This window comes from Nyctereutes procyonoides, unplaced genomic scaffold (genome assembly GCF_905146905.1).
Source record: "Nyctereutes procyonoides isolate TBG_1078 unplaced genomic scaffold, NYPRO_anot_genome, whole genome shotgun sequence".
In the NCBI taxonomy this organism is placed as follows: Eukaryota; Metazoa; Chordata; class Mammalia; order Carnivora; family Canidae; genus Nyctereutes; species Nyctereutes procyonoides.
The window spans coordinates 33,248,117-33,376,715 of NW_026575133.1; the positions used below are offsets into that span (position 1 = coordinate 33,248,117).

The 128,599-nt window shown below is 65.7% G+C and overlaps 6 protein-coding genes and 1 long non-coding RNA gene across 11 annotated transcripts; 5 read left to right on the top strand and 2 right to left on the bottom strand.

Annotated features, from left to right (window-relative positions):
* Nucleotides 1-412: 412 nt before the first annotated feature.
* KNDC1 (kinase non-catalytic C-lobe domain containing 1) lies at nucleotides 413-50,937 on the top strand. The gene is made up of 30 exons (XM_055345760.1): nucleotides 413-508; nucleotides 6,171-6,369; nucleotides 6,740-6,798; nucleotides 17,704-17,850; nucleotides 18,182-18,299; nucleotides 19,478-20,109; nucleotides 21,815-21,929; nucleotides 22,336-22,407; nucleotides 22,496-22,557; nucleotides 28,521-28,679; nucleotides 29,586-29,663; nucleotides 30,216-30,451; nucleotides 30,549-30,812; nucleotides 30,886-31,529; nucleotides 31,804-31,948; nucleotides 32,800-32,900; nucleotides 33,683-34,059; nucleotides 40,987-41,080; nucleotides 41,152-41,249; nucleotides 41,340-41,560; nucleotides 44,553-44,666; nucleotides 45,279-45,426; nucleotides 45,526-45,705; nucleotides 46,171-46,374; nucleotides 46,646-46,728; nucleotides 46,934-47,084; nucleotides 48,700-48,822; nucleotides 48,894-48,953; nucleotides 49,305-49,462; nucleotides 50,706-50,937. The coding sequence occupies exons 1-30, from the start codon at nucleotides 413-415 to the stop codon at nucleotides 50,935-50,937; spliced, it is 5,370 nt and encodes a 1,789-aa protein (XP_055201735.1).
* Nucleotides 50,938-56,410: 5,473 nt separating this feature from the next.
* Nucleotides 56,411-58,922, top strand: UTF1 (undifferentiated embryonic cell transcription factor 1). Its single transcript, XM_055346319.1, has 3 exons — nucleotides 56,411-56,517; nucleotides 56,556-56,965; nucleotides 58,429-58,922. The coding sequence occupies exons 1-3, from the start codon at nucleotides 56,411-56,413 to the stop codon at nucleotides 58,920-58,922; spliced, it is 1,011 nt and encodes a 336-aa protein (XP_055202294.1).
* Nucleotides 58,923-64,513: 5,591 nt separating this feature from the next.
* VENTX (VENT homeobox) lies at nucleotides 64,514-67,560 on the top strand. Its single transcript, XM_055345761.1, has 3 exons — nucleotides 64,514-64,748; nucleotides 66,349-66,503; nucleotides 67,180-67,560. Exons 1-3 carry the CDS (start codon nucleotides 64,514-64,516, stop codon nucleotides 67,558-67,560), a joined length of 771 nt encoding a protein of 256 aa, XP_055201736.1.
* Nucleotides 67,561-82,516: 14,956 nt separating this feature from the next.
* On the bottom strand, nucleotides 82,517-92,731 carry ADAM8 (ADAM metallopeptidase domain 8). Of its 2 annotated transcripts, XM_055345825.1 has the most exons (24): nucleotides 92,489-92,731; nucleotides 91,565-91,668; nucleotides 90,789-90,871; nucleotides 90,549-90,627; nucleotides 90,382-90,458; nucleotides 89,893-90,076; nucleotides 89,502-89,564; nucleotides 89,325-89,393; nucleotides 89,049-89,218; nucleotides 88,616-88,697; nucleotides 88,316-88,467; nucleotides 88,058-88,235; nucleotides 87,837-87,926; nucleotides 87,532-87,721; nucleotides 87,361-87,442; nucleotides 86,836-86,998; nucleotides 86,336-86,413; nucleotides 85,650-85,734; nucleotides 85,357-85,465; nucleotides 84,796-84,954; nucleotides 84,300-84,365; nucleotides 84,034-84,084; nucleotides 83,214-83,291; nucleotides 82,517-82,995 (listed from the first exon to the last, which is right to left on the bottom strand). In XM_055345825.1, exons 1-22 carry the CDS (start codon nucleotides 92,529-92,531, stop codon nucleotides 84,045-84,047), a joined length of 2,346 nt encoding a protein of 781 aa, XP_055201800.1. In that variant the 5' UTR covers nucleotides 92,532-92,731; the 3' UTR covers nucleotides 82,517-82,995; nucleotides 83,214-83,291; nucleotides 84,034-84,044. The 2 variants fall into 2 exon arrangements, with proteins under 2 accessions (XP_055201800.1, XP_055201801.1); XM_055345826.1 differs by lacking the exons at nucleotides 82,517-82,995; nucleotides 83,214-83,291; nucleotides 84,034-84,084; nucleotides 84,300-84,365; nucleotides 85,650-85,734 and having other exon boundaries at nucleotides 84,821-84,954.
* Nucleotides 92,732-94,396: 1,665 nt separating this feature from the next.
* Nucleotides 94,397-110,007, bottom strand: TUBGCP2 (tubulin gamma complex associated protein 2). 3 transcript variants are annotated; one of them, XM_055300696.1, is made up of 17 exons: nucleotides 109,726-110,007; nucleotides 108,342-108,470; nucleotides 107,449-107,622; nucleotides 106,240-106,399; nucleotides 103,967-104,174; nucleotides 103,285-103,484; nucleotides 102,767-102,956; nucleotides 101,996-102,141; nucleotides 100,482-100,662; nucleotides 99,663-99,843; nucleotides 98,752-98,924; nucleotides 98,347-98,475; nucleotides 97,803-97,923; nucleotides 97,183-97,326; nucleotides 96,563-96,691; nucleotides 95,767-95,930; nucleotides 94,397-94,784 (listed from the first exon to the last, which is right to left on the bottom strand). In XM_055300696.1, the coding sequence occupies exons 1-17, from the start codon at nucleotides 109,873-109,875 to the stop codon at nucleotides 94,649-94,651; spliced, it is 2,715 nt and encodes a 904-aa protein (XP_055156671.1). In that variant the 5' UTR covers nucleotides 109,876-110,007; the 3' UTR covers nucleotides 94,397-94,648. The 3 variants fall into 3 exon arrangements, with proteins under 3 accessions (XP_055156671.1, XP_055156673.1, XP_055156672.1); XM_055300698.1 differs by having other exon boundaries at nucleotides 108,342-108,439; nucleotides 109,726-109,836; XM_055300697.1 differs by having other exon boundaries at nucleotides 108,342-108,460; nucleotides 109,726-109,811.
* Nucleotides 110,008-110,100: 93 nt separating this feature from the next.
* On the top strand, nucleotides 110,101-114,515 carry ZNF511 (zinc finger protein 511). Its single transcript, XM_055300701.1, has 6 exons — nucleotides 110,101-110,313; nucleotides 110,929-111,002; nucleotides 111,451-111,652; nucleotides 111,825-111,949; nucleotides 113,244-113,393; nucleotides 114,141-114,515. The coding sequence occupies exons 1-6, from the start codon at nucleotides 110,161-110,163 to the stop codon at nucleotides 114,217-114,219; spliced, it is 783 nt and encodes a 260-aa protein (XP_055156676.1). The 5' UTR covers nucleotides 110,101-110,160; the 3' UTR covers nucleotides 114,220-114,515.
* A 2,243-nt stretch (nucleotides 114,516-116,758) lies between these two features.
* On the top strand, nucleotides 116,759-121,211 carry LOC129493980 (uncharacterized). Of its 2 annotated transcripts, none has more exons than XR_008661255.1 (2): nucleotides 116,759-117,449; nucleotides 118,672-121,211. It is a non-coding gene; the product is annotated as an uncharacterized LOC129493980 (long non-coding RNA). The 2 variants fall into 2 exon arrangements; XR_008661256.1 differs by having other exon boundaries at nucleotides 116,759-116,919.
* Nucleotides 121,212-128,599: the final 7,388 nt, after the last annotated feature.

Genomic DNA, 128,599 nt, shown 5'->3' on the forward strand with positions numbered 1-128,599 from the left:
TCCGAGCGCACCCCGAGCGCGCACCCCAGCCCCCGCGCGCACCCCGAGCGCGCACCCCCGCGCACCCCCGCGCACCCCCGCGCACCCCGAGCGCGCACCCCAGCCCCCGCGCGCACCCCGAGCGCACCCCGAGCGCGCAGCCCCGGAGCGGGCCCTGGGGACCCTCCTCCCAGGCCGGCCGCCCGCTCGGGTGACACTGCGGCAGGCGCGCGGGCGGGGCGGGGCGGGGCGCGGGGGGCGGGCGCGTTGCCATGGAGCCCGGGCGCGCGTAGCCGAGCCGGAGCCCGAGCCGAGCCCGAGCCGAGCCCGAGCCGAGCCCGAGCCGAGCCCGCCGGGGCAGGACCGAGCGGAGCCCGCGGCCCAGGGACCCGACCCAGCGGCGCGCAGCCGGGCGCGGGGCGGGCGCAGCAGGATGCAGGCCATGGACGCGGCCGCTGTGCTCGCGGAGGAGGGCGCGGGGCTGGCGGGCTACGACTTCGAGCCGCTCCCCACTCTGCCCGAGGACGAGGTGAGCCGGGGGTCCCGCCGCCGCCACCCACCCCTCCCCCCGGGCCGCGGCCCCCAGCGCCGGGCTGGAGCGCCAGGCCCCCGAAGGCCGCGTGGGCCGCAGGGGTGGGTGGTCCCCGAGGAAGTGGGTGCCGGGGGGGGGGGGTGGCTCCGGGCTAGAGTGCGCCTGGGGGAGCGAGCGTGGGCATCTGGGGGGCGCCGTGGGCCGCGGTTTTCCTCCTTGCGGGCGCCTGGCAGGTCAGCGGGCGGCACCAGCCAGCAGAGCCCAGTCCTGGCAACAGGCTCAGGAGCTGGGGTGGGGGTCGGGCAGGCCCCCCAGGGCTGCGGGCTGCTTCTAGGGCACGGAGGGCAGCAGGAGCCTCCACGCGGGGTCCTGGGTCCTGAGCACCCCCTGCCCAAGGCTCAGAGGGCCCGGCAGTCTCCACCCCGTGGAGCTCCTGGTCATTAGCTGGACAGGTGCCCACAGAACCGGTGTGCCCGCAACTCCGGCTTCCCCCGCGCGCCCCGCAGGCAGTGGCTTGGGGTCAGAGGAGCTGGCCAGGTCCGTCCACGTGATAGGCGGCCACTCCCAGGAAGACCCAAGGCCATAGGGTCTGGGGGGTCGGCCCTCCAGGCCAGCAGGCTAACACCCCGCCTCTGGGCTTCTGCGCCCGGGGTTCGGGAATGCTGGCATCACGCAGCCGTTCGTGGGACGGGCTGTGACCAGCGTGGTGCCGATGAGCGCCCTCCAACACCAAGACTTACACGTGGCCACCACCCTCCCGGGGTACACAAGGGGGCTCACGGGGGCCACAGCGGCGGTCCCCAGGGACTTCCTCCTCCGCTGCCCCCCTCCGCCCACTTTCTCAGAAGAGCTGCCTGTGAGGACGGAGCTCCTGCCCCGGGAGCACTGCCCTGGGAGGCACGTCTGCCACAGGGTGCCGGTGGCTGGCCAGCCGAGAGCCGTGGAGGCAGCAGCCGAGGGCTGGAGCTGCCTCCCCCACGACACACCCCCCCCCCACGGTGGCCTGGATTTGGTGAGAGGGAAGACTGTGGAGGGAGAAGCAAGGGAGTGAGAAACCTTTGGGCATCTCCGTGGCTTTGATGGAAAATGAAAAGGTGCACCCCGCCCCCAGCCGCCAGAGGCTCCCCCACAGGACACATTTCAGAGCATCTCTCAGAAGACTCACCTCCGGAGTCACCATCGGAAGCAGATGGAGAACGTGGTTCTTCCTACAGAGCTGTGTCGTGCCAGCCGCCCCACACCTGGGGGCCTGTTCGTGCCCACGGAGCCAGCCGCTGGTGCCCGGTAAATAGAACAGCAGGGCCCAGATTCAGCCCACGGCCTGGGCGCTGGGTGCCCTGGTCCGTCTCCGGGTCGGAGCACCCCCAGCTGTGCCCAGTGCACAGGGCTGGGGACCTCCCGCCTAGGCCCGGGGCCTCGAGGAGGTGGGATCGCCACCACCTTGCTGGTTTCCACTGGGGAGGCTCGTGGGCCCTCCCGCCTTTCCGCACCTTCTCCGGGAGGCACTGTCGGGGGCCCGCGCCCACAAAGCAGGAAGCCTGCCCAGGCCGCAGCCGTGGAGCCAGACCGATGTCCTGGAGCCGCAAACACCCCTGGTCCCGCCTCATGCTTCCCGCACACGCTCAGCTCCATTGCTGTTGAAGGTCTTACGTCCCCGTCAGAGACACCCGACTCCTGCTACGGCATCACAGTCCGGTGGCGACTTCGCCCTCCCGTGTAGGACAAGGGTGGGGGGGCACTGCATCGTCCCCAGGCCGGGCCGTGCTGATGCGACCCCGGGGAGAAGCCCCGGGCAGCTCCCACAGAGGGACGTGCACCTGGGGAGTCACCCGGTTTGCAGCTGATTAGAGCAGACTGTTAGCAAGACCCTACGTGCGCCCCCAGGAGCCCCGTGGAATCTGGTGGTAACCCCAGAGAAACCCGAGGGGCCCGGAGACACAGGAAAATGTCGAACTTCGTCGTCAGCAAGGAATGCAGAGGCCCCGCCGTGAGCGGCCCCGCAGCGCCAGCGGTACACCCTGGGCGGTGGCCGAGCCGGCGGGGACTGGCAGGGCGCAGACCCCAGCCCCGACGGTGGCAGCAGGTGTGGAAAGCAGCTTGGCTCTGAGAGGGACGTGGGAGGCGGCCACTGCCCAGCGCTTGCTCTGGGAGCGCGCCCCGACGGCCCCCAGCGGGACACCCCGGCCCGGGCGAGTCTCCGGCTTCCCGCAGCGGCCCTGCTGCGCTGGGAGGGGGCATCGGGCCGAGCGCCGGCCGCGGGAGGGCCGCTCTGGGGTCCTCGGGGGGAAGCCAGCCCTGCCCCCTGACCCCCGGGGCGGCCGTGAGCGCTGCCCCTCCTCCCAGCCTGGCCCCCGGGACAGTCTGTGCAAGGGAAGGACAGTCCTCTGTGCCCTGCAAGGAACGTGACCTCGGTGACCCTCCTCCACGGCCCACCCAGGCGGCGCCCTGCTGGAGAACGGTGCAGGGTGGGGTTCCAGGACCCACGGGCTCTGCTGGGTTCTGGAGAACCTTCTAGGCCCACCCAGGAGGGGGAGCCCCCAGAGGCTGCCCAGCAGGCACAAGGCCACACATTGTTGGCAGGGGACAGCTGCGGCGTGGAAGTCGTGATGCGTCTGGCCTGCCACGGCCCTCGTGGGTGCTGGGCGTGTGGGTGCCCTGGGCTGGGGCTGCAGACGGGCATCAGGGGGCACCGTGGCCGGCTTGGCCTCCTCCTGAAACGTCTGCCAGTGAGGCTCCCGCAGTGTCTTCCGGGCACAGAACAGGGCCCTCGGGTCCTGGAGCAGCTCCTTCTGGACATGAGCGCAGACGTGCGGGATGTCCCCATGGCCCTTGTCAGTCAGGGTGGCCGGGGCGGGGGTGTCCCCTGGGATTGTGGTGGGGACATGGCTGTCTTCCTACCTGGCCCATCCGCCAAGCCTCTTCCTGTCCGCCCTCCTCGGGCCACGGATTCAGGTGAGGGAGGGTCATTCCTTCTGCCAGGGTGAACGGGGAAAGTGGGTGGCAGGTCCCAGAGGACAGGTGACCGTGGGGTCCATGGTGCAGCATCCCCAGCGCTTGGTGACCCCCGCCCCCCCAGCCCTGGAGTATCGGGAGTGCCAGCGGCGTACCTCGGCTCTGTCCCCGGGCCAGCTGTCAGCTGAATCATGCCTTCCCCTCGCAACAGCTGGGCTTCGGAGGGGCTGAGAGCGTCGTGTCCGTGAGCGGAGGCCTCAGCGCCGGAAGCAGTGACTCAGGACGCACAGGATTCACCCCATAAAGTCACGCCAAGAGTCCCCCCTTAGGTGCTTCCACCATGAACAGGCAGGGGGGCTACAGGGCTGCTGGGGGGCAGGGCGCCCCTACCGCGGGGGCGTGTCCCAGGGGACGGGTCGGTGCCTTGGGCTGTGAGATGCCGGGGGCACAGCTGCCCTGGGCTCCCTTCTCTTGGCAGCACATCCAGTTGGCAGCCGCAGGAGCTGGCGCGTGAGGCCCGTGTGGGCAACCGCCCGCGGGGTGTCCACCAGCCCCTGCACTGGGAACTGGCTCACACACCGTGGGCCGGCCTTGTTCTCCTAAATAGCACAAAACCACGGGCCCGTTGGGTTGTTTATTAGTGTGTGCCTCTGTATGTGGTTGCACGCATGCGCATGTGTGCACGTGTGTTATCTGCAGGCATGTGTGGGTGTTGTGTGTCATGTGCACGTGTGTCTGCACGTGTTATCTGCACATGTATGCAGGTGTAGCATTGTGCGGTGTGTGCACACGTGTGTGCAGGTGTGGAGGTGTGTGTGCAGGTATAGCATGCGTGCGTGTCCGGTATCTGCATTGTGTGTACATGTAGTGTGTGTTGTGTGCATGTGTGCACGTGTGTGCAGGTGTAGCGTGTGGTGTGTGCATGTGTGTGCATGTGTGCACGTGTGTGGTGTGCTGTGTGCACGTGTGTGCAGGTGTAGCGTGTGGTGTGTGCATGTGTGCATGTGTGTGCAGGTATAGTGTGGTGTGTGCATATGTGCACGTGTGTGCGGGTGTAGCATGTGATGTGTGCACATGTGTACGTGTGTGGTGTAGTATGTGCACGTGTGTGCAGGTGCAGCGTGTGTAGTGTGTGCGTGTGGACACAGCCAAGACCCTCTTGAACGAGGCCCCCAGGAGTCACGGGCTCTCCGCCATCTCGGGAGTCCCGGGGGGGCACACAGGCCTCGGGATTCAGCCAAAGCAGACCTTCCACGGGGCCCCGGGGCAGGCCCGGAGCTGGGAGTGAGGTTCGGGGCTCGCCAGCGCCCCTGCGCCCGGTGTGACCGCATCCTGCCCACACTGCACCCTCCTTTTAAACCCCCGACCTCCTTCCCCACGGCACGTCTGCGCTCGGCATGCCCTGCGGGCAGTTCTGGAAGAAGCTTCCAGAACCGGCCCCCTCACCCATGCACCCGGCAGAGGGAGCCGGAAGGGGAGGCCCACACCCAACCCCGAATGGGAAGCCGTGGGGGGGGAGGTGCCCAGCACATGGGCACCGGGCGGCCCAGCCCCCGGGTCCCCACGCCCACACTGCTGACCCCCAGGCTTGGCCGAAGTGCCCCCGGAGCACATCCTGATTCACTTCCTCCCTCCCCTCCCCCTCCCCTCCCCTCCCCCACTCCCCTTCTTTCCTGAAGCCTCTGCCCTTCGCCTGTGGTGTGGGTGGGGACATTCAGGGGCTGCAGCTAGGAGACTTCTGATGCCCCTGGGAGGACGGCCCGTGGGCTGGGAGGGGTGGGGCCCGGCCTCCTGCTCCATGGCCCCTGCTCCCCCCGCCCCCCACCCCGCCCTGACCCACCTGAGCCCCCAGCCTGACTCCCTCGTGGAGCACTGAGGTGACCAGGGCACCGAGCTGCAGGCCAGCTTAGGGCCTGGAGATCCGAGGTGTGTGACGTGTGAGAGTGTGTATGAGTCAGTGTGCAGGCGTGCGAGGGGGGACGGCACCATCGTGCACGTGAGTAAAGTGTGGGTCCCTGAGTGTGTGCGTGAGGCTGGGTGGCCCGTGCACGACCACGGGTGCACGAACTCATTGCATGAGTGTGGTGTGTCCGTGTGGGACGCCCCTGAAAACGTGGGCGTGTGTGAGTACACGTGGCGTGTGTCTGCACGCAGGAGGAGGCGTGTGCGCACACATGTGAGTGCTTGTGCGCGTGCTGCTGACACACTGGCGCTGAGCTCAGGCCGGAGGGCAGGGCCCGCGCGGGGAGGCCTGGGGTCTGCGTCCCTGTGTGCCCTGCCCGGAGCTGACGTCTGGGCCGCTCCTCGGCCGCGTGTGTGCGCGATCCCGAACGTCACAGGCTTGCGTGGACCGATGGCAGCGCGTGTGCTCTTCCACGGGCTCCCCGCACAAGCGTGCCTCTGCGCGCACCGGCTCACGTCCCCCGCTCCTCCGTGCTGCTCTGAGCCCGAGGGCCGGCGCCGTGGCGGTGGGGCCGCTGCTCGTGGGGCGCCGGGATTTCTGGGACAACCAGGTCCCGGCCCCCGGCGCCGGCCGCTCTGCCAAATGCTCCGTGGCCCGGCGGCCGGGGACAGTGCGGCGGGTGACCTCCTGGGTTGCCGCCCTTTGTCCTTGGAAAGCCTTGGCCCACGGCCCCGCCTCGGGCACAAGGCGGCGGCTCCGCGCGCGCCGGCCCCACGCCCGCCTCACCGCGGCCCCTCTCGGCAGGAGAACGTGTCCCTGGCCGACATCCTGTCGCTGCGGGACAGCGGCCTCAGCGAGCAGGAGGCCTGGGCCGTGTGCCTGGAGTGCAGCCTGTCCATGCGGAGCGTCGCCCACGCGGCCATCTTCCAGACGCTGTGCATCACGCCCGACACGCTGGCCTTCAACACCAGCGGGAACGTGTGCTTCATGGAGCAGCTGAGCGGTGAGCGGGGGCCGGGCGCTGGGCAGGCGGGGAGGGCCCCTGCGGGCTCGAGGACGCCCGCCCCGTGTTCCCATCCGTGTTCCCGCCGCCCCTGCCCCGCTGCCGGGGAGGCTGAGTGGGCCCGACTCCCCCGCGGAGCCCGCGGCCCCTACTCTGGGAGGCCAGCAAAGCCCTCCCGCCTCCCGTGGGGCGGCGTCCCCGGGTCACAGGGGACGGAGGTTCCCCGCTGGAGCACTGTTTCCCGAGCACTGTCCTGGACGGGCGGGGGTGGGAACGGGCCCCAGTGCCTGCCCTCCCGGCCTCGGGATTCCTGCTCCCGGGCCCCGTGGGTGTGTGGCCCGTGATCCGAGCCCGTCTTCCGCTTCCGCAGATGACCCCGAGGGCGCGTTTGTTCCCCCGGAGTTCGACGTGACCGGGAACACCTTCCAGGTGAGCAGCGCCGGGGCCCCTGCGACCCTGACCCCACGGCGGGAAAGGCCGCTACATGGGGGGCGGCTCCGTGTGGGACGCGGGCCGGGGCTGGGGGGCTGCTTGAGGGCCCCCCCCGCCCTGGTCAGACTCGGGCTCCCCGTGGTGCACTTGGCTCCGGGGGCAGCTCGCTGTTTGGACGCCTGCTCGTCCTCACCGTCGTCGAGTGTGTTTCTGGAGTGTGAACTCGCCGGATTTAACATGTTAAAGGTGCTGAGGTGGCCCTGGTGGGTGGCAGGCACCCCAGCTGCCAGGCGGAGGAGCCGAGGGGTGGGCGCAGCGCCCGCCAGCCTTGCCACCGAGGGCCACAGGCCCCTGCGACGCCCCTGCTCACAGGGTGGGCCCCCGGACACCCCCGTGTTTTCGGGGCAGCGTGGCTGGGCTGCCAAGGAAGGGGGGCGCCCTGCCCGGCCCACCTCCCTGCTGCGAGCGGCGCTGGCATCCCCCCGAGCAGCCTGCGTGGAGAAAAAAAAAATCAATGGTTAACACGTGCGTGATCACAAACTCAAACATTTCAGTGAAAACCCGTTAGCTTAGTGACATCAGGTCAGATCTTTACCCCAAATCCGAGGGGTTGGCTCCTCGGTGCTGTTTACCTTGAGGAGAGCTCTTGCCCGGCCCCCTGGCCGCGGGGACCCTCGTCCCCCACCAGGGCACCCGGCAGGACCAGGCCGGGTCTCTGCTGCCCTGGACGCCCCAGGGGGACCAGGCCCCGCGTGCTCTTGGCTGTGGCCGCCCCGTCCCAGGTCCGCACCGACCGCTCTCTCTCCCTCGCGTTTCGTATTGGAAGTGACGACCCTGGAAATAGCCCCGCCGTCCGGGCCCCTCTCCTCCGAGCGCCGGGCTGTCCCCGACGGCGACGCCGCTCGCCTGTGCTGGCCTCCGCGTTCTCAGGGCAGCGCCCGCCCCCCTAGCTCTCCCAGCAGGCGCTCCGGGTCACCACGCGTCGCCCCCGACCCCCGGGAGCGCCGGGCCCGCTCTGCACAGCCTCGGTGGACGCGGCCACCGGCGGCCCCATGGCGTGCGGGCGGGCGCCCCTCTGCCTCCCGCCACGGCGGACGCCCAGCCCCGCGCCCCCCGCAAGGCCCGTCTCTCTCCGTGAATTTTCACTCTTTTTGTCAGGATCGTAAATGTCCTGCGGACAGCGTGTCCCGGGGCAGCCAGCGGCTCCGGGGGCGCCTCCCACTCCCGACGCTGCTGCGGGTCACCGCAGCGCCTGACCGCCTGCAGGCCAGAGCCCGTGGCCGGTTAAAAATAGTAACAAGCCACTGCACGTACCATCCAGAATGTATTTTTATGAAAAATAGCAGTAGTTTTCCCCAAAATCTGCAAAGAGTAGGGCTTTTCCAGCCACCTGTCGTCCACCCTTTAATGTTGGGCTCCGTGGAAGCCAGCTGGGTTTTCGGTCCATGGCAGTGTCCCCAGGCCGTGTCCCCAGGGCAGCGTCCCCGGGCATAGCGTCTGGCAGGTCCGGGTGTGCTGGGCTGGAAGGGGTCGGGGGGGCACACAGCATGTCCCCAGCCGCCCCCCAGGAGCCCCAGCTGGGACGACAGCCTCAAGGCCTCCCTCGAGGGAAGAAGTGTCCCCCGCTTGGTGGAGTGAAACCGATTCACGTTTCTGACACTGTTAGCATCCTAGTATTTCTTGTACCTTAAGGGACCGTCCCAAGCCCCAGGCTCCCGGAGGTTCCCTGAAATCTCCTACGAGGACTTTGCAGACCCTCTTGTTCTCCTGTGAGCGGCTTCAGGGACTTTGCAGTGTGAGCGGAGGACCCAGCGGCACAGCTTTCCGTGTAGACCCCGCCCGCCCGGCCCCCCGGGACACCCGCTCACTATTCCGGGCCCTTTGTCCTCCTCGTAAAGGTCAGAAGTGGGTTTCGGGTCCCGTAAGAAGCTCCGCGGGCCTGGACGGGGAAGGGCGGCGCGTCCGTCGGTCACGGGGGGAGGCTCAGCCTCTGTCGCACGCGGTTCACCACTGGCCTAGCGAGAGCCTCCAACGTGCCAGCCACGCGGGGTCCCTTCCCGTGGGAGCCTTGAATATCCTTTACTCGTTTGTTCTCGGGAATTTGGTGTTTTTTTTTTGTTTTGTTTTGTTTTTTAAATTTTGTTTTAATTTTTATTTATTTATGATAGTCACAGAGAGAGAGAGAGGCAGAGACACAGGCAGAGGGAGAAGCAGGCTCCATGCACCGGGAGCCCGATGTGGGATTCGATCCCGGGTCTCCAGGATCGCGCCCTGGGCCAAAGGCAGGCGCCAAACCGCTGCGCCACCCAGGGATCCCGGGAATTTGGTGTTTTGCTTCCGTCCTAGCCCCACGTCATCCTCGCGATGGCATCCTTCTGCCCGTTTGATTCAAGTCCACGGAACGCAAGTCGCCGGAACCCCCGCGTGTCGTATCCCGCCGTCGAGCTGAGTCCCTTCCGTGTGTCCCGTGACCTACAGCTCCTCCCGGGCTTCCCTCTGCGCGACCCCACCTGCAGCACGAGCGAGGGTGGGGGTCGCGGTTCGGGCCGTGGCCTCGCCGGGCGGCAGATGCGCACCCCGGGGGACGGGGGACTGGGGGCCCTGAGTGCGGCGTCCCCGCCCCTCCCGGCCAGGTCGGCACCTGCACCAGCTGTCGAGCCACCGGGGCTTTCACGAAAGTGCGTCTGCGTCCTCTGAAGTGACCGTGAGGACGTCCCGTGTTTGCACACGTGTTCTCCAGCGTCGAGCCCCCTTCCCGCCGAGGGAGGCCTAAGGGCCCAGCTTACTGCACGGTCGCGTCTGTTCCTCGGGGCGTTCGCGCGGCTTCCGACGTGTCGGGGGCCCCCAGGGCGTGCGAGCGCCCCTCCCTCCGTCCCTCCCCTGTCCCCGAGCCAGGCCCCGCGCCCCTCGGCCGCCTGCGTCCCTGGAGGGAAGGGCCTTCGCGGCTGCCCAGCTTCTCGCGGCGACGGGCCTCACCTGTCGTGTTCTCCTCTCCGAGGCTTCCCGGTAAACTAGATATTCCGAGCGTTACCCCGTTCCTACTTGGCTTTTAGGTTGTGGCGTCTCCTGTGAGTCACCGCACGGTCCGTGGGACGTGGGACGTGGGATGCTTGAAATCCTCCTTCCTCGCGCCCGCCAGCCGCGCCAGGGGTATTCATTTTGCTAGTTTCCTGGCGTGTCTTTGTTTTCTTTTTCCACTGATTCTGCTGTTATTTTTCATCCTCTTTTCCTGGCTTGGAGTTTGGCAGGCGTCCCTCCCAACGCGCGGGGGGCCCCCGGCTCGCCCGTCTCTGGCCCCCCTCCCTCTCCGGTACGAGCATCTCCAGCCCAGGCCATGAGTTCCCCTCGAGATGCGGGTTTTGCTGCGTCCTGAGAGCCCTGCCAGGGAGCGTTCGCGGGTCCTCCACTTCTAGGCGTCTCTTTTATTCCCACGGGGGTTTCTTCTTTAGCCTGTGAGTCGTTCAGCGGCAGCAGTGGGCTGACCATTTCCTGACTTTCTACTGAGATGTAACACACCCAGAAGCACGCTCGCCTCCAGGGGCTTTCACAGACCGAGGTCCCTAAGGCAGCACCCGGGTCCAGAAGCAGAGATGACAGCACCCTGCGGGGCGCGGGGCCGGCGGGCCTGCCACGGGGTCCACACTCCAGCCTGTCCACCTGCCAAGCTGGAGGCCCCCAAGTTTTTAATACTTGCATCTCTAGAATCGTCCTGTGATGAGGGCAATTCCCAGTGGGTCCCCCCCGCCCACGGGGGAAACAAGCCCTTCTTCCCGACACGTGCAAAGGGCCTGTGGGTGTGCACCGACGCTTCGGTGTGCGTGGCCCGTGTGTCCCCCAGGGTCTCCGTGCTGCTCTCGGATGGGCTTCTACCCGGTGCCTGTTCCTGGGGCTGTCAGGAGCCCCTTCCGTAGGTGCCACGTTCTGCACACGTCACGTGGACGGACCACGTCTGCTCAGCTGCCTGTTGCCTGCGGCCTGGGGCGGCGGCCCCTGCCCACAGGACCACAGTGGCAAATGTGCCCTATTGGTGCCGCTGCTGCTATTGACGCCTCCAGTCGCGACCTCTGGGTCTCAGGAGTGGCCAGGGTGCAGCATGTTGGGTCGTGCTTGCTGGCCATGTCGGGACTGAGCCCACCCCTGGCCCACTGTGTGCCTTCCTGACCACCGGTCAGCACGGCCCCTGCTGGTCCAGTCTTGTCCCCACGTCCACCCCACACACAGGACAAAGATGGGGGGCAGCTCTTCTGAGCCCTCTAATCCTCTCACAGAACTCCCCCTTCTGACCCTGCCCGCTGCTGGGATGACCCCTCAGGTCCCCAGATCCCCAGACACATGGAAGCTGGCCCTCCTGGGACCATCCCCTGCACGTCTCACCCCCTGCCCAGGAGACCCCAGAGGTGGGCTAGTTCCCTAAAGATAAGCTATGACCCATCACCAGCATTCAAGGCCTGCGCCAGGCAAGCCCCTGACCCTCCCGGGACTCTCCTCTGGGCCCCGTCATCCTGAGCCTGTCGGGGTTCCAGGGCAGCACAGCCGGGACAACCTCGACACCCACCACCCACCATTACTGCCCACTGTCACTTGTCCACAGACGTGTGTCAGGCCTCACGGTGAACAGAGCAGACAGACGAGCTCCTGCCGCCCGGGGGGCCACGATCTTCACAGGAGACAGACTTGATGTGGGCAGTGGGCGGGGTCCTGAGAGAGGAGCACGGGGCCTTTCAAGGAGATAATAGGGTCCTCATCCAGGGACTTTTCATGTAGAGGCCACTTTACGAGAAATGATGTTCAGGTTGGAACCTAGAGTGAGTAGGATTCACCAGGGAGGACCCAGACGGAAGGAGGGAGATATGCAGAGGCCTTGGGTGGCAAAGATGCTGACATTGGCTAGCATGTCACGGGCGGTGTCACCCAACAACCAAGAAGTTTGTTTGTTGAATCATTGTCAAACTAAAAGATATGGAATGACGGACGGGTGGATGGATGCTGGATGGATGTGTGGGTGGGTGGGTGGGTGGATGGATGTGTGGGTGGGTGGGTGGATGGATGGGTGAGTGGGTGGGTGGGTAGATGGATGGGGATGGATTGTGAGTGGGTGGATGGGTGGTGAGTGGGTAGATGGACGGATGGCTGGATAGACAGGTGATTGGACAGGTGAGTACCAGTGTTCCTGGAGGGAAATAAAAGGTGGTAGAGGGCAGAAGCAGATGCCCTGACATTGGGGGTACGGAGCCAGGTTTTATTTTCAGACCTGTGATGGGTGGGGGGGGGTCTGCTCACTGCAGACTCACAGCTCACAACCCTGGCTGGAGCCCTACGGGTGGGGGCGCGTAGGGTTTGCTTTTCCTTCCACCCCAAGCAAGGGCACCAGCAGGGTCCCTACAACAAGGCATCCGCCCTGAGTCCATGCAGCAGCGTCACTTTAGTTTGGCCCCTTCGGGAGGCCCTGGACACTGGCTGTGTGGGGACCCGGGGCGGGGGACCTGGGGTGCGGTCGGCACGGTCGATGTGTGAGAAGGGGGAGCAGGCTGCCCTCCACATGGGGACCAACTGGGGGTTCCCGTGTCTTCTGTGAGAGACGGGGTAGTGGCCCAGGGCCCAGCTTTGGGCACAGGGACAGTGGGTGGATTAAGGCGTCACCAGTGCCGCTCAACCACGTATGTGGGGGACCCAAGCCGGCTGCAAGACGCTGACGCTGAGTGGTGCCAGGGGCGGGGGGGGGGTGGGTATGGGTTGCAGGATTGCCTTGTCTGTGGATGGATGACAAGACCGTGGGCCTGAATTCTTCAGAGCTGACTTCAGAGGCCAGCTGAAAACAAGATCCAATCCCCCCAAAAATAAGTAGTTTCTCTTTGTGTCAGTAATTACCAGTTAGAGACTTAGAGATGAAATGGAAAATATCTCATTGATAATAGCAACAACCATGGAAGGTCTGCGGTAAACAGAGCCGGGGGCCAGAAATGTAAAGGGAACCACTTTTCCAAAGATGAGAAATCGAGATGCAAGAAAACGAGGAGACGGACCGTCCGAGCCCCTGAGCGTCGCCCCGCGGCCTCGGGGACGGAACCGACACGGAGCATCGAGTCCGTGCACAGGTGATTTGACATGTTCGTGTTTTGCAAAATGCTTCCCACTTCTAGGGACGGTTACCGCCGGCATCACGCAGCTACCGCTCCTTCTGGCTGTGAGAACACCCGGATCTACCGTGTCAGCCTCGAGGTTTGCAGCGCGGCGGGCGTCCCGTGTCGCTGAGCCGCGGGTCAGATGCGGAGCTTGCTCATCTTGGGACCGCAGCCCTGCGTCCTTTCTCCAGCGTCCCCCTGCCTCCTCCAGCCCCGGCCCGTGGCGACCCCCACCCCCACCGGCACTGTTTCTGAGAGTTTGGCTTTCTTAGATCCCACGTGCACGTCGTGTCTTTCCCCGCCAGGCTCGCCTCCCGCAGCCCCGCGCCCTCGAGGGCCCTCCTCTCTGAACCCCACTCGCTGTCTCTAGACCACACTGCTTTGCCGGTTCAGCCGAAGACGGGCACCCAGGCGGCCTCCACATCTTGCCCTTTTATAAATAATGCTGCCGTGAACGTGGCAGGGCACACACCTGCCTGAGATCCTGATTTTAGCTCCTCTGGATCCGCGCCCAGGAGTGGAATGGCCGGGTGACAAGGTGGCTCCCGCTTTGACCCTTGAGAACCTCCGCGCTGTTTCCACAGTGGCCGCACCGTTTCGCGTCCCCACCAACGGCGCCAGAGGGTTCCCCCTTCTCCACATCCTCCCCAACACACGTTATCGCTTGTCTTTTCGACGTCAGCCGTTCTGACCGGCGCGAGGTGACGCCTCGGGGTGGTTTTGACTCGCACTCCCCTGGTGACGAGGACGTGGAGCATCTTCTCATGTGTCCGTTGGCATCTGGACGTCTTCTCTGGGAAGGTGTCGGCTCAGTTCCTCCGCCCGTTTCTCAATCAGATGGTTCCTTTGTTCTCGAGTTGTGCGAGTTCCTTATGTATTTTTGGATATTAGATCCCCAGGAGACAGGCGGGTTGCGAATGTTTCCTCCCATGCTGTGGGTCGTCTTCTGGCTCTGCGGACTGTTTCCCGTGCCGTCCAGAATCTTCAGTGTTGGATGTAATTCCACTGACCCGTTTCTTCTCTCGTTGCTTGTGCTTTTGCTGTCGCATCCAAACAATCGTTGGCAAAGCCAACGTCGTAGAGCTTTTTCCCGTGGTTCCTTCCAGTAGTGTTACGCGGTTTGGGATCTTACGTGGCGTCTCATCCATTTTGAGTTAATTTTTGTAAGTGGTGTAAGATGGCCCAGCGTCGTTCTCCTGCAGGGGCCTGTCCAGTGTTCCCAACACCACTTATCGAAGAGACCATCCCTTCCCCGTGGAGTACTATTGGCTCCCGTGTCAAATACAGGCTGACTGTATAGACGTGAGCTCATTGCCAGCTCTCAATTCGGTTCCGTTGGCTTGTGTGATGTTTTCATTCCAGGACCGCTCTGTTCGCATCACCATAGCTTTGAAGCAAAGTTTGAAATCAGGACGTGCGGCGCCTCCAGTTCCGTTCTTCTTTCTCGGGATTGCTTCGGCTCTTTAGGGGTCTTTTGTGGTTCCAGATGAGTTTTAGGATTGTTCTATTTCTGTGAAAAATGCCGTAGGAATTGACTTTGGGTGGTATGGATGGACACTGCAGCGACACTAATTCTTCCAGTCCGTGAGCGCGGGGTATCTCCCCATGTATTCGTGTCTCCTTTAATTTCTTTCACCAAAGTCTTAAACTTTTTCCGTGTACAGAACTTTCGCTTTCTTGGTTATATTTATTTCTAATTATTGTTTTTAGTTTTTGATGCTATCGTGAATGGGATTGCGTTCTTCCTTTATTTTTCCTATATATCATTGTTCGTATATAGAAAGCTGACGTCTGCATGTTGACCTGTGTCCTGCACAACCTTACTGAGTTTGTTGATTGGTTATTTTTTTTTAAGATTTATTTATTTATTCATGATAGACACACACAGAGAGAGAGAGAGAGAGAGAGAGAGAGAGAGAGAGACAGACACAGGCAGAGGGAGAAGCAGGCTCCATGCACCGGGAGCCCGATGTGGGATTCGATCCCGGGTCTCCAGGATCGCGCCCTGGGCCAAAGGCAGATGCCAAACCGCTGAGCCACCAGGGATCCCTGTTGATTGGTTCTAAGAGTTTCGGTGGAGCCTTTTCGGTGAGTTTTCTATATGTAAGACCATAATGTCTGCAAATAGAGACAGCTGTACTTCTTCCTTTCTGATTCGGATGTATTTTATTTCTTTTTCTTGCCTGATTGCTCTGGCTGGGACTTCCAGTGCTGTGTCAGATGGGAGAGGGGACGGTGGGCACCCCTGTCTTGTTCTCATCTCAGAGGGAAAGCTCTCACCCTGTCACCATTGAGTGTGAAGTTGGCTGGAGGCCGTCACATGTGGCCTTTGTGATGTTGAGACGTGTTTCTCCTATACCCAATCTCTTGACAGTTTTTATTGTAAGAGATGTTGGATTTTGTCAAATGCTTTTTCTGCGTCTATTAAGATGATTATACAATTTTTATTCCTCTCTCTACTAATGTAGTCGTTGCGTTGACTGATTTGCCGATGCTGAGTCACCCTTGCATCCCAGGGACAAATCCCACGTGACCGTGATGTATGAGCCTTCTGATGTGTCGTTAAATTCACTTTGCTAACGTTTTGTTGAGAACTTTTACATCTGTGTTCATCGGGGATATTACTCTGTGGTTTTACTTAGGTCCCTTATCTGACTTTGGTATCGGGATAATGCTGGCCTCACAAAATGAGTTTGCAAGTATTCCCTCCTCTTCAGGTTTCTGGAAGAATTTAAGAAGGATTGGTATTAATTCTTCTTTAAATGTTTGGTAGGATTTGCTGGGGAAACCATCTGGTCTTGAGCTTTTCTTTGTTGGGAGGCCTTTGATTACTGATTCAATCTCCTTACTATTCACGGTCTGTTCAGAGCATCTATTTCTTCATGATTCAATCTTGGTAGGTTGTAGGTTTCTAGGAATTCACCCGTTTTTTTTTTTTTCCCTAGGTTATCCGATTTGTTGATGTGCAGTTGTTCATATTAGTCTCTTAAGATCAGGGCGTTCCTGTGGGGTTACTTGTAACGTCTCCTCTTGCACTTCTGATTCTACTAATTTGAGTCCTCTCTGTTTTTCTGGCTGGTCCAGCAGTGGGGTCACAGCCAGGACCGAAGTCTACCCGTTAGCTGACACGCAGGTCCCTTGCGTGAGGCGCTGGCTCCCGTGGCCCCCACGGAGGAGGTTGGATGGCTGTTGAGGGACAGGCTCTGGGGACGTCCTGTTACCATCCTGGCAACATCCTAAACATTTTATTTTATTTTATTTATTTTATTTTATTTTATTTTATTTTATTAACATTTTATTTTACAAGAACTTGGTCCTTCCCAAATTCTGCAATGGGAGTGCAATTACAATAAAATCGCAACCATTTTTGGTTTGTTTTGTGAATGGGAATGGGAGAACCTATATTTGTTTTTTAAAAGCTGACAAATGTGAAAATAATCTAACTTTTTGAGGAAAAAAGGGACAACTTGTCCTCACGATATGAAAATACACGCTGACGCTACTATAATCAAAACAGTGCAGTCTGGGGATCCCTGGGTGGTGCAGCAGTTTGGCGCCTGCCTTTGGCCCAGGGCGCGATCCTGGAGACCCGGGATCGAATCCCACATCGGGCTTCCGGTGCATGGAGCCTGCTTCTCCCTCTGCCTGTGTCTCTGCCTCTCTCTCTCTCTCTGTCTCTCAATCTCTGTGACTATCATAAATAAAAATCAAAAAAAAAAGTTTAAAAAAAAAAAAAACAGTGCAGTCTGGATAGGACAGACTCAGGGACCAGCATTAGAGGAGGAGAGGCCAGTGGTACCAGGGCCCCAGCGGAGCAGCAGGTCGGGCAGCAGCTCCGAGCAGAGGCTGGAATCTTGTGTGAATGGTGCCGGGGCTGCTCTCCACGAGGAGGGAAGCAAACCCAGATCCCTACGACACGCCAGCACGCTGACAGATTTCAGACGGATTAGAGCTGGATGTGTAAAAATTATAAAAATATTGGAGGAAACAAAAGAAAGCTGTTTTTATCATCTTGGGATAGGGAAGCTCCTCCTAAGAAGCAGCTAAAGAAATAAAACGTCTGTTTTCACAAATTAAACATTAGAATTTGTGAATGTCAAAAGATGTGTGAACCACGTCAAAAGCTAAGTGACAAATGGTAAGAACATATGTGTGGCACACAGACCGGCAGTCAGATCCCCTGTGCGCCAGGGCTCCACCCCGAACGGGAAACAACGGGGTCCGTGAGTGGGCAGAGAGAGGAAAGTTAGCCACGGATAGTGACGAACAGATGCTCGGCCCCGTTCCTAATTAGAGAAACGCAGATTTAAAAAGAGACGATGGGGCAGCCCGGGTGGCTCCGCGGTTAGCGCTGCCTTCAGCTCAGGGCCTGATCCTGGAGACCCGGGATCGAGTCCCGCGTCGGGCTCCCTGCACGAGGCCTGCTTCTCCCTCTGCCTGGGTCTCTGCCTCTCTCTGTGTGTGTCTCTCATGAATAAATAAATAAAATCTTTTAAAAATAAATAAATAAGTAATAAAAAGAGACGACGGTCCTTCGGAGGCACAGCCGCCATCACAGCGGGATCCTAGCGTCGGGTCGGGTGAGCCGGGGGCCGGGGCGACCCCGAGGCCCGGGGGGCGCGGGCACTGCAATGAGCTGCGGTGGGGGAGCCGCCGGGCCCTCCTTGTGCCCCCCGTGGCCGGCAGGTGCCCCCTCAACACATGTCTGGCTGGGGGTGGAGGGCAGAGGCGCGCGGGGACCAGCCACGCTCCAGGCGCTGACAGGCTTTCGGCGCCGCAGGCTCACATCTACTCCCTGGGGGCCACGCTGAAGGCCGCCCTCGAGTATGTGACGGAGCCCGAGCCCGAGCCCCGGCTGAGCCGAGACCTGGAGGAGCTGCTGAACCAGATGCAGGCGGAGGACCCCAGGGACCGGCCCGACCTTGAGGTAAACAGCGGGGGGCCCTCCCCGCCTGCACCCCCGAGGCGGAGACCTGAGGGCCCCGCTCGCACACGAGGCCCGCGCGCCTCTCCCCTGCGCGTCGCGGCTCTTCTGCGCCCGGGCCTTGGTGCCACGTTGCCTTTCGCTTGAAGAAGAGCTTGACCCGCGGTTGCACGCTGTTATTAGAAGAGGTTTGGCTCGTGATCCTCACGGGCTGGTTTTCTGTAATCGCAGGACACGATGCTTCCTTAGGCCGGAAAGCAGGCCGGGTGGGGGGCTGCGGGGGGCGGGCCTCCCGGGTGCGCCTCCCCGTCTGAGCCGCCCCCGCGCTCTGCAGAGCATCATCGCGCTGTGTGAAGAGAAGATGCTCTTCACGTCTTCCTGCCGCCTCTGCCGGAGCCTGTCGGCCATCGGGAGGAGGGTGCTCTCCATTGAGTCCTTCGGAGCATTCCAAGGTAAGCAGGTGCACGTGTGCTTGCACATGCACACAGAGATGGCCATGCACACACGTACCTGCTCACATACGTGCGTGTGCACAAACCGTAGCACAGATCAGACACGCAGGTCCACACCGTTGCAAACGCCCACTCACGTGCACACGTATGCAAACAGGTCGCAGGTGCCCCACAGGACCCCACATGTGCATGCCCACTTGCTCACAGTCACAGAAACATACATGGAGGTGCAAAGTCATGCACGCCCGCTCTTACCTTGTGCACAGACACAGCACTCCCCCACGCGTACAGACCCCTGGGCAAACGTGCTCGCAGATTGACACAGACGCTCACCATCACTCTCAATCACCGTGTGCACACTCTGCAGACACCTGTGCACCTGGGGGTGCAAACCCAGGTCGTGTTGAGAAGTGAGCGTATCAGACCTCTCACCTCCATCCTAGTCCATGAGTGGTCGGTGCCCGGACATGGGGACATTTCACACACCCCGCGGGGTCTCCACGCGGGGTCTCCACGCGGTGTCCAGCAGACCCGTAGTTCTCCACTGTGGAAGCTGTTCTGCAGCATCTGGGACTTGCCCGGCTCTCGTGGGACCCTGGCTCCGTCTCGAGTCATGTTTTGAACAAATGCCGGCGTCCGCTCTGCACTGTGCCTAGAGCAGGGAGCCTGGAGGCCCTCGGGGGAGGCGCGCAGAGCCTCTGGGGGCGGCAGGGCCCTCCCCACACCGCCCCGGGGACCGCAGGCTTGAGGCTTGGCTGCAGCGGGGCGGCAGAGAGCAGTCACCACAGGAGGGGCTGTGGGCCACCAAGAGGGGCCAGTTTCTGCACAGAGATCCAGACAGTGTGGGGGAGATGGTGCGTGGGACGGGGCCGCAGCCAGACCCAGTGCCTTCCGTCGGGGGCATCGCCTGTGGACGTGTGCTGGAAGGGACACGCTGCTCGGGCGGCCTGAGGAAGACCCGGCGGCCGTGCAGGCGGGGAGGGCCCGGGAGCCTTTGGAGCCCCGATAATTAGAATCCGCGGGGGTATGTGAGCAGGAGGCCGAAGGAGGTGGTCCTGGGTGGGTCCTGCGGGAGGCGTGGGGGACCCAGGGGGACCCGGGAGCACAGGAGAGGTACCCCCCCCCGCTGGGAGGGCCCCCGGGGAGGTCCCCGCAGCCACCACCTTGCTTCTGCCCAGATGTCAACGAGAGCGCCTGGCGCGGGAGACCTGCCGCGGGAAGCCTGGGGCCCAGGAAGCCGCCCGGGGGCCGTGCCGCCGACCCCGAGGGCCTGCCCCCGCGCCCTGCCGGCGAAGCCCATGGCCCCCCGGAGCCGCCCGCCAAGCCCCTCCTGTCAGCCCCGGTGAGGAACGGAGAGCGGCTGGCCAGCCTCATCCTGGACGCCCAGCGCCCTCTGGGGGACCTGGACAGCCGCCTGAGGAAGGTGCAGACGTTCCCCAGGCTCCTGCCCGACGGCCCTGAGCCCAGCGCCCTCGGCCTGACCCTGGCCCCCTCCGGGCTCCAGCTGCCCGCCTCTGAGGTCTTCCCTCCAGACCCCAGGAGGGCCTTCCTCGACGGGAAGAGCGGCCTTTCCAGCTACACGACGCAGCCCCAGACCAGACTGTGGCCGGAGCGGGGGCCCGAGCCTCGGCAGGGAGGAGCTGCAGACGCCAGCGCAGGGCACAGGGCAGCGGGGGCGCCGGGCCGCAGCCCTGCGGAGGAAAGCCCGCCGCCCCGATCCCGAGAGCCCGGAGACGCAGGCCGAGGGCCTTCCAGGGCCGGGGGGCCTCCGGACGGAGCGGGGGAGCCGGCGAGCGCCGCCACGGAGCAGGTGGGTGACGGGCCGTGGGCAGCCCGGGGCTGCTGCCGTCCCGCGAGGAGCTCAGCCTCCCGCTCAGTCACCGACCAGCTTCGGGCGAGCTGCCTGGGCCCGCAGGGCGCCTGAGCACAGCCTGGTGCCCCGCGCTCGGAGCCCCTGCTGCAGCCTCCCTGGAGGTGGGGCGTCCCCGAGGCCCGCGGGCCCCAGGCCTCACCTGGCTCCGGCCGCAGGCAGCACCCCGTGCGTCCCTTGGAGGAGGCACGCCACCGCCTTGGGGTTCATGTTCTTGCCGGGGCAGCTCCCCAGGAGGAGCCCCTGACCTCTGGGCCTGTCCCCCACCCCGGCCCTCAGGGGCTGCAGTGGCTTCCTCTGCAATTGTGTGAGGACTTGGGACCTGGGTGCTGCGGTCGGTTGAGCATCTGACTTGATCCGAGCTCCGGCCCCACATTGGGCTTCACCCCGGACCTGGGGCCTATGCCCCATGGAGCGGGGAGCCCGACCCGGCTGCACCCTACGCCCCGGGATCATGACCTGAGTCGAACCCAGAGTCGGATGCTTGACCGACTGAGCCACCCAGGCCCCCCAAAGATACAGTTACTTTAAAACAAATGTGTACCCAGAAGATCCCAGTGCACTGACAGATCCCGCCGCACACACGCGTGTCCACACCTCAGCTCACGTGGTCTCCACTACCCCCTGGATCCACCCACCCGACCTCCAGCCACCAAGGCCGGAAAACCTCACACACCCCAGCCCTGGACTGGGCCCACCTTCCCATGCCCAGCAGCCTCAGACAGCCACCTGCCAGGCGGTAAACTGAGGCATGGCGTGGGCATGCCCTCTGTTGGAGGGTGGGCGCCTGTGAGGGGCAGCGCGGACTGGGAGCCCAGGCACGGTCTTAACCAGCAGGCTCCCCTGCCCAGAGGCCTCATGGGACCAGGCCCACCCAGGGCCTGCTGCAAGCACCTCCTGCTTTCCAAGCGGGCTGCCCCCACATGTGGGGACGTCTGGGCAGGGCACCCCCCAAACATGGGCCGCCGGCCATGCTGGCAGCAGCTAGGAGAGCAGGGCGGCTGCACCCCGGGGCATGGACAGGGCCCAGGGGGCAGACGCTGCCTCTGGAACCTTCCCTAAACGGTGGTGGCTGCGGCCCTAGCCCGACCTTCCAGCTGAGCGCGTCCTTCTGACCCGGGGACATTTCCGTGTGTGGCGGGGACGGTGGGGCTAGAGTAAAACTCACGGCACAGAATCTGCTGTCCCCGCCGTCAGGCACCCGGCCCCGTGTCACCCAGCACATTCCCTGCGGTGCAGCCCCCCACCCCCACCCCCACCCCAGGCTGAGGCTCTGTCCCGGCTCCCCGGCGCCCCCTGCGCCCCTGTCTCTGGGAAGGCGACCCCGCAGGGACCTTGTGCAGGTGGCATCACGCGGCCCGCGTCCTTCCGCATCTGGCTTCTCTCAGCCTCATGCCCTCAGGGCGTGTCTGCACCTCCTCTCGCGGCTGAGAGACGCTGCATGTGGCCGGAGCCGCCGTGCTCCTCTGTCTGTCCGTCTGTCCGTCTGTGCGGGACACGCGGGGGCCTTGCTGGTCAAGGCTGGGCTGCGTGGGAGGCACATCCCGCCCTCACTTGAAGGGGTTCCCACCTGTCACTGGCCCAGCGACCTGGGCCCAGCCGACCCCCCGGCCCCTTCTCGCTAAGATGCGACCTCCCCCCACAGGGCGTCTCCCTGCAGGACCTCCTGTGCCAGCTGGGCCGGCCCTTCAAGGAGTATGAGCTCTGGGCGCTGTCCCACGCGTGTCTCACTGCCCTGCGCACACACAGCGAGCACCCAGGTGACGCCCCGTCTGTGGTTCTGTTCAGCTGCCCCCAGCATGTGGCCCAGGCCCAGGACCAAGGGCAGCACATGGCCTCGTGTGTGCCACGGGGACACCCAGGGGCCAGGTGGCTGTGTCCCCACTGGGGCCGGGGGTGCCCTAGAGATGTCAGGGGGCAGCAGAGGGGCGATGGCCCTGCTCTAAAGTGAGGGGGCGTGGACGGCCGCAGCCCCTCGGCAGGTGCGACGCTGTCCCCCAGGAGGCAAACTGGACCAGGCTTGCGGCTCCCCGAAGCTTGACCCTCCTGGACAGTGTGACTGGCCAATGGCCCCTGGATAAGAGCAGGACCTGGGGACAGACAATGCGGAGAAATGCTGGTTCCCCCAGTGATTCCAGCTGCCTTGACCCTCACCTTCTCTTGCAGCCTACCTGTGCCTGGACTCCGTGCTGGTGGCCGAAGACGGGGCCGTGCTCTTCAGCCCACCCCCTGCCAACGGTGCGTACCTGGGAGCCCCCCGACCTGCACCCCGCCACGGCACCCAAGGCTGAAAGGTGAACTCAGAACCTGGGCTTTTCTCTTATAGGCACTTACGACACATTTTTTCTGGCTCCTGAGGTTGCAGAGAAGGAACTGGTGACTGAGAAGGTAACGGGGCCGTCCCTTCCCTTCCTGCAGCCTCCGGCCCCCACATCCTCGGGGAGCCCCCCTTCTGCCCAAGGAGCGGGGCTGGGGGAAGAGGCAGGGGCCCGGCCCGGGCACAGGGCAGCAGGTGCATCCAGAGTCCTGGCAGCGCCCACCCAGCAGGTGTCTCCCCAGTGGGGACGGGCGGTGGCTCTGGGGCATCAGCCCCACATGGACAGGATTGTGCATGGACACTCTGGGCAGTCCTGGCCTGAGAGCCCAGGGCCAAACGTGCAGGAATATTTACAAGGCACCTGCCAAGCACAGGCTTTATTAAAGATTAAACGGTACGAACATAGGGGGCACCTGGCTGCCCCAGTCAGTAGAGGGTGCGACTCCCCATCTCAGGGTGGTGGATTCAAGCCCCACACCGGGCATGGAGCTTACTTTAAAAAATAATAATAAAAAAAATCAAATTGTACAAACTTGAAAATTAGGTAAATTATATTCAAAACTGAGGTGGAACTCCACTTCCCCACTCCTCCAACGTACATCTCAAAACCCCAGATCCCTCAAACAAGCACGAGAGGTCTGAAGGGTAGAGCGCAGAAGGCAGCTGGGCCGGGGCCTCAGGCCCGAGGAAGGCACAGGAGGGAGGGCCGTGCTCCATCTCTCTACATCATACATGGAGACACAGAGGCCGTGCTCTCAAGCTGGAGGACGTGGCAAGGGAAGGAGTGGGCCCCCAGGCACCTCTGTCCATTAGGCCAGTGGGGACCCGGGGGAGCCTGGACCCCCACCGCACCCCCCAGCCCTGGCAGTAGCAAATGCTCCTCCCAGCCTGGGGCTCCCACTGCCTCGCAGCAGCCACAAGACCACCCCCACCTCATGCTGGGAGGCAGGTGAAGAGCAGAAAGGATGCATGCCTGCCTCCCCAGCCAGAGGAGTATCCCCCAACCCCATTCACAGTGAAGAGGAGACCCCCCCCAACTCAGGTGTCAGATGGAGCCAAATACAGAATCTGGGCTCTGCCCCCACCTGGCGATAATGAGATGGTGCCCCTCTTCCTGATGGTGCTGTCAGAGAAAGCCAGGAAAAACAGGTTAAACAAGACTGAGAGTCTTACAACATGAAAATGGCCAGGTTTCAACCAAAAACCACTTGCCACGCCAAGAACCAGGAAGATCTCAAACCAAATGAAAGAAAATCAACAGATGCCAACATTGATGCCGAGACACACCAAAGCAGACCTAAGAGGGAAATTCATAGCACTAAATGCCTATGTGAGAAAAGAGGTAAAAGCTCAACTTAGTGATCTGGTTCTTGGAAAAGATGAATAAAATTTTAAAACTTACCAGCAAAACTGACCAAGAAAAAAAAAAACAAGACACAAATTATCAATATCAGGATGGCAAACGGATCCCCACAGACCATTTAGACATCAAAAGAATAATGCAGTGAAGGCCACAGACAACTCTACGCACATAAATTTAACAACTTAGATGAAATGGACCAACTCTTCAGGAAACATAAAGTACCAGTTTCTTTCTTTCTTTTTTTTTTTTTAAAGTACCAGTTTCTACGGCTACTGCTGGAAGTTCCAGCCACTACCATAATGCAAAAAAAAAAAAAAAAAAAGCAAGTAAAAAACATAAAGGCCAAGAAGAAGAAATGATACTGTTTGCAGAAGACATAACTGTCTATATAGAAAATTCCAAGGAAGCCCATGGGATTAATGAGTGAGTTCAGAAAGCTCACAGGATATAAGATAAATGTTCAAAAATCAATTGTATTTCTGTATGTTAGCGATGAACATGCAAACACCAAAATCTAAAATACAGTACAAAAAATATACATATACAGTGCACTTGCTCTCAGCATTGGCACCATCTTGGAAACCTTTGGGCCACGAACCAAGTGGAAGAAAAAGCAAATACAGAGACCAAAGTGAAAAAGAAGAAAGAGGAGGCTGAGGTCCAAGTAAAGTGCAAGCTTGTGCACCCACAAGGCCACAGGAAAGAAAGGCCAGAAGCCAGGGACACTGGTGCAAATTGTTGGACAGCCACACTTACTTTCTAGAATTTGTCGCAGTGGCTCTAGAACATCTATCACCATCTGATCACAGCCATTTCTTTTTTTTTTTTTTAAAGATTCTATCCATTTAGTCATGAGAGACACACACAGAGAGAGAGAGAGAGAAAGAGGCAGAGGCATAGGCAGAGGGAGAAACAGGCTCCCTGTGGGACTTGATGTGGGACTCGATCCCGGAACTCCAGGATCACGCCCTGGGCTGAAGGCAGCGCTAAACCCCTGAGCCACCCAGGGGTCCCTGATCACAGCCACTTCTGAGAGATCCACCTTGTTCATACAAAAACAATCCCTTTTGTCCTTTGCCCCGGAACTGTGACATTTAGGACTAACTCTGTTCTCAGTTGCTGCTGATTTGTAACATGTACAATAAATCTCTTCTGTTGTCTTAGCTGAAGGAAAATTCAAAAATAAACATAAATCTAATTAAAATATAAAATGTAAACTCAATTTAATGTATAGTGACTCAAACAATGAAATACTTACATGTAAATCTAACCAAGCATGCACAGGACTTATGTCTTGAAAACTACAAAACGCTGATGAAAGAAACCAAAGAAAAATCTCTGCGATAAAGCGCCAGGCAAAGAGTCTTTAAACTTGACACCGCAAGCAGTGTCCATAAATGTTTCCATGAAAGGAAAAGTGGGAAAAATGAACTTCACCAAAGTCAGAAACTGACCAAGTGAGATTTTATTCCACGTATGGAAGGCTGACTCAACAATGGGAAAGTCATTAATTCAGGACATCACGTCAATGGCCAAAGAAGACAAATTGTGTTCATGTCAACAGATGCTAAGCTATCGACAAAATCTGACACACATCAGGGTACAAACTCTCAGCAACCTACGAATGGAGGGGAACCTCCTCAACTTGATAAAGAACATCTACTAAAACCTACAGCTCACACAATTAATGGTGAGGAACTAGACTGGGAAAAACTCAAGAGTGTCCCTCTAACCACTGCCGCTCGACCTCATACTGGAAGTCCTAGGTAATGGAATAAGACAAGAAAAGAAAATGGGTGCAGATTGAGAAGGAAGAAATAAAACTGCCTTTGTTCACAGTGATGTGATTGTCTATGTAGAAAATCCCAAAGAATCAACAAAAACCTCCTGGAACTAATAAGCGAGATTTTAGGATGGCAGGTTAATATGCAAAAGTCAGTTGCTTCACTGTTCACCAGCGGTGCACAACTGGCACCTGGGATTTAAAATACAATTTGATTTACATTCACACGTATAAATCTAACAAAATACATATAAGATCCATAAGGGAAACTACAAAACTCTCTGATTAAAAAATCTAAATAAATTGAGAGATAGTCCATGTTCATGGATAGGAGGAGTCAATCCCGTTAATATATCAGTTCTTCCCAAGTTGACCCATAGATTGAATGCAACTCCAGTCGGAATCCCGGCAAGTTACTCACAGATGTGAACGATCTGGTTTTCGAGTCTGTATGGAGACTAAAGGCCCAGTAAAGAAGAAGAGGGAAGGGGAAGGAGAAGGAAGTCAGGAGACTGACGCTGCTCAAGTTTAAAACTTACTATAAAGCCAGTTGTTATCGCGACTGTGTTGCTGGCAAAAGACAAATAAATGGAACAGAACAGAGAACTCAGAAATAGACCCACACAAATATAGTCCACGGTCTCAGCCAAGGAGCCAAGGCCGTTCCGTGGAGAAACAACAGTCTCTTTAACAAATGGCGCTGGAACAACTGAGTGCCCACGTGCAAAACACGAAAACAAGATGGATCTTTTTTTTTTTAATTTTTTTATTTATTTATGATAGTCACAGAGAGAGAGAGAGAGAGGCAGAGACATAGGCAGAGGGAGAAGCAGGCTCCATGCAGGGAGCCCGTTGCGGGACTCGATCCCGGGTCTCCAGGATCACACCCTGGGCCAAAGGCAGGCGCCAAACCGCTGCACCACCCAGGGATCCCAATAAGACGGATCTTAACAAAGACCTTGCACTGTTCACAAACGTTAACTCGAGATGGATCCTAGACCTAAATGCAACATGCAAACTGTAAAGCCCCCAGAAGATACCAGAGGAGGAATCTGGCAGTAGTTTCTGGGCACCACGCAAAAGCAGTCTGTGAAAGAGAGAGTCCGATGTGTAGGCCTCATTATAACCTCAAACCTCCAGTCTGCGAAAGACACTCTAAGGGAGCGAAAAGACAAGCCACGGATGGGAGAAAATATTTGCAGAACACACATCTGATGAAGCCCCTATATCCTAAATATACAAAGAGCTCTTATAAGTCAACAATTAAAACCAACCCAATTAAAAAGTGGGCAAAAGATCTGCACAGACCCTCACTGAACAAGATGGCAAGCGAGTATATGAAAGCCGTGCGACGTCATGTGGCTGGCTTGTGGGAATTGCAAACCAAAACAGGGAGACACCACTCCTCGCGATGAGAATGGCTCGACCCCAAATGCTGACCAGAGCCGGTGCCGGTGAGGACATGGCACGGCGGGAGCTCCTGGTTGCTACTGGGGGGCACGGCCCTTTTGGCAGCTGGGTCAGAAACTCAACACGTAGGTTCCCTGCAGCCCAGAAGCGCATTCCCAGGCGCCCGTCCTGGAGAAATGAGTCATAAATCTGCACAAAATCCTGCCCCCGGTTGATCACCGCCACTGCCTCCAGAACAGCCCAGACGTCTGCCCCTGGGGGGCAAATGGTGGTAAAGCGAGCGTGGTCCCTGCGCACGGGGAGCCAGGGGTCGATAAGGCAGCAGCCTGGCTGGATCTCCGCGTGTGCTGATCCCCAGAGGTCACCCGCTGTGCCCATTCATGCGAACGGCACAAAATCGCAGAAACGCACCACAGATCCTAGTCGCCGGGGATTAAGTGCCTGCGGCGAGGGCAGCGGGGCGCATCCCAAGGAGGGACACGTCCTGTGTCGTCATCGTGTGGAGGCCAGCGTCCTGGTCGGTGTTGCCCAACGGTTTTGCGAGATGTGACTGTTGTGGGGAACTGGGTACGGGGTACGCGGGGGTCCGTTTGTATCATTTCCTACAACTGTACGTGAATCTCTATCTCAAAATAAAGGGTTACGTTTTCTAAAAACGTCAGTAAATGTGCACAGCAAACGGGGTCTGCGGGATGAGAGCGTCGTGCGCTCCAGGAGGGGCACCGTGGGCCGCCCCCCGTGCCCGGTGCAGGCGTGTGGACCGTTCACCCCAGAGATGGGCACACGCAGAAACCGGGGCTGCGCAGACCTCACGGCGTGAGGAGGAAGTGTTGGTGGTGAAGCGTGCCGTGTCCGGTGCCGACCCGCGACCTCCAGCAGCCGCCGCCCGTGGCGAGACAGCCGTCCCCCGCCCCCGCCCCGCAGCGAACGGACCGAGGCCTTCCACTTGCGCTTCCGTCTTGGGTTAAACGGAAACACCCGGCGGCAGGCGTGGGGGCCGCGTGTCGGCCGCAGGTGGACTCAGGTCCAAGCGCCGAGTCAAATGCACAAGCGTGTCGGGGACGATCCCCAGGCTCCGTGGAACGTACTAGGTATCCCGCCCCTCTCGTCCACGGTGTGCACCCGCCCTGCACACGGGGCACTTAGAACAAAGTCCCGTGTGGACATAGAGGTGGGCACTTCTGCTCAGGAGCCCGGTCGACCATTTCGCAGCACGCGCTGGCTCAGGGCCCCGGGATGCGGCCTCCACCCCCACCCCAGGTCAGTGAAAGTGGGAGGGTCCCCGGGTTGTGGCTGCGAGTGACCCCAGGGTGTTTGGCGACGAGTACATTCCCAGGCCACAGGCCCCGGGGGGACCTGCCTGCGGGTCCAGCTGGGCGTCCGCGCTCCGAGGAGGGGTCCCCACGGAGCGGCTGCCCTGCTGGGGCCCTGGGGGCCCTGGGGGGGGCGCTGAGCAGGGCTGGGCTCTTCCCCACCAGGCTTCCGTGTACTGCGTGGCCGCGGTGCTGTGGACGGCCGCCAAGTTCAGCGTCCCCCGAGACCACAAGCTGGCCCTGCCCCGCAGGCTCAAGACCCTCCTCTTGGACATGGCCAGACGCAGTGCCCAGGAGCGGCCGTGCCCAGCTGAGGCCATCAAGGTAACGCGCCGCAGGCAGGACCCCAGCTCCTGGTCCCGGGCCCAGGCGGTGGCCGACGGGGTGCACAGGTGCCTGACTCCAGGACACATGGGCATTGCGCAGGGAGGGCTGTGGGTTCGTTTGCGGACAGGTGGCCGACAGTGTCTGACACCCGGTTGTCTCCGGGGAGTTCGGCCGGCCGGCGTGGGGACGGGGTGTTCTCCCCAACAGCCCAAACCCCCACGCCTCCTCCGGGTCCTCTGGGCCTCCCCTTCCCGCTGTGGTCTCTGCAGGCTGGGCAGGGGTCCGTGGGCCGGGTCCTGCCCCTCCCAGGAGAGCCCCCATCTGTCAGCAAGAGCTGCACCAGCCCAGGGGGTCCCGAGATTGTTCCCAAGATGAAGAGGCCGCAGGCGGCCACCTTCTGCAGGGGAGCCCTGTGTGGCCCCCTGTGCCCCCAGCCGCCCCGGGCTGCTCCCCTGGCAGATGAAGGCAGCAGACATCAGCCTTGATGCTGAAGCACTTTGCTCAGTGGCTGCGGACAGGTGGACAGACGGGTGGACAGACCCCAGGGAATGACCTTCCCTCCACTGCAGATCGGCACGGAGCCTGCTAGGAGTCTTCTGAGAGTGAGGGGCTGGGAGGGTGCTGTGCCCACCGCCCCACCGATGCTGGGAGCCGGGGCTCCATCCTTCCTGGCGATGGTGCTCCCAAGGCTGGGGCTCCCGGGTGATAGGACACAGATGCTCAAGGGCAGGGGACAGGTCACCCCCGTTACCGTAGATGCTCCCACATGGCGGGCTGGTGCCCCTCCATGTGCGGGTGACGGGGGGTGACCTAGGGTCCCGGGGGGGCCACAGGGGGCCCTGGGGGGCCGGTGCCCGGCTGCGGCGTGGCAGAGCGCCTGCACACGAGGCCTGTCCCCCGCAGGTATGCAGCACCTACCTCCTGCAGCGAGGCATGGACAGCAGAAAGATCCTGGCCCACCTGAGGGCGTTGACCTGTCAGGTGAGATGGGGCCTTGCAGGTGGCGAACCCCCTTTACTCTGCCCTGGGGGCCCGGGGGGCAGGAGGATCTTCATTTTATGATGTTTTCTGCAAATACCGAGCGAGTTTAGGGAAGAGGTGGTCACTTCTTAGCCTCAGAGGGGCCACTCACAGCCCGCGCCCCGTCCTCTGCTGCTGGCCCGCGTGGGTGGGTGCCCTTCGGCCACCACAGGGACGCGGACACATCCTGCCGGGCGACCCTTGGGGTGCTGGTGGGGTTCATAAATGCCCCTGCCAGCCTCCCGGGCACGCTGCCCCAGGCGGAGCCCTTGGACGTTGGACTCGCACGCACGCCCCCCTGCTTGGCTTGAGAGTCTGTGCCCCAAGTCACCCGGGGCCTCGATGGGGCCAGGAACCCAGAAAACCTTGCTGACTTGGGAAGCTGAGCACCCCCGAGGGCACCCACGGGAAGGACGAGCCAGCCCGCCATGTGAGCCGGTGCGGGCCGAAGCGTCCACCCTGCGCCTCGGGCCCTGCTGCCGCCCTGACCAGGCTGGCCCTGTCCCCTCCCAGGTTCCCCAGGAGGAAGAGACCATCGGCCTCCAGAACGGGGTCTCCCTGGTTGAGCTGCAGCCCAGCGCGGAGCCCGCCCCAGGGCCCGGCTCAGGTGGGCCCCGGGCCCAGCCCCTCACGCTCCACTGCCCCCTCGGCCCTGGGGGTGCCCCGGGGCGTCCGGTGGCCTTGCCGTCCACTCCAGCCCTCGCCCCACCGCCGCCAGCCCCCGCGTCGCCAGCCACCACAGCAGGCCGGTGACCCCTCTCCGCTCTCGCCCCACGGCCACGTGCACATCCCGCCGACCGCCGCATCCCCCCGGCCCCCCTCGGCTGCTGCCCCGCCCCCGCTCAGGCCTCTGGAAGTCCCCTCCGAGACGCGCGGGGCCCGTGGGGGCAGAGGCGGGGGCTCCATCAGGGTGTCGGCCCCGGTGCTCACCCGCAGCTCGTCCCCAGGCTCCGTTGGGGTCAGTGGCCCCACCAGGCCGGAGGCCACGCAGGGGCCCGTGCCCGCTGCACCCCCCTGCCGCGAAGGGGCCGTGCTGCTGCCGGCCGCCCTCACCTCCGCAGCCTCGCGCTTCAGGCCCATCGTGCTGGCATCCAATGCAGGTGGCGCCAGGTGAGCACCCCCACCCCGGAGCCTGCGGGGTCCCCGAGCCCCCCTCAGTGCTGACTGCTCTCTGTGCTCTCAGGGATGGGGCGGGCGACGGGAAGCAGGCCCCTGAGGCCCACGGAGCAGCCCCCAGCCGGACGACTCCTGAGCAGCCAGCACTGGGGCCCGGACCCCAGGGAGCAGCCCCAGAACCTCTCAGGGAGCCCGCGACGGACACGGCCCAGGGGAGCCCCTGCCCCGCACCCCCTGCCCTGGAGGGGGCCTCCCCGGCCAGGCCCGAGCCCGCCACGGCTGTCCCACCTCTGAAGCCACAGGCGCCTCCCACCGCGGAGCAGGGGCTGGACCAAGTTGCACCCAGAGCCCCAGGGTCCGATGCAGCCGGCCTCGACGCCCGCCACCCGGCCCAGCCACTCAGGAGCAAGGCCACCGAGGGCCCAGGCCAGGAGCCTGCGGGTCCCCTGCCAGCCCCCCGGGACCCCTCCGCGGCCGAGGCCAGTCCAGACAGCCCCACACGCACTCGTGTCCCAGAGCAGGATGCGCAGGCCCCTGATGGTGGCCCCGAGCGGCCCCCGCCAGCAGACCGCAAGCCCTGCCCGCCCAGCGTGGACGCCTCGCCCCTCCCGAGGACAGCCTGCCCGTCGCTGCAGGAGGCCATGCGCCTCATCCAGGAGGAGTTTGCCTTCGACGGCTACCTGGACAACGGGCTGGAGTCTCTGATCATGGGTATCGTGGGGGGGCACAGGGTCCCCCAGAGAACCCCAGGGCCCGGGAGAGGCCACGAGGGGACACAGTGCACTGGGGGAGGCTCGGCGCCAGCAGGGGCCCCGCTTGTCCACCTGCACCAGGAGCTCGGGGCAGAGCTGAGCCCCTGGGGGGGCAGGACAAGGGTCTCAGAGCCTGGTCCCCCCTCCCCCGCCCGCACGTCAGCCGTGGGGAGCAGGGGACCCGAGGGGGTTCGCCCACCGCGTAACTGGCCGCTACCGCCCCGCAAACCCAGGGGAATACATTTACGCCTTGAAAGACCTCACGTACGCCACGTTCTGCGGGGCCATCTCCGAGAAGTTCTGCGACCTCTACTGGGGGGAGAAGCTGCTGCAGAGCCTCTTCAGGGTGGTGAACGGGAGGACGTCCCCCTCCCACAAGTGAGTCCTGCTCAGGCCCCAGGCCTTCCGCACCCTGGGGTCCCTGCCGGGCCGGACGGCCCCGGGTCCGCCCCCTCCCAGCCCCGCCGTGTCCCCCCACACCCTCCTGTCGCCTGACGTCCAGCTCGTCCCCCTCCCCTCCCGGCACTGGCCGTCCCGGCCCCGGGGCCCTCTGGCTGGGCCTGAACCCACCCGAACCCCCGGGAGGACAGGGCAGGGGGCTCCCGGGGTGTGGGCAGCACACCTCCCCGCTCAGCTACCGGCTTGAAGAGGCCACGTGACAGGAGCCCCAGAGGAGGGTGACCCCAGGGAACTGCATCTGGCCCCTCGCTGTCCAGGTCGGCGCAGGGGGACAGCTCCCCTCCTAACGGCAGAAGGTGGGGTGACAGTCGCAGGCCTCCCAGGGGGCTGTGGGGACCGAGGGGAGTGACCCGATGCCACAGCGACCACAGCGGGTAGGTGGGGCCCACGGTCACTTCGCATGTGCCGTGGGAGCTGTGAGGGCACCTGTGCACACACGTGGACGGAGCACTGGCAGGAGCGCCCCACTCCGTCCCACGCTCCCCCCCCGGACACCCCTGCACCCCACAAGGCAGCAAACGCCACAGTTCCCACAGCGTGAGCAGGGCCCTCCAGGGACCTCCAGAAACGGGTGCCCGGGAAGCCCCGTACCAACACTGGGCCCCTTAACTCTGGAAGGAGGGTGTCGGGACGGCCTGGGGCCTGCGCTCGGGTGCCCTCGGCGGCCCCCAGCCCAGCGCCAAGTCTATCCCCAGAGGCAGTGCAGGGAAGCGGTGCGGTGGGGGGGGGGGGCCGGGGGGCGCCTGCAGTGTCCTCCCTTCTGATGCCAGAGCTCCCGAGGAGGAGGCCGGGTCACAGGCTGAGGCCGGCGAGGCCGGCGGGCCACATGGCTGCTCGCTGTCCAGCAAAAGGCCGTCGCTGCGCGGAGCGGGTAAGACAGGAGCTGTGCGCGGTGGGGTCCACGCCGCCCCCTGCCTGTGACTGGGTCACTATGGCAGAGGCTTCCCTGCCCCCACGGAGGCCCCAGTGCAGGCTCGTCCCCCCGGGGGCTCCGTGCCGGGAGGGGTCCCCACGTCAGCAGGTGGGCGGCAAGCCGGAGCGCAGGGCAGGGCTGGGCGGGCATCTCATTGTCCTGGGATCACGGGCAGCAGCATGGTGACCGGGACATCTTGGCACTTTTTCTGCAAACTTGTGCCATTTCAAGGCTCTGGGGCTGGTCGTCCTGCAACGTTAGCGCAGGACTCCGAGGTCACTAAAACCTTCGTAAGCTCACGGAATCCGGCCTGGGCGGTCGCGGCTTCGGGCACCAGGCCGCGTGACCACGAGTACCCGTGTGACGGCCACCGCAGCGGTGGCGAGGCAGGCGCCCTCCTCCCGCCCTCTCGCCCTGCACAGCCCCGGCAGGTGCAGAGCAGGGTGCTGGTGCCCAGCGAGCATCTCCGCCCCCCGGGCCCGCCTCCCCGTGGTCACCCTGCACCGGCTCTGGGGGCTCCTCTCGGGATGCCGGCCCAGGGCAGCCTGCGTTGGGGAGGGGATCGGGGGCCTCCTGGGAAGCAGGACTGTGCCCTGAACCCTCAGGACCCCGTGGGCCCCAGAGCAGCAGGCAGGGCCCCGCGTCTGCGGCTCAGCACGAGCAGCCTCTCCTGATGATCCGGGATGCGCTCGGCCCCACGCATTCCCGAGTTCCCAGCGGAGTCCTCCCGTCCTGTGCAGGGAAGGACAAACTGACCGCGGGGCGCATGAGCCGAGCCCCCTGCCCGCCCCCATCGCTGGCCGACGTGGACGCCGACGAGCTGTCACGGGGTAACTTCGAGGTGGGATTCCGGCCTCAGAAGTCGGTCAAAGCCGAGCGGGAGCGGCAGCAGGAGGCGGGAGAGCACGGGCAGCCGGGCGGGGGCCCGGGCCCCGAGGTGGTGACCCGGCTGGCCAGGCCCAAGGACGCCGGGCTGGCCGAGCTCCAGAGCTGCAGCCCCGGCTGGTGCAGCGCCTTCTACGAGGCCGACTGCTTCGGCGCCGACGTCTACAGCTACGTGAGGGAGCTGGCGAGGCAGAAGGCTGGCGGGGCCGGCGACGCGGACGCCCAGGGCCCGGTGAGTGTCGCCCGCGGCCCGCTGCTGGCGGTGCAGGGAAGGGCGCGGTGGCCGCAGGTCCCGCAGCGGTGAGCCCCGGCTGGCCTGGCCGCCACAGCTGGGTAGCGGCCGTGCCCCCCGCGGGGGCAGGCGGGCTGAGCCCCTCCTCCAGGCCGCTCCCCAAACGGAGGGCAGCGCGAGGTGCGAGAACAGCAGAGGTGCCAGGCCCGTGGGGTCTGTCCAGGTGGCACAAGGGGTCCCTCGGCCCGGGCGTCTGAGGTGGGCAGCGTCCCCCCTGCGCCCTGCTGGGCAGCCAGGCTTCCCCGGGTCAGCAGGGCCAAGTGGGCCTCACCCTTGAGAGCGGCCCGGCGCCCGCGGAGCCAGCAGCTCCGACCGCGCTGTAGCCCCCGCCCCCCAGCAGGGCCCGCTCAGGCCTCGGGGCGCAGGCCTGGCCCCCGGGACAGCCACGGGCAGGGCCCCAGACGCTCGGTTCCCGCCGCGCTCCGCCCACTCCCCCGGCACCTCCCGCCGCCGCCTGGCCGCCCACTGGCACGCGTGGGGATGGGGGCCGCGCCGCCCCTTCGTCCTGGCCTCCTGCGCCCCCCACGCGCCGTGGCGGCCACGACACCCCGGGGCCTGGCGCGGAGGGCGACCCCGAAGCCCGGGGGGAGCCCCGAGTGGGCCCGTAGGGAAACTGAGGCTGCGAAGCGGACGGGGCTGGCGCCGCGGGTGAGACGGGGCCGCAGCGCGTGGTGCGCCGGGGGCGGGACGGTCCTCCCCAGGCTGGGCCGTCCCTGGGTCGCCGCGGGGCGCAGAGGGGGCGCCGGGGCGGGGCGGGGCGGGGCGGGGGCGGGCTACGGCGGGGGGGGGGGGGACGGGGCTCCTGGGAGAGAGCAGGGCCCGGGACCGGGAGGCGGGGGCCGACCCGCGGGGGCCTCCTCGCGTGCAGGGGAGCGGATGACGGGGCGGGGCCGCGGGGCGGGGGCGGGGCGAGGGGCGGGGCCAGCGCAGGGGTGGAGTCAGGGCGGGGGGTTGGAGGGCGGAGTTGGAGCAGGGCCGGGCCGGGGGCGGGGCGAGGGGCGGGGCCAGCGCAGGGGCGGAGTCAGGGCGGGGGGTTGGAGGGCGGAGTTGGAGCAGGGCCGGGCCGGGGGCGGGGCGAGGGGCGGGGCCAGCGCAGGGGCGGAGTCAGGGCGGGGGGTTGGAGGGCGGAGTTGGAGCAGGGCCGGGCCGGGGGCGGGGCGAGGGGCGGGGCCAGCGCAGGGGCGGAGTCAGGGCGGGGGGTTGGAGGGCGGAGTTGGAGCAGGGCCGGGCCGGGGGCGTGGCCGGGGCGGGCCGGGGGCGTGGCCGGGGCGGGCCCGGGGCGTGGCCGGGGCGGGAGGGCCTTGGAGACCAGCGCCTCCCGCTCAGAGTCGCGGACACGCACGCCCACGCCCACGCCCAGGGCCGCGCGGGCGCCCACGGTGCTGTCCGGGGGGTGGAAGGAGCCGACCCGAGCTCGCGGACAAGCCCAGGGACCTCCCGGACCTCAGGTCATGACCTGAGCTGAACCAAGGTTGGCACCTGACGGGCTGGGGCGCGGCCTTGAGTCCCGAACGTGCGGGCGGCACCGCGGGCCCAGCGCCCGGCCTGCAGCGCCCGGAGGAGCCGAGGCGGCGCTGCACCCCCGGGTGTCCGGGCTCCGCAGGCCGCTCCGAGGAGGAGCGAGAACGTCCCCGACCTGAGCGCTGCAGCCGCAGCCCTGGAAGAAATCACGCGTGGAAGCTCCGCGACACGGGACGCGGACACGGCTTCTCGGATGTGGCGCCCGGAGCGCAGGCACCGGAGGTAGCAGCGGAGAAGGTGCGCGGCCAGGAGGCAGCCTGCGCATCAGCGGCCGGAGCTCGCGCAGGCCCCAGGGCGCGGGGACCTCGGCCGTGCAGGGGCCGAACAGCCCCGCGCGCAAGGAGGCGCCCAGCATCCCCGGTCCCCGCGGGAAAGCCCAGGACCACCTGGACGGCGCCGGCGGTGAGAGGGACTGCCAGCCCCCTCCACCCCCTCCAGCCCGCTCCAGCCCCCTCCAGGCCCCTCCAGCCTCCTCCAGCCTCCTGGAGCCCCCTGGGGCGGGGGGAAATGCCGGTGGCACCACCTCCCAGGAGCCTCCTCCAAGCCTACGCCTGGATTTACCACGCGACTCAGCACATCCCCCGGGCCCCCCAGGACCGGGCAGGGCTGCACCACACGGGCCCAGGCGCCCAGAGGGGGCGGGGACCCACGTGTCCCGCACGGACGGACAGACAGACAGACGGAGGAGCACAGCGGCTCCGGCCACACGGAGCATCTCTCAGCCACAAGAGGAGGTGCGGATGCGCCCCGAGGGCACAAGGCCAAGGGAGAGAAGCCGGACGCGGAAGGACGCACACTGCATGATGCCACCTGCACGAGGTCCCCGCGATGTCGCCTTCCCAGAGATGGGGGGGGGCCACCGTAGCACGGGGGCGGGGACAGAGCCTCAGCCTGGGGTGGGGGTGGGAGTAGGAGAGGCCTGGGGACAGGGCTGGGGTGGGGATGGGGGGCCGCACCACCGTGACCCAGGTGACCCAGCCAACCCAGCCGGGTGATGCCGCTGAACAGCACGATGAAAAATGGTAAATTATACGTTCTATAGATTTTGTCACAAAACATTTTTGAAAATAAAATGTAAAAGCCAGCTGAGAACAAGGTGCCTGAGTGGCCCAGCCCGTCAGGTGTCCAACCCTTGGTTTCAGCTCAGGTCATGACCTCAGGGTCCCAGCTTCAGCCCCTCCCCACTGTGCCACATGCTCGCTCTTCCTCTCAAATCAATTTTTTAAATATTTTATTTATTAATGAGAGACACACAGAGAAGAGAGAGAGAGAGAGCAGAGACACAGGCAGAGAGAGAAGCAGGCTCCATGCAGGGAGCTCGATGTGGGACTCGATCCCGGGTCTCCCACACCCTGGGCCGAAGGCAGGTACCAAACCGCTGAGCCACGCAGGGATCCTGTAAATAAATCAATCTTTAAATAAAATAGTTGAGAACAAAATGGGGCAGACGACCAGCGGCCCTGGGGACGTGAAGCACAGGTCATCACAGTTGAGTCGAAGTGAACGCAGAAGACGCCGGGCAGCATCCCCGGGAGGTCCCTCTGCCATCCCTCGGTCCGAGCCTGGGTGTTCGCACCGGCCTGTCACCCTGACTTCAGCTGGACCGGGACACGGGCCCCGCTGACCCAGGAACGGGGATGATGGTGGCACCGGGGTCACGCCCCGAGTCACAGAGAATGTGGCCTCTCGGAGGCCCCAACAGCTTCATCCTCGCAGTTGTGGGGAAGGGGGACACCCAGAGTCCAGGTGTGGCCTCCAGTGCCCCAGGTCGTCCTCATCGTCCTCTGACATCACAGGTCATGCCCACCGACCTCACACCGTGTGGGGACCATAGAGGGTGGCTCTGGCGCGTGTGAGTGCCCATCAGCTGGTGGACCCTGTCGTCTATCCCTGGCTCCCCGTGGCTGCCCTAGGCAAGGACACACACCCACCGGGGATCCCGGGCCCCATCACCATGCTCCCACGGGTCTTGAAAGGGCCTTGCAGACCAGAGCGGGACAGGAGGTGCCGGCGGCCACAACCCCGAGGTGGACGAGCTTCCCTGGGCCTCGGGCTCTGAAACCCGGGCTCAGCCCCACACGCACAGTCTGGGGGAGACAGGCCGTGCAAGGGGCACTGCAGAGTGACCTGGGTGACCTTATTTTCCTTTTCATTCCCGCTCACCTGGGAAGACGTCTTTCCTGGAACCGGAATGCAGACAGGTGAGCTTCCCGCGCCCCATGTGTCGTGGGCGGGCTGGACGGGGCGGCCGTCGTTGCGCGTTCCTCTCAGAACCCGCTGCATCTGCCTTGGAAGGGATGGACTGGACACGCGTTCACACTCGCTGCCCACACAGGGCGAGTGTGGGGCAGGCCCGGGCGTGGCATAGGCAGCACGGCTGAGGGCATCGACAGGAGCGTGAGTGGCCGGGCCCGAGGCCCCTGTGTGACTGTGGGCTGGGTGCCCACGGCTCTGCGGCCCCGGGCTGTCAGGCTTTGTTGTCGGCGTTCAGTGCTGATTCCCGTTCAGCCTTTCCTCTCCTTGTCTACGCGTTCCCACTTTCCAGCTTCCTTCCAACAGGTTGTCCTGGTCTGGGCTGCCCTCAGGTCCTGCACCAGGAGCCACGTGTGCTCCGGGCCTCGAATCCACACTCACTCGTCCTATGACCCCAGAGAACCCTTGGCTGGCTTAGGCCTGGAAGCCTGCCCGCCCGTGCCCCCGAGGGTACCTAGGCCTGGCCAGTCCGTGTCGGGCCTGCGGCCACTGTGCTGCTTCCAGAGGCTTCTGTGAATTTTAGTTCACGTAGATTTAGTTTTAAAATCAGTCAAAACTGTCCTTTCCGAAAAACCAGTCTGTAGTTCGGTGGGGTGAGAAGCGTGGCCAACAAACTTCATACCTAACTTCATAAACCGAAGTTTCCAAGATGCGGGGACGAGTGTGTGTGAGCCCCACTCGGGCAGGAAGCGGGTGCGTGCCATCGGTCCAGGCCCGCACCTGGACAGGTGCGAGAGGGCGACGGGGCTGGAGGGGGCCGTGTGCAGGCTGTCCCCCAAGGGCGCTCTCCGCATGGCAGTCCTGAGCCGTGCAAAAGGAGGGCTCCCCACCCAGGGCTCCAGGCCGTCCTCCCCTTTGGGCTTTAGGGGTCGTCAGCCGGGGTCCCCGCGTTTTCAGGAAGCCGGATCGCAGAGAAGTGTGTGTGGACAGGACAGCAGAGACCCCGGGGGGTCAAGCCAGACCCCGGGGGTGGGGTGGGGCAGGGCGCAAGCCCCCGTGAGCACAGTGCTGCAGGGCCGCTGCGGGGACCGCTGTGTCAGGCCTCGTGCCACCCGGGTGACCTCACAGGCCAGATCCGTGCCATCCACCGGCCACGTGCGGCTGAGCTCTCGAGGTGCGGCCCATGGACCCAGGAACTGACATTTTTGTGTCCTTTCTGTACGAGAGACGCCACATGCGGCCAGTGGCTCCCTGCTGCAGGCGCGCAGGTCCTGCGCACCCGGTTCTGCCCACGTACCCCGGGGGTCGGTCCCGCACCACCCTGGCAGCTAGCCGCTGGGGCCTCCAGCCCACTCGGGACACCATGACCTCCTCGTCCCGCGGTTGGAAAACGAGCTGAGGCCTGGGACCTGATTTCACGTGGCAGAGGGAGGAGGTGGTCGGTCTGCGCCGCGTCCCCCGACAGCAGGCACGGCCCCGGCCCCGCAGCGCCCCGGTAGCACCTGCTCCCCGCTGTTCAAACAGCCGCAGGAGGAACCACCTTTTCGGTAAAACCACCAGATACTCAAACATTTAACTACAACACCACCTGCATTTTTAATCTTACAAGCCGCACAGAAGTAGGTGTTACCAACAAAGCGAAGTCCCTCGCGGCAGTTGGACAGGTGAGGGGGAGCTCACTCGGGGTGCCGCTGATCCCCGGGCCCGGAGGAAGGCCACAGTGTATTCCGGCTTTAGGTGGAGGCTCCGGGCGGTGTGGCCGCGTCAGGGCCCCGGGGCCGGCCGGGGGGGAGAGGCGCCAGGCCACCCTGACCACTCCGCAGCCCCGGGCCCCGGGGTGGGGACACCGAGCCAGGCTGCACCTGTCCCGAGCGGGTTCTGGTTGTTGCTACCACTGGCAGCCTGAGCCGGCCCTGCCCGGGGTTTTCCTGTGACACAAGAACCCTGACCTGTGCCTGTGGGGAGGACAGAGCAGGGGGCACCGCGCAGCCAGGCCAGCTTGGGGGGTCCCCTGGGACGTGCCTGTTCTCCAGGAGGAGCTGGGACCCCCGCTCCTGGGCACCCCACAGACTGTGACCCCCAGGAAACCCCCTGAGGACGTGACTCACTAGACGGCCGGGGTGCAGCAATGACCCCACGTCCAGGTGATGTCCCCACGCAGGGTGGCCAAGGGGCCCGGGTAACGAGGGTGAGTGGGAGGAGTCTGCGGCAGGGGCCTGGAGTGTGGGGGGCCTACAGGGGCCTGGGGGGCAGGAAGGCTGGAGGCGCTGGCCAGCAGACCCCCCACCACCACCACACCGCACCCCGCTGCCAGAAGCAGCGCTGGAGACCCCCTGAAGGGCAGCCCCCGGTGGGTGGTGGCAGCATGGGGGGGCTGGGAGGGCCACCGCGGGGGCTGGGGGCCCAGCACTGCTACTGGGAGCGGCGGGCAGGGTCCGGGTCGGGGGACCAGGTCCGGGTCCAGGTCAGGTGCTCGCCACCCCAGCTGTCTTCCGAGCTCACTGTCCTCAGTGGCTCAGTGGGATCTACTGACGTGCTCTGTCTGCACCCCAGTCCTGTGGACTCTTAGGATAAAACTGCCAGTTATGTCACCAGAAAAACAGGTTTATTTGGGAATCGCACAGAACGGCAAATTAAGGCAAAACCACAGGAGACCCCTGGGGACGGAGAGGAGGCTCTTTTATAGAGGGAGTTGGGGCGCCCGCTGTAAACTAAAACCCAATTGGAGTAAACTGGTGGCTGCAAGAGTAACGGCTTCTCATTGGCTGGGCCCTGGCCGTCTCTCATTGGCTGGGCTGTTGCCAGGGCAGGAGGAAACCTTCCCCGTCCCTCCAGGGTAGAGCAGTGTGTCCACCTGCAGGGTTCCTTGCTCGGCCGCCTGTTCCCGAGAGGGGTGCTGAGGGCTCCTCCTGTTAGCGTCCACACCCACTACCACGGTTTCCCCTCTCATTTCCTCGTCCCCCCAGCAGATTCCTGTCCCCCGTGGCGCACAGATACTGTTTCTGCAGCTGGGTGACTGTGTCCCTGGGAGGTCCCCACGTGGTCGCAGAGGTGGGGGAGGCCACTTCTGGAGGCTGCGCTGGGACAGGTGCGCTCGGAGACAGGCGGGCGGGTGGCGGGCACCTGCAACGCTCACCAGCTCTGTCCTGCCAGGAGCTGGAGCAGCAGCTCCTGATAGAGAAGAGGAATTACCGGAAGACTCTGAAGTTCTACCAGAAGCTCCTTCAGAAGGAGAAGCGCAGTAAAGGTAGCAGGGCGCTGGGCAGGGCATCCGCGGGGGAGTGGGGGGCACTTTGTGCCCACTCTGCCCGCCCACAGGTTCCGAGGTGAAGACCATGTTGTCCAAACTGAGAGGCCAACTGGAAGAAATGAAGTGCAAAGTGCAGTTCCTGGGACTGGTCAAGAAGTATCTGCAGGCAAGTCCGCCGCACCCTGCCCACCCCCTCCCTCAGCACCTGGTGGCAGAGGCCAGCCAGACCGAGGCGCCCGCTTCCCCGCGCACACAGGTCATGTATGCCGAGCGGTGGGGCCTGGAGCCCTGCGCGCTGCCGGTGATCGTGAACATCTCCGCGGCCCACTGCGACACGCTGGACTTCAGCCCTCTGGACGAGTCCTCGTCCCTCATCTTCTACAACGTCAGCAAGCACCCCCGCGGTGGCAAGCAGAGGAAGGCCCGCGTCCTGCAGGCCGGCACGCCGCTGGGGCTCATGGCATACCTCTACTCCAGGTGCGGCTGCCCAGCCCCCAGTGGGGAGGCGGGCCTGGGGGTTCCCTGGACCCTTTCATGCCTTTTGAAAGCAAAAGGGAGACCGAAAAAAAGAAACAGGCCCCCAGGAGAAAGTCTCTGCCTTCCCTCATCTGACGTGGGTTTATACTTTTTTTAATTTAAATTTTTTTCATCAGAACTTTAAGCCTGTGTCAGCTCAGCTGCAATTTGCCTCCCTTGCCAAGCTCTTGGGTGGACGTGCACCTGCAGCCTCAGGTGTGCCAGGGCAGGTGCTTCAGGGAGGAGCCAGGGAGCGTGGCCGTGCAGAAGTAACAGCCCAGGGGGCCCCTAGAATTAAACAGACACAGGAGCCTCCGGGACATGCCTGGATCCTAGCCACTTTGCCACGTCAGAACACCCCGTAATTATCTAGCCCCCCGGACTGCCAGGGAGGCTGGTCTCAGCATGCTCATTGAATTCTTCCTGCAGCCACTGTTTCTGGGCAGGAGCACTATACCCATTCATCAGACACCGTAACTGATAAATGTGCATGCTCACCATGCGCAGCAGGGAGGCCAATCCCCTCACACTCAGGGTCACAGAACCCCAGGACACCCTCACACCCCTCCACCCTTGTGCTCACCAGTCCGTCGGCACGGCCACATGTCCTGTGTGGATGGGCCTCTCATGTCCTCCTGGTATGCAGGTGCAGGACCACTTGGCAAGTTCCCCTGACCCAGTGGCCTGGCCCACACCAGGCACAGGCCCGGCAGCTCAGGGTTGGGTACAGATTACCTTCCCAGACAGGGGTGGGAGGCCTTACCCAGTCTTGGCTTTGGGAGACCCATAACACTCTTGGGCTTTAACACCCAAGACCTTTGAGCTGGAGGCTGTGGTGACCCTAGAACTGATGGTCAGGTGTTAGCAGGGTACACAGGGACACTAAGGGAACAAGGGAAGTCCCTGAGAGCAGGGGCCCCCCAGGACAGAAGCCTCTTCCCGTGTACCCTGTTCTCCCAAGGTGGGCTCCACCTGGCTGGCTGCGCTAGGAGCCTTCCACTGGCCCTGGGCCCTAGGCCGACCCTTGGACTCAGACCTTAGCCTCCATCTTCTTTGTGATGAGTGTACCACACACACCGAGGGCTGGCTGTGCGATGACAGGAGATGTGTGTGTGCCTGTGTGAGTGGAGTGTGTGTATGTGAGTGGGATGTGTGCATATGTGCAGGAGTGTGTTTGGTGTATGAGCAGTGGGTGTGTTTATGTGCATGAGGGAGTGTACATGTGTAAGTGGGGTGTGTGCATGTGAGTGAGGTGTGTGCATAAGTGCATGAGTGTGTGTACGGTGTGTGAATGGGGAGTGTATATATGTGCATGGGGGAGTGTGCATGTGTGAGTGGGGAGTGCATATTGCATGAGTATGTGTGTGGTGTGAGGGGGGTGTGTGTACCTGTGTGGGTTGTGTTCATGTGTGTATGTGTGTGAGTAGGGTGTGCGCGTATGTGCATGTGGCGGTGTGAGTGGGATGTATGCATATGTGCATGGGTGTGTGTGTGTGCATGTTTGTGGGTGAGGAGTGTATGTGGTATGTGAGTGGGATGTGCGTATATGTGCATGAGGGGGTTATGCATGTGTGTGTGGTGTGTGCATGGGGGAATGTGTGTGTTGAGGTTTTTCATGGTGTGCATGTATCTGCCTGTGGGGGAATGGGGGGTATATATGTGCATGGGTGGGGGTGTGTGTGAGTGGGGTGTGCATGGGGGGGTGTGTGTTGAGGGGTCTCACATGGTGTGCATGTCTGCATGTGTGTGTGGTGCAAGTGGTGTGTGTGACACAGGTGCGTATATGAGTGGGGTGTGTGTACACAGATGTGTGTGCACGGGTGTGTGGGTGGGTGGGGTGTGTGTGCATAAGTGTGTGCACAGGTGCGTGTGTGCACATAGGTGCATTAAGTGGGGGGTGTGCATGGGTATGTCACGGGTGCGTGTGAGTGCAGTGTATGTGTGTGCATGGTGCATATGTGAGTGGGGTATATGCGTGCATGGGTGCATGTGTGGGTGGTGTGTGCATGGGCTGTGTGTGCACGAGTGTGTGTTTGGGGGTGTACACGGGTGCATGTGTGCACGGGTGTGTATGCACAGGTGCGTTGTGAGGGGGTGTGTGTGCACAGGTGCGCATTGCACGGGTGCGTGTGTGAGTGAGCTGTGCGTGGGGGCGTGTACGAGTGCGCGCGGCAGCCCCGCGCGGGGGCTTTGGCTGCTGGAGGACGCGGCTCCCCCGCAGGCTGGTCCCGGCGCCCACGGCAGCCGCAGCCCACGGAGGCCGGCCCGGGCACCCACCTGGCTCCAGGCGCCGTGTCCGCTCTCGGAGGCCCGGCGTGGTGGCCGGGGAGGCGGCCTCGCAGGACCCTCACGCCTTGCCTGTTTCTGGGACCGAGTCACTGAGCGGCGCGGTGTTGCCCGACCTGGGGCTCCCTGGGGCGCCCCGAGGCTGGGGATGCTCGTCCCCTCACCGGCTGGTTTGCCAGAGGAACCGAGAATGTGGGGGCACAAATTGCCAGCCTCGCCCCTGATGCAGCGAGTTCGGGCTAGGGGCTGGGTCCCGGGCCGCGCGGGGGTTCCGAACGGGTTCCAGAAGCCCGTGGGGAGGGCGCCTCAAAATCAGTGGTAAAGAGGGTCCTCCGCCCGGAGATGGTTGGGAGCCCCTCGCGTTCCCAGCGCCCCACACGCCCCTTTACCTCTCCCGCCGTCCTCCTGGCGAGGGCGAGCATGCACGCGCGCCCACGCACGCAGCCCACCCGCCTGCACGCTCACGCACATTCACACGGCTCCCTTCCACACGCCTACCCCAGCACCGCTAACGGAGGCCGTGGGGAGCCGGGCCTCCCCCACGTACCCGAGGCACGGGCGGGCTCCGGCGGCAGGAGAGGCCTGCGGGCCCTGGACGGCGGCTGGGGGTCGGGGTGGGGAGCGGCCCGGGCCCCCGCCGTGCCCTGAGCGCGTCGTGTTGCCGCAGCGACGCCTTCCTGGAGGGCTACGTGCAGCAGTTCCTGTACACCTTCCGGTACTTCTGCACGCCCCACGACTTCCTGCACTTCCTGCTGGACCGCATCAACAGCACCCTGTCCAGGTACGGCCGTGACCCCCGGCGCACCCCGGGGACTCTGCGGGGCCGGGGTCCCAGGGACCCTGACAAGGACGAGGCCGCAGCCTGGTCGGGGAAGGAAGAGCAAAGACGGAGGACGGAGGGCACACGGGAAGGGACCCAGGCGGCGAGGCCGCGGACGCTCCGGGAGGCGGTGGGCGCGGGGCCCGTGGGAGGTGAGCGCGTGGCAAGCCCTCGGCCTTCCGCAGCCGCACACAGGGTGAGGGCCGGGGTCAGGGGAGGGGAGGCGCGACGGACGGGCTGTGGCCTGCTGTCCGAGCCAGCCCGTCGCCCCCGCCAGACCCCCATGCGCCCCTCGGCAGGCCTGCATGCGGTGCCCAGGCTGGGAGCTCCAGAGCCGCAGCCCGACGGCCGTCACCTCCCACCCTGGGGGCAGGGACTCACAGGAGACACCTCCATGCGTGGAGCCCAGCTGCGGGGGGGGAAGCGCCCCAGGAGACCGGGGCCCAGCTGGCCAGCTACCGCCTCTGCGTCCCGCCCTCCTGAAGACGGCCTCGTCCAGACCCCACTCGGCCCTCTGCCCCCGCAGGGCTGGGGGGACCCGCGCGGCTCACCTGTCGTCCCCTCTGCCCGCAGGGCCCACCAGGACCCCAGCTCAACCTTCACCAAGATCTACAAGCGAAGCTTCTGCCTGCTGCAGGCCTGGCTGGAGGACTGCTACGCCGTGGACTTCACCCGCAACAGCGGGCTCCTGGGCAGCCTCGAGGACTTCATCTCCTCCAAGGTGACGCAGGCACAGCCCCTGGGCCCCCGCGGGCGGCGCCGGGGCCCTGATGGCCACCACCGTCAGGGTGGCAAGTGACCACCTTGCGCTCCTGCCCAGATCCTGCCCCTGGACGGCTCCGCGGAGCACCTGCTGGGCCTCCTGGAGGTGGGCGCGGAGCGGCGGGCCGAGGGCCCCTCACGGGGCGCGGACCTGGAGCACCCCAAGGAAGCCGAGGAGGACGCCAGGCCTCTCAACGCGCTCTGTAAGAGGCTCTCGGAAGACGGCGTCTCCCGGAAGGTGGGGGCCTCTCCCGGGTGGGCCTCCCGGGGCGGGTGCCGTGGCTCCCCAGCCCAGCCCAGCGAACTCCGGGGGCTGCGCGCACGTGGACCCGTGGGCAGACACGCCCACAATGTTCCCCACGCTGCCGGCCCGGGGCGCCAGCCCGTGAGGCCTCGCCCCGCTGAGGACAGGACGGCGGGGGAGCCCCGGCCCGGAGGACCAGCGTTCCCCACCCTCGGGCCAGGGGCCTGGGTGGAAGGCACCACTCGGGACGTGGCCCGGGCCGGGGGCCTGGGGGGCCTGTCCACAGTGTACGGGGACTTCAGTGGCTCTGTCTGCGAGGGACCTGCCCGGGGGACCGGGACAGGTGTCCTCGGGCCAATGCGGCCACGGGCGGGAGGCGTTTGCGCGGGGGCTCTAGCCGGGCCGCTCCTCCCCGACCCCACAGCGGTGCCCCTTCAGCACGGCCCGCCTGCCCCGCAGAGCTTCCCCTGGAGGCTGTCCCGGGGCAACGGGCTGGCGCTGCCGCACAAGGAGCGTCAGTACAGCATCGCGTCGGCGCTGCCCAAGCCCTGCTTCCTCGAGGACCTGTACGGGCCGTACGCCAGGGCCGGCGAGAAGGGGCCCTGCTTCCTGACCGAGTACAGCACCCAGCAGCTCTGCAGCCAGCTGACGCTCCTGCAGCAGGTGAGGGCGCCGGCCGCGCGGCCCCCCCCCGCCGCCACCCGTGCCCCCCCGCGGGCCCCCCCGCCCCCGTCCCCCCACCCCCACCACCCCCCCGCGGCCCCCGCCTCCCCGAGCCCGCCCCACGCGCTCCACGCCTGGGCCCCAGGTGGCAGCCGAGGCGGTGACCGAGTGATCCCACCTGTGGCCACGACGGCTGCGGGGCGGGTCCCCGACATGCGGCCCGGCCTCGAGGCCCGGAGACGCCCGACGTCCGCGCCCTTGTCCCCGACAGGAGCTGTTCCAAAAGTGCCATCCCGTCCACTTCCTAAACTCCCGGGCCCTGGGCGTCATGGACAAGAGTGTGGCCATCCCCAAGTGAGTGTCCCCGGGGGGCGTCACTCGGAGTCCGGGCCGCGCGGCCGGAGCCAGGGTTTGGGGCCTCCCCGAGGGGCTCGCGGGCCCCGGTGGCCTGTCTACGGCCTGGGGCCCGGCGCCCCCGCGTGTGCAGAGCCCCCTGCGGCCCCCGCGGACCTGGCAGCACCCTGCGGCCCCGCCGTGACGGGCACCCGTGTCTCCCCAGGGCCAGCTCCTGCGAGTCCCTGTCAGCCAAAACCTGCAGCCTGTTTCTGCCCAATTACGTGCAGGACAAGTACCTCCTACAGCTCTTGCGGAGCGCGGACGACGTCAGCACCTGGGTGGCCGCCGAGATCGTGACCAGCCACACCTCCAAGGTGGGCGCCTCGGCTCCGTCCCACGGGGCCTTCGGGCCGAGCGCGGCCGCCGGCTGCCTCCCGGGGACCCTCCGGCGTTCCCCACGCGCAGGGAAGCCACACTCAACCCCAGGCAACGGGTACAAGTAGCGTCACAGCTTCCGCGGACGGTGACGTCGGCCACACGGTCGGCTCCCCGCGGCGCCGCCTGCAAGTGCGCACTGGCTCTGCACGCCGTGACAGGCCCCTCCTCCGTGGAACTTGCACACGTATCCGTGTGCACGCAGAGCCCCACGCGTGTGCATACACGCCAGTACGCGCAAATACACGCCTTCACACACGCCCCTCACACCTACCTCCTCACACTCCCTCACGCCCCTCACGCCCCTCACACTCCGTCACGCCTCCACACACACACACCCTCACACCCCCTCATGGCCCCTCACTATCCTTCACGTTCCGTCACTGCTCCTCACACACTCCCCCTCACACTCACCCCCTTACACTCCCTCACACACACACTCCCTCATGCCTCCTCACACACACCTCACACCCCCTTCACACACTCTCACACTCCGACACACCATCACACATACTCCCTTACGTTCCCTCACACCCCTTCATAGTCCGACACACTCCCCCTCACACACTCCCTCATGCATCCTCACACGCCCCCTCACACCCCCTCACACACATGCCCCCTAACACACACTCCCCTTCACACACACCTACCTCCTCACACTCAGTCCCTCACACTCCCTCACGCCCCTCACATGCCCCCTCACACCACCACACATGCCCCCACACACTCCCTCACGCCCCCTCACACACTCTGCCTCACACCTCCTCACACCCCCTCACACACATGCCCCCTAACACTCAGTCCCTCACACTCCCTCACACTCCCTCACAGACTCCCTCACTCCCGCTCACACATGCCCCCTCACACCACCTCACATGCCCCTCACACGCCCCCCACCACCTCACATGCCCCCTCACACGCCCCCTCACACCACCTCACATGCCTCCTCACACTCTTCACACACTCACACTCCCTCACACACACCTCACACATGCCCCCACACTCCCTCACGCCCCTCACACTCTGCCTCACGCCCCCTCACACACAGCTGCCTTCGCACACATAGTGCCCGACCCCCGGAGCCTCTCCCGAATCCTGCTACCCACGTGGTTCCTCTCACGGATTCCCCGACGCACACGCCCTCTCTCTGCCGTGCTCACACCTGCTCGCGCACTCACACTCACACTGGGCTCAGTCAGAGGGCACCCCCGAGGGGCTCCCGGCGCCCCGTGCCTGAGCCGGCTCCCAGGGCGGGGACCGTGGCGCCCAGCTGTGCCCCGTCCTGCTCGCCCCGCGCCCCTGGAGCCCGTCCCCGTGAGGCGGCACCGGCAGGCGGAGGACTGAGGGCCGCGCGCTGGGGCGGCCCCGTGTGACGCGGCCCCTTCCCGGGTGGACACCGCCGCTCCGCGGGCAGCGACCCCTCGACCCCTCGACGCAGCGGCGGCCTCAGCCCCACGGGCCGCCCCTTCCCAGCAGCCCCCCCCCTGCGCCGCGCGGCCCGCGCTCCCCACACCTGGCGCGGGTGGCCCTGACCGTGTCCCTGCCCGCCCCCAGCTGCAGGTGACTCTGCTCTCCAAGTTCCTGCTGATCGCCAAGTCCTGCTACGAGCAAAGGAACTTCGCGACGGCCATGCAGATCCTGGGGGGCCTGGAGCACCTCGCCGTCAGGCAGTCCCCCGTGAGTGGCGGCCCGGCCGCGGGGGCGCAGGGACACCGGCCCGGCCGCACCTCACCGTGCGTTTCTTCCAGGCCTGGAGGGTTCTACCCGCGAAGACAGCGGAGGTCATGGAGGAGCTGAAAGCCGTGGAGGTACTGGCGCCCCGCGGCCCCGCCCCGCAGCCGCGAGCAGCCCAGCCAGCCCCACTACCGGCCGTGTCCCCCCGGGGCCTCACCGGGCGGGGTGGGGGGGGCGGGTGCCCATAGGGCGGGACCCGCAGAGCCGCCCCTGGAAGGCTGCGCTCCCCAACAGCGGCAGCGACCCCGGCCCCGACGGCTGGCGCGCGAGCCCTGGCGCTCGGCCTCCCTGGCGCTCCCGGGCCGCCCGCGCTCCTCCGTCACCCAGCGACAGCGGGTCAGGGCCGAGCGGCCGCGCCCAGGGGGCTGCATGCGGCTCCCCCTCACCCCCTCGCCCGTGCCCGCCCGCGCCCTGGCCGGCCCCAGGTCTTCCTGAAGAGCGACAGCCTGTGTCTGATGGAAGGCCGCCGCTTCCGCGCCCAGCCCACGCTGCCCTCGGCCCGCCTCCTGGCCATGCACGTCCAGCAGCTGGAGACCGGGGGCTTCACCATGACCAACGGCGCCCACAGGTGGAGCAAGCTCAGGTGAGGGGGCCGCGCCCTGGGGCTGCTGCACTGCGGCCAGTCCTCGGCCCCCCCCCATGCTGCCGCGGGGCCCCTGCCCGGCACCCGGGGCCACCCGCCTGGGAGGGGCTGCTGGCGGTGACCCCGTGGCGCCCCAGGCGAGGAGCCCCGCCTCCAGACGCCCTCCCCGTCAGGGTGCCCTTGCCCCCCTTGCTGCCCCCGCAGCACCCACGTGGGCGAGCAGGTCGGGGCAGGGCAGGCCTCGGCAGGCACGGCCCAGGGGGCCCAGAGCCCCGCGGCGCCCCCCTCCCCGGTCACCAGCTTGACGGTTGTCTGACACGCAGCACAGCGCGCGGTCCGCGCCGGCGACACAACGCAGCGGCTGGAGGGAAGGCCACAGTCCAGAGGCGGCGGGGCGGGCTCTGACGACGACGCCCCTTGCCTTGCTTTACGTCCGATGTGCACGCGTGTTTGTCTTCAACTTATGTTCTTTAGATTTTAGAGGGAGAGACAGATGGGCGGTGGGGTGGGGCAGAGGGACAGGGACACCCCCGAGCAGGCTCCACGCCCCGCATGGAGCCCCACGCGGGGCTCGATCTCAGGATCCGGGGACCGCGACCGGAGTCAGACTGAGCCCCCCGGGCGCCCCGCACGTTTGTGTTTTAACAACCAAAAGTGCACGCTTCGTTCTGGCCCCGCCTTCCCTCATCCGCCACCGGGGTGGGAACCTCTGTAAGGCCCGCAGCCTCCCCGGGCATTAGTCCCGACTTCTGCTTCCTGCTCCCCGTGTCCCGGACGACGCCCGGGGCGTGCGGGTCACAGCGCTCCGGGGAAGGGAGCCCTGGGACCCGGCGGTGGCCAGTTCCCGGGGCGTAGATGATCCCGTGGTGGCGGCTCCTGAGCCACATCACGTCCCTGAGCACAGCCCTGGGGTGACCCCGCGTGCGTCTGCCCCAGGGACCTCCTCTGGGGACCCTCAGGGGCTGGCCCTGGGGGTGTCCTTGCTGGACCCCTGAGCACCGACCAGGCGCAACACAGACTTGCAGTGTTCATGCGCTGGAAGTGGCTGGATGGACCGACGGACCAGGGACGGACGGCAGGGCAGGCGGGCCGAGGCTGGCGTGGGCTCCGGCCCCGAGCGTGAGCGCGGAGGGCGCCCCGAGCTGCCGCTGGACGCGGTCCGGTTCGCGGCCTCCCAGGACACGCGGGGAGTTCACAGGCCCAGCTCGTGCACACCGACGCGCACGTCTTGTCCCCGACGCAGGAACATCGCCAAGGTGGTGAGCCAGGTGCACGCGTTCCAGGAGAACCCCTACACGTTCGCCCCCGACCCCAAGCTGCAGTCCTACCTCAAGCAGAGGATCGCCCGCTTCAGCGGGGCCGACGTCTCCGTGTTAGCGGCCGACAGCAGGGCCGCCCTCCACCACATGAGCAGCGAGAAGCACTCGCGGAAGATCCAGGACAAGCTGCGCAGAATGAAGGCCACGTTTCAGTAGCGGGGGGAGGGGGCCCCCGAGGCGAGAACTGCAGCGCGGGGGGCGGGGGGCCGGGAGAGGAGCCCCGCGGCCCGGCCAGGCGAGCGGCGCTGCACCTGCTGCTTCACACGGGGCTCAGGCTGGGCGGCGGGGCGCGCCCCGGGGCCCCGGGAGGTGGAGGTCCAGGGCCCGGAGGGGACGGGCTCCCGCGGAGGCGGGCTCTTCCTGCTCGGGTAAAACTGTATTTACAAATTAAAACAATAATAGAGTAAGTGAACCCCCCAGGAGCCGTATACGCACCCACACTTCTAGAGATGAACCGCTCCCACCCAGCTCCAGGGATCCCCCAGACCCCACCCACCCCCCGACTCAGAGCACTGTTTCCAGGAGTCTGGCTTCCGTCTGCCCAGCAACCAAGGACCAAGATGACCTCTGACCCCCATGCCAACCCAGGTTCCAGGGGTTTCCGAGCCGTCCACGGGCCCGAGGCTTCCCAGTGGCCCAAGCCCCTAACCGGGTCCAGACTCCCCTGCCCAGGCCTCCCGCTCCCTTCCACCCAGACCCGTCCCCCGCTTCCACCCAAGTCTCCCCCGGCCCCCTCCCTCACCCCCGCCCTCCAGACCTCTCCACACACTCTCCCCTCCTACCCCTCACCTCACCCCTTACTCCCCACCCTCCAGACCTCCCCCAGACCCCAACCACCCCCTTCCATCCATCTGGCCTCCCCGCCAGGCCTCCCCTTCCCTTCCACTCAGGCCCCTCAGACTTCCTCCCACCCCCCAGACCTCACCCCCACCCCTCTCCCCCTTCAACCCCCACCCCTCACCTCCTACCCCCCACCCTCCAGACCTCCCCCCAGACCCCAACCGCCCCCTCCCATCCATCTGGCCTCCCCCCCAGGCCTCCCCCTCCCTTCCACTCAGGCCCCCCAGATCTCCTCCCACACTCTTCCAGACCTCCCCTCACACCCCACACTTCACCCCCACATGCCCCGCTTCCCCCGACCCTCCTTGCAGACCTCCTCCTAGGGGTGCAGCTCAGCTCACCCCTGTTCCAGCCTAAGCAGGGGTGCCTGAGTTTTGCAGCCGCTGCCCCAACAGGCCCAATGGGGTCTCGGTCCCAGCCCAGCCTCCTGCTGCTGGTGAGCACCTCACAGCTCCACGCTGGCGGCCAAGTGCCCGCGGCCCCTCGCGCCCTCCACCCTTGCCAACCCCACCACCTACGACAGCTCCCGGGGAGGCCCGCCAGGCTCTGCTTCCTCGCAAAGCACACGGACAGCAGCTCCAGGGCAGCCCCTCCGGTGGCCTGGGGCCCGTGCCCACCTGCCTTCCGCAGCCGTGCATGCGCTGCACACGCCTGTGCCCAGGCTCCTGCCGCTTGCCTTCACTAGAGCTTTGTCAGAGCCGAGGACAGAGGACGGTTGCTGCCCGGATGGTGCCAGGCTCTTCCCGGGGCTCCGTTTCCGGCCGGTGCTGGGGGCCGCTCAGCAGCGAGAAGGCCCCCTGGGCCAGGCGTGCAGGCACGGAAGTGTGGTCCGAGCCCCGACACCATCGCAGGTGCCAACGTCCTTCGGTGGCAAATCGCCGGGAGACCCAGGGCTGTCCTCACCTCAGAATCACGGATTCTTACGACAACCAGCCAGTGGGATTCTGGGAAAGTGGCTATTTGCAATAAAATGCTGAGTTTGTAACGTCAACATGTGTTTCCCACATAAATTCATCGGAGACTTACTTCCAGGACGCGGAGGACTCGGTACCCCGCCACGCGGAGGCGGGGCTTCTGGCCTTCCACGAGGACCCCGTTCCACTAATCAACGCTGACGTTCAGATTCCGAGGTTGCAGCGGCGGAGTCCCCGAGCCTGAGTTAGCGCCTGGCGCCGAGACACATTCCAGTCGTAACGATTTCTTCGCGGGAAGCGACCGGGCTTTCGGCTTAAGCACGACTGTCTGCATGTCACCCGAATGTCACTGGCACAGATTTCTAAATAAAACCATTTCTACGGACACGGCTTCAGACGCCTTTTTTTGTCTGTCTCCCAAGTGACACTTGCCCTGGGGGGTCAGGGTGGGCTCCTCAGGGGTGCTCCTGACGGCACCAGGGGATGCGGAATACCGGCCACAGCCGTGTCCTTGGGAGGCACAGAGACGGGCCAGGTCTGCCGATCCATTCAGTTCAGGGCCCCCAGAAGCAAACCCCGTCACTCCAGGGCAAACTGCCTGAAATCGCGGAGCCCCCGAGACTGCCGTCCTAAGGCCCCAAGGTGACTCCACCACGGTCCGCGGGCGGCAGCGAGCTCAGCCCACCGGAGCCTAGGGGCGGGATGACGGCTCCTCTTCCTCTTCCTCCTCCTCCTCCATCCTCCATCGGGGGCAGGGCCGGCTTCCGGCCACTGGGAAGGGTCCTGGGGGAAGAGCTTAGGGTTGGGGGAGGCCGTGGGCACAGAGGATTGGGGGACGTGATGTGGCACCTTCGGCAGGAGCCCCCGGGGAAGCCCTCCACGTGGCAGGGGGCCCCAAAGAACAAGGGCACCGTGGGCAGCAGCTGCCACCACTAGGTGGATCCCGCGTCCCAGCCCTGGGTGGAGGGGTGGGTCCGGTCCTCACCCACCTTAAAATCCCTGCAGCCCGGTATCTCTTGCTCCCGGAGACTCGAGCAAGGCCATGAGGACCCTGAGGAGCTCCTCTGCACCGGGCCCAAGCAAATCACCAGGTTGTCCTCTAGGTGACCGCTGAGTGCCCCCTCAGCCAGGCTTCCAGGTACCCCCACCAGGGCAGTCCCCTCCCACACCAGCCAGACCACCCAGGCTGGAGCAAGCGTCTGGTGGTCCCGAGTGGGCCGAGCGGACCTGCAGGGAGCGGCGCCGGCCGGACAGCCCAGGAGCCGCGGGGACACCGGCACAGGCCCACTGAAGGCCTGCAGAGCCCCACGCAGCCAGGCCCCAGGGCACGGCGCCCCGTCAGGAGGGAAGGCCCGGCTCCAACCCCAGAATCGCCAGCTCCAGCCACTACTCAGGGCGCTGGGTTACGCTGCACCGAACAGCTCGGTGTCCTGTGTGCCGTGGGGTGGATGGGCTCCCGGCTCCCGGTGGATGGGTCCAGGCCGGCCTTCCTGGACTGCCCTGCAGGCAGGGGCACTCTGGGGCTGTCCTCTGGCCGCCCTTGCCGTTCGGGGCTTGTTCTATGAGCACCGGGGCTTCCCAGGGGTCGCCGCGCGTGGGCCTGCCCGTCTCCTCACCCACCTCCCACCCCTTTGGGGGCTGACCTAAGGCACCGTGGGAAGCGGTGCTTAGAAGGGAAAGGACGGGGCCAAAGACCACGTAAGGCCTGCAGTCCAGTCTCACCAGCGTCCCCATGCGCCATCCTACAGCCGCTTCCCTTACACACGAAGGCTCACGGATGGAGAAGGAAATCACAGATAAGGGAGCCAGGCCTCCTGCTGTCAAAGAAAGATGTGGCCGAGAAGCCAGTGGAGAGGCACAGTGTGTGTGGACCTGTGGGTCGGCGTCCCCACCGCCTCCCCCCCCCCCGTGCCAGCGCAGGCCTGTCACAGCCCCCCTGGTGTTCTGAGTGGACCATCTCTGCCGTGGGCCGTGCCGGGCACCGTGGGGCGGGGGGTTCCCAGCACCTCTGGTCTGCACCCCCCGGGTGCCAGCAGCACCCCCACGTGTGACAGCCAGCATCTCCAGACGCCACCAAACATACCCTGAGGGACAAACTACTCCTCACGACAAACTGTGGCCTGGAAGCAGTGACACCCCAGGAGCATCAGTACACCCTATACCCAGATACCATCCTCTGGAAAAAAAGGAAGCACAGATTTTTGGAGAAATGACTGAATGGCTGATTCTAGGGCTGGAATTGGTCAAGTACAAGATGAGCAGAAGTTTCTGGTCACACCGCAAAACCAGGAAGTGTGGGGGGCGGGGGGTAGAGCACGTCAGAAGGACACAGGAGGAGAGGGAAAGGGGAAGACTGGTATCCTCGACCTCTACACATCATGCGTGGGCCTGCACCCTGCAACCAGAGAGCACCCCTGAGTCACCGAACAGGAACAATTCCGGAAGAACCCCAAGCAGCACGTGTCGGTGCCCCGGGCGTGGCCTGGTTTACCCACGAGGGTGGGGTGCATGGATGCCCGGCCCCCCGCAGGGCAGGGAGGGGACACAGAGACCTGGCAGGCGCCACATTCACTTCTCTGTCTTCCTCTGAAAACCCTTAACCCCAGGCTAATCATGAGAAGGCGCCCGGCAGACCCAAGTACAGGGGCACCCACAGAACGCCCGAGAGGCTCCTCCACGCGTCAGGAACGTGGAAAACAAGAGTAAGAAGCTGCCAGGGTCCCGAGGAGTAGGGGAGGCAGGGCAGGATGCGGGACCGGGTCTGGGGACGGCAAAGACGCATCTGCGGGAAACCTGGTAAGACCCAGACTGCGGCTCAGCCCATGGCGTTGGGCCACCGAGAATTTCTCACCTGGGACAGAGTTGCCGGCCGCTCACCTGAGGGGAAGCATGGGGACGCCAGTGTCTTCCCTGCCACCTGGCTGTAAGCCTAAAACTATCCCAAATAAAAAACCGTTAAAACTACCAGAGCTGGTGCACAGAAACAGGATGGATTTCTGTTGTTTCTCGTTGTACGCGACGACCTTGCTAAATCCGTTCAATTCCAATAACGTCCTCGCAGATTATTTTGTACGCTCCCTATTTGTAATCGCGTCAGCTGCAAATGTCCGTGGCTTTACTTGTTTCTTTCCGGCCTTCATGAGCCTCTTTCCTTTTTCTTGTCTTATTGCTCTGGCTAAACCTCTAGAATAACGTCGACTGCAACGAGTCACTGGTGCTTGGTGGCAGCACCGTTGGCTTATTCCGCATCGCCCCCAGGGATGCTCGACATTCTTAGGCCTGACGTGGGCTGCGGAGACTCTCTAATAACCCGGTTTTCTGCGGAGAGTGAGCCCCGCCCGCGGGCCCCGGGCAGGCCCTGCCCTCGCGGGCCGCAGGGGCGCAGGCGGCCCCACCCCGCGCACGCGCACCGCGCTCGCACCCCCGCAGGTGGGGGCGGGGCCGCACACGCCGCCTCCGGCCGCGGGAGGTCGCAGCTAAGGCCGCGGGGCGGGGCGGGGCGGGGCGGGGGCGCCTCCTGGGGTGGAACGTTCCAGGGCTCGGGGTGCGGGGCGGTGGCGGGGCCCGCACATGCGTAAAAGCGAGTCGCCGCTGCGCCCCGGGGCCCCTGCGCGCGAGAGCCTGAGAAGCGCGACCGCCGCGCCCCGCAGGTGGTTCCAGGTCGGGGCCGCGCGGCCCCGGCGCGAGTCGGCGGGGGGCGGGGCGGGGCGGGGCGCGCGGGGGCGCGCGGGGGCGGGCGGCGTAGACCTGCGGCTCCAGCTGCGGCTCCCGCTCCGTCTCCCGCTCGCTCGCACCGTCCGAGCGCGTGTGCGCGGCCTCGCTCGGGCCCCCGACGCCGGCCCCGACGCCGGCCCCGGCCCCGGCCCGGCCCCGGGATGCTGCTCCGGCCGCGCCGGCCGCCCCCGCCCGCCCTCCCCGCGCCGGGCCCGCCGGACAGCCCGGACCCCGAGCCGCGGACCCCGCCCCGACGGCCCGCCTCGCCCGGCGCGCTGGCGGCCCCCGCGCCCCCGCGCCCCCGCGCCCCCGCGCCCCCGCGTCCCCCGGCCTCCGCGGCTCGCCCGTGTCCCCGGGCTCGGCGCAGCGCACGCCCTGGAGCGCCCGCGAGACGGAGCTGCTGCTGGGCACGCTCCTGCAGCCGTCCGTGTGGCGCGCGCTGCTGCTCGACCGCCGCCGGGCGCTGCCCACCTACCGCCGCGTGTCGGCCGCGCTGGCCCGCCAGCAGGTGCGCCGCACCCCCGCGCAGTGCCGCCGCCGCTACAAGTTCCTCAAGGACAAGCTCCGCGACGCGCACGGCCAGCCGCCCGGGCCCTTCGACGCGCAGATCCGCGAGCTCATGGGGCTGCTGGGCGAGAACGGGCACCCCCGCGGCCGCCGCCGCTCCCCGGGGCCCGGGCGCCCCCCGCGCGGACGTCGGCCGGCCCCCGAGCCAGGTAAGGGGGGCGGGGCCCGGGAGGGGACGGGGGGGGGCGGTAGGGGTGGGGGTCAGGGCCCGGGGAGCTGGGGCGCAGGGGCCGAGGGGACGGGTGGGGGTCAGGGGCCCGGGGAGCTGGGGCGCAGGGGCCGGGAGGGGACGGGGGGGGGCGGTAGGGGTGGGGGTCAGGGCCCGGGGAGCTGGGGCGCAGGGGCCGGAGGGGACGGGGGGCGTAGGGTGGGGTCAGGGCCCGGGGAGCTGGGGCGCAGGGCCGAGGGGACGGTGGGGCGGTAGGGTGGGGTCAGGCCGGGAGCTGGGAGGGGCTGAGGGACGGTGGGGTCAGGGCCCGGGGAGCTGGGGCGCAGGGGCCGGAGGGGACGGGGGGGCGGTAGGGGTGGGGGTCAGGGCCCGGGGAGCTGGGGCGCAGGGGCCGGGAGGGGAGGGGGGGGCGGTAGGGGTGGGGGTCAGGGCCCGGGGAGCTGGGGCGCAGGGGCCGGGAGGGGACGGGGGGGGGGGGGCGGTAGGGGTGGGGGTCAGGGCCCGGGGAGCTGGGGCGCAGGGGCCGGGAGGGGACGGGGGGGGGGGGGCGGTAGGGTGGGGGTCAGGGCCGGGGCTGCGAGGGCAGGCGTGGGGTCAGGGCCCGGGAGCTGGGGCGCAGGGGCCGAGGGGACGGGTGGGGTCAGGGGCCCGGGGAGCTGGGGCGCAGGGGCCGGGAGGAGACGGGGGGGGGGGCGGTAGGGGTGGGGGTCAGGGCCCGGGGAGCTGGGGCGCAGGGGCCGAGGGGACGGGTGGGGGTCAGGGGCCCGGGGAGCTGGGGCGCAGGGGCCGGGAGGGGACGGGAGGGCGGTAGGGGTGGGGGTCAGGGCCCGGGAGCTGGGGCGCAGGGGCCGGGAGGGGACGGGGGGGGCGGTAGGGGTGGGGGTCAGGGCCCGGGGAGCTGGGGCGCAGGGGCCGGGAGGGGACGGGGGGGGGGCGGTAGGGGTGGGGGTCAGGGCCCGGGAGCTGGAGCGCAGGGCCGAGGGCGGTGGGGTCAGGGCCCGGGCTGGGGCGCAGGGGCCGAGGGACGGGTGGGGGTCAGGGGCCCGGGAGCTGGGGCGCAGGGGCCGGGAGGAGACGGGGGGGGGCGGTAGGGGTGGGGGTCAGGGCCCGGGAGCTGGGGCGCAGGGGCCGAGGGGACGGGTGGGGGTCAGGGGCCCGGGGAGCTGGGGCGCAGGGGCCGAGGGGACGGGTGGGGGTCAGGGCCCGGGGAGCTGGGGCGCAGGGGCCGGAGGGGACGGAGGGCGTAGGGTGGGGTCAGGGCCCGGGGAGCTGGGGCGCAGGGGCCGGAGGGGACGGGGGGGGGCGGTAGGGGTGGGGGTCAGGGGCCCGGGTCTGAAGCGGGGGTGGTCCTGGGGCGCAGGAGTCGGGAGGGGACAGGATGGGGGGTAGAGGCGGGGGGCAGGGCCCTTCTGAGCCCGGCCCGCCGCCCCCGCCGCCTTGCAGACGTCCTGCCGCCGCCCTCCGCCCGCGACCCCGACGCCCGCGACCCCGACGCAGAGTCCGCCTGGAGGCTCAGGTTCAGCCCGACCCCGCCCAAGTCTGCAGACGCGCCCCGCGCCCCGGGCTCCCCGCCGCTGCTCGCCGCCGCCTCCGCGCCCGGCCGCCACGAGGACAACGCAGCGTTCCGCGCCCCGGGCTCGCCGCCGCCGCCGTCCCTGGACCGGGAGGACCCCGAGTCTCCGCCCCGGCGCCCCGAGCACCACGTGCCCCCGCAGGCCGCGTCCCCGTCGCTGAACACCGCCCTGCTGCAGACCCTGGGGCACCTGGGCGACATCGTGGCCATCCTGGGCCCCCTGCGCGACCAGCTGCTGACCCTGAACCAGCACGTGGAGCAGCTGCGCGGCTCCTTCGACCAGACGGTGTCCCTGGCCGTGGGCTTCATCTTGGGCAGCGCCGCGGCCTCGGAGCGAGGCATCCTGGCCGACCTGCGGGAGTGAGGCCCGCCTGCCCTGCCGGTCCCCGGTAGGGGCGCGTCTCCTGCGACCCGGTCCCGCCGCCCTCCCCTACTCTCAGTCTAGGTAGTTCAATAAAGAGATTGTTTATTCCCGACCTCGTTCTGCGAATGTGCTGGTGGGGCCTGCGGAGCCAGACCCAGGGAGGACCCAGGGGTGTGCGGGGCTGCTGGCAGGTAGGTTGGGGTCCTTGGAACCCCAGGTCTCCCACACCCTGGGTTCCAGGGCGTTGCACAGCAGCTCAGACCAGCCTCTGCCTTCCCGGGAGCCCTGCTGAGCAGGACGCTGGGAGGGGGTGGGAGTGACAGTGACCTCCCAGCCCGACCCTGTGGGCGGGTCCCCTCCCAGTGCTGCCCCAGGCAAGCCTAAGGAGCGGTAGGAGAGCTAAGGCACCTCCGGGAAGGGGCTTCTTTAGTCCCCGGGGAAGTAGTTGCTCTGGGTGGGCCCAGGCGGCCCTGCCAGGGGCTCTGAGACTTTGGACTTAGGTCGAGGACCAGGCCCCTGCAGTTCTGGGAAGACTTGGCCAGAACCGCCCTGGGAGCATTTTCCAAATAGTAATTGTGACCCCACCCTCCACAGGTGGATCCGGAAGGGCCGTCCCAGAGCGGCTCCCGCCCTGGGGAGATAAGGAAGTAGCCGGGGGCTCCTGCCCAACATAACAATAGATTCCCAAGTAGGGGCCCGTTCAGACGCTCAGGTGCCCCGGGCCACAAAGCTCAGTGACGGGGTGGGCGTTCTGCAGGCCTGTGTTCCGAGGTTCCTGCAGTCCCTGGGGCTCTGGGGTGGGTGTGGGCCTAGGGTGGGTTACAAGCCCCTCCCCCAAGTCCTTTTCAGGAGTCAGCAGAAGACGCCCCCGGTGGGAGCAGGAGTGGTCTCTCTGAGCCCAAAAGCTGATTCCACCTCTCCACGGTGTCGATGGCAGGTCCTGGGGGCCTGTGAGACCACGACCATAGAGGTGACGAAGTCCCCTGGTGCAAGACACGCTCCTCTGCTTCACGATCCTGGCCCTTCGCCATCCAGACCCTCCTAGGTCACAGCCAGGGTGGGCAAATCTGCCAGCCCCCCAGCGGTAGGGACAATAGGGGGCCCCAAACCCCCTCGCCAGCCCCTTCTGCGGAGGAGGGAACCCCAAGGTTCCTCGCCTGGTATCCTCAGTGCTTCAGGCCCGGGAGGGGAGGGGTCTTGGCTGTTCCCATCGCCCTGGTTCAGCCCAGCGGCTCGGCCGGATGCTCCGCTCTTTTAAGACTCCAAGCCCCTGCTTGCGGCCCTCCCGTCGGCCCGCAGCTCCCTTGCGGGTCAGCGGGGTGAGCGCATCCTCACCCTGCTTTGCGGGCCTGTCGCGTGCAGGTGTCCCGGGTCGGCTCTGGTGGGGGGCATGCACACGCTGCAGCGGGAAGGGCGTCCCCGCACGAGCACATCTTTGCCTGGGCCTGACTGCGAGCGCGGGGGCGGGGGGGGATCCCCAGCAGGGTCTCCTAGGACCACTCCTCAGAGTAGGGCCCCTCTCATCTCACTAAGGGCCCTTGGACAATAAATTCATACCTTTTAATTTTTTTTGCTTTAAAATATACATTAAAAAATTGGGGGGACGCCTCGGGGGCTCAGTGGTTGAGCATCCACCTTCAGTCCAGGGCAGGATCGCAGGATCCCAGGATCGAGTCCCGCGTCGGGCTCCCTGCGTGGAGCCTGCTTCTCCCTCGGCCTGTGTCTCTGTCTCTCTGTGTGTTTCTCATGAATAAACAAATAAAATCTTAAAAAAAAAAAAAAAAAAAACTTGCCATCTCAGCCATCAAGCATCCAGTCCAGCATCGCCCAGCACGTTCCCTGCGGTGCAGCCCCCACCCCCAGGCTGAGGCTCTGTCCCCGCCCTCCATGCCCCCTGCGCCCCCGTCTCTGGGAAGGTGCCCCCACGGGGACCTCATGCACGTGGCATCACGCAGAGCGTCCTTCCGCGTCTGGCTTCTCCCTCGGCCTCGTGCCCTCGGGTCGTGTCCGGACCTCCTCTTGCGGCTGAGACGCTTGGCGTGTGGCCGGAGCTGCCGTGCTCCTCCTTCCGTGGGTCCGTCTGTGCGGGACACTCGGGTCCCCCCCCCCGGGCGCCTGTCAGCGTGTGATGGAGCCCTGCCCCCGGTCCTGGGGGGCACTCGGAGGGGAGACCGCTGGTAATTCCGTTTTTAATATTTTGAGGAAGCTTGATGCTGTTGTCCGCGGGGCTGCACCATTTCACGCTCCCAGCAGCAGCGCCTCCAGTGTCGGAGTCCTCCCCAGCACGTGGTATTTTCTTAGCTTTTTTTTAAAAAAGATTTATTTATTCATGAGAGACAGAGAGAGAGAGAGAGGCAGAGACGCGGGCAGAGTCTCCCATGTAACGCTCCAGTGACAAGCGCTTCCGTGGCGGGAACCTTCTCAAACCCCCGCTGCTCTGGGACTCGCTGGGGCAGGCTCCGACCTCCGCAGTCACAGCAGCAGGGCTCCGTGTCCCTGACCTGCCATTTTTGCAAAGAACACATCCCCAAGATCTGGGTGGACGTTCGTCCTCCGTATGACTCTAGGGAGGTAAAACAGGCGTGTCCCCCCCCCCCCATCCCGCAGTTGGGCCGAGGCCCGAGCCCTCCTTCCCGGTTGCACAGGGTCTGCGACTCCTTCCTCATGTTTGCACCACCGACGCGCCCACTTTGCGTCCCTGGGTCCTCCTCGGCCTCCCTCACCAGCCCTGCGGCGAGGGCGCCCGGTCAGAAACCACCCTGCTCTGGATTATGCCCCGGATGTTTGCGTCCCCAAATTCCTGTGTTGAAACCCTTCCCCCCCCACTACCCCCCAGTGTGATGGTGTTAGGACGTGGGGCCTCCGGGGTGAGCTTAGGCCCTGAGCTTCGCCACCAGCCACCGGGATTGGTGCTAAGGGGAGACGGTCCGCTGGCCGGGAGGTGGCTCTCCCGGGAACCCCTGCACCCCGGTCCCCTGATCTGGGCCCTCCCGCCTCTGGACCCGTGAGAAAGAAGCATCTGTGAGCCTCCCAGCTCCCCGGATGCTGATGTCACAAGTCACTCGAGCGCATCTGGAATCCCACACCAGGTCCACGGGGGTGTTCCAGACGTCTGCGGGCCGGCCCCTCACTTTGTCCCCGTGACGTCCCCCAGGGCACATGCACATGCTGCTGTCTCCCAGAACCATTATTTGTGATCTAGATCTAGAGAAACCCTAGCTTTTTTTTTTTTTTTCTTTTCCTTTCAGTGTAACAGTGGCTCTGTCGCAGTGAGGCTCATGTCCTCCTGGCCCATGACTGGGCCACATGCAAGCCCCGCGGAGTCCCCAGCTGCGTCCTGGTCCTCTTCCCGGCCTCCCGCATGGACGCACCCGACATGCAGGCCCTGGGGCTTTTCTGCCCATAGAGCGAGTCACACATATGTCACACGTAGGACAGCAAGTGGGCGCCCCGTGCCCTTGGCTCTGATACGGCCCTTGTAGGACCCTGCCCGCCTCCCCAAAATGTGGGATCTCGGAAAGATGGGCAGTGGCCGCACTCCCTGCTGATTAGCGCCTCCCTCCCCGTGTCCCTGGGCCCTGGGCTGGACCCCCTGCTCCACGGAGTGCGCGGGCAGGCTGGGTGCCCCCATCACCCGCAGCCTGGAAACCAGCCCCCCAGCTGCACACTCACACCAGGTTCTCTCCAGCGGGAGCAGCCACGGGGGAGCCGGAAGGGCTGCGGCCCAGTCCCTTCCTGGGGTGGGCGTGGAGGAGGGGCCTGGCGCGGGGCGGGCCTCCCTGGGCCATGTATCTGGGTTGGCCCAGGGTGGCGGGATGGAGCCCAGGGGGCGGGCTGAGGCCCGGGAAGGTCCCGTCCAGGGAACACGGGGGGGGGGGGGGGGGGGGGGGCGGGGCGGCCAGGACCTCCAAGTGACCCAGGGCGTGCGCTTGGGGAGCCCCTCCCCGCTGCAAGCAGGTGTGGGATTCGGGGGCAGGTCAGCGGTCAGGGCTGAGGCCACCCTGCGTCGGGTCCTGAGCCTCGGAGGAAGGCGGCAGCCACGCAGGGCCCACCCCAGGGGACACAAAGCCCAGCCCCACCCCTGGGGGACGAGGGCCAGCAGCCCGGGCGGTGCGGAGGCACGAGGTCGGTGCGGAGGCGCGTGGTCGGGCCGGGAGGGTGTGGGCCGCAGGACCCCTGGGGAGGACCAGGTGCGCCCTGCTTCCTGCACCTCACAGGTTGGTGCAGGTGGGACCAGGACGCAGAGTCCCGGCACCTGTCGTGTCCACCAGGAGGGCGCCCCTGGAGCCGCGCGCAGGGTGGGGGGTCTGCAGTGCCGACCCCATCCCCGGTCCGAGAGCCGTGCAGCCCCCACCAGCTGGGCCTCGGTCCCCAGGGGCAGGACCGCATCTGAGAACAGGGGCCTCTCCGTCCAGGCCAGCACCGCCGCCCGGGACGCGGCCACCGGTGGATCACTGCGCTGGCGCGGAGGCGTCGGGCCCCCTGACCCTTCCCGACGGGGTCAGCGCCGCCGTTCCCGCTGTGCCCGCCGAGGGCGGCCGGGGGTGTTAATCCGGGCCCGGCCGTAGGGGCCTTTGATCCCGGGGCCCTGCCCAGGCTGGCGCCGGCGCCCCCAGGAGTCGGCCGGTGGGCTGGGGCCACCACACCCAGGGGGCGGGCGTGGGGGTGGGGGCTCCGGGCTGCCCCGGGTCACCGTGGACACAGAAGGCGCTGGCCCTCGGTCCCATCCTGCAGAAAGAGGTGGTGGCCAGCAGCGGGGGTGGGGGGGGCTGGGTCCCCGGAGAGAGGACAGGCCTTGAACCCGGGCTGCCGCGTCCCTGGCGGCTCTGGGCCCCGCTGGGCAGTGGGGCGGCCCTTCTCGGCAGCACCGGGCTGCTCCATCCCTCCCGCTGGGTCGTCCGGGAGCAGCAGGGCGGGCCGCACTCCTGAGGGCAGACACCCCTCCCCCCAGCCACTGCCGGCGGCTCTGAGGCTCCAGAGTGGAGGTGGGGTGGGGGGCACCGAGTACCGAGTACCGTCTGAGAGGGAAGGGCCGGCGGGTGCTCCCTGGGCAGCAAGACCCACCCTGCCCTACGTCCCTCCCCCCGCCGGACAGGACAGCCTGAGGCAGTGGCACCTGCTCTGGGAGCCCCCCCCAGTACTGCTGCTCCCCCTCCCTCAAGCATGCCCTCCCTCAGGTGGGCACACCTGCCGCCTTTGGCACCGCAGACCCCGCGGGCTGGAGAGGAGGTGGCTCCTCACCCCGAAGGACAAGCCTCCAGCTTGGGTGCTCAGCTGGGAGAGGCCACCCGGTGGGGGTGGGGTGGGGGATGAAAGGACGTGACCAGCCTCCGCGGGGGCTCCGCCCCGCCCCGCCGCAGACATCTCGGAGCCGGGGGAGGTGTGAATGGCCTCCTTTGTGCCTCTGAATCGAAGGCAATTAGGTGCTACTTATCTGGGGGTGGGCGAGGCTCTGAGGGCTACGGGGCAGGCCGGCCTCCCACCCGCCTCCTCCGGAGCTTATAAACGCCAAGGCGCGGACGACCTGGTGCCTTAGCCGCCGTCGGTGCTGCGGGACCCTGTGCGTCACCCCCTCTGTCCTGTGAGCAGCCATGTCTCCGTCCCCTCCCCTGCCCAGCCGCCGCCGGCCGTCCAGCTTCCGCTCGGTGGACTGGCTTTCCCAGAGCAGCCGCGGGGGGCCGTCACCGCCCTCCAGGCCCGCTGAAGCCCCTCGGGGGGGCCTCTCCGCTCCCGCCAGAGGGTGCAGCAGCGGGGAACCCCCGCACGGTGCGGGCGTGGAGGAGGCCAAGTCTTCAGAAGCGTGTGCGCCCGGGACGCCCACGGCTGGTAAGGCTGGGGCCGGGGGTGCCTCCCTTCCCAGATGGGAGCCGGGAGGGTTGGGGGGAGGCCTGGACTACAAAGCCATGGGGGCGGGGTCTCCTGTCTTCAGGCCCCCTGGGGCTCCCCCTCCCACGTCCTGGAAGGGCTGGCGTGTGGCCCTGAGCCGTGACACGGTCATTTCGCGCCGCGGGGGAACCGGGCTTCCAGCGTGCGGTCGGCTGTGGGGCTGGACACGCACGTCCTGAAGCTCACAGAGCCCACCCACTGGGCGCCCAGGCCTCGGGACTCAGGCCCGTTGGCGGTGCACCGGCGGCCCTGCGGGGGGTGGTCCGGGGCTCCTCGGGGTCCCTGCTGTCTGCACCTGGGAGCTCCGGGCCTCGGCTGCAGGGCATCCCCCCGACCCCTTGCTGTTCGCTGCGGAGCATTTCTCGGTCTTTGTGACCTAATCATTGCTTTTAGGTTTAAAGCCCTGAGTGGTCAGGGCAGCCCGGGTGGCTCAGGGGTTTGGCACCACCTTTGGCCCAGGGTGTGATCCTAAAGTCCCGGGATCGCGTCCCACATCAGGCTCCCCTCATGGAGCCTGCTTCTCCCTCTGCCTATGCCTCTGCCTCTCTCTCTCTCTGTGTCTCTCGTGAACATATGGATAGGATCCTTAAAAAAAAAAAAAAAGCCCTATGTGATCAAAAGTGGGATTGATGTCATCTGTTAAATTCATTTTTTTTAAGATTTATTTATTTATTTATTCATGAGACCCAGGCAGAGGGAGAAGCAGGCTCCATGCAGGGAGCCCGATGCAGGACTCGATCCCAATCCCGGGATCACGATCTGAGCCAAAGGCAGGCGCCCCTGTTAAGTTCATTTTTGAAAGAGTTTGATCTTAGGGGGAAATGTTATACTTCAATGAAGTTAAATTCTACATTTATTCTCTGCAACCAGTGCCCCCTCCCCAACAAAAGCCAGCCAGTCATCCCTGCGCCCCGACTCCTTACACCCTGCCCCCGCCCCCTACAAGGCAAGGGTCGCTCCCCTGGTCCCCTGCCTGCTTCCAGGGAAGTGTTAAAGTCATTGGTAAGCTCTGCTCCCCCCACACCAGAACTAGAGCCCGTTGGCATTCGGGTGAGGCCCGACCAGGCAGCCGAGCTCCGCACGCCAGCGCTCGCGCTTCCCGCCACCTCCCGGCGGACACACGGGCGCGGGGGGACACTGCTTGAGTGTCTGACTCTTGGTTTCGGCCCAGGTCCTGATCTCGGGGTCTCCCGGGGTCGGGCTCCAAGCTCAGCAGGGAGTCTGCCGGACGTGCTCTCTCCCCCTGGCCGCCCCCCAAGGGAAGTAAACCTTAAATCAATAAAAAAGGACTAACACAGACTTGCCAGAGCTTCACGTTGGGGGCAGGCAGCCTGGGGGCACCGCCGTCCTGGGTGAAACTGCTGGGGGGCTGCAGAGCTGTTCGCCAGGCGCCCTCCTCGCCCGGACCCCAGCCCACACTCCAGCCGGCAGAGGAGGGGCCTGCGCCCTGACACACTGGGTGCTGGGGCCCCCCCATCCCGCGTGGCGTGGGCCGACGGCTGGGCTGATGGTGTTTAATGGCATTTCCGTCCTCCCTCAGGGTGGGGCGGGGACGGCCTGCGGGTGCCCCGCGTGCGCACGGCCTTCACCGCAGAGCAGCTCAGCACCCTGGAGAGCGCCTTCCGGCAGCGCCGCTACCTGGGCCCCCTGGAGCGCCGGCGCCTGGCCCGCGACATGCGGCTCTCAGAGGTGCAGGTGAGGTTCTCGGGGCTGCAGGCGACGCTCTCGGGGTGCAGGCGAGGGTCAGGGCTGCAGGTGACGTTCTCGGGGGTCAGGCGAGGCTCAGGGTGCAGGTGAGGCTCTCAGGCTGCAGGCGAGGCTTGGGGGTGCAGGTGAGGCTCTCGGGGCTGCAGGTGAGTTTCTCGGGGTGCAGGCAAGGCTCTCCAAGGGTGCAGGTGAGTTTCTTGTGATGTAGGCAAGGCTCTCAGGGTGCTGGTGAGGGTCAGAGCTGCAGGTGAGGCTCTCGGGGCTGCAGGTGAGGTCTCGGGGCTGCAGCTGAGGTCTCGGGGGTGCAGGTGAGGCTCTCGGGGCTGCAGACGAGGCTCTCCGGGGGTGCAGGTGAGTTTCTTGGTGGGGAGGCAAGGCTCTTGGGGTGCAAGCAAGGCTTGGGGCTGTAGGCGAGGCTCTCGGGGTGCAGGCAAGGCTCAGGGCTGCAGGTGAGGCTCTCCAGGGGTGCAGGTGAGACTCTCGAGGTACAGGTGAGTTTCATGGGGATGCCGGCCAGGCTCTCCGGGGATGCAGGCGAGGCTGTCTGGGTGCGGGTGAGTTTCTTGGGTGCAGGTGAGGCTCTCCCGGGGGTGCAGGTGAGGGGCGCCGGGCCTGGTGGGGGGCGGCTGTTCCCGCCCCTGCTCTGATGGAGGTTTCCCCGCAGATAAAAACCTGGTTTCAGAATCGCCGGATGAAACACAAACGCCAACTGCAGGACTCGCAGCTGAGCGGCCCCTTCCCCGGGGGGCTCCACCCTCCAGTGACCTTCTGCCCTCCTCCCCCTGCCCTGCGCAGTGGCCTGCGGCTGCTGTGTCCTTGGGCGCCCCCGCTGGGGCCTCCAGCTCTGGGGCAGCCTCCTGGCCCCTTCTGGGATCTCTGCCGGGTGGATCGAGCCTCCGTGGCCTTAGTGTGGGCCTCGTGCAGCAGACAGCCTCCCACGTGCTGCCTCCCGGACCCGGGGGGCCAGGAGCTGGGCCCGGCCTTGGCCTTGTCCAGGGCGCCCTGGGGCCTGTGTGCCCTGCCCCAGACCGGGGATGCCTTCTGAGGACGCGTGACAGCCCAGCGGCCGCCGGGAGCGGGAGCAGAGCAGGGCCGACCTGCCGTCCACACGGCGCGGTGCATGCAGGGCCCCGCATCTCCCCGGGAGACGTCCACCCTGCGAGCCCTGCACCCCCTCGGCAGCCGGGACCTGGAACCCCCACCCCACCCAGCTGCTCCTTCCCTGGATACTACAGGCTCGGTTTAAGGACTCGACGAGGGGTCGGGGGACAAAGCCCAAAGCCGAAAGTGGACTTTGAAACGTTGGGCTCGTAGCCTGTGATAGGAGAGTAATTTATTCAATATAAAGTGTTGGAAAAAATAAAGCTGCGGGGGCGCCTGGCCCGCTCTGATGGTGGAGGCTGAGACTGTTGATCTTGGGGCTGTGAGTTCGCGCCCCACGGCGGGCGGGAGCTTACCTAAAAATGAAATCATAAAAAAGATTTGGACACTTCCTCGTGCTGCGTGCTAACAGCCTCGAGTGCAAACGTGGAAATGTCCCCAGGTGCCTCTGCGTGGTCCCTCTGCTCTCGGGATCCGCCCCCCTGCAGCTTGGGCATCCCGCGGCTGAAGCAGCAGCTCACTTCCGGGCAGCGGACACCCCTGGGCCTCCTCTCTGTAACCCGAGTGGCCTTCATGACCAGCAGTCGCCCTCGGCTGTGGCCAGCACAGACACAGGAGCCTGTGAGATAAATAGTCTTTTTGCCAAAAACCTACATTCCAGTTTACAGAAAACGGGGGCTTTATAGTGGACGCCAGCTGGGGCTCCTCGGAGGTCACTTGTCCGAAGGGCCGGGCGCCACAGGCCTCCCCCACCTCCCTCCCTGGGGGGTCAAGCCTCGGCCAGGAGCAGCCTGGTTCCCTGCAGGTCTCGCGTCGGAAACACCAGGTGGCCCCGGGGCCAGGTCATGGGTCCCAGGGGTGGAGCCTGTGTCCAGGCCGCGGGGCTGCAGGGGCGCTGGCTGGGGGTGCAGGCCCAGCCCACAGGCCGAGGGCCCGGGCGGTGAGCGGGGGGGGGGGCACCCCCAGCCCTGCCAGCAGAGCGGAGGTCACGGGCTTGCTGAACACACGCTGCCCCTGCCGGGCCCGGCTTCGGGGCACCTGGAGTGACCCTGCACCCCGACCCGTGAGAACACACAGCTCCTGGCCTGTGGCACGATTCTCCGCACACGTTCCAGTCCGGGGCGCCCGGGCGAGAGGGAGGACTGTCCCCAGGACCCCACCTTCCTCCAGCAGCCGTGGCCTGAGGGGCAGCGTGAGGCCCCCATGCAGCGGCCCTGGCGCCCCCTGCAGCCCCCAGGACCCTCCCCCCGCACCGTGCAGGTCGTGGATGACTGGGAACCCCCTCCCCAGGGAAGACACAGTGTGGCTCATGGGCGAGGCCCCCACCCCACTGCTCGCAGGACGGCGTCCCCACACTCCGAGGGTGTCCCCGCTGTGGCTGCGGCTAACTCCAGCCTCGGGGATGCCTCTGCCCCTCCCCCGCCCCCTCCCTGGAGCGGCTCTCCTGGCCGCACTGACTGGTGCTGGGCCCCAGGGTGGCGCCTACACCCGAGGTCTCCTGGGGCAGCCCGTCCCCCCCTCCCACCGCAGCCCTGGGGGGAGGAGCCATCAAAGGAGGTCAGGGGGCGCCGGGTGCGGGGGCCCGAGGGGCCGGTCTGCTGGGCGACTCGCCGACCAAGGCCCCACAGTCGCCGTGGAAGCTCCTGTCCATTTGTCTACACGGGAACCTCAGGCTCCAGGCTCCAGGGATGCGGGCCCCCACCCCGGTCGGCGGATCCCAGCCCTTCCCCGGGGTCGCCCAGCCGCGTGACGCATCACCAGGCCGCTGCGCTGTCCCCGCTGTGCCGGGAGCCATGTGGGCCCCATGTCCGTGTCCACACGCTCCTCCCTAAGTTCCCCCGAGCCCGCCCCCCCCGCCCCCCCGCCCCCGGGCAGCTGGGAGACAGCCCCGCACCAACCCACGCGGCTTTGGTTCAAACCGGTTATCAAAACAATCACATTTAGGTTCCCACACAATTAGCTTTATTGACATTTCTGATCAGAACATGAACGACACTCGCGGTTACAGGATCACGAAGAATCGCCTTGACCCAGCGCCCCCCCCCACAGCCTCTGGGGAGCCACCCCGGCCCCAGCCCCCCAGCCTGCCCCCCACCCACGTCCTGTCCCAGCAGCTTCCCTGACCCCTGGGGCGGGCAAAGGTCAGCCAGGGCCCAGCGCCCGTCCAGAGCCCCCGGGGCCGCACCAAAGCCTCGTCCTGCAATTGGGACCCACCTCGCCCGGCGGCCCGGGCGGCTCCATGGCGCGAGGAGGACCTCGTTGCCCCCTTTTCCCATGCCTTACACCTCTTCAGGCCAGACCCTCAAAGAAGTATATGCATAGGAAAAAGGAACAGCGAGCAGCTTCGCCGTGGGAGGGCCCGTGAGCGGGTGCGGGTCCGGCGGCGGGTGCCGGGAGGTGGGGGTCCAGGCGGCAGCGGGTCCGGGCAGCAGGTCCCGGGCGGCAGCAGGTCCCGGGCAGCGGGTCCGGGCGGCGGCGGAGCGTGCGAGCTGGGAGGAGAGCCGGGCTGCTGGCCGCAGGCTGCTGGCCCCGAGCTCTGCCTCCAGCCCGGCCCGTCGGGCCCCTTTATGCGAGGCAGCGACCTTGGGGCGTCGGGCGGGCGGAGCGGCCGCTGTCACGTGGGTCCCGCGTCCAGCCGTGCCAAGGCCCCGTCCACCCCCACGCCTGTGAGATTGGGGCACAAAGACGAGCTGTGAGCACAGGGCTGAGAGGGGCCCGGGCCGGGGGGCGGCCGCCGGAGCTGGGAGCCCGCCAGCCTGGCCCGCACTTATCTGCCAACGCGCCACTGCTTGCGTCAGGGCCCGGAAAGTGCGCGTCTGTCCCCGTCCTCCCTGCCCCGCCGGAGCCCCTGGCAGCGAGTCCCAGACCCCCCCCGCCCCGGGAACACCGCCCGGGAGTCCAGAGGGTCAGGTGGACGGCTGTCCCTGGGCCCCCGCACACCCGGGGACAGCTGCCCAAGGACCGGAGGCTCCCGTGCAGAGACCACGCGCTGTGCGGGGGGCGGGGGGGGCCGGACGGGCAGGTGGGGACCCGAAGACCCTCTGTTTCGGACTTGGGCCCCCGCCTGCCACCCGCACCCAGGAAGCTCTGTGAACACCGTGCTGGACGCCCCCCATGGGGACCGACTTGTCTCCCAACGTGGGCGGGCGCTGCCCGGGCACCTACTTCGGTGCGGGAGCTGAGCTGCCCCGCTGACACCTCCTCGGCCGGCACCTGCCCAGACTGTGCATGCAAGCGTGTGCATGTGCGTGTGCATGTGCGTGTGCATGTGCGTGTGCATGTGCGTGTACACACAGCAGCCCCTCGGCGCTGCCCGCCTGCAGCCTGGGGTGGACGCCGCCGCATCTAAACCTGACGGCGCCGGGGTAAGCCTCGAGAGTGCACAGCTCCTGCCACCCATGGACACGCGTGGCCCCCGGACCCGCCGCACCGAGGCCTGGGCCCTGGGGTGGCCTGAGCAGCTGCAGGCCTGCGGTCGCCATGGGGCCGGTCCTCGGGCTGACGGACACAGAGGCGCGGAGCCTGGCTGGTCAGCTGGGGACACAGGCTCCCTTAGCCCACGACGGGGAAGCAAAAGGGTGTCCCCCCGTCCGCTGCTGGAGGAGGCAGGGGCGCCCCAAACCCGCTCACACTGGCTGGACGGGGAGCGGCTGCGGAGCCCATACCCCAGCCTCCCCCCTGCGGTGGCCGCTGTGCCCTGTGATACCACAGGGGTCCTGCCTGGTGCCCCGGGTCGCAGGCCCCGCAGACCTGCCCCAGGGCTTCTGGGAAACACACTGTCACCCTTGACCTTGGGCTCCTTGAAGTGGGTCATTGGGAGGACGGACGGACAGACGGTGGGTGGGGCAGGCCCTGCTCCCGAGCATCGATCCCCGCGTCGCCCTTTTGTTTCCTTAAACTTGTTTTCCTGATTATCAGGAGCCCAGAAGGGTATGGAGAGGCCTGTCGGGCTGGGCCCCCGAGTGGCCGGCAGCTGGGAGTCCCTGGCCCCCGCTGTCACCTCATGGGCCCCCCACAGCCCAAGGCGTCATCCGGGTGTGGGGTGGCCAGTCCCCCGCGGGGGGGGTGCAGGGTCCAGACCCACCGAGAGCCCCCGGTGACCAGGGAGGTCCTGTGCCTGGGATCCTCCCTCCGCTCCTGCCAGGCCGAGGCCGCCGAGGGGCCGGGCACTCCGTGGGGTCCCCCCAGCCCCGACCCCCGTGGCCCAGACTCCCGCACACACGGCGTTTGCGGATCCAGGTCAGCCTGGCGGAGCCGTTGGGAGAGTCGCCGGCAGCAGGACCCCACTGGGCTGCCCTGGCCGCCCGCCCCACTCCCAGCCGCCGCCTGGCCGCCTCGTGCCAAGTGACCCTCAGACCTGGGGCCCTGCCCGCACCCTCGGCCGCCGGGCAGCTCCTGCCTGCAGGGGGCCCAGGTCAGACCGCTGTGTGCGTGCGGCCCCCCCGGGGGGAGACAAGGGACCGGGGGAGGCCGGCCGAGGGACCGGGTCTTCGCAGACCCCACCCCCAGGGAGCCGTCCCATCCACCAGTCCCCGGGGTCCACCAAGGCCTGGGCTCTGCGTCTTGGGCGTTGTCACCCGGCCAGAGCCCCCTGCGAGGTCCACTTAAACCCTGGGCACCCTGGACCCCAAGAGTGGCCCCCACCCCTGCACACACCCCGGACCCGGCCCTCCCTCTGCCTACAAGACAGAAAACGTCCTTGCTGGCCCTGGGAGGACGTGCTTGGCACCGGGCTGATGGGCGATAAGGGGTGTCCTTCAAGACGACTCGCTCCCTCCCTGTGCTGTTCCCGTGCGGAGGGGCTGTCCCGGCTGTCGCCTCAGCCCTGGCCCTGCAGTTAACCCTGCTGATTCTCCTCTGTGCCCCGAGGGCAGCCCACGGGTCTGCAGACCCCCAACCTGGCCTGTACCCCAGCCTGCACCGCAGCCTGCACCCAGTGTGCCCTGCATCCCAGCCTGCCTAGCCCCCCAGCACCCCAGTCGGCCCAGGACCCCCAGCCTGCCCTGTACCCCAGCCTGCACCCAGCCTGCACCCAGCCTGCCCTGCACCCCAACCTGCCTAGCCCCCCCTGCACTCCAGTGTGCCCAGGCCCCCCAGCCTGCCCTGCACCCCAACCTGCCTGGCCCCCCCTGCACCCCAGTCTTCCCAAGCCCCCCAGCCTGCCCTGCACCCCAGCCTGCACCCAGTGTGCCCAGGCACCCCAGCCTGCCTAGCCCCCCTGCACCCCAGTCTGCCCAGGCCCCCCAGCCTGCCCTGCACCCCAGCCTGCCCCACACTTTCTTGGATGCCCTGCAGCTCCCCGGTGCTCCCCGCGGGCGCCCTGCAGCCTGGGCCAGGCGGGGTCAGCAGCCCCTCCCTCCACAGGGGCCCAGCTCCCCGGGGCGACACTCCTGGCCTCAGTTGCCCGAGAATGGCCAAGCCCCCTGGAGCATGAAGGTAAAGGCTGCGTCTGGGTGTGGAAATCCGGCCCGCAGGAGCCCACCCAGGGGAGCGAGCCCCCCACTAGAACGAGGGCGCCCTTCCACCAAGGGCTGGGGAGCAGCAACCGTTAATCCTTCATCTGCCTGGAGTGAGCTGGGGCCCTGGGTTCCGACTTGCTCCCCAAGGTGTCTGTGGCGGGGACTCCCTGGGAACCAGGCTGGGTCTGCATCCTCGGCCCTGGGCTGGGCGGGTGCTGCTGGGACCACCTGGGCCCTGGTACCCTGGGCAGGGGGGAGGAGCGGCCAGCCTGACCTCAGCGAAGGCTCCTGGGTCCCTGGGGCCACCTGCGGCCACCTGGGGCCACCTGCGGCCTGTGCCCAGAGGCTCTGAAGCAGGATGGCCGGGCCCACGGGAGGGGCGGCAAAGGGTTAAGGCTGGCTGGGGGGGCCCTGCCTCGGCCTCCCTGGGCCTCCCTGCGTCAGGGTTTCAAGGTTGTGACTCCCTCTGGGGGAGATAATCCGGCTTCTTGATATTTTCTTCCACTTCTCCGGCGGCCCGAGCACAGCAGCCGTGGGAACCCCCCTCCGCCGTCCAAGGCCACTGCACACAGGCCCTTCCCGGGCACCCTTGGCCTTTCCGGGACCCGCACCCACGAGGAAGTGCTGACCGGGCAGCCCTGTGCGTGTGCCTCAGCACCCCTCGCGCTCCCACCCGCCCGCCCCGGCTGGGCCCCCTGCACCCCGGCCTGGAGCCAGGCTGAGCCAGGTCCCCGCTGCCCCGGGCTCAGGGGCTTTCACGCTGGGACGGGGCTCTGACGACGGCCACTGCCGTTCACTCGTGGTCCCTTCGTGTCCCTCGGGTCCTCGGCCAGCTCGCCCACGGAGACACGCCCTCGGCCCCCAGCCCCCCAACCGCAGGCCCCTCGGCAGCTCTGGGAGCCCCGGTCCTAGGGCCCTTTGCTGAGGGGAACCGAGGCCCCGACAGCAGGCCGAGCCCAGCATCCAGGGCCCGGGCTCCGGGGACCCTCGGGGGCCCCCTCCCCACTCTGTCCACAGAGAAACTGGCTGGCTGGCTCGGGGAGGCTGCGGGCGCCGTGTCCCCAGGGCCCCCTGCCTGGGACGGAGCCGGGAAGGCCCAGAGGCCCCTGGATCTGGGGAAGGGGCTGCTCCCCGCGGCTCTGGGTCACGGGGAAGAGGACTGGTCCCAACGGCCAGGGGGAGCAAAGGAGGGCGCCCCCGGGGGACTGAGTGTGCGCTCACATGTGGGTGGGCTTGCACGGGGTGGGGGTGCTCTGGGGCCCTGATGGGGAGGGACAGCGAGGCCTCTGAGCCTGGGAATGCAAGTGAGCAGAGCCCCTGCCCTCTGTCCCCAGGCGCTGGAGGGGTGACCGGGCAGGTGCCCGCGGCTGGGCCCCCAGGGACACTGGGCACCGGGTAAGGGAGGGTCGGTCGGGGCGGGGCGGCGGCCCTGCGAGACGGGGGCTGGCATGGTGCGCGTCTTCAGGAGGGACCAGCTGACCCTCCACCCTCAGCCCTGCTGGTCTCTCCTGGGGCCCAGCCTGGCGGGTGGGCGCTCCCTGGGAGCCCCGAGGGGTCAGCACCTGCCAGTCAGCGGCTCCACGCGGGGCAAGGCGGGCAAGCTGGCCCCGTGCCAACCAGGGCCAGGAGCCTGGGGGGTGATCCCCATGAGGGTGACGGCCACCGCGAGGACATCCAGGGTGCAGCGGCTTCTAGCCCGGCCCTGCAGCCCCTCCTCGGACCCGCGGTCCCCCGCCCGCCCCCTTGACCTCTGCTTGGACGGCAGCTGGGCCGGCCGAGGGATGGGGGCAGGGGCAGGGGTGGGGGAGGTATCCATTTATTTCGCCGTGTGGGGGGAGGCCGAGCCCCTCTGAGAACAGGGGGAGGGTGTGGAGGGCCCGAAGGGTCTGGATGTAGGGTCCCCCCTCCCCGGGGATAAGGCCACCCTGGGGACGCCCATCAGCTGCCTCCTGGCCCGAGGCTGCTTCCCGGCGGGGGGGCCGTGGGCCGGGGCCGTGGGTCCAGGCTTCGTCCAGTTTTGAGCTTTCCTGTGCCCCCTGGTCCCTGGGGGGGGTCTCAGCTCCCGGGCGCCGGGGAGAACCCTTAGTTGCTGTGGTTTCCCCGGTCACAGAACAACAGCTACGGAAACAGCAACACGGATGGGGACGGGCCCCAAGGAGCCGGGTCCTCACGCTGGCTCCCCGCGCCCTGGCCCCGCGGCCACGCAGTCCTCGCCTCTGCTCCGTGCACTCCGACTTATTTCAAGCTTTGACCTAAATTTCATACGTTGTTTCTTTTCTTTTTTTTTTTTTTAATTTACTTATGATAGTCACAGAGAGAGAGAGAGAGAGAGGCAGAGACACAGGCAGAGGGAGAAGCAGGCTCCATGCACCGGGAGCCTGATGTGGGATTCGAACCGGGGTCTCCAGGATCGCGCCCTGGGCCAAAGGCAGGCGCCAAACCGCTGCGCCACCCAGGGATCCCTCATACGTTGTTTCTTAAGTAAGTTCTGCAGAAACGGGCCTTCTCAGCGTGTCTCCGCACCCACGGGCCCTGGGGCTCCCTTACAGACCCGGGGGCGGGGGGCGGGTGCAGGGGGGGGGCTGGTGCAGGAAGGGCCAGTGCAGGGGGTCCAGGTGCAGGGGACGCCGGTGCAGGGGGCACCGCAAAGACACGTGCTGAGCTCTGAACCAGCGGCCGCGCAACCGCACTCCCCGCCCAGAATCCGCCCCCAGCCCAGGCACTGCCCCGACCCCCAGGTGACCCCGGGCCCTGGGGTGGCGCGCCCCTGGGATGCAGGCATCCTTCCCGGTGGCTGGCATTCTGGACGCGTCTCATCAGCGACGCCGAGGACGCCCGTGCCATCCTGCTCCCTCCGCCTCCAAAGCGCAGCCAGAGCCGCGGGCTCCTCAGGCGTCAGCTGCCTCCTCCGGGCCTCATCCACTGGGGGTCGGGGTCACAAGGATCGTGACGCAACGGTGAGCCGCTCGCTTGCCCAGCACCCACCGGCGGCTCCCACCTTTCTCAGAGCAAAGGATCCCCAAGCCGTGACCCGCCATCCCGCAGGCCTCGGACCCCGGGCTCTCTGCACCTGCTGCCCCAGGGCCGGGGCCACCAACCTCCTGTGTCCACCCCGCGGGGCTGCCCTGGCCCCCGCTCTCCACTGCCTGTCACTCCCCTCCCCGGCCCCCACGCCGCCGCCTGCGGTTCCCTCTGCTGCCGGAGGGCCTGTGTCCCCAAGGTGGGGACGCTGCCCCCCCCACCGTCATCCCGCTCGCCAGGACCAGGACCGGGACCAGCAGGGACAGGGCCCTGCCCCTTGCTTCCCCACCACTGCCCGCAGCACCGCAGGCCACCAGGAGCTGCTGCGTGTCCCAGCAGTCGGGCCGGGGCTCCCCAGCCTCCTGCACGCGCACACGCACACGTGGGGCTGGAAACGGGGGTGCGAGGGGACGACAGTCGGATCTGTTGTTTCAAAATTCATGAAAACCAAAAAAAACAACAAAAAAAAAACAAAATTCATGAAAACCTATGCTCCTGAGGCAGCGGGCGGGCATGGGGGGGGCAGGCCCTGCGGTCAGGCGTCTGCCCACGGGGACACCCGCCCCCCCCCCTGCAGCAGCGCCCCCAGGCCCCGGCCCAGCTGGGCACCGCGTGTCGCAGCCCCACACACCCCACTGGGTGTCGCCCATCTCCTGGGTCCGGAAGGGGAGTCCACTTGGCAGGGGTTGGGCCAGCCCGGGGGCGGGAGGGGCAGTGGGATCCTTAGTTCCCCATTTTACAAATGAGGAAGCGGGTAGACCCGGGCCGCCCCAGGAGTGGGGGGGTGGGTGGGAGCGGGTCTGCCCCTGCACAGAGGCCGGGGCGCTGGGCTCTCCTGGGCAGGGGGTGGGGTCACCGTGCCGCCTTCGCCTTCCCCTTAAAAGCTTAAAAACAAGACTGTAGGGCGCCGAGCTCTGCCCCCTGCCCCCCTCCGGCCCCCTCCCCCCGCCCTCTTGCAGCCCCGGGAACCTCGGGCAGCGGCTCTGGGGTCTGCTCCGGGGTCAGTGTTGGTGCAGAGGCTCGTTGCAGGCCCGCGGGCAGCATCGGGCTCTGGCGCTTGCCCTCCGTCCACCCACCCACAGCTGATTCGAACCGGGAGAGCAGCTGCGGGGGGCGGTGGCGGGGGTCCTTGGTCCTAACGTCCCCTCCTCCCGACACGGCCGGTCACTCACCCGGGAGGTGGCCACTCCGTGCACCTGGGCGGCTGTGACCCGGCCCAGCCCACAGCCCCGAGCAGCCCCGCTGTCGAGCCCCAGCCCACCCCGCGCTGCGGAGGCCTGAGCGCCCAGGCCAGGTGGGCCCCGCCCCCGGAACCTGCATGAGGCCCCCCAGAGGGAGCTTGTGGCACGGTGCTGGGGTCCCACCTCCCCAGGGGAGGGTCCAGAAGCCTCTTGGGCCTGACCTTGAGGTGGTCCTAGGTGCCCCGGGAAGCAGGACTGGGTGGTGGGGCCCACAGCACCCTGGTGCCCCACTGTCATCAGCTTTGTCCAGGCCCTGAGGAAACCTCGGCTCCGCAACCCGGGGCACCCCGAGATGCAGGCACACCGGGGAGGCCCCGAGGGGCTGCAGACCCACACCTCCTACCTGGAGTCCCCTGTGAGGCACCCTAGACGGCACCAAGGTCGTGGGTGCTGTGGGGCCAGAGGGAGCCCCCGTTGGGGTCTCAGTTTGGGGGTGTTTGCTGGGGAAGGGCTTCTGCAGTGGCCCAGGACCCAACACAGCCTGCAGGGCTGCAGCTGCCCCCCCTCTGTCCCGCGGAGTCACCGCTGAGGACCCAGAACCCAGTGCCTGGCCACCCGCCCACCAGGTCTGGGTGCAGGGCTGGCCGGACGTGCCCCTCCCACCCGGCCCCAGATGCTCAGGACCACTCCAGGCTGTGGGGCCAGCGCCGTCCCGCCTCTACCCCAGGACGCAGCCCCGAGGGCCACCTCTACCGGTGAGCCCCAGGCAGGAGCAGGCAGGCGGGTCCCCGGCTGTACCGGCCCCCGCACATCCGGGCTCGGCCACCTCCCACCCGTCCCACAGCCGCCAAGAGGCCGCCGTGGGCTCTGGTGACCCGGTGTCCAGGCAGATTTTGTGGCTCTTGACGCTGACGTCCCGGAACAAGCAAGCACCACCTGTAGCCCAGACGTCCAGGGCTAGTGGGGTGTGGACCCCGGAGCAGGAGCCTGGCCCCCCACTGCCCGGCAGCTCCCTGTCCTGCAGGGGCAGGCTGTGTAGACCTCCGAGCCCCCCTCCATCCACCGCGGTACCCAGGTGCCACCCAGATGCCACTGGACCCGAGTCTCCACGTGCCTCCCGGCTGGGGACCAAAACCTCGGTCCCTGCTGCACCCAGCTGCAAGCCCCGACGCGGGCCTCGGTGGCTGCGGGGCCTGGACAGTCTGACTCAGGGCTGCTGAGGTGGCTTGTGGCTCTGACGCAGCTTCCTGAGCCCCGCAGGGCCAGGCTCGGGCCGCAGGAGGTGGGGCGCGGGCAGTGGGAGCGGGGGGGGGGGGGAGGCTGCTCCCAGCAGGAGGGTGCAGCCCCCTGCCGTCCCGCAGGCCAGGGGACCCCAGAGCAGCACCAGGTCGTCTTGGGGGTCGCCTGGAGCCACTCATCGAGGGCGCTTCCCACTCTTCATGTGCCCCCTCCTGGGGAACCTGGGGCAAGGCCAGGGGTGCACCCCGAGGGCCTCCGCAGAACCCTCCACAGGAGGCCAGTGTGGCTGCCGCAGGATGTTGCGGCTCCGCCAACCGCCTGCGTGACGCAACACCCCCCAGAGAGGAACTGCGCATCCACAATGACGGCAGCACAGCTCGGGGCTGGAGGGAACAAGGCCCACGTCTTCACTTGCCGACGGGCGGGGGAGCTGGGGGGCGGGGGGACTGGGGGCCCTCGCGTCACCCCTGAGCACCCCGTGCCGCAGTGGCCCACCCTGAGCCTGCTGGGTGCAGGGGCCCTGGGGGCGCTGGGGGCACTGGGCAGCGGGTCACGGGGCCTCCAGCTGTCCCAGGGGCTCCAGCCTGGCCACCTTCATGTGCAGAACCTGAGAACACGCGGGTCCGAGGGGCGCCGGCACCCCGGGAGCGCCCCGGCACCTGCGCGCAGCCTCAGCCCAGGCCGACAGCGGCGTGAGCACCACGGGTGACGGGTGACCGTGCAGCGGGGGGTTCTGGGCAGCGGGAAGGGAGTCGGGGCGCAGGACACAGAGGAAGGGGTGGTCACGGGAGGGGCGGGCGCTCCCCCTCACCCTGTGTTCCAGGGCCCGGCTGGCGGGAGCTGCGCCCTGGGCCGCGGCCGGGGGCTGGGGCAGGCTCCGCTCGGCTCCGCTCGGCTCATGGGCGCCGGACGCTGCACGGCAGGGGTGCGCGGCGGCCGCGGCACGTGCTCAGCCTGCTTCCAAGAGTCAGCAGCCCACGAGGACGCCCGCCCCGCCCGCGCCCGCGCCCGCGCCCCCGCCCCGCCTCAGCACAACGTCCCCCGCGGGAAGCACAGGCCCAGACAATGCCCCGGGCCGAGAGGAGGCAACGGTGCGTCTGCCGCAAACCCCCAAGAGAAGTGAGTGGTGCCAGGGCCTCAGTCCCCCCGCGGCGGCAGCTGGTGGGGGCGGGGGTCGGCACCTCCGCAGACGGAGCCCCCACCTCGCCCGCCGTCCACAGGGGCCACGCAGGCCGCTGCTCCTGGGACTCGATCTTCCCTCTGCGAGAGCGTTCGTGGGCAACAACCCCACCAGCGGCCAGTGGGCTGCTCCCCGCGGGTCCGCTTGCACCGGGGCCCATCACCTCCTCTCCGCGCTCAGCACACTTCCCGCTTCCTCCAGGAACCGGCTCATCAGGATCTGGGGTCCCCGAGGGGACCGGGCTGGCTCCTCCGACCTGACCCCCGACTTCTGGGCCCGCACACCCACCCTCCCTGCGGCCTCGTGGGCCCAGAACCAGGGACCCTCAGTGCAGGGGCACAGGGAGCAGGCGTGTGGCATGGGGGCTGCTCTCTGGCCCTGACGGCCCCAGCACGCACAGGTGGGGGCACCTGTGCCCGGCTGTGACCCCCGGGGCTCCTGGGCTTTGGTAACTGGTGAGGAGTCCCGGGGGGGCGGGGCAGTGCAGGCCCACCAGACTCCGCTCCTTGCTTCTGGAATATTCCATAGTTGAGATGTTTTCCTGGAAGGGAAGGCGCCCCTTCTGCTCCCCGAGAGGCACCCGGGTCCCTGTACCTTGACCACCCCCTGCAGCACCCCCAGCGCCTGCTCCTTTTGCTCTAGCAGCTCCTGCACCCCCCGTGTCCGGGTGCTCCCAGGGCCCCCTGGCTGGGTCCCCACTGGAAGGCAAACAGCCAGCCTTTAACCCGGAGGCTGGGGGGGGGGAGTTGGGGGGGGGAACGCGGGCGTCGTGGGCAGGGCCCCACCCTGTGCACACACAGTGGCCTGTCTTCTCCAGAGTCTGTGACTCCAAAGAGTCTTTGCACAGGAGGGTGCAGGGCAGGCCTGTGACATAGCAGACGCACCAGCTCAGAGAAGAGCCTGGCGCGGCAGCCACGCGGGGGGGTGGGGGGGTGGGGGGGCAGGCATGGAGCCCAGAGGCACCACGCAGGCTGGGTCTGCATGCTCTGGATGGCTCCTGCACAGCCTGAGGCCGGGGCCGTGGGCTCCCTCGGGAAGCGGCAGCCTGGTGGCCTCGCAGCCAGGAGTCCCCTTGCTGTCCCCTGAGCGAGGACCTGCCTGCTGCAGGTGTGAACCCCAGAGCCACGGGCCTCACCCCTCGGACCCTGCCCCTCCGGGCACCTGGGTACTACCGGTGAGCACGGAGGCGGTGAGGTCCGCCCACGGCCTGTCGGCACTGGCACCGTGGGGTCCCGGGCCCTGCGAGGATTTTAAAGGGTGCACAGTGAGGGGCGGCCAGCGAGGGGCGGGCACCGGCCCATCACTCCTGCTGCCAACACACCTGCCTGGGTTTCTAGTCACAGCCTCGGGTCGGGGGACAAATGGGACGGGAGACAGCCCGGCCCGGCCCAGCCTGGCAGCGGACGTTCTGCACAGAGTCTGCACGGCCCTGGGGCGGGCGGGTCAGGCCCGGGAAGGGCCAAGGGCTGGGGCTGCGCTGCCGTCTGCAGCCCAGGGCTTCACCCCACTTCCTGGCAGAGAGCCACACCCCAGCATGACCCATGCGGCCGGGTCAGAGGTCGTGCGCCCGCCGGCCGGTCCCCGCAGGCCCGGGCCCCAGAGCCCCCTGGGCAGCCTGAGGGACGCAGGGGCCCTGACCCTGCTCCCCACTGCGGCCCCGATGCAGTCCTGGGTCCCGCGCACGTCATCCTGCTGTCACTTCCTCAGGGTCCCCGTCCTTGCCCGCCAGGGCCGCTGCTTAGGCTCTTTGACCTGCCCCAGCGGAAGGGCCCGCTCACTGCCCTGCCTCCGTGCCCCAGAACGACTGCTGGGCCGGCGGGTGAGACTGGCGCCCGGGCGCGAGCAGGGAGCCGGGAGGCTGCAGGGCCAGCGGGCCAGGGAGGGGGCGCCCTGCCTCGAGGACGCTCCAGGTCTGTGTTGCAGGCGGGACGTGCCTGTGCAGGTCGACGGGCCGCGAGCATCACCGCAGCGGCAGGGGTGCGAGCTCAGCGCGGCGCGGAGCCTGGCATCCACCCCCTTCCACCCGGGGCAGTGCCCGCGACCCCTGGGCAGAGGGGGCCGGAGACCCAGCGCGGCGCGGGTGCCCCGGGGAGGAGCGGCTGCGGGGGGAGCCCGGGCTGTGCCACGGCAGGGAGGCCGCGAGCCGGGCCGCCGGGTCTGACCGCCGGGCGCCCCCTGCGTCCGGGAGCGAGCGCCCTCGCCGCCGTCGCTGAGGTCCCGGGCCGGGCGGTGCTGCGGGCGGTGAGCGGGAGCCGGTCCAGCCGGGCGCGGAGGCCGCGGAGGCCGCGGAGGGCGCCGGGCGGCGGCGGGGACTGCGCGCTCGGCCTGGCGGCGCCCAGCATGGGACGGGCCGGGCTGTTGGGGCCGTTGCTAGGAGACGGCGCCCGCACAGCCCTGGGAGCCGGAAGGGGCGGGGCGACGGGCCGGGCTGTTGGGGCCGTTGCCAGGAGACGGCTCCCGGAAGGGGCGGGGCGACGGGCCGGGCTGTTGGGGCCGTTGCCAGGAGACGGCGCCCGCAGAGCCCAGGAAGCCGGAAGGGGCGGGGCGACGGGCCGGGCTGTTGGGCCCGTTGCCAGGAGACGGCGCCCAGAAGGGCGGGACCGCCAGCCGTTCCCTCGGGCCCCCGGGCCGCCGCCATCGGGTGGGGGAGGGGCCCTGCTCGAGTCGCGGCGGGAAGGAGCGAGTTCACGAGCTCGAACTCCGCGTAGTGTAGCACACACACTCTTCCATCGATTTATTTATTTTTATTTATTTATTTTTTATTATTTTTTTATTTATGATAGTCACAGAGAGAGAGAGAGAGAGAGAGAGAGAGGCAGAGACACAGGCAGAGGGAGAAGCAGGCTCCATGCACCGGGAGCCCGACGTGGGATTCGATCCCGGGTCTCCAGGATCGCGCCCTGGGCCAAAGGCAGGCGCCAAACCGCTGCGCCACCCAGGGATCCCTCTTCCATCGATTTAATAACAATTTCCCATTACTTAGAACTTGATCAATAACTTAATCAGAAAATATTTTTCAACGCAGTTTCAGCCTGGCCGCAGGTGCCCCTGGAGGGAGGGCCGGGTCCCGAGTAGGGGTGCAGCAGGGGCGCGGCCGGGGTCCCGGGTAGGGGTGCAGCAGAGACGCGGCCGCCGCCTCGGCTCTTCCGTCAGCACTTCTCCGGGCTGACCTGTCCGGGGGCGGGGCGGGGGCCCAGGCCGGGCGAGGCCCCTTCAGCAGACGCAGCAGCAGCTCCCGCTCAGGCCCGTCACCTCCTCTGCACCCGGGGCTTCAGAGCCACCTTGGGAGGACCCCCGCCCTGGGAGGAGGAGACAGCGGGTGATGCTAACATGCATGTGCTCCCAGGAGCCGCTTTAAAGCCTCTGGAAATGCGGGTCACGGCTCAGCAACAGGTGTCACCCGTGTCCCCAGCGAGGCCATGTTAAAGCTGGCGGACAGTGAGTGTCCCCCACAGGGCGGTGCCCCCGCCCCAGTCAGTCAGCCCGGGAGACCCAGCGCCCTGGGAGGGAGGCTTACCTGTGAGGCACCAGGATTGGCAGCTCCAGTCCCGGGCTTGACCGGGGGCACCGGGGGTGGTAAGGTCGCCTTGACAACCTGGAGGACAGACCGGGACACTCAGACACCGTCTCACGCCCCCGTGTCCCGAGCAGGCTCTGCTCCTGGCCACCCCGCAGGCTTCTCAACAAGGTGCCCCCAACACACTCCCCAGCCCGTGGCTGCGCCGGGGACAGAACCGAACCCCATTCCGGGGCCTATCCCCCGACCTACCTCACTGCCCCCTCCTCTCCCCAGTGTTTCCCAAGAAAAGCTCTTAAATGGCCAGAATGTGGGTCTTTGGAAGTTCAAGAGCCAAGAATTAACTACTGAACTTTGCATGTTTGTATTTCAGGTTTTGGGGGTGGTGGGGTGGAACCAGGGAAGGCCCACCCCGGGGCACTGGCCACCCCACCCCTGCCCCAGGGAAGACCCTCGGTGTGCACAGCTCCCTTGTAGCCTTGACCACCACCACTCATTGGCCAGACCCCTTTCTGCCCCGTGGTCCCCATTTGTCCTGTCAAAGTCCCTCTAACCCTATTTTTGCAGCTTTTTAGTACGTCTAAAATGAGTTTAGGGCCTCCAGACACAGGCGGACCCTGGAGGTCACAGAGGAAGGAGTCATCTGCTGAGCATCTCTCAAAACATCTCTAGAAATCAGGTCCAAAGGGAAGCAGAGGACTTCATGGCGGAGGAGCCGCACACACAGCAGGGTCCGGCCATGGAGGGCCCCCACGACCATAGAGGGGCCCAGGCGCAGGGGTGGGTGGGGGGAGTCTCCCAAGTGGCCCAGGCTTCTCACCTGCTTGGGCTTCAGCTCAGGGAGGGGCGCGGCAGGAGGAGCAGGCCTGGGCTGGTGGGAGGGAGGAGAGCAGTCAGGTCCCCTGGGCACCCGGGTTTCTTTAGCAGATGTCCTCTCGGACAGCACCATCGACCAGCCCAGCCCATGGGGCAGCCGCAGCCCTGGGGTCCCCGGCTCAGCACATCCAGCCCCCAGCCCCTGCACTCCCCACCTCAGACCCACTGGGAACCCCCGATGGCCTGGCTGCCGGGCCCCCTGTGGCTCACCTGCTGTGGGGGCGGCCGGGTGTACACAGGAACCGTGAAGGCGGGGTTGCACAAGGTGGCTGAAGGCTGCGGGGAGCAGGGGCAGGAGCCTGGGTCTCACAGGGAGCAGCGCCCCCAGCTCGGGACGCAAGGCTCCCACCCTCCCAGGGCGAATAAACTGCGTGCAATGCACCGCCCCGCCCCACTGCCCAGCAGGGCCCAGCCCAGGTGCGACCCCCACACCCCCTCCCTCAGCCTTGTGGAGGGGGCTCAGGTGCTGGGCAGCAACAGAGGGCGTCTGGGCCTTAACACCTCCCGACTGACCCTGCAGAGGCCGAGAGCCTCCCGACCAGGTTCAAGCTCCCGTCCCGTCCCTGGCTCCTGTGAGCTCTCAGACGGTCCACCCCAAAGCCTGCTTCTGCCTCCCTGGGGCAGCCCTAAGCTGCTGGCGGGATGGCCCAAGGATGGCCCAAGGATGGCCCAGGGATGGTCCAGGGAGCGGGGATGCTGTGCTTACAGCGAAGGGTGGCTGCTTAGGGGTCGCCGCGGAGGCCATGGGCCTGGCGGGCTGGCAGGGGTGGATGGTGGGGCCCGGAGCCCCACCCTTGGCCGGCACGCCTTGCCCCTCGTGGAACAGGGGTTGGACAGCCCCTTGGCAGTCGCGGGCGCTGCGCTCCTGGGGAGAAAGCACAGCTGGTCAGTGTGTCCTGGCCTGGGGCTCTGGGCCAGGGACTCAGGGGCTCCCCTGTGTGTCCCTCAACCAGCAAGACGGGGCAAGGTCCCGAGGCAGCTCCGAGGCGGCGGCCCAGCATGCGCGGTGGAGAGCCGCTCCTGCAGAGCCCCCATCTTCCCAGGTGTTCTGGCACCAACTCGGGTGTAGACGGAGGAGCTCTGTCTGGGTCACCACCTCCGCCTGTCACCAGCGCTTGTCACCTGCACCCTGCCCCGCTCAGGGAGAGGCAGAGGCCCGAGGCTGCCTCTCTTCATCCTCCCGCAGCAGCAGGGCATTTCCCAACCGTGTGAGCACGGGAAGCGCTCCCTGCAGGTGATGGTATTTTGCAACCCGCAGCGGACTCACCTCCTACAGGTGGGGATCCAGCCCTTCCGGTAGAGGAGCATGGCCACCAGGAGCGCCAGAGCCAGCAGCAGCACGAACATCAGCACGCCCACCAGGAGGTCCCTGGACCCTGTGGGGTGTGGGAGGCCAGGTGTCAGAGAGCCCCGAGTCGAGTCGAGGACTGCAAACCCAAATCCTTAGCAGTGCCCCGAGGGGCCTGGGGGCACAGGGTGTCCTCCACCCCGCCCGGTGCCTCTGAGGGAGGACCCCATCAGGCTGTGTAGGCATGAAGGCCCCAGGGCGGCCGGGCCCACCTGTGTGCCTGTGCGGCAGCAGCTCTGTGCAGTAGGGGGGCGCCCAGCCCGGGTGGCAGTGGCACTCGTCCTTGTGGTTGCACACCTGGGGGTGAGTGGGGGTCAGGGCCCGGCCTGACCGGTGGGGCCCTGGGACAGGCCGTAGGGTCTGCTGAGGGGCACCCCTACCCCCTGGACCTCCACACCCCATCCGCTGCACCGCCCAGGGCCCAGCAGGCCAGGCCTCAGGCCGGAGAGGGGCTCTGCTGTGGCCCCGCCGATGGAGCTCCGCCGTGGGGCTGCCATAACCAAGGGCTACGTCAAAGGTGCTGACGGCAAGGCGAGCACGTGAGGCCTGCGGGGCACACCCCAGCCCCTGCCGTTCCGAGCTCTCAGGGGCCGACTGTCCCCGCATCACCTCACGAGTTATCGGTTATCAAGAGCTGATCGCGCTAGTCCATGTTCCGGATCGTTTCAAGCCTGCGCAGCCTGTGCCCGTGTGTCCACCGGCACCACTGCCCTGGACCTCTGTGCTCACCGGGGACGCCCAGTCCCCCCAGTTCCAGCCAGCAGGCCCGGCTGGGCCTCTCACACGCCCCCAGGGCGCTGGCTCTGCCCCTGCCATGCCTGGGCTCGCCCCCAGCCCGGCCCACCGGTCTCCTTCAGCCCCAGGGGGCAGGTGGCGGGATGTCCCCGGGCTCACGTACCCCATGGTTGTTGCACTGGGCGGAGCAGTTCCTGGATCTGTAAACTTGCAGGTGCTGGCAGAGTCCTTTCCAGCAAATCTGGGGGGCAGCAGGGGGCTCCTTAGGCAGACGTTCCAGACCCACCTCCACCGGCGGCTGAAGCCGACCATGGCCACTGCCTCCAGGGTCGCCCGGTCCCCGCTCCGTCTGCTGGCCAGCCAAGCCCACTGCCGTGCCCGGGGCCAGAGGCCTGGCCTCCGCCATGCCCAGGGGCGTGGAATGCAGGGCAGAAGGGTCTTCAAGCCCCGGGAACTAAGGGCAGGGTTTCCGGAGCCCCCCACCCCCCGCCCCTGCTGAGTCTCTACTGGGAACATAGAGGAATCTGTGTGCACGGCCCTTGGACCAGGGGCTCGCCCACGAGGGACGTGTGTCTAGGACCTGGAGGTCCAGCAGCCTGACCGCCTCATAGGACACGTCCAGGCCCACGTCTGGGTCACAGCCAGCCGATGCCCTGTCCTCACCCTGTCCTCGCCGCACCGGGTGCCCTCAGGCACGGGCTCATACCGAGCACCTCCCTCCAGGACGAGAGCCTGGCAGGTGCCCGTGGGGAAGGTGAGGGCGCAGGCACTCCGTTCCAGAGGCTTCTGTCCTCCCTCACAGTAAAGGACGCCACACTTGTTGACTCTGTGGAGAGGAGCATGCCATGCCGCCAGCCCTGCTGGGTCTGCTGCCCGGGGCACGCAGACTCCCCCCTTTGGAGGACCCGGAGGGCTACACGAAATGGGGCCCAGAGCCCTGGGACAGGCCATAGGGTCTGCTGCGGGGCATCCCTGCCCCCTGGACCTGTACCTACCCAGGCCCAGCCCCAGGGACGCAACCCTCCCTCCCACGAGGGCAGATGCTCAAGCCTGGGGGTCCTGGGGGCGGGTGGACCCCCTGGAGAGCCCCTGCTCCCCCCGATTCAGGGCAGCCTCTTGGGCAGCCCCACGCACAGGGACAGCCTGTGGCCCTGGACCCAGGGGAGCCAGCCATGGATGAGCACTTACCTGCTGGAGCCAAGAAGGAAACTGCCCTGGCAGCCTGGAGAGAGGCTGTGGGCGTAGCATGTCTCAATGGCAACCCGGGAGCCTGTGGGGGCCAGGAGGTCAGTCCCCCAGCTTGGGACACGCAGCCCCCTGCAGGCCTGCGGGTCCACGGCCAGAGCGCACAGGCCTCACCTGTCCCCCACAAGTCCTGGCACCTCTGGGCCAGCGAGGGGCAGACCCCATTGTAGCAGTAGCCTCCTGGGCAGGGCGTGCCGTTCTCCTGGAAGGCGTCCTCCGGGCACGCTGGCTGCTGGCCATCACAGTACTCCTCAAGGTCACACGCATCCTTTGGGGGGCGGCACAGCTCACCGGCAGGGGTCACCTGCGCAGCGGAGCAAAGCTCACGTGGGGAACGCAGGCCCCCACAGACCCACGCCTGCCCTGCTCTGGGCCATGTCCTCGGCCCCCCCCACCCCTGGCCGGGGGGCGGCACTCACCCTGCACTCGCGGCAGCAGGCGCCCTGCGCACACTCGGCCCCCGCAGCCAGCCGGCAGGTGGTGGCGTTGCAGCAGGGGTTCTGACAGGCCTGGGGAGTGGGGCAGGGCCCCGCAGAGGTGGGAGTGGGCTCCGGGCTGACCCGGGACGCCCTCCAGAAGCCCCCGCGGCTGGTTACCCGAGTCAGAGCACGCGGATGGGGCGGGCGCCCTCGGCCTGTACCTGGGGCGGGCCGCAGTCGCACTGCTCCCCACGCTCCAGAAACCGGTTCCCACACACGGGGTCGCCCACCAGCCGGTCGGGGTCCGGGGCGTTGGCCAGGCAGGCCGTCCGCGGCTTCTCCATGAAAACCTCCAGGTCCGTGCGGCTGCAGTGGCTGAACATCTTAGGGAACTCGGTGCTGGGGGTGCAGGGTGGTGCCTGTCAGGGGGTGGTGGGGGCGCCCAGGCAGCCCGCCCTGCGCACAGCCCCTGGCCTCACCCGATGCTGGCCGCCATGACACAGCCGCCGCCCTCCTGGGGCACCGGGCAGTAGCAGCCTTGAATGTTGTCGTCGTGGTCCATGCCCAGGTTGTGGCCCATCTCGTGGGCCATGGTGGACGCCACGCCGACCGGGTTCCCGAGGCTGTGGTCCTAAGGGAGAGGCCGCGGGGCTGATGCTCCCGCCCGCCGCCCGCCCCGACCCGGGCTGGGCACTGCCCCCCAACACCTCCTAAAGCATCGGCGCGTCCTCCCGGGGAGGCAGGTGCCCTGACCCTCCTCGCCCAGACCCCCTCCGCACCTGGTTCACAGCCCCCGACTCCCGGGAGCACATGGCCGACACCTTGGCCAGTCCCACGGTGGTCCCGGTGAAGTCGACCCCCCTGAAACAGCAGTGCACCAATGTGGACGCCCCGAAAACTGCCTCCCTCCCTGGGTTAGGGTCTGGGCTCTGCGCCTGGCACCGAGCACCCAGCACGCCCCGCCCACTGCCGACGATGCCCCGCCCCCGCCCGGCGCCCCGCCCAGCGCCCCGCCCACTGCCGGCCATGCCCCGCCCCCGCCCGGTGCCCCGCCCACTCCCAGCCATGCCCCGCCCCCTGCCCCGCCCACTCCCGCCCATGCCCCGCCCCCCGCCCACTACCGAGCCGGGGATGGGGGCGCCCTCGGCTCTGCGCCCAGGCACCTCCCCCGTCCCCGTCCCCCGTCCCCGTCCCCCCGCCCCGCCCACGTACGTGATGAGCTGTGCGTTGTCGTGCTGGTGCCGCCCCACCAGGTTCTCCACCCGCCACCGGAGGAAGTTCTCCAGGGTGGTGTCGGGGTTGGGGCTCACGTGAATCTCGTCCCCATGGTTCCAGATCTGCAGGCCCACCAGGAAGACCCGGAAATCGAGCTCCTGGTAGAGCTGGGAGGGCCGGAGAGCGCGCGGTCAGGCTCAGGGACAGCGGAGCCCCTGCCGCACCCCGCCCCCCCCCCCCCCCCCCCGTCCCCCGCGGGGAAGCAGCTCCCACCTTGTCCACGTGGTTCACGACCTCCAGCACCCGGCTGCGCACGGCGGCCCTGCTCCCCAGCTTCTGGAACTGCAGGGCGGCGGACCCTCAGGGGCCGGTGTCCCATCCGCCGCCCCGCTCCCAGCCTGCCCACCCCGACCCCCAACGGCCTGCCCCCCACGGCCTGCCCCCCACTACCTCTGTGCTGTCCACCACCACATACAGCTCCACGTATTGGGTGTCTCGGGCCAGTGGCCGGTTCTGGAGACACAAGAAACTGGTCAGCGGCCCCAGCCACAGTCCCCCTGGCCCTGGCCGGGTTTTCACACAGTGACCTGTACTCGGGTCCTGTGGCGGGCACCCTGCTCAGGACTCGGGGTGCCCACCCAGAGGCTCCAGTACGGGCTCAGGAGCGACCTCTGTAGCCACCGGCGAAGCCAGGCCCATCGGCCACAGGGACCACACGGAGATGCCCAGGCCGTGGGACTGGGGACGGCAGGTAGAAGCCCCCTGAGCCGGGCACAGGGGCGGTCGGGATGCGGGGTCCCTGTGCCCAGGGGTGGGGAAGCGGGCCCGGGCCTGCCCTCACCCGGGGCCGGAAGGCCGCCGACACCCGAGGCCCCAAGGCCTTCTCCAGGCTGCTGTCGCTGACCCCGCAGGTCCCGGCCTTCCGCAGCAGGTGCTCCGCTCGGTACAGCGCGTGCTGCCCCTCTTCACCGCCCCCCTCCAGCGGCTCGATGAGGTGCACGGTGGAGCCAGCCCGGAAGAAGCCCCTGAGGGCAGAGGGGAGCCAGGGGCTCTGAGTCAGCATGTGCGCCGGCCCGAAGGGCAGGGGCTCCTCTGGGGGCTCCCCCCACGCTGGGAGGGTCGGGGAGCTGCACACGGAGGGGGGGGGCATCCGGCCCAGGGAGCCCGCAGCCTGGGACCTGTGACGCCAGCGACCGGTGCCAGGTGCCAGCGATGGTGATGCCCGCGGCACGAAGGTCGCCACGCCCAGCCGGGCCCTCCTCCCTCCTGACCCCCCCAGCTTCTCTAGAGCGGTGGGGACGCCAGGCCTCCCCCGGTGTGCGGCACCCACCTGAGGCCCGCACAGGTGCTGAGGCTGGCGGCGGAGTCCTGCTGGCCCTCCACGTGGCCCTGGTAGAAGCAGTGATCCTGCGGGAGGGAGGGGGCGTGAGGGGGTGTGAGGGGGCGCACCTGGGCCCCCCTCTGCCCGCCCCCGGAGGGCTACCCTGGGGCTCATACCTGCCCTTGTACCTGCTCCACCACCTGGGAGCCGTTGGCAGCCCTGTAGGTCTCAGTGTAGCCCGAGCCCACCAGGTCCCTGGAAAAGAGCCACTGTGATGCCTTGGGCCCCCCTGTCCCCCCCAGAAGCTGCCGCGGGCATGGAGGAGAGGCTGGGCCAGGGAGCCACATGCCTAGGACGTGAGGATGCTGGGGGGCAGGGGTGGGACCAGCCTGGGGTGCTGCAACCCCTCCACTCACCTGTTCTTCCGCAAGTGCAGGGTGAAGGTGTGCTCTTGGGCCCCAAGGACGTAGCTCACACTCTCTGGGTACAGGTCCTGAGCCTGGGCACAGAGAGGGGTCCAGCGTGAGGGGCCTGCCCCCTGAGATCTGAAAGCCCCTCATGGGACCCTGGGGGTGTTCAGCGTTGGGCTAGTATTAGGAAGCTGGGGCCGGGCAGGCTGGAGCTCTACCTCAGTCTCCCCATCTGGGCACACAAGTAACCACGAGGATCCCGTTCCCCCGGGAGCAGGGGGAGGGGGAGACGGCGCCCCCTGGCAGCCCTGATCCAAGGTAGCAGAGATGGGGGCAGGCACCTGATGGAGCACCCCAGGGCAGTGACCTCTTGGGACAGGATGGGGCGAGGGCCCAGGCAGTAGAAAGCCTTCCCCGGACACTGGGGTCAGGACGGTGCTGTCCCTCACGCACCCACACCCATGTGGGTTTCAGGAATGCCCCAGGCCACCTGGCTTGGGGAATCCCAGCCTGAGGTGTGTCACCACCAACAGGCAGGGTGAGCCATCCCCTCCGGCCCTACTGGAGGACTTTGACTAATCCAGCCAGAGAGTGAAACTGGGCCCACCCCCTCCCGAGGGCAGGGTGAGGCAGGATGCAGGGAGGGGAGGCCTGGGGGTGGAGGGAGCCCCGGCAGAGGGGCAGAGGCGCCTCACCGCTGGCTGGGGCTGGGAGCTTAGCGGCACCAGAGGCTCCGAGGACCCAGGACAGAGCCCCCAGGCCAGCATCCTGGGGAGACCTACCAGGTGGGAGGGCAGGGCTCGGCGGGCTCGGGGCGCTGGCAGACGTCGGGGCCACACCACCTCGTACTGCTCCACATGGGGCAGGGGGGGCCTGGGGGCGGCCACTGCGGGAGAGAAGGGGCTCAGCGGGCCTCCTGGGGCGTCCCGGGAGACCTGGCTCCCCTGCCCTGGGTGGGGCCAAGCGGGCTGCCGCGGACGGCTCCTCCCCGAGGCCTCAGGCCGACCCTCCTGGGGCCCGGGGGTAGGTCTGGCCATCCTGCCCGTCCCAGCGTACCCCGTAACTGCACCCACCTGAGGAGCCCACCTGAGGAGCCCCTGGGCCTGCCTGCAGGTGGTTCCCCTGCCCGGATCCAGGGCTCCTGGGGACCCCACCACAAACAAGCCTGGGAGTGGGGGGAGGACCGGAGCTGGAGCTTCCTCCACAAGTCACCCGGCGAGACTCAAGACTCCACTTGGTCTCTCTTAGGGTGTTAACCGGAGCGTCTCCCACCATCACCGCCCACCCCGGGAGAATGGGCCCCTCCAGCCTGGAGCTGGGAGCCACGGAAGCCAGCCCAGAAAGCTCCCAGCAGCAGCGGCCGCGGGACGGAGGAGGGTCCCCACGTGGCTAGGCCACCCCTCTCCCTCTCTCTCCTGCCTACCTACCCCCCAGCTTCAGGTCACTGCTCCCCAGGCTGGGGGCTCTGGGCGGAGGGGGCAGTCACCCCAAGGCTCCGGGGGGAGATGAGTCGCCACCCCACCAGCGCTGGAGAAATGCCCCAGGCGGCTTCTCCCCAGTTCCCCTTTGAAGTTCCGTCTGCCACCTTGGGCCCTGCCGGTGACGGCTCCCCGCTGCGCGCCCCACCCGCCGCTGACCCAGAGCTGGGTGCCGGAGGCCAGGGGACCTGCGCGCGCCCAGGACGCCGGCCCCTCGCCCACACTCACCTTGCAGACACAGCGCGAGCAGCTGGAGCCCCAGGCGGCGCATGGCCCGGGCGCGCTCCGGGCGCACGGTGGGGATCCGGGGCCGGACCGGGGGGAGCGCGGGGATCCGGGGCCGGGACGGGGGCGCGCTCCAGGCACGCGGCGGGGATCCGGGGCCGGGCCGGGACCTGAGCGCCGTGTGCGGGATCCGGGTTCCAGGGACGCTGCTGGCGGGAGGCGGCTCTGTGCTGGGGACTAGGTCGAGCCTCGGTGCCCCGCCCCGAGAGAAGAGCCCCTGGCCCGCAGCTTATCGGCCCCTCTGACGCCGGGAGGGGCGGGGCTTGGGGCCCACGGGGTGGGGCTCGCTCTGGGGTTCCCTGCGTCCCTCCTGGGCCCCTGGGGGCTCCTGATCGGCACCTGGCGCCCAGCATGGGGCGGGGGGAGGATAGAATGAACCGAAGGGTGGCGGACAGACTAAGCCGGCCCCTCCTTGCAAGCCCGCGCCCTGCCCTGCCCCAGGCAGGTGAGGAGGCACAGGGTTGCCCTCAGGCCTGCTGGCCCAGTGGCCGCCAGGGGCTTGGGCGCGGCTGTGGGTGGTGGCAGGGGGTGTTCAGGTGTGGATGCGCCCTCACTTCTGGGGGAACAGAAAGCTGCTCACACAGCACCCCGAGCCTCTTCCTGCCCTGCGGGAAGGCAGCTGCCACGCACCCTGGCTTCTCTGGTGGGTCCCTGTCACCTGGGCCGCCGCCCCCCCCCCCCCCCGACCTCCTAAAACTGAATCTCCACGGTGCAAGGCGCCCAAGCCGTGCTCTGGACACGCTCCCTGGGGGACGGCACATCAGGTGTGAGCGTGTGTTGGCCAGAGGTCAAAGTTTAGCAGATCAGCATTTCCCCCAAAGCAAATGGCATAAAAAAAAAAGGGCAGGAGGGGCTGCAGACTGTGAGCAGCCCGAGCAAGGGTGACAGGCTAGAGGCGGTCTGGACGCAAAGGCCCTCCCCCGCGTCCCCGCGCTGACACACCACTTCCCCTTTCCAACAAGGTATGGGAGCCCCCTCCTTCCCAGCGATCTTGATCTCATTTCCTTCCTTGTGTGTCGCAATTATTTAAGAAAAAGTCAAAGGCAAAGCCCTGTATCGGCAAAACCCAAAGCCGCTGTGGATGCACCAGCGCCCCAGGCAGCTGACCGGGCCGCCGCGTGCAGCTGACGCCAGCAGCCAGGAGCAGCACGGCCTCCTCCCAGGACGCAGGACCCCACGCAGCCCACAGAACCCGCCTCGTGCCCCCTTCCCGCCCTCCCCACCTGCTGGTCCCAGGCACCAGGCTTGCCCAGAGCCCGGGACCAGGACACAAGGTTCCTGGGCCACAGGGCAGCACAGGAGGCCCCAAGCCGAGGGCCAGGGTCTGCTCTGCTCTCAGTGCGAGGTTTGCACTTCGGGGCTCTGCGCCTTCAGCCCACAGGCCACCCCCGGGCACGCTGCAGATTGGAAGAGGAAGCAGTCTGGCTTGCAGGGGGAGCTGCGGCCAGGCTGCAGGTGCCCACACCCCTGCCCTGAGGGGGGACCCAGCCTCCAAGAACCTGCTTCTCATTCCTCCTTGCCTGCCAGGACTCCCCCACCCCCAAACAGGTGGTCAGAGCTGAACTGGGACAGTGACACAGGACCTCTGGCAGGTGGGCAGCATGGTGGGAGCACCAGAGCAGGGGGGGGTCCCAGCTGTGGGGCTGGATGGGGTCAGGTCCCAGCCACCACCTTGGGCGCTCCGCAGGGCTCACACGGCCGGGGCCTGCGAGAGCTCGAGGACCGGGCTGCCCCCTAGCGCTGGAGCCCGGGAGCCCAGGACAGTGTACCTGGCCAGGTGTGGACACCTGGACACCTGAATCCTGTGCCCTGTGTGGATCTTGGTAACTGTCTCCGTATTGCTCCACGCCATGTGTTTCACTTTGTCTTTATTCGGGAACAAACACATTATAAAAAGTCCCCCTGCACAACTGAAGCTCACGGAGGCACGGCTGCGGACACACCCACTCTGGTGGGGGGTGGCTGCCGCAGAGCGGAACCCGGGACCCCAACAAACGAGGGCAGCGAGAGGGGCCACATCCAGACTTTAAACGGTAACAGCACGTGGTTCGGTGATACTCAGGTAAAAGCTTCTGAGCTCCTGTCTCCGCAGCACCTGCAGCCTCACTGAGCGGGGACGGCGACCCTGGGCGCTGATGCTGGGGGGGCCCGCGGGACGGACACCTGGGGGGCTGCCTTCTGGCTCCTCTCTGCAGACAGGCGCTCCAGCCGCTCCGTGTAGAAGCCATTGAAGTCCAGTCTGAGGGAGGAGAAGACCTGGCTCCTGCAGACGCCCCAGAGGCCCCGCCAGCCAACACGTCCACCCCTAGGCAAAGGGTCAGCTCTGCCTCGGGGGTGAGGGACGCCCACCACACAACTGCCGCCCCTGGTTTAAGCGATCCTGACGTCAGGACTTGAACACATGCACACTGAAGGCAAGACAACCCAAACCCGACGAGGGGTTCGGGCAGCGGCATCCCCAGCAGAGAGCCTGTCCGCCCCCCTCCCCTGGATGTGGGGCCGGCCCAGGCTGGGGGCACCTCCCAGGCCCTGTACTTAGGACATCAGACAGCCCCCAGCCCGGGTGCCCTGGGAACCAGCTGGCGACTGCTTCTCCCCCACAGAGCAGGGCGTCCAGGATCCTGCCAGGCCCACTGGTGGTGCGAACCTGCCCCAGAGCCACAGCCTGGCTGCCCAGCCTGACCCCCTGCACCTGTCCTCCCCAGTGAGCCCTCCTGAGTCCTCAGGAATGTGCGGCCACACCCCAAGAGTGTGCAAGGCACCTGCACCCCAAGAGCCCAAGCGCAGGGAAGGAGGGAGTGACTAAGCGCTGCCATGACCCCGCTGCTTGCTCCCAGTGACTTCCTGGTCGAGCAGCACCGCGGGTCCCATCCTCCCTTGCCCACACCCTGGCTGCTCATGTGAACGTGGGTGATGCTACTGCCGTGTACGGCCCAGGCTGGGGGGCCCTCCAGTGTTCAGGATCCCAGCTGGGGGCGCAAAGCGTCAGGGAGGCCGACGCAGCCCAGCTCAGGGACCAACGCTGGGGGCACGGACGGGGCAGCCTGACGCCCTGACGCACAGCACAGCGGGGCACACACAAGGGGACACAAACTACCGCACACGCCCATCGGTCACTTCAGGGAGGGAGGAGTGACCAGCAGCACATGGGACGCGAGGGGCAGACCTCAGCCCGCACACCTGAGCAGACCCAGCGGGGGCAGCGCACGGGAGGCACCCACCTGGAGATGACGCTGGCCATGCTGTGCTCACAGTCGCTGGTGCTGTAGAGGCTCAGCCTGGCCAGGAGGTCAAGCAAGTGCGCCGAGAAATTCTTATCAAACTTGTTGATGGTCGCCTCGAAGCTGGATGCCAGCTGAGGGGCGTCCACGTGCTCCGCCAGGTACTGGAAGGCACGGTCGGGCACCATGAGCGCCCCTGGCCCGACCGCGGCTCTCTACCAGCTTGGCTTCCCTTTCCCCTCCCTTGTCACAGAAGGGGTCTGGGGGAGTTTCCATGTGACGGAAGGTAAGGGGGCCTCAGAGAAGTTCCTGAGACGGCGGGACACAGACACGCTCTGGCTGGGCAGCGGGCGCCCTGCCCTGCTCCCACCACCACATGGAAGCAGGTCCACGCACCTCAGCTGTTCTATACGTGGCCCAGATTTTCAAGTGAAAACGGCGATTCCTCCCAGCGCCCTCTCAGCAAGGGAGTGGCCTGGGAGCAGGGGCCCGGGCGCCGTCCAGAGTGGGGCTGGTGCCCAGAGACGCCTGCCCTTGCAGCGAAGGCTGGACCCTGACTGGTGACCGCAGGGACCTCCGCAGGACACCCAGCCCTGCCCCGGACACTGCGGCCTCGCCCTGGAGCACAGAGGACCCGAGGACGGGACGGTCCGGGGAGGACACCACCTAGGGCGTGTCTAGGTTCTAACGAGAATGAACTTGTTGAATCAAAGGGAAGACAGAGCAGAGGGCGGCAGCGGGACTGCTTCCCGGGCGGCGGCCCCAGCACGGCCGGACGCAGCTGCAGGCCACGTACCTTCCTGGCGAGCTCCTTGCGGGCGCGCTCCTCCGCCCGCTCAGCCTCCGTGGGCGGCCCCAGCATCGTGCCGCGCTCCAACGTCAGCCGGCCCAGCTCCCCGTCCAGCTTCATGCTCTGCGTGAATTTCTTGGGGTCAGAAAGAGACGCTGCTGTCAGTTTCAAGGCGCCCGGCCCAGGTGAAGCACGAGCCAGTGCACAGCTGGGGGGGCCTCTGCGGATCCGGGGGTGCAGGGGCCCTCACGACTTCCAAGGGCGCCGTCAGACGGCTCGTCAATGCAGTCTCGTCAAGACGGCATCTCCCCAGGGCGAGCCCCATATGGACCTGGTTCCCAGGCTCCTGTTCCCCCACACTGGCCCCCACCTTGCACGCTCTCCTGCCGGCCCCGCCAAGACAGACCCCCCAGGTCCCGAAGCCCTGGTGAACCCCCGTGTCACCCCCGCCTCCCAACACTTAGTTCCTGTGCCAGCACTTTGGGGCCACTGCTTATAACTGAAACAAACACCTTCCGTGGGACACCTCCTGTGGGACAGAGAGCGCCGGGAGCCCAGAAAAGGCTCGGGAAAGCGGCCCAGCCCACGCCGGCAGGCAGGGGTGGGTGGCCTGCGTGGCGGCGCACCTGCATGCAGTTGGTAAACATGACGCACACGGACATGAGTCTGGAGAAGACTTTGAGCAGCTCGGGGTTGGTCAGCATGCAGTCCTTCAGACAGTTGTCCAGGAAGCTCGTGTGGTGGCCCAGCACGTCGTCGATGTTGGATGCCTGCGTGGAGAGAGGGCACCTGCCATGGCTCCCGGCACGACTCTGTGCAGGAACCAGACCCCACGCGGGCCAGGCTGCGGCTGTGGCTTTGCATGTCCTTGCCCCCAAAAGTCCACAGTTCTGGTTCTTAAGCACAGAAAGCAAGAAGGGAACGGTGCTGCTGGCCCTCACGCTTCTGGGACGCACCGACAGGCCCCAGGATGTGCCGCGGGGGCCGCCCCATCCCTGAGGCTCTCTGCATAAGCTCAAGAGCCAGGCGCCCCCGCCCCCAACACTCGCACACCCTCGCCGCGCCCACCCAGAAAGCTCCCGTGTGTACAGAGGGCTCGCCTGCTCCTCAGCAGCCGGGGGCCGGTGCGGCACTCAGCCCCTGGCACCTGGCCCACGCCGTTCCCGTGAGACCCTACTTGGTGCCACACACCCTGGGTGCCGTAGAGCCTCTCAAGTGCTGTGACAGGGTGAAAGCTAAAACTCACAGATTTCAGGTTTTTCTCCAGGATGTGCCAAGTCGGTTCCATCACTTCAAACATCATGTAGTACTGAATGTTCTGAACGAAGTTGAGCATCCGCTGTCGCAGAGTGAAGGCGCCAGCAAACCTGAGCGAGCACGCGGCAGTTACAGCGCGGGGGACGCCGATCCCGCCTCACCGCAGCAGCCGCGAGCCCTCTGCCTTGTCCGGGGCCCACACAGGTGCACACGCCGCCTGGTGTCACCCACCGGTGTGCAAAGCAGCCTGGCCAAAACAGGGTGCCCCGCCCACACTGTGCAGCTCCACGTGCGCCAGCGGGAGCCAACAAATACTCCCAGACCTCAAAGGGCTCACGTTCTGATAGACCCGGCCACCCGCACGCCGGCACCGACAGCGGAGGGACGGCCAGCGTCCACGTGGCGGGCCAGGGCCCGAGATATGTCGCGGACCTAAGAGCTACGGGAGTGTGGGACAAACTGCCTTTTTAAGGGTGTGAAGAGGGAAACCGTCCTGCCCTGAGGGGAGCATCTGAGTGTGTGGAATGACGCACCACTTTGCGGAGTGCAGAGAGTACTGCTTGGCGGCTTTGTTGCTGATCCAAACGTTGCAGAGCTGCCGCTCCACGTGCTTGCAGTAGAACATGTGCCTGAAGAGCATCTGATAGCGGGTCAGGGCCTTCCTGCAAGGGAGGAAAAGGTGCACAGGACTCTGACACCTGGTGGGTGCAGGTGGCGTCAGACACCCTGAGGCTCACGGCCGTGAGTGGCCGAGGCTTTGACGTCACTGATGCAGCTCTGCACCCTGGCCCCCAGGCCACCCACGCTGGACACAAAGGGAAGCGGAAAGCTGCTGGGAACAGTCCACACGAGGCAGCGGCTGAGCAGATACGATCCTGCCTTCCTGGCAAACCCGGAAGGGCATCCAGGGAACTAGTGCCAGAAGGATCAATGCTCACCTATTGATGATCAGCGACAGGGGCCACTTGACGACGTAGTCAAAAGAGAAGGCCTCCAGGCCACTCAGCGTGAGCTCAGTGGGGTCAGCATGGACCATCGCCTTCTCCTGCTTGGTCTCGATGGCCAGAACCCGCAGGAGCTGAGTGATGAGGTCATGAGGCATCAGGTCGATCTTGAGAAAGACAAAGGAAAGTGCTGCGTCCTGACCGCTGCCCCAGCCCAGCCGCGCCGCGAGCTGGGGAAGCAGGTCCGGATCCGAGGCAGGTCCCCCCGACAGACTGTGCTTCGGGAAGGCTGGCTTACAAAACGAGGCTCTGCCAATAAAGCCCAAGCCGCTTTCCACCAGAGTGAAGGAAGAGTACAGAGAGATCGTTTTAAAAATACCCAATGGTGTAAACGGGAAACCACACAGCAAATCAGAAAAGCCTGAAGCCCTTCGGATCCATGACTTTATTTTACCACAGCGCCAGGCCCATGTCGAAACAGGAAGCACGCCCAGTGACAGCAGCAGTCGACCTTCCACAGCGCTGGGTCGGGCGCCAACTGCTGGTTCAGCTGGAAAGCCCGTGCAACCGCTGACCTCCCCTAATACGAACAGCCTCCTGTTGACCCAAACCCGCACCGACACGGCTGCCGAGCGCCTGTTCTGTACGTCTTAGCACGTAGCGTGTCCTCATGGGGGAAGCTACAGGACACGTTAAGGAAACGCGCCTGCATCGCTGTCCTCCCCTGGTCGAGTGTGCGCGTGTGAACAGACCCGCCGGGTCACCCGCGTGCTGTCCGAGGGTGAGCTGCGGGATCACCGGCCGGAGCTGGCTCTCCTGGGTTTTCACCCGCAGCCTCCTGCTCAGACTGCTGCTCCGCCTCCTCGGACGTGAGTAGCGGGTCTGAAGGGTGCTCCCCCACCCACCTTGAGGTCATCCTTGAAGGGATCAGTGTTGGCGGTGCTCATGCGCAGGGCCAGCTCCAGCAGCGCCTCCAGACGGGTGGGCGTGATGTCGTCCACCGGCTTCTTCAGCTCCTCCTCGGTGAGGTCCATGAAGTGCACGAAGAAATCGCCCTGATCCATCAGGAAGTAGCGCTTGATGGACCTGCAGCGCGGGCGGAGGCAGGGGGTCAGCACCGAGGCTGCGGGACGGGACGGACGGCTGACAGAAGAGCTGGGCGCCGACGAGGGGCCCGCAGCAGAACAAGCAGTGCGCGTGGTGGGGGGGCGGGGGGCCGCACAGCCCAGGGGTGGGGCCCGAGCCCAGCTCCTCGCCCGCTAGCACCCCGCGGAGAAGTACCCCGCAGAGAAGTACGTTAGACCATACTGGGCAGTCCGACCCCGCTTAGCTCCGACACCAGAGGAGGTCGGTGCGGGCGGGGTGGTATGGCCGGAGACCAGGAAGGGGGGACCAGCGGCCAGCTCCACACGGGCAGAAACGAACCGCTTTGGCACGGTGAAGGACCCGGTGTCCTGCTATGGCAGGAGACGCTGCCCACAACGGGCTGCAGGGCCTTGGCCGAGGGCAAGACTGGGAAGCTGAGCTGCCTCCAACAGGCGACACAGGCAGACACGGCCCCGCTGGGCCCCTGGGAAGCACGACCAACACGGCAGGGTTCTCAGGCTGGAGCCCACCTGCCAGCGTGCCCGCTTTTGTATCGACAGAGCCACTAAAAGTAAGTTTCTGGCCTCAGTCAGACGCCAGGAGGGTTCCAGATGCTGAGCTGAAGGCAGACAACGCACCTCAGATGCGCCACGAGCTCCTTCTCTTCCATCAGGAAGGCCAGCAGGACCTTGCTGGCGTAGTTAAAAGCTTTCTCGATTTGCTCCACATATGCCCGCTCCTTCAGAGTGTAGATGATCTCCTTGGCCACCGGGCAGGTGACGTCGTGGCCGCACTCTCTGACGACATTCAGGTACTTTCCTAGCAGACAAGGAGCAAGCAGATGAAATCCCTAGTACCCCTACGCTACACCACAGTCCGCTGGCTGGCGGACTGAACACCAGGTGGCAGGACGGTTCCGGAGCCCGGCACACAAGGCAGAGCAGTGTCCTGATGCCCACTCAGGACACAACCACTAAGCGCTGTTAACGGGCCAGACTCACTTTGATCTGAATTTTTCTAGCAAAGAGCATGGCAATAAGTTCAAAGCTTCCCAGAGAAGATTCTCCATCATCTTCCATCCCCCTCCTAGGTTGCTGAGTCCCTCTGGGTGGCTGCCAGCGTGGCCAGTATGCCCGCCCTTACGTGTTTCTACGTCCTGTCTCCTGCACACGTGAAGGTGACCGGAACACCACTCGGCCACAGAGGCCCGTGTCCTCGACTGCTTTCCTATGGTGCTTGGTGTCATCGTGACCCCGTGGGACGTGCATCTCTGGCCCTTGTCCCTGGCTGCCGGCACGGAGCTCCTGAAGCCCCTTCCACGCACACCTGAGTTCACGCCCGTGGGGTGACTGTGGGCAGCCCCCAGGCAGCTCGGGAACCAGCCCTGTGACTGGAGGCCTGGAGCGTCCGGTCCCACCCCGATGCCGGGGACGGGAGAGGCAGGAGGCGGGCAGATCGCCCACGGCCAAGGATTTCATCGGTGGGGCCTGTGCCACGGACGCTCCCTGACACTAAGTGAAGGGCTGTGGGGAGTTTCTGGGGTGGTGGACACGTCCACACGGGGGGCGCACCCGAGGCCACGCGCACAGGGCTCCTGCGCCTGCCCCCGCCCAGGCCTCGCCCCCGGGACCTCTTCACCCGGCTGCTCGCGTGTCTCCCTAACAGCCCGGCCACCCGGAGAGCGGTGTGTCCCTGCGTTCTGGGAGCCGTCCTAGCGAGTCCTCAAACCCCGGGGGGGCGCGGGAACCGCCGATCCGCAGCCACGTCACACAGGTGCGGGTGGCCCAGGGGCTCGGCACTTGCTGACCTGGGGCCGCCGCCCTGAACCTGCGGGGCCCCTGCCAACCAAGCCTGGGGGGTGGGTGTCGGGCCTGTGGATCCCACAGACGACGGGCGGGAGCTGGACGCTGTGGGGAGAAGCCACACGTCTGGGTCGCTGTCAGCGGGACCGGTTCTAGAGGTGAGCAGTGGAGGAGAGCACCCGTGGGACGGGCCCCGGGGTCAGGGAACGGAGGCCAGTGCCCACAGGCAGAGGGGCCGGCTGCCAGGCACAGAAGGCCAGGCTGAGGGGCAGGGGGGCACCCGCCCCGCAGCAGGAGCACGACGAGAGCCACGGGAGGACGGGCGCAGTGGCCTGGGGCGCAGGGCTCACCTGTGCTGAGGACCTTGCCCGCCATCTTCTGCAGGAAGGAGGGGATCTGCCGCTGCACGACCGTGTACCTCTGGTCCCAGTACTTGTCGTTGTAGTCCTCCTGGATCTTCTCCTTCCGCAGCTCGTGCTCCTCCACCATGAACTCGCTGGCAAGCACAGGACGCGCTCAGGTGGCGAGCCCCCCCGACAGGTTCAACAGCCAGTCCCCAGCTGTGAGGTGGCCCGAACCCAGCAGCCCCTCGGGGGCTCCAAGGACGTCCAGGCACAGGCTGGGGTCAGCTCTGTCTAGTGCCCGCCGCCAGGGGTCTGTGGTGGCCCTTCCCTCCCTGCGAACACGGGCAACACGACGACCCTCACAGCAGGGCTGCGGCCCCTTCGCGCCTGTTTCAGACGCCGCTCACGCCAGCCACGGTTCTAAGACCACGTTCCTCCTTAGGACTGTCCCTCAAACCGCTGATGGAGACACTACTCGGGCCATGACTGCATCTCTGAAGTATGTCAGCCAACATACCTCAACCCGACAGCATTCTCGTGAGCCGTCCTCGTGAGCCCCCTCCACGGAGTGAACACATCACAACGGCAAGGAGCCCACAAACCGCACTAACCGTGGAGGAGGCCAACGGCAGGAGGCCGGGAGCCGCCATCCGAGGGGTCTGGAACCCCGTCACGTGACAGAAGGTCCCCCGGGGCTGCGGGGCTGCAGGCGGGCGTCTGCTCTCCCCGTGTCTCCCTGCGTCTCCCCACGTCTCCCTCAGGCTCCGCGAGCCCTACCTGTAGGGGTCGTTGATTATCCCTCTATAGATCCACTTTTCCAGAATCTCGAAGTAGGGCACGCTGGCAGCCTTGGTGAGGTACAGACACAGCTCCTGCGCCTGGCTGTCACCCGTGTAGTTGAAGCTGCGGTCGTGGAGAAGGCTCAGCGTGGATCCCCCCACACACTCGCCTTTATCCACCGAGGTGGCTGCCAGGAGGAGGAGGCGGCACTCAGGGCCGAGAAGGACTGCCCGGGGCTCTCCCAGCTCCGTCACGACAGAGCGGGGCCTCCTGCAGGCAGATGCCTCTTTTGCAGGATCGGCTCAGACCCTAAGCTCAACGAAAGCTTATCGGTAAGAGCTTCCAGAGTTCTCCTCCCACAAACTAAAACATGAAGCCACACGGGCTTTGGCCTCACACTCTCGTGTCCAAGTGAGGAATGCCTCTGCCCGTGCCTGAGCTGGGAGTCTCCCCTTCACCCACCACGACACGTGCCGCCCGCTGCCCCACAAGCCGGGTGGGGGGCAGGCACGTACCCAGGGAGGCCAGGATGTCTACGGTGCGCATGGCGGGCTGGATGTAGAACCAGAGCTTCTGAAGGGACAGGAGACCCTGCCTCTGCAGCTGCTCCAGCTGCGTGACCAGGATGAGGTACTCCTTCACCAGGGTTCTCATGGCGGCCGCCAAGGCATGGTTCACCTGTCCGTATTCGAAGGAAGACTTTTCTTCGATGAACCTGGGAGAAAAGGAGCACCGGGGTCCTGTGGGCACGGGAATCTACATTTTCAAATCGGATGTCAGATGTTCCCTTTGGTTTTTTTAAAGATTCTATTTATTTATCTGGGGAGGAGAGAGCATGAGCTGGGGGAGGGGGCAGGGCAGAGGGAGAGGCAGACGCCCCACTGAGCAGGGAGCACGACAGGAGCCCGAGATCACGACCTGAGCAGCAACCAAGGGCTGGACAGTCGGCACCCCGAGGTCAGATGTTCGGACTCCCCTCCCCACTCAAGGTCTTCTCCCTCAAGGGAACCCGTAGACACCAGCCCCTGCACTGGTCCCAGGCCCTTCAAAACCATGCCGGGTGTGAAAGCAGGTCACAAGACACGGATGCTCTCTGGATGAGGACTCGAACGAGCTTACAGACACAAAGTGCAAGCTGCGGGGGTCAAGAGCACCGGGAAGGCCGGTGTCCAGCCGCAGGTCCCGTCGGGCACCCACCTGGTCACCGTGGAGTAACTGGCAGCCACCGGGAGGATCCTGTTCACCAGCTCCCTGATGGACAGGTCGAGGTTGGGATCCACGAGGAAGGTGCGGCTCTGCCTCCCGGTGAGGGGCTGGGCGGTGATGTACCTGCCGTCCACACCCACCAGCACGTAGAGCAGGTCCTCCACCACGGCCGACTCCTGGGAGGCCAGGGGCAGCGTGCCTGTGGGCCGCAGACATCAGCCGGGCCGCGGCCCCGCCTGCAGGGCCCCCCACTCCCACTGACCTAATCTACTCAGTCACGTCCCCGCTGGTTTCTCTCTGTTAGTCCCTCAAACAGTCACGGGCGCGAGCATCGGGCTGCTCCCTGGGATCTGAGTCCTCCCAGCGAGGTCCCCAAGGCTGGGATTCCAGAAGCACCACAAGCACAGGGCAGGCGGAGCCGGGGCTGCACCGCAGCCTAACGCACCAGGGACATGGAACCCCCCGACACAAATGAAGGCTTGGCTGTTAAAGGATGAAGTAAGGAACTGAAGGAGCGCTCCTGACACACGCTGTCCTTACGGCACCGGTTACGACTTCGGGTCTGGGCCGCTGAGGGACATGAAGACTTTCCTTGAAGTCTTTCAAGTGCCGACCATTTCCAGCGCGCCTGCACCGCAGGAGGTGCTTTCCTACCACCACCCAATCAAGGACAGTCACATGCCACCAACCAGGACCACCCGCCAAATGCCTCCTGGCCCAGGCAGCTCCCTATCCCTCTCGTTGCACAGCCCCGGGACAATGCTCGCCCTCCTCCCCAACGCCTGCTGGGACAGACCACCACGCGGCCCCGCTTTGCGCAGCTGGCCCCACGGCACCCGAGAACCGGGGCTGGCAGCCCAGGATGGTGCTGCCCCGCACGTGCACGTGGCAGTTCACAGAAGCACGGCTGGCGTCACACACCTGCACACCAGCCTGCTGACGGCAGGTCACGGGCCCTGAGCACACCAGCCACCTGTCGTGTGGCCGGATCACATGGCATTCAGAGCCACGCTAACTTCAAGCTCCATTTTCTCTCTGCAAGTGCGATGGCCATCAGGACTGTCCTACTCACAGCTCCCACGGGAGCCCCAAGGATCGGCCTCCGGCTTCTCAAGCACAGGCGTGCCTTCCAGGACCCGCCGCCAACCCTCGCCACCACTCACTCAAAATCCGAGCACCACCCCGGTCAGAGCCCCCAGAGCACTCGGGGGGCAAGAGGTGCAGCACTGGGTCAGCTGCTCCTGGGTGGGAACCTCGGCTTCAGGGGCAGATGCCCCGCTGCCCCCCAGGGCCCCGCCCACCCACGGAAAAGGACGACCCTGCAAGCTGTGCCAGCAAGAGGCCGGCCGAGAGGAACCGCTGCGGTGGCACAGGCAGCCTGGAGCCTGAGCTCTGCAGGGACAGGGACAGCCAGGGGGAGGGGATACGGTACGGGACGTGTGGCCAGGAGGCCAATCCACCAGCGTCTCTGCAGCTCACCAGGGTCTGGGGAGTCCAGAGAGGCTACGTGGGGCACAGGCCTGAGGCTCAGGGCCGCTAGCTCTGGGATGATGGGCAGCCACAGGGCGGCAAGGCAGGATGTGAGGCTCCACACCTCCGGCCGCCTGCACCAACGGAAAGAAAGCTAAACACCCAATCCTCAGCCACGCCAGTGGCATCTCAGTGCCCACTGCCAACATTCAGCTGCCGGCCCCATACGAGGCAGGGCAGATCCAGAACATTCCTCTAACACAGAGAGGTGGGAGGTGCTGAGCCCCAAGCCAGTGAGAGCAGGACAGTGTCTGGGCAGGAGGGGCAGATGGAGGCGGGGGACCTGGGACCAGGCTGGTGCAGCGGGAAGGAAGCAAACGCAGGTGCCCACCCCAGCTCCAGGACCTGATGAACTGTGACAGGAGTCACCACACGAAAGGTGGAGACACTAAAGGGAAGGTCGGGAGCCCCACCAAAGACACACAACAGGCAGATGGCCACATGAGACCCAATTCAGGGAGGTGTCCCGAGGGCAGAGATCCAGGAATGGGGGGGCGGGGTATGATTCCTTAAAATAAACAAGACCTCCCTGAAGAGGGAAACTGGCAAGGAAGACCCGGGAGCGAGCCCCGAGAGTCCCTGTAGAAGAGGACGTGGGGGAGGGGAGGAGAGACAGAACTATCCAGGCACAGCGAGGACATAAGAGCCGGCACCACCGAGACCCAGCACTCAGGGAGGACAGGGCCCGCGCTGCTCAAAGGCGCCCGAGGGGTAGAAACGAACACACCACATACCTATGGGCACAGCCGAGTCCGTGCTTACACCCGAGCCAGTCAGGAAATCCCCAACCAGTGTGGGTCTCTCGTATACCCAGGGCGGGAAGACAGGGAGGCGCTGGCCTGAATTTTTTTTGTTCTGCTTATCTCGAAGCAACTTTCTTGTAAGTTCCAGAGACTGGCGAGGATATTTTCAAAAACAAAGAGAAACGTACTTTTAGTACAAATACTTACAGCCGACATCTGTGACACTAGAAAAGTCAATCCCTGAATCACTCAGCAGGAGGGTTCAATGGACACGTGAAGAAACGAAGTGAGGGTCTCCATGCCCATCGTGGCACAAGGCGCTGGGGACCAGACAGGGACCCGTCATCAAGGGCTCGGTCTGTGCGGAACCCACAGGCCAACCAGGAGCACCGGCAAAGGACTGCACCCTTCTGGGGAGCACCTACACACTCAACTGCTTTCCCCTGGTGGCATGAAATCTAGACGTCACCTGAGGAGTGAAGACGAGGCCCCTGTGACAGCCAGCTAGAGAAGGGGGCCCCTACCTGGGTCCCCCAGGGCAGGGGAAGGCCAGCTCCTGCACATGCCCAGAGCAGAGGCCCTCCTGTGGGACCAGCCACCAGAAGCTGACCAGGGCAGTTGTAGGGGCCGGACTTTTAGAAGCACCAGGGTCAAGGGTGGCCAGCAAGAGGGCAGGTGTCGACTGCCTTGTCATCTGTCACATGGGGCAGCAGTGAGAGGACACATAAGGTGCCGATGTGTCAGAGCCACTGAGCTCGAGCACAGGCTCCACTGACACCCTCACGGGGTGCAGCTCGGAGGGGCCCGCGAGGCCACAGAGGCACCACCACGGGAAGGCACAGACCAGGGCGGGACAAGAACCAAGAGCAGAATAAAGCAATACCCGTAACAGACAGAAAAAGGCACACAAAAAATTATAAGCTATAATTCTACAAAAAGAAACTGCCAAAAACTAATCAAGAGAAACAAAGAATCAGATTTAGGGAGGCTGAGATCCATGTGAGTGCCCCCCACAGGCTGGCCCCACAGCCCAGCAGGTGGGAACCTGCCCATGCCATTCCACTGCTGGGGGGGGGGGTGTCATCCTTGCAGAGGAGGTCAGGAGCCAACCCCGCAACGGCCAAGCTCCTCTCTAGGGGGCAACAAAGATGCACACGTGCTGCAGCAGGTGCAGAGCCTGGGGCAGTGGGGGCGCCCTACCTGCTGCAGCGAGGTGCCCGTGGCCACACTGCCAAGCTGCTTCCGCAGCTCCTCGAGCTCCTGCATGGACAGTTTGGAGGCCGCGGTGGGGGCACTGAAGTTGGTGCTGCTGCCCGAGGCATTGGCTGCGAGCTCGGCGCGTTCTTTCGCGTTTTGTTGTAGATACTGCAGAGTCTGCAAACACACAAGACCGTGCATCGCAAGGGCCAGCCCCCACTTCGTTCCCAAGTGCAACCAGCACGTGCACTTGTGTGTTCCCGTGAGTCCCTGAGCTGCGGCCCACTGTCAGTGTCCAGGAGAGGAGGACAATGCACTCCGCAGCCAATTCCCAAGCTCCGTTCCCAAGGGCACAGCCTCTTCCCTGCGCTCGGCCAGTTTCCCAGGCTGCACACTTCCCTTTATCCGTCCCCGGTGTGGGGAGTCAAGGTGCCTGGCCGCAGCCTTCACCCCTGAATAGACCCTGGGCCTGCGTGGGGAGAAGACCGAGCATGTCCCTGGCCGCTCCCGGGTGTGGTGGCTCCTTCAGCCTCGACACTAAGTGCGTCCACAAGGAGCCCACGCGCAATTCAAAGCAGACAGAGACACGGCGAGGAGCAGGGAGGTATCACTGTAATGCTTCTCAAGTCTGTGCCAACATGAGCTGCTGTTCATTCGGAGGCACCACGAGTACATTCCTACATTCCCTCGAGGTGCTACTAGCACAAGGCAGAGAAAGATGTGACGTGTCAGGGGCCACATGTGGGCAGAGACCTGCGTTACGCAGCACACTCGGAGCACATCTGGTGCCTAGAACGTCCGTTAGAGCAACCCCAAACCCCACCACTTGAGCTCCCTCAGAAACCTGCGACACGCCCACCTTTCCCGACGCTCCCGAGGCGCCCACCGGCCCTTACCTCTCGGTCTTCCGTGAGTTTTGATAACAGGTACACCAGCGGATCAAGGTTCCTCGTGTTTTTGGATTTCAACTCATCATATTTCTTTAGAAAGTCTTCTGGGGTACGAGAAAATTCTGCTATTTTAACCTCGAGAGTATAAACGTGAGAGATTCAGTAAAAACACACGACTTTAAAAAAACCTTCCAAAAACTTAAACACAGAAACCAAAGTAAGTGAAATCAGGCAGGCTACGCGATCACACACCTCTGAGATAAGCCCCGGACCCAACAGAACATCGATCGTCAAACCTACGTGCGGTCCCCCCTGTAGTTTCCCTCCTGTTCTGCTTCCTCAGCCTGAGATCAGGGAACCACCACTTAGGCTTTTTCTACCAGTTTATGCATCACTTTTCACGGCCACACTATTCCCTCTGGAGCCAGGCACAGGCTCAGGGCTCGCGCTTACTCGCTGATTCAGGCCGGCCCCTTGGAATACATCCGCTTCTGTGTTCCCGAGAGCTGCGTCTGCTCAGGGAATTCTTCTAATTGCCCCCGTGCCCTTATTGATCTAGTTAAATAACTGAAGCGCTACGACTAACGTCTCTGAAGATGAACTTCTCAACTCCATTTCACCGAGAACCCATGATTCTGAATCACAAACTACTTGAATAGACAAAAAAAAAAAAAAAAATCTGCTTTAAAGAAATTTCAAGGGCCGCCCGGGGTGGCTCAGCAGTTTAGCGCCGCCTTCAGCCCGGGGCGTGATCCTGGGGTCCCGGGATCCAGTCCCGTGTCGGGCTCCCTGGTCGGCGTGGAGCCTGCTTCTCCCTCTGCCTGTGCCTCTGCCTCTCCCTGTCTCTCTTGAATGAATGAATAAAATCTTTAAGGGATCCCCGGGGGGCTCAGCGGTTTAGTGTCGCCTTCGGCCCAGGTCCTGGGGTCCCGGGATCGAGTCCCGCGTCGGGCTCCCTGCACGGAGCCTGCTTCTCCCTCCGCCTGTGTCTCTGCCTCTCTCTCTATCATAAATAATCTTAAAAAAAAAAAAAAAAAAAGGGGGGGGGGATTCCGATACAGTTGACAGGAGCGCGCTTCCCGTCCTGGTTACTAGGCCGTCCCACACCCAGCGCGGGGCTCGAACCCCGACCCGAGACCCAGAGTCACGGGCGCCACCGCGGAGCCTCCTTTCCATCCAGCGGGATCCGAGCGTCCCCCGTGGCGGGCCCGAGAGCTGGGGCCGGCGCCGCCCCTGGGCCTCCGCGTACTCAGCGGGGAGGGGGCCCAGGGCGCCCCGGGGAGTCACCGGGGCGGGCGGGGCGGGCGGCGGGTGGCGGGCGGTGGGCGGGGCGGGGACGGGGTGGGGGCGGGGCGGGGGCGGGGCGGGGCGGGGGCGGGGCGCGGCCCACCTTGGCGCTGTGCGCGGACACGGTGGTCGTCACGTACGGGGTCCGATTCTTCTGCAGCAGGTCGATGTAGACCTCGGCCCCGTCCCCCCCGTGGACCCGCAGCAAACTGAGCAGCTCGTTGACGTCGTGGTGAATCCGAAACTCACTCATGGCTCCGGCGCTGAGGCATCCCGCGGCGTCCTCCTACAGCGGCAGGAACCCGGCCACGCCGCAGCCGCCAGCGCGCCCCCGAGGGGAACCGCGCAAACCACGCCCGCGCCCCGGCCCGGCTCCCCGCAGACCCCGCGCGTCCGCCCGCGCGTCCGGCCCCGCGCCCGCCGAGGCCCCAGCGCCGCCCGCGCCGCCGGCGGAAGTGCGCCGACGTCACTTCCGGCCCCGCCCCGCCCGCCCGCGGACGGCGGCCCGCAGGCTCAGAGGCCGGCCGCTCGCGGGGCGATGCAGCTGCCGCCCGGGCTCCACGCCCGCCTAGGGGGCCCGCCCCGGGCGGCCGAGCCGCTGCCTGTGGAGCGGGACCCCGCGGCCGGGGCCTCGCCCTTCCACTTCGCGGCGCGCCGGGTGCGCTTCCCGCGGGAGCACGAGTTCTTCGAGGTGCGTGAACGAGGGAAGGAGACGGCGGTTGTCGCTGGGGGCGGGATTTCCGGGGCGGGGCGGGGCTGCCGGGGGGCGGGGCCGCGGGGTGGGCGGGGCAAGTTCTGGCGGGGCGGGGCTGGCGGGTGGAGGCTGGGCTTCCTGGGTGGGTGGTGCCGCGGGGCGGGGGGCAAGGGCAGGGCTGTCAGTGCGGGGGCGGGGCTTCCTGGTGGGTGGGGCTAGTGGGCGGGGCGGGGCTTCTTGGGTGGACGGGGCAGGGCTAGTGGAGCTTCCTGTGTGGGGCGGGGCCGCGGGGGCGGGGCAAGGGCAGGGCCGGGAGTGCGGGGGCGGGGCTTCCTGGGTTGACGGGATCGCGGGCCAAGGGCGGGAGTTCCCGGGTGGGCGGGGCAAGGGCAGGGCTGTCAGTGCGGGGGCGGGGCTTCCTGGTGGGTGGGGCTAGTGGGGCTTCCTGTGTGGGGCGGGGCGAAGGCGGGGCCGCGGGGGCGGGGCAAGGGCAGGGCCGGGAGTGCGGGGGCGGGGCTTCCTGGGTTGACTGGATCGCGGGCCAGGGGCGGGGCTTCGTGGGTGGGCGGGGCGGTCCCGCCCGGCCCCGCCCACAACATGCTTGCCCTGCAGGACGGGGATGTGCAGCGACACCTCTACCTCCAGGACGTGCTCACGCAGGTGGCAGAGGAGCCCGAGAGGCCCAGGTGAGCGGCTCTGCCCTGCCCGCCCCTCCTCGGGTCACCCGCGGCCCCGCTCTCTGCCCCACCACCGTCCCCACCCCTCCTGCCTGGCCTTCTAGCTGCTTTGTGAAAATCTGATTTTTATGTTTTTTTTTTTTCTTTAAGATTTTATTTATTTTTCATGAGAGACGCAGAGGGTGAAAGAGAGGCAGAAACACAAGGCAGAGGGGGAAGCAGACTCCACGAAGGGAGCCTGACGTGGGACTCGATCCCGGGTCTCCAGGATCAGGCCCTGGGCTGAAGGCAGTGCTAAACCGCTGGGCCACCCGGGCTGCCCCTGAAAATCTGATTTTTAAGGAAGTAGAATTTGGGGTTGGGGAAGACACACAAAGGTTTGTGGGGCTCCTTTCTGGGCAGGTGTGGACCGGCAGCCTGAGGCCCCCTGTCAGCTGCAGGTGGTTTCCTTTGCCAGGGTGCCCGAGTTCACCTGCCAGGTGGCAGGGTGCTGCCAAGTGTTCGACAGCCTGGAGGACTATGAGCACCACTACCACACTCTGCACAGGAACGTTTGCTCCTTCTGCAGACGATCCTTTCCCTCGCTCCACCTGTTGGACGTCCACATCCTGGAGTGGCACGACTCCTTGTTCCAGATCCTGTCCGAAAGGCAGGACATGGTGGGTGAAGTGTCGTAGGTGCTGGGGCAGGGGTGGGGGTGGGGGGTTGTCCCCAAGCTGGCTGCCTCACAGGCACCAGCGCCGTGGGGCGGGGGGGGGGGGCGGGGGGGCACAGTGAGGGTTTGGGAGGCCCCAGGGGGTCAGGACACAGGTGACACTGCTTCTGTTTCAGTATCAGTGCCTGGTGGAAGGCTGTGCAGAGAAGTTCAAGACCAGCAAAGACAGGAAGGATCACCTGGTGCGGCGTCACCTCTACCCTGCCGACTTCCGATTCGATAAACCCAAAAAAAGCAAAGGGTACGTGGGGCGGTACATGAACCAGGCTGTGGGGTGTGGCCCTTGACTTTAGAAAAGCATTTTGACCGGAGACGCTTTTAAGGATATGGGAGCGGGGGCAGCCCGGGTGGCTCAGGGTTTTAGCACCACCTTCGGTCGAGGTCATGATCCTGGAGACCCGGGATCGAGTCCCATGTCGAGCTTTCTGCGTGGAGCCTGCTTCTTCTTCTGCCTGTGTCTCTGCCTCTCTCTCTGTGTGTGTGTGAATGAACGAATAAATAAAATATTAAAAAAAGGGGGGGCTACAGGAGCAGTCGCTGAGCGTCTATGTTACTTGGGTCACGTTCAGCTGCAGATGAGCGACAGACTGACTCGTCAGGCGGGGTTAAAGCAGTAGGGACAGTCTTGCTCTGCCGGGAAGGACTGGGGTCTCACCTCGCTGTCCGCCCGGTCAGGTGGGGCATCTAGGAACGTTGCCCCTTCCTCCGCGCTCCCCCGGGGCTGTACCTGCCCGCCTCCACCACTCTGGGGCGCCAGCCCCACCAGCAGGGCACTCACACAGCCGCTGGGCATTTGTCCCAGGCTGTCAGGCCCTCCCCACACATGGACCCTCTGATTTTTTGCCTGGTTGGTAATTTGGCAGTAAAGCCCTTTGTTACACGTCAGTGTTCAGAGTGCATCCTGGGGAAATGCCTCGTGGTTCTTGAATTTGTCTTGTTTGTTTTTTTTTTTTTGTTTTTTGTTTTTTTTTGCCTCATTTGAGTGATTCTTTCAGTGATTCTTCAGAACCTCCTGAGAATTGTGGATTGAAGTTTTTTCAGGCCGGTATCCCTCGGCAGGACCGTGCTCTTTAAAGTGACTCCGAGAGCGCGCTGTGTCACGGGAGAGCGAGAGGCTTCGGGTGGGAGCCAGCGCTCTCCTCTGGGAGGAATCATTTCGGGGAGAAGTGCCCTGCAGCGCTAGGTCCAGCAGGGTCAGGGAGGGGACTCCCATACTCCGTAGTTGGCGGTGGCAGGCTTCTCACGAACAGTCGCAAAGACTTTGGGCTCCCTTGGAAGGCACGTACCCAGTGGCAAACCAGAAATACTGTTTTTAAAAGATAAAGCGTAGGCGTTGCCAAGTTTACAGATGCAGCGCCTGTTAACGTTCTCCTAGGACTTTGTCGTAACCCTGGCTTCCGTCTGAATAGTCTAGGGGTTATACTACGCTGGAATAGTCATAAAGTATTTTTGCAAGAGGTATTGTTTTCTGGCGAGTTCGTCCATGAGGAAAGACAGGGTCACAGGAGCCACAACTCACCCGTCTGTCTCCGCAGCCCAGCCACGCCCGGGGCCACCGTACAGGGGTCAGCAGAAGCTCTGGGGGATGACGGGGAGCAGTTGGGAGGGGACGCCATGGAAGTCAGCTCTGAACACGTGGCCCCCCTCCCAGAGCCCGTGGCCGAACGGCGGACCTACAGCCACAGGTTAGTACCTGGCACCTTGGTGCAGCAAGTTGTGAAGGTGAGCTTCCTGAGGATGCCGGCTTGACCCTGGGCAGCGTCCTGTCTGGGAGAAGCAGACGTTGGGTCGGAGCGTCAGCTTCCGCGGGAGCTGAGAGCCTGACTGTGCTTCTCTTGAATGCCTCGCCTTCCCGTGCGCGCTCGCTCTGGGGCCCAGGAGGGCGAGGCACCAGCTCCCCTCTGCATCATGGGACGCAGGATCAACACTGGCTGTGGTTGCTAAGGACCCACAAGCCTGTCTCTCTCGTACTGGTTTTGCTCTTAATTAGTCAAACTCGGTTTCAAGTCTAATTTTAGGAAAAATGTCAGGCAGGAGGAAAGAGATTGCCAACAAATCTCTTTGTTGCCCAGACTTTGGCCTGCACGGGGGTCCCGGATGCCCGTGGCGGTCGGGGTTTCTCCCGGATGGTGGGTCACAGGAAGCCTGGGCCTGCAAACTTGGCCGCAGCAGCCGTCTTGGCCGAGTGTCCCAGGCAGGGGTGCTGCTGGCGGACTGTCCCTTGGGAGCAGGTCCAGGGCCGCTGGCCAGCTGGGAGCTGCCTCGGGGCCTCGGGCACGGAGCGTCTGGGGCAAGGGGAGCCCGTGTGCCAAACGTCCCACAAAGTGAAAGAGAAGGAGCAAGAACGCCCGCGTGATGCTGCTCTTACAAGTGGGGGTTTTTGTTGCCAGAAACCATGACGGTTTAGTACGAAGGCTCATTTTCCTTTTCAGAATACCTTCTACCATCTGCTTCGGTCAAGGGGCGTCGCGAGGATTTAAAAGCAGCAAGAAAAAAAAGAATCAGCAGTGACCACGTGGTCAGAAAGCCACGGGCCTCCAAGCAGACCCCGAGGGGGGCAGGTGTCCTCCACAGGACACCGTGTGAGTAGTGCGATGTCTCCGCCTTCTGCGTGGCTGCCCCGAGACCCCGGTCCCTGTCACCCTGGATGTCAGTCCTCGGCGAACGACTGCGTGACTGCGGGAGCAGTGACGGACCCACCGGCTGTGCTCTGGCGAGTGCAGCGGGGACCAGCCGTGCGCCGCCCTCTGCAGGGGCTGTCCTGAGGACGCGCTTTGCAAATACGTAAATATTTGTCACTCACAGTGTCCGGTGGTCTCTTCTGCCTCATTGGACCAGGTAGAGAAAGGAGTGGCAGGTCCCTAAGGCCAGTCTGGTCTCTGCGCTCAGTTCTCAGGAAGATGTCCGAAGCCTCAAAGCCCCCGGGGGCTGAGGACGGGACGCAGGGCTGAGTCGCCGATGCTCAGGGCTCGTGGGGGGTTCCTGGGCCGCCCCTTCGCCCGTCGGCGATCAGAGTGGACGGGGTCCGGGAGGACCAGACCAGCTCGTGCGTGCCTCAGGTGGGCAGTTGGCAGCCAGGGGCGGCTCCTCCAAGGACGCTGGTGACAGGGCAGACGAGGGGTGTCGCAGCGAGGGATGGGGGGGCGCCGGTCCCTGTGCGGCCGGGGCAGGGCAGTGCGCACCTCAGGCCCTGGAGGCAGCGCGGGAGCAGAGTCAGCGGCCCAGCACTGTCGTGGTAGGGCCAGGCTCTCGGGGCCCGGCGGGCGGAGCAGGGACCCAGCGGCACAGCCTGTGTGCAGGGCCCATCCTGTCGGCCCACGCCCGGCCTGCTTCGGGGCTGACCGTGTGCGCAAGGGCTCCGGGTTCGAGTGGAGGCAGCTGGTGCTGAGCCAGACCAGAGCAGAGGGGCTGTCGGGGTGGCAGGTCACGGCAGTGCCTGCGCCACCGGAGCTCGGAAGGGGGTCACTGCAGTTGCGGGTGCAGGCCCTGGAGCGTCCACAGAGCCCTCATGTGGCACTTGGCAGGGGGCGGGGGCAGCAGTGGGGCAGCGGGCCCCAGGCCACCCTCCTGGGCTCTGGGGAAGAACCGCGTAGAGGAGGCTGCTCACGTGGAGACGCCGGCCCAACCTCGGCCACCTCCCCTGGGAGACTGGCCCTCCCCGTCCCCCCCGACGCCCTGTGGAGCATCCTCATCCCTCATCAGCCCCATAAGGCGGCCTGTCCACCCAGGGCCGGATGGCCGCTGCCGCCCTGCCAGGCAAGCTGCCGCTTCAGCCTGTCCTTGTCCCCCGTGGAGGGTTTCTGCCGCCGAACCGCGTGTGCCCCCGGGGAGCCTCAGAACGGCAGGCGCTGCCAAGGAGGGGGGCTCATTTGCAGGGTGCGTTGGGCTTGAGGGCAGGCCGGCGGCGCCTAGGGGTGCCCGGCTGGCCCAGGTCTGTTTCTGCTGGGAAACGGGGTTATCCCCTTGGGTTTGCACCAGGCGTTTGACGTTCTGATCCTCAGGGATCCAGAGCCCACCCACGCTACCCTGGGTGCGGGGCTCAGCACACGGTGGGCGCTGGCAGGGCAGCCCCGCTCTCTGGGGGGGGGGTGTTCTTCAGCGTCCTAGAGCCCCGTGAGTCTGCATGGTGCCCCTTGGCTCACCTTTTCTTTCTTTTTTTCTTTTTGTGCTTTATTATGGACGGAGCAGGTCCCTTTTCTCATTCTGACAATTGGGATGTCAGGCACTCGCGTCCCATCGCAGAAACTTCACCACGTGACTGCCTGTTCGGGTCCAGGTCAGCGAGCGCTGCTCCTTCCTCCGTAGGTACAACAGCTGCACCCTGACTCCGCCCGCAGTGCCCTGGGCGTGACCACAGGTGTGCACGGCAGCTCGTCCCCAGGGACGTCTGTGCCTCATGGTCAGCACACCCCGCGTGGCTCGCCCGCCGGCCTCCCTGCTCCACGTGGAATCCGTCCTGCCGCGTGCGTCCTGCGTCCGCAGCACTTCCCGTGGTGACCGTCAGGATGACAAGCGTTCTCAATTCTGTTTGCCGGGAAGCGTCGTTCTGTTCTTGCGCTTGAAGGAGTCTGGTCAGGACTGGGCGCTTGGCCGCCAGCCCCCTCCCCGCGGCGTCCTTCCTCCGCGGCTGCTGCTCAGGGTTTGGCCGTCATCCCGTGGCCGGTCCTCCCGGGGGCTCTGTCTCCGTCCTTGGTGTCAGGCGGCTCCGCTGGACGGGAGGGGCCCCGTGTACCTGGGGTCCCCTCCCGCAGGGGCGCCCCGTCCTGTTCCTCCTTCCCAGACCCCAGCCTTGCGTGTCTCAGGCCTCCTCACTCCGTCATCTCTCCCACCAGCCCTGCCGTACTTTCCACTCCTTCGCGGTCTTTCCCTCATTCTGGACGAGTTCTTCCGATCTAGTTTCCAGTTCACTCGTTTTCTTATCAGTTATATCAGATGTGCAGTTAAACGCATTCAGGTTTTAATTTCAATAATTCTCATTTTCTTTTTCTTTTATTTATTTATTTATTTATTTATTTATTTATTCATTCATTCATTCATTCAGAGAGAGAGAGAGAGAGAGAGGCAGAGACACAGGCAGAGGGAGAAGCAGGCTCCCTGCAGGGAGCCCGACGTGAGACTCGATCCCGGGTCTCCAGGATCATGCCCTGGGCTGAAGACAGCACTAAACCGCTGAGCCACCGGGGCTGCCCGATAATTATCATTTTCAATTCTGTTAGTTCTGTGTTTTCTAATTTATTTGTCTTTTATGGCTTTTGTTTACCATGTTTTCAACTCATTCTTTTATTTTTTGAACTTATTAAGCTAATTTTATGTTATTTGATCAATCATGTTAATGTCTGAAGGTTCTGTGGGTCTGATTCTTTGTCCATTCCTCTGCTGACTCACAGTGCCTCGTTTCCTGGCCAACTTTGTCATTTGGGGCTGTGAGTTTATCTTTTTTGGAACTTTTTTTTTTTTTTTTTTTTTTATGATAGCCACACAGAGAGAGAGAGAGAGACGCAGAGACACAGGCAGAGGGAGAAGCAGGCTCCATGCACTGGGAACCCAACGTGGGATTCAATCCCGGTCTCCAGGATCGTGCCCTGGGCCAAAGGCAGGCGCCAAACCGCTGCGCCACCCAGGGATCCCTCTTTTTTGGAACTTTACCTCTGGAACTTCTCTGACGTGTCTGAATTCTTCCAGCAAAAATTAGTATCTGCTCCGCCTTGTGACCAGGGGCGCTCCCAGCCTTGGGTCGTTGGGTAGGGGTTCTTGGTCCAGTTCACTTTTCCTACAGATGCCTTTTCTGTGTCGCCTCTGCATGACCCTCAACCAAAGCAGAACAGGACAGGGAGAGAAGCAGACTCCCTCGTTTCACTCACAGCAAGACAGCTAGAAATAAAAATACCCCCGAGGCCTCTTCTTACACTTCCAATTTGGCTGCACTGTTTACGAGGTCTGTGTGGAGACGGGCTGGGGATGCTGAGCTGCAGCCCCGACCGAGAACAGCGCTCGGTGGTATCCAACAGTTGTTCTTGCTTTTACCCTTTGACCTTTGCTGCTGCTTTTTTTTTTTTTTTTAAGATTTTTTTTTTAATTCATGAGACAGAAAGAGGGAGAGACACAGGCAGAGGGAGAAGCAGGCTCCATGCAGGGAGCCCGATGCAGGACTTGATCCCGGGACCTAGGTTCATGCCCTGGGCTGACAGCAGACGCTCAACCACTGAGCCACCCAGGCGTCCCCAGCAAGGTGCTTCTAAGGATAGATCCTGAACACACACTGGCAAGAATTTTATTCAGTAAAATGTTTAATGACCAAAAACTGAAAGCAGCCGAAATGTCCCACATCGTGTTGAGAAGTGACATTTTCTGGTACGGTAACAAGAAGATTTGGATTTAGAATCAATGAAGTTACTAGAAACCTTGTCCTGAATTTGACTTAGAAGCATTCTGATTCACTCGTTACGGATATTCCGTATATTCCAACACATACGTACGGTTAAATCAGATTTACTAAAGAGCCTGGATTCAGTTTTGGAAGTCAAGGAAGTTACAGAATTCTGAGGTTGGACTCAGGAGCCAACTTAACGGGGCCCCACTGTCAGAGACGTGACTGCTGAGCATCGTTGAGAGTCACAACTGGGATGCCTGAGTGACTGAATGAAACATCAAAATATACTCAAACCTTTGAGTTCATAGTGACGTTAAAAAAAAAAAAAGATTTATTTATTTTGAGAGAGAGAGAGTGGCAGGAGGGGAAGAGCAGAGACAGAGTCTTAAGTAGACTCTGCACTGAGTGTGGAGGGACAGCTGGGGCTCAGCGGGTGAGCGTCTGCCTTCGGCTCAGGGCCTGATCCTGGGGGGTCCCGGGATCGAGTCCCGCGTCAGGCTCCCCACATGGAGCTGCTTCTCCCTGTGCCTGGGTCTCTGCCGCTCTCTCTCTCTGTCTCTCATGAATAAACAAATAAAATCTTTTTTTTTAAGATCATACAGGACAGCAGAAGCAACACCTGTCTGTCTAAGCGGAGACACTTCTGTAAAAGTCAAAACCAAAGCCCCAGAACCGCAGGCGCCCCGGAGACGTCTGAATCACCACGCCGGAAGAACAGCGCAGCCCGTCTGCTCAGAGATACTGCCTGGGAGCTGCGGGTTGGAGGCCGCGGAGGTCCCGGCGCAGGGGAGCCCCAGGGAGCGCGCCTGGCCCTGGACGGTCAGCTGCCTGCTTTCCCGGTGCCGCAGAGACGGTGGTGGTATTCAGCAGTCATCGTCCCCGGCGGAGAGCAGCGTTTTCTTGTCATGAAACGTCTCATGGGTACAAAAGCACGTGTAGAGTCGCCTGTCCTGGCGGAACCAGTAGATGCCACCCCGCTGCCCAGCTTAGGAAGGACCCAGAAGTCCCTGTGCCTCCTAGACAACAGCTTCTCTGTGATCGTCGGGATCTACGGTCAGACTGTGGGAGTCCCTCCCTGAGAAACACTAAAACGGAACTGACCGGTCCACCCTCTGAGGACCCACAGACTCGGGACCTGTGGCCGGGGGACCCCCCCCCCCCCGGGGATGGGCCAGGAGCAGCTCCCGCAGCCCCCGAGCAGGCTGGGCTGTTGCAGGGGCGCCTGTGGCCGGTGCGGTGACCAGCAGGAGCCCTGAGCGCTGACCGTGCCCCGAGACTGCCCAGGGACCAGAGTGAATGAGCCCGACTGGAACTGGGCCCCTGGGCCAGCAGGTCCACACAGCTTGGGGATCTGGCCCAGGACACGCAGGAACCCGGGACCCCCGAGAGAAGGGGAACAGACAGCAGAAGTCTCCAGAGGGAAGCCCCCTGCCAGGGACAGCAGCCCTCTCCACAGCAGCGGAAAGGCTTGGTCTGGACAAGCGACAAGGGCACCGGGCTGGTGGGCCTTCCCAGGTCCCTTGCTCTGGGGTGGGGGGCGCACCACACCCCGGGTCAGATGAACGGGCCAGCGACCAGATCCGCGGGGGCACCCATAGGTGTTGGGTGGGGACGGTGGAGAAACCCTGACCTTGACTCGGCACGTTCCTCCGCCAGCTCCAGGCTGCCCAGGACCGTAGGGACCGTGTGCGGGGCTCCGCATAGACCCCGGCTCCATGGCATGGAGACCGCGGAGGTGAGTGCAGACGCCGGGCAGTGGGCAGGGGATGGTGGTCTTCCTCCTGCCTTGGTTTCACTGTCTCCTATGCCTTGGATTACCCTAAGTGACCACGATGATCCTCAAACTATTTGCAAAGTGAGCCTTGTGCATCCATGAAATTTGGTCCTGACTTTCAGGGAGCTTGGGTTTGCCAGGAAGAGCAGTGCCGGCTGACCAGGAGGCTCAGGACTGGGGGTGTGGCCCTGCACGGTGGCCGCCAGCCGCCACCTCTGCCCTTGGAAATCCTGCAGGAGCTCCTGTCAGCACCAGGAAGGTCAAAGGGCAAGGGGCGTCCCTGCCCTCCCTGGTCACCGCACAGTCACTCTCTGCAGCTTGCACTTCAGGAGCTGGGGTGGGGTCCCTTTAAAATCCATCATCAAGTCTCCTCTTTCCAGGAACCTAGGGAGAACCGTGGCTACTGATAGCAAGTTCAGGCATCATCGTGACTTGGGGGAGCCTCCTGCTGCTAAAAATGGGTCCGTCCCCTCCTCCGGGCCACCCCCGTGCAGTCCTGTAGGGAGGGAAGGGCTTGGAGACCCGCACCCTGTGGTCTGGGCCCTGCAAGCCTCAGCTGCCTGCGCCCAGGCTGCAGTGAGCCCGGAAAGCAGACCCTGTGGGCTATGCCGCCGCCGGACGCCCGCAGACAGAGCTGGGGACACAGGCAGTCGCTGCCCGTCCTGACTCCCGCCCCAGTTAATGTGGCCTGTGGCAAAGCCGCAGCCGCAGGAGCCACCAGGCCTGGCCGCAGCCCCCAGCTGGGCAGGCGGTTCACCCACGGCCTGGGCGCCCGCGGGCCACACGCCCCCCAGTCTCAGCACTTCACCCACGCGCTCCACGAAGTGCACATGCGGGGAAATCCCCAAAACAAGCCTGAACGTTTGCATTTGGTCCGGACGGTAACAAACCTAGTCAGTGAAAGTCATAGTGAGTTCACGTAGCAGTCCTGGCGCCAGACTGTTTCCCCTCCTGGTTCCCGCCTCAGTCTCCTCCTGGGACCCCAAACCACAGCCAGTTCTGAGTCTCCTGCTTGCGGGAGGAAGGGACGCGGGAGTCGCACCCCAGAGCGGCCTCAGAACACCTGCCCGCCTGCTCTGCACAAGGTGAGAAGCTCTATGCTGGCCCCTTTCGAGGACACTGAAGGAGACTGCTCCCTGCTCTCCAGAGAAGTGTGGTAGGGACATGGTTTTAAAAACTCACTTTAAGGGGTGTCGGGGGGCTCGGCGGTTTAGCGCCACCTTCAGCCCAGGGCATGACCCTGGTCCCGGGATGGAGCCGCACGTCGGGCCCCTGCAGGGAACCTGCTTCTCCCTCTGCCTGTGTCTCCACCTTTCTCTGTGTCTCTCATGAATGAACAAATAAAATCTTTAAAAGTAACGTGTTTTATCTGTAAGACCCTGCAGGTAGGCTTGAGGCATCAGAACATGTACTAACAGCAGGAACATGAAACCTGAAACACAGAACAGGTGGGGCCGACACCCACCTGGCGCCCAGTGGGAAGCCAGCAGCCCGGCCGCCCCCGCCCCCCCCACCAGGTAATACACGTGGCCGGTGGCCCGGCGCGGAGACCTGGCACCTGCAGGGCCGCCACCTCGCTGTGTGCCGCCCGCTGCTGCCGCCCTGGGCCTGCAAGACGGGGACGGGACGGGCCACGCGGTGCTTGCGTGGGGAGGATGAGCGGCCGCCGGGGAGCCCAGCCCAGGGCTCCGCCGCCCCGGCCTCCCCTCCCCAAGCCCAGCGGGTCCCTGCGCTGCTGGAACTCGGAACTCGCAGCCTGGGGCGGGCGGGGCGGTGCCATCCCGGGGCGGTGCCATCCCGTCGCTGCGGGAGCCTGGGCGCCCATTGGCTTCGGACCTGGAGGGGGGAGGGGGGAGGGAGTCTGCCACCTGGGGCCCTGCTCCCCGCGCCCCTGTCCTCGCAGCCTGCCTCTCCCAGAGCCCTTGGCCAGGCCGCACCTCCTGCCACAAGCTGCCGAGCTGCCCAGGGCGCCCAGGGTCCCACGGAGTGGCCCAGCTTCCCTGCCCGGAGCCAGCCCTTCGCGCCGCTCAGGTTCGGGCGGTCCCCCAACCCAGGGCTGCGGGTGACCGCCCAGCGCCGGGCCTGGCGGCTCCGCTTCCGTCCTCCCGAGGTCGCCTTGGGCCCTGGTGGCCCTTCAGGCACCCAGCACTGCCCACACCGGCCCTGGGAGCGGCCAGAGGGCGCAGCCAAGGCCCCTGGGCAGGTGGCAGGGGGGCGACCTCTTCGCTGCTCTAGGGTGGCAGGGCTTGGCCCTCAGGCCCCTCGGCCGCTGGTGGCCAAGAGCGCTAGGTGAGGGGTGCTTGCCGTCAGCCCCTCCCGCGCCGCACCACTCGCCCCAATGGGCCCAGGACTTGGACCAGGGACCAGGGACCAGGGACCAGGGACTCGGGAAGGGTCCAGGGGGGAGGGCCTGAGCCGACGCTGGCCAGGGCTGCTCTTGGGGAACACACGGACCAGGTGCGGGTGGGAGGGGAGGCCCTGGGACACCCGCACTTACTCACATTCTTTCCAAAACTGGGCAGTTTGTGGATTAAAACCCTCAGCGGGTTGCTGCAGGCTGCCGGCGGCCTCTGCCCGAAGTTTGAGAACAGATCCGGAGACCGTCTGCGGGTCACGACAGACACGGGAAGCACAACCTGGATCAGTGCATGTTTATTCTTGAAAAACCAAAGTTGCTTTAACGAAATCCAGCTTGGGGGCCGGTTAACTGTCTGGCTCAGCCAGAGAAATTCAATTAGAGAGCTCTCCCCCGGCAGATGCAGAAGGGGCCCCGGTGGGTGGGGGCTGGCGGCCAGCGTGGCGAGGGCACCGCTCTCCCCACCCCAGGCGGGCTGCCCCTCCCTAAGGTAGTAAAGATGTTCCCGGTCCATGAAGATGGATCCTTAAAGCACCGTCTTTGATGGACCGTCTCCCGGTAGTTTACCTTCAGCCGCCACTCACAGAAGTGCTTGAAGAAGAATTTTAATGAGGGTGACAGCGAGCTGCCCTAGCCTGCCCCGTGTCTGTCAGGACACCCCGAAGGTGGCGTCTGGGTGGGTGACGGGGGCGTGTGCTGTGGTCGGACGGGGTCTCGGAGCCAGACGCAGCAGCAGCCTGCACGACTCACGTCTCGTGTGTGAAGAAAGACTAGACGGCGTCTCTGGCCGCCAGAAGAGAGAAAGCTGACTGTGGTCACCTGGCGCCCCCACCCCGCGCAGGAGCAGGCCAGGCAGGCTGTGTGAACAGGAGACGGCCGCAGCCCGAGGCTGCTGGATGCCGAGGCCACTGGCCCCCATCCCAGGTGCGCCCCGGGAAACACTGGCCCCATCACCCCACCTTCCGACGGCACCGGTCCCCACCACAACCCACCACCTGCTCTGAGCTGTGCGGGGACACAAGGTCACCCAAAGGCCCGCTTTTCCTTCCAGTGTCCGGTGCCTCCGTCTGGGCTGCCTCCGCAGGGAGTGAGCACATCCTTCGCCTTCAATTACAGAGCTGGGCCGTCTGGAAGTCCTGCTCGGGGCTCCCTTGGGGGAATCAGTGTAATGACTGATGCTAAGAACGGATTCATTTTGTAGGACTCCTATGGCCAAGTTTATGGACAGGACTAAGGTAGAAATGCCGTTTCTCCTCAAAAATCTTGGTGGAGGGGAGTGTTTGGTGCCATGGATGTGGGGTCATGTGAAGCCCAAGCTAGCCGGTGCCATGGGGTCAAGGTGACATCTCTTTACTGAAGAAACCGACTGTTCCTCTTGGATATCAGGACGCATGTCCCGGTCCTCGATGGAAAGACTGGGGCAGACTTTCCCCTATACGTGGGGGCCAGTGGCAATCAGCAGTTCTCACCCAGTGGGACCACGGCCTGCAGCTGGCCCTGGGGTCTCACTATAGGACTCCTCCAAAGCCGCGCTCCCCAGACCCTAATGTCCCAGGAAGGTCCTGTTGGAAACCACCGGCAGCCCCCATTCACCCTGCGAGGCCGGGCCACTCCCCTCCCCGGGGGCATTCGAGCTGGAGCCTGACTTGTTCCTTCTCAACTTGGTGCAAAATTGCTGCAAACACAAGTGGCACTTTACCCAACCTCTGGCCAGAGGGGGCAGGAGGGACGGGACGTCCACCTGGAGGTGGACGGAGGGGTGGCCCCGGCCCGTCTGTCCTGTCTGCCGTCTGTCTGCCAGGCCAGCTCACTGCCACACCCGCCAAACCTCCCGAGCCTGAAAGCAGAGCAGGAGCCCCCTGGGGCTGAGCAACCCTCCATCCTTGCGGCCCCTGCCGTCTTGTCCAGGCCCATACCTGCGCCCCAGCCCTCGGGGGCCTGGGAACACGCCCGGGTGCTCACCTGACTTAACACCTGCCCCAGAGGTGGGGACACATGGTCCTCAGGCGGACAGACCCCGGGTGATCGTGAGCCTCCCCAAAGGAGAGGGGTTGCAGACACCTGCACCTGCCGCAGGCCCTGCGGGAAGCGTCTGGAAACCAGGCCTGGGCTGTGCCAACCCGCCGCCGTGACTGTAGCCCAAGGAAACCACCTGCACATCTCGCCTCCAGAACCTCGCGGGGAGCGTGTGCTGTGTGGCATCGCCCCTTTTGTGCGAAGTCCTTACAGCCGCACAGGGGCCAGTCCACCCCGGGAGGCACCCGAGGCGCGGGGAGCCTGGTGACCAGGCGGGCGGCGTGGGGCCAGCCCTGGTGACTCCTGATGCGCGCTCTCACCCCCCAGACTCCCTGAGCGGGGGCGGCGGACCTCCCCCTGGGCCCCGCACCACCTCTCCCGGGCGCCCAGCCCCAGCCCCACGGCCCTCAGGGGCCTGTGCTCTCACGGGAGCCCAGGAGGAGGAGGTAGGCGGCGGCGGCAGTGGTTCCGCCCCTGTGAGGCCCGGCGCCCCAGCGACTGTCCACTCCGAGGCTGTGTGCCCGCCGCTGCGAGCCCTCCTGAGACCCCGGCGCTCAGGGCTCCCTCCCGGATGCCGCCTGGACGCCGCCTGGATGCCCCTCCTCTCCGGCTGGCTGGCTGGCTCACCGCCCTGGCCCAGCGTCTGGCACTGGCCAGGCTGAGGAACGGGGGCGACCCACGCACGCGTGGGGCCTGGGCACAAGGTCTGGGCCTCAGGGACCCCTCCTGCTCCCATCTCTCTAGAGGCCTTGCTGCCGTCCCTCTCAGGGCCCCAGGGGCCTGGCTCCGGCCCGAGGCTCCCTGGAGCCCCCTTAGTCCATCCTGGAATGGGAACGGCCCCCATCAGCGCTCAGCCAACGTCCCCACTTGCTGAGACGCTGCCCTCCTGGGCCAGGATGCCCTGATGGGTCAGATCCCCCCCGCCCCGGTGTGCGACAGGCTGAGGCTCAGCCAGGGGATGGCAGGGCCAGGCGGCGAGCTGAGCAGGGCAGCATTTGCCCAGGCTCCGGCTTGGGAAGAGGGGAGCAGACGCGGGAACCCAGAGCAGCGTTGAGGGCGGAAGCCAGCCCCCGCCGCCCCCCCCACATCAGAGAGGACCGCGGAGGGGAGGAGAGGGGGGGAGGACCGTGGGGGAGGGATGCACGGGGCGGGGCCCCGGGACTGACAGAGCCAGAGGCCCGCAGGTGGAAACCTCGGGAGCCCGTGGGGGCTCTGGGTCAGGTCAGCGTGGTCCTGGGCTTAAAAGGGCCCCCCCAGAGCCCAGAGGATATGGGAGCACGTGCTGTTGTGGCCATTTTTGAACAAAGCGAAACAGCCAGAAGCTGTCTCTGGGAGGAGCCCTGGGGCTGAGGGGGGCGGTGGGGGCGGCCCCTGCGGCGGGTGTGGGCCGCGAGGAAAGTGGGCGCAGGGGGCAGGGTGCGGGCGCCGCCCTCCTCTGGCCTCTGTGGTCCGGGTGCACCCTGCGCCGCCAGGTCCGGAGCTGCCGGGAACCTGCACGCTCCTCACCCCCGGGCTGGGGGCAGCTGCCGCTGCAGAGAGGCCAAGGGCAGGAGTGTGGGGGTGCTGTGGGCTCCCCGCCGGCTCGCGGCTGCAGGGACCTCTCCTGATGCGCGAGAACCGCAGCACAGTGGCTGCTGTCGGGGCCCCAGCTCAGCAGCCGGGCCGAGGGACTCACAGAAGACAGGGGTCGTGCTCCCCGGGGAGGTGCTCCTGCCCGGCCCGGCGCCGTGGCGGGGCCTGCGGGTCCACAAGCTCCAGGCCCCAAGGCTGCGTCCCCAGGCCCGCCGGCCTCTCTGGGCTGCGCACACTGTCCCCGCGCCCACACGATGCGGGAGGGGTGTTCCAAGGGCCTGAGTAAACAGGCGGTACCTCTCGGGGAGGACCGTGTCCAGGCGGGGCAATTGCGCTTCCCTGGCTGTGAAAACTGCTTCAGGGGCGGAGTCCGGTAGGTGCCACAGGAATCCAGGTGCAGCGCATCCTTGCAGAGCCCTGGGGGGGGGGGGCGTCCTGCAGGGAAGACCCCTAGGCCACCAGGCTGCAGAGACTCAGACCTGGGCCAGGACCCCAGGGAATGAGGAGGCTTTATTTTTATTTGTTATCATTTTTTTCATGAGGCTTTAAAAACAAAAGAAGCGGCTGATCACCTCCTACCGCTCCCACCTTCCAGAGCCCCATGTCCTCTTTTGGACCAGAGTGACCCCCCGTTCCCTTGTTGGGGAGAGCTGTGGAGTGGCCACCGTCCCCGGAGGATGGCCCTGCTCCTGCTCTGGACACCGGGAGCGGCAGCAGGCAGGCCCTACCAGGACGCCGATGGGCACTTGAGACTTTGCCCTTTGCTTGGCCAAACAGCATATTCACGGTGTAATACATGTCGCAGGCCCATAGGACATGTTGTTTGGGGCAGATCATGGAATTATTTTTTTTTTAAGATTTTGTTTATTTACTCATGAGAAACACACAGAGAGGCAGAGACACAGGCAGAGGGAGAAGCAGGCTCCCTGCAGGGAGCCCGACGCGGGACTCGATCCCAGGACCCCAGGGTCACGCCCTGGGCCGAAGGCGGCGCTAAACCGCTGAGCCCCCCGGGCTGCCCACGTGGAACGTTTCTTAATCATTTCCCAGGTACAGGGTCATGAACACTGAGACTTCGGGGCCACGCAGAGGGCCTGACACTCGTGTCCTCATCTCCCATCTTCAGGCTGACCCAACACTGGGCGTCCGTTGCGTGTGAAGCTCTCGGGGCTGGAAGCTGGGGCCTTGCTGCCGGCCAGCCTGAGCCCCGGGGGTGGCCTCCGCTCGGGGACCGTCCCCGGGGCTTCCCTGCCCTCTGCTGCGGGGAGGTCTGACGCTGGGAACTCCAGAGGGGACCTGCGAGCCGCTTTCTACTTGGACCTGGAATTCGGAGCTGAAACCCTGATTCCCAAATCTCACTCCTGTGGTGGCCAGAAGCCCCGAGAAGCCAGAGTGGCTTGATTAAGCCTGTAAATCCCAGGGGAGGGGGCTCAGGACAGCGGGGGGTGTTGAGGGGCACCGGCCTGAGCCGGGCGGCGCTGGACAAGACACGGACGAGCACAGCCCCTCCGAGCTGCCTCGCTCCGGGCACAGGGGAAAACGCCCCACGGCCTCGCGGCCTCACATTTCCCCCCCTGAATTCTCACTGACGTCCCTTAATGCTCAGAACAAATGCAGCCTCCACTGATTTCCAGGAGCTGCCGGCTCCAGATGCAGGCCCGCCCCAGGGGGTGGGAGTCCTGCCTGCAAAGCCGCAGCGGGGACGGGGCCTTCCGGGGCTTGGAGTGGCCCTAACCCTGTTGGGCCTCGGAGCCAGGCAGGCCGGGAGCAAGGCCCCACCGACACGGCCGCGGGGGAGGGCCGGGAGCTCCGGGCCCCAGGGCTCCGGGTGCGGACGAGCTGACCGGTGGCTGCGCCGGCCCTGCCCGCCTCTCTGTGGCCAGCCCGGCCGAGTGGGCCGGACCCAGCTGGGGACTTGGGGGCTCTGAGGGGTGCCCTGGGTTCTGGGTCACACGGCGTCCCGGTGGTCGTGCCTCAGGGCGAATGCGAGGACAAGTGGTACCTCCAGGCTGACCTCCAGGTTCTGAAGATGCCGAGTGGGAGGCAGTACCTGGTACGAGAAGGTGGCCGCCCCCCGGCCCCCGCCGCCGCCCCGGCCCAAGCCTGGCCAAGGGGAGGTGGGCCCGGCCTCCAGGCAAGCCTCGACCTGTCCAGGGTCAGCCAGTGAGGGGCACCGCCCACACTCCGGGCAGGGAACCGTCCTCCTCAGCCCCGGGGGTGCCGTCAGGGAAACCCCAGCATGAGGTCTGAGCAGCGACTCTAAGGGCAGGAGTGGGGGGGGGCCGAGGCGAGGCCAACAAGGCTGGCACGGGGCGGGGGGGAGGCCCGGAAGGCAGTGCCATGTGGTCATCACCCCACCCCCGGCTGGCTCTTCCCAGGTGTTGGAGCCCACTGACCGCGATGGGGCGTCCTTCCGTGTGGGACCAGCCCCGCTCCCGCTTCACTCCCAGATCCTGAGCTGCTGTGCCTGGGGGCACGGACCTCCGGCCGTCACCTGAAGGTCCAGCTGCAGGCCTGGCTGGCCACAGCAGCTGACGGTCCCGAGGGCCCCAGTGTCTGGACGGATGGACCCGGCATGACGCAGGTGCGTCTGGAAGCGGCCTGGACACCTGTCCGTCCTGCGCTGGGACAATCCGGGAAGGACGCTCGGCCCCCGCCTGAGTCTGGGCCCTCCTTCGGCGGCGTGTCCCCTCCCGGCCCGCGGGGACGGCTGCCAGCTGTGCCTGTTTCCAGACCCTTTTCCAGGAACAAGCGGAGAAGGGGCCTCCTGTGTGCGCCCTAAATTCTCAAATCACCCCCTGGG

What these genes read in the sequence shown, in the direction of transcription:
- KNDC1 (XM_055345760.1), top strand. Translation starts at nt 413, where the DNA reads ATGCAGGCCATGGACGCGGCCGCTGTGCTCGCGGAGGAGGGCGCGGGG. An exon ending in TCCAATGCAGGTGGCGCCAG is followed by an intron (nt 30,813 to 30,885) that starts GTGAGCACCCCC and finishes CTGTGCTCTCAG; the next exon opens with GGATGGGGCGGGCGACGGGA. An exon ending in ATGGCATACCTCTACTCCAG is followed by an intron (nt 41,561 to 44,552) that starts GTGCGGCTGCCC and finishes GTGTTGCCGCAG; the next exon opens with CGACGCCTTCCTGGAGGGCT.
- ADAM8 (XM_055345825.1), bottom strand. Translation starts at nt 92,531, where the DNA reads ATGCGCCGCCTGGGGCTCCAGCTGCTCGCGCTGTGTCTGCAAG. An exon ending in CTGCACTTGCGGAAGAACAG is followed by an intron (nt 90,628 to 90,788) that starts GTGAGTGGAGGG and finishes GCTCTTTTCCAG; the next exon opens with GGACCTGGTGGGCTCGGGCT. An exon ending in AGCACCTGTGCGGGCCTCAG is followed by an intron (nt 90,077 to 90,381) that starts GTGGGTGCCGCA and finishes CTCTGCCCTCAG; the next exon opens with GGGCTTCTTCCGGGCTGGCT.
- UTF1 (XM_055346319.1), top strand. Translation starts at nt 56,411, where the DNA reads ATGCTGCTCCGGCCGCGCCGGCCGCCCCCGCCCGCCCTCCCCGCGCCG. An exon ending in CCCCGACGGCCCGCCTCGCC is followed by an intron (nt 56,518 to 56,555) that starts CGGCGCGCTGGC and finishes CGCGCCCCCGCG; the next exon opens with CCCCCGCGCCCCCGCGTCCC. An exon ending in TCGGCCGGCCCCCGAGCCAG is followed by an intron (nt 56,966 to 58,428) that starts GTAAGGGGGGCG and finishes GCCGCCTTGCAG; the next exon opens with ACGTCCTGCCGCCGCCCTCC.
- VENTX (XM_055345761.1), top strand. Translation starts at nt 64,514, where the DNA reads ATGTCTCCGTCCCCTCCCCTGCCCAGCCGCCGCCGGCCGTCCAGCTTC. An exon ending in GCCCGGGACGCCCACGGCTG is followed by an intron (nt 64,749 to 66,348) that starts GTAAGGCTGGGG and finishes GTCCTCCCTCAG; the next exon opens with GGTGGGGCGGGGACGGCCTG. An exon ending in TGCGGCTCTCAGAGGTGCAG is followed by an intron (nt 66,504 to 67,179) that starts GTGAGGTTCTCG and finishes GTTTCCCCGCAG; the next exon opens with ATAAAAACCTGGTTTCAGAA.
- ZNF511 (XM_055300701.1), top strand. Translation starts at nt 110,161, where the DNA reads ATGCAGCTGCCGCCCGGGCTCCACGCCCGCCTAGGGGGCCCGCCCCGG. An exon ending in GAGGAGCCCGAGAGGCCCAG is followed by an intron (nt 111,003 to 111,450) that starts GTGAGCGGCTCT and finishes TTCCTTTGCCAG; the next exon opens with GGTGCCCGAGTTCACCTGCC. An exon ending in AAACCCAAAAAAAGCAAAGG is followed by an intron (nt 111,950 to 113,243) that starts GTACGTGGGGCG and finishes CTGTCTCCGCAG; the next exon opens with CCCAGCCACGCCCGGGGCCA.
- TUBGCP2 (XM_055300696.1), bottom strand. Translation starts at nt 109,875, where the DNA reads ATGAGTGAGTTTCGGATTCACCACGACGTCAACGAGCTGCTCAGTTTG. An exon ending in AACTCACGGAAGACCGAGAG is followed by an intron (nt 107,623 to 108,341) that starts GTAAGGGCCGGT and finishes GTGTGTTTGCAG; the next exon opens with ACTCTGCAGTATCTACAACA. An exon ending in GCAAGGAGCTCGCCAGGAAG is followed by an intron (nt 95,931 to 96,562) that starts GTACGTGGCCTG and finishes CGTGCCTTCCAG; the next exon opens with TACCTGGCGGAGCACGTGGA.